Source organism: Dipteris shenzhenensis, chromosome 30 (assembly GCF_047967505.1).
Source record: "Dipteris shenzhenensis isolate YYH24624 ecotype China chromosome 30, Dip_SZ_1.0, whole genome shotgun sequence".
In the NCBI taxonomy this organism is placed as follows: domain Eukaryota; kingdom Viridiplantae; phylum Streptophyta; class Polypodiopsida; order Gleicheniales; family Dipteridaceae; genus Dipteris; species Dipteris shenzhenensis.
Genome location: NC_141625.1, coordinates 10,875,071 through 11,019,249, shown reverse-complemented (window position 1 = coordinate 11,019,249; position 144,179 = coordinate 10,875,071). Strand labels below are relative to the sequence as shown.

Sequence of the window (144,179 nt, the reverse complement as noted above, 5' to 3'; positions counted from 1 at the left end):
ATAGATTAAAGGCTAAGGTATGGTATAGGAAAGAATTAAAGTAGCCATCCTAGGATGTGGACTACATGATGTGGAGATATGGATTGATGACATCCACAAGGAGAGATGTGGACAAGAGGATCCCACAGATGTTGACTATTCAAAGGGCACTCGTGAGGAGGTGAAGCATCGGTGATATGAGGTGGGATCTTCAGAAGGGACCGTTACGAATGCATGGAGTGATGGTGATAGTAGCCCTCCACCATTACCTCATGAAGCCGTGGAGGAGGAGGTGTTTGATGATATGGTGCAGGATTTATATGTCCATCAAGGGAGGGATGATAGCATGGAGCAGGATGATCTTTTTACCGCAACATCGACTCCACTATTTGAGGGGGGCACATTCTCTATTCTATGTGCCTCCCTTGAGTTACTAAACTTGCAAACCATCTATGGATGGAGCAATGCAAGTTTGAATGCATTACTCAAGTAAGCTTTAAAGTCTATTTTACAAACATGGTGAATTATGCTAGTGGGTCAATTACTCGAATGCTTTTCCTCATTTATGGTCTTCACGTGCAGGCTATTGTGTAAAATTCTTCCAAGGGAGAATAAATTACTGACCTCAAGAGATATGGCAAGGCAACATGTGACCTCTCTTGGAGGATTAGATTACAAGCGCATCCATGCATGTGTCAACGATTGCGTTTTGTTTCGTGGACTACATAAGGATGCAAGAGAGTGCCCTACTTGTGGAGAGGCAAGATATAGAGTAGATCTCAAAACTTTGGACGTGCCTCATAAAGTTCTGTGACATTTTTCCATAATTCCTCACATCCAACATATGTTTAAGTGCATTGCAGAGCTCATGTCATGGTATTCCTCCCATCGATCAACCGATGGCAAGTGGAGAACTCCCACAGACTCTCCTGCGTGGAAGCATATTGAAGACACATGGCCAAGCTTCAAGGAAGAACCTAGGAGCTTGAGACTTGGATTGGGTATGACAATGTGAACCCATTTTGTGTCAAAAGCACCTCTTACAGTCTATGGCAAGTGATATTGGTGAATTATAATCTTCCACCCTCTTTGGCTATTAAGAAAGGACATGTTATGCCGTCCCTTCTAATTCCAGGGAAACATAAAGTCAAAAATCCTGATGTTTATTTGGAGCCTTTGATTGATGAGCTAGAGATACTTTGGAGAGGTATCAAGGTGCATGATGTGAGTAGGCCTTCCTCGTCATGAGACTTCAACTACAAAGCAGTCTTGATGTGGACGATGCATGACTTCCCAGGCTATGGCGAGTGTTCAGGTAAGCATTGCACTTCTAATTATGAATAGGCAAAGGATGTGGCACCCTAAACCCACCTTCAACTCTTAATTACGTCTATTGTTCAGGTCTCACTACATTGGGTTACCATGCATGTCCTATTTGTCATCCTTCGCTAGTTGCCTCAGGGGCAGACGCATTGAATAAGATCATCTATGAGAATCACCATCGATTTCTCCTACTTGATCATTCTAGATATGTTGCCCCTTGGAATGAAGTCCTCCCACAATCACTCATCGCGGGAGATTAGATGAGAATTTGGGACGGTTCCACGACTCCTCCACCACTTGGCATGAGCCGGTAAGGGTTTGTAACTATTGTCTGCTATATTGGCTGGAAATAAAGATTGCGCGCTAACACTTTATTTTGTTTAGATACTCCATCTTTTATCATTTATCATATTGGTCCCACCTCAAGATCAATCACCTGCTTGATCCCATGCATATCTTCAAGAATGTGGCATCTGCCATTTGGTAGCATTTGAATGGGGCACGAGATTTTATAGGCATAAGGGAGGATCTACGTACCATAGGGAGGATGCGTGAAGCTTGGCCACAAGAGAGACCAAATGGGCATGTTTTTTTACCTCGTGCACCATGGAGGCTATCAAAGCCAGAGATGATGGCGGTGAAGCACGCTATTACTACAATTCGTACTCCCACTGGATGCATGAGGTGTTTGAAGGGAGCCTTTACAAAGAGCAAGAAAAGAGGTGTTGAGCAATTATATGGCTTGAAATCTCATGATTGGCACAAGATGCTCCAAGTAAGTATTTTATGTGCATAGTATCTTTTTCCTTTCAAATTTGTGAGGGAACAATTATAAGCAACTAATCAACCACATCCTCGTGGGTTCAGTTCATACTACCTACTAGCATTTCATGTAGTGCATCGAAGGACGTGAAAGATTGTATTTACAAGATGGGCGAGCTTGTGAGGTACTTTACATGATACAAAATATGATGCGTATCAACGCTCCATGCAAGGTGTTCATATTGCTAATATGGTGTACTTTTTCATTTCTAGGTATGTGAGCTCAAAGGAAATAGATCCCACCACACTTAAGAATGCTCGAGTTATGTCAGTGGAGGTGGTTTGTTTAGCGGAAGAGACATTTCCATGTTCTATTCTCATAAGCCAACTACATCTTATAGTGCATTTGGTGGATGAGATTGCTATATGTGGTACTATACATGCACGATGGTTGTTCTTTCTCAAGCGCTTCATGAAAACCTTGATGGGCTTCGTGAGACAAAATGCAAGACCCGAAGGTAGCATGGCCGAGGGTTGGTTGGCACAAAAGTCACTTGTATATGTTTCTGAGTTTCTTGTTGATGTGGATAGCTCTCTCCCATGACTATGGAGAGATGATGAATACCTAAGGATGACCTCTATTGTGCCTCAAGGGAAAGGACACAACAAAGTAATAGACACGGAGTTGCATAATAGTATCAACCTCTATTGCGTGCTTAATAGTGATGTGATGAAAAGATGGGTGACAAGATACGAGGATGCAAAAGCAAGAAGACAAGAAGAAAGGGCCCTCTTTTGTACACACCACGGATCTCGTGTGCCATACCCTCAATATCTAAGAGCACTTCCAAAGGATATTCATGTGGATTGGCTACTTGATGAAATGGAGAAAGCAGAGAAAGACGAGGGGATGCATATCACAATGGAAGAATGGGAGTATGCTAGGGGATGCATGAGCAAGGTCGGTATATAGAATGTTATGCATAAGTTAGGAGCTTTCAATAATTTAGATTGCTTATTTAATTGATTTTTTCTTGGTGTAGTACACTATGTTCAATGCTATATGGTGTGAGGGCAAGCATTTTCGAACACAACGGATTGATGATAAGAGAAACACACAAGATTGCAGCGTCATTGCTAGCTTTGAGGGAGCCAATGGAGCCATGGATGATTATTGTGGCATAATCCAAGATATTATTAAGCTTGACTTTCAATGCTTCTTTGTGTATGTTTTGGATGTAAAGTGGTTTAAGGATGTGGTGGAAAGAGGCCCTAATGCAACAATCAAACACCGCAAGTGGCTTTGTAACTATTGACTCCATAAAGTTTTGGCAAAGTAGGAAGGACACACTAGTACTACCGCAACAATGTGAACAGGTACTGTGCACACATATAAAAATACTCGTTTTTAAATATTTAATGCAAGGAAAATAACATGATTGTATTTGTGTTTGAATTAGGTTGTCTATCAACCAATGGTGGATAATAATAGATGGTGGAATGTCATACCTATTATGCCACGTTCCAAAGTAATGTATAGTACATTTACTAATATGGAGCATATGGAGGATGATCATAGCCATGGACGTGATGATGACCGTGATACGAGAGAGGAGGATGATCATGAGATAGGAGATACAGATATTGAGGCCATTACCTGTGAGGACGAGCCTACCATTGGTGATGCTGATTTCGATGAGCACATGAGTAGCACAAGTAGTAGTGGGTTGAATGTATTTGTAGATCTAAACACTTGTTTGGATTTTGAAGTAGATAGTTTGGCAAGGGTTGATCTCATTGAGGATGAGATTGAACCGTAGCCCATCATTGATATTGGCAAAACTATTTTACATATTGTCTCATTCTTCTCACCTCACTTAATTCTTGTATATGTGGGCTTGCAAGAAAGCATTGATATTTTTGTTAAAATTATGTGCTTTGGTAATCATGGGCAAGGTTTGGAAAGCAATGATGCACACCAAAATCTCACTTTCTGTATTCTCTGTTTTGCGTCTAAATACGCGTCTAATTCCCAATGTAAACACACTAATAGACGCGCTAATACACGCGCAAATAGATGCACTGCTAAATGCAATGTTAGACGGGCCCGTATTTTCTTAGTGTGGACTTGCAAATAGATGTGTTAATACACACGCAAATAGACAAGCTATTAGAGGCGCTATTAGACACGCTTGTAATTTCTCTATTTAAGCAATGCCTATAGATGCGCCCGCTATTTTGCACGTCTATAGTTGCTTTGTGTTGTTGTGAACAAGCAGATAACAATTCTTGTGCATATCACGTACAATCATTTGCTTGATTCTTCTACGACTGATGCCAATCTGCTTGTTGACTCATAGGAATCTAGGTCAATGCAACGCATATACCATTTCTACATTTCAGATGATAGAAAACTTGAGACCTATTTGTGCAACATGCTTTTCTACTGCATTGGGATTTGGTGAAAAAAGAAAATCCCTATGCAGAAAATATAAAACAGCATTGGGTGTGGTCAGATGGTACCGCCTCTCAATTTAAATTAGCCCAGGGATTCTGCTTTGTCTTAAGGTTTAAATCCCTGATCGATCTAGACATATTCTTTGGGTCTAGCCATGACAAGGGTGAACATGATGGATGTGGTGCTATTATTAAGCAAGCTCTATTTAAACACCAATTAACATGCCTCAAGAAAATCTCAATGATGCCCATGATGCTGTAACATGGCTTACAACCAACCTCTCCACAGGTCCGCATTCAACATACATTAAACAAAGCCTTAAGAATAGTGTAGTACGCAGAGTGTTCCATGAAGTGAAAGTGGATGAATTGCAAAGGAGAAGCCGATTGTGAAAAAATTAAAGGAGTTCGTGGTTTGCACAACATATGAGGCTTTTCAAACAACCACCTCATCAAATATCTTGTTTCTGCACTGTGAGCATCATAGGGGATCATGACAATTGTGTGAACATTGCAATTATGAAGACATGGGAGTGAATTCAAGTTTCCCTCTATGCTCAGATGGAGTGACAAACAATGGAGAGACAATCACAATTTAAGGAGAGTTTCGATGACCTCACTAACTGTTTGGAAGAGGGGGATAACTTTGTAGTTGTCGCTACCTTTGGGAGAACGAGGAAGATGACGCAAACTTTGTGTTGCAGAGCACAAAACCTAAGCACAAGGTTGAGGAAGCATTTAAGGATGATTGGGAAACAACCCATGAGAAGTGGGATGTAGTCTGCATTGGAGCTTTTTGGTACCAAAAAACATCCAAGAGAGGCCACAATTATGAATTGTTACATAAGAGTCCTCAAACTTTTGTGTACTTTCATCTACTAAGAACTATTAAGTTTTAGATGCAACCTGTGCCACAATGAAAGAAGGGCAAGAGTGTCTTCAAATTGGATTTAGACATGCATGAGCAGATCTTGGGTGTCTTGGAGTAGTGGATGAGGACGACCAAGATAGTACTAAGAAAATGTAGACTTATTGCAAGGAAACAATATTCCACTTATTTTGAAAATAGAAAATACAATTGCGACTATTCTTCTTTTAGTGAATCCCAAACTAACCACTGCGCTTGTTTTTGTAAATCCCAAATAATAAATCCCACACATGCTTTATAAAGTATATCCCAAATTATAACCATCGTGCTTGCTTTATTAAATCCCATAACTAATTCACAAATCCCAAACAACCACTCATGCACTTGTTTTAGCCCCTGGCCCTTGAGGGGCCCCCTCTAGGGGCAACAATGGCCATATCGACACGCATTATATAATATCCAAGATGCCACTGGATAGATATGGCATGTCGATATGGCCTGTCAATTGCATTTTCCTTGGTTGCACAAGGAAATACTTTTTTCTTGGTGCACTAATATATAACTCCAAGAACCAGCGCAATGGTTGTCATAGATCTCATTCTGTTTGCCAGCATGGTGGATCTTGGAAAGTTGAAAGAGGTGTGAGTGAGATGGTTTTATAAAGTAACCATGTCAAGTATAAATTCTCTAAAGGAATGTTGTGTGCCAGGGATTGTGAATTAGGTGATTGTATGTGTCAAACATAATAACACAACACCCTTGTGAAGAGTGGCATTTGTTGCAAGCCTTGCCCACATGAGAGTTTGGCCACCAATTAGGCCTCCTTTGTGTCATGAAAGGGATTGTGAATTAGGTGATTGTATGTGTCAAACATAATAACACAACACCCTTGTGAAGAGTGGCATTTGTTGCAAGCCTTGCCCACATGAGAGTTTGGCCACCAATTAGGCCTCCTTTGTGTCATCAAACGGCAGCAGACACATAACTATGTGTGAATGGTGGTAGAAGAGGGGCAACACAACTAGCTTGTGGCATATCAAAGTTATCCCTCTAGTGCCATGATATTATGAGTGGGACTACAAGGATACAAATTTTTATGGTAGCCCCATTTGAACCAAAGCAAGTTTTCTTTGCATAAGCCCTCTTTTTTTTTCCATTTGCAATGACATATAAGAGGCGAGGATGGGGGGGGGAAAGTGATGAGCTTAAAAGTGAGTGGAGATTCCTTAGCGATGAAACCATTGGCCGGTGTGCTTAGGATAAGGAAGGGGCAATCCTATAAGGAAGGAGGAAAGGAGGCCAAGACAAAAAGAGAGGAGAGGAAGGAGTAACCCTAATTCTTGTGCGCAGTAAGGTTACGTGAAAAAACGCAGCCCTAATTTGTGTGTAAAGCTGATCAGTGATCAGCTACACTACGCCTTTCTTTATTTGTTATTAGCTGACAACACCACCTTCTTTCCTGAGACCTCGTCTTCTCTTCCACTCGCACTCTGGAAGACTACAATCCTCCTTCTATATACATACGCTCAATGCAACACTCTCACCATAGGATTCTTCTTCCCTTGCATCCTCCTGCCCTCAATCTCTCTCTCAGCGATTCTCTCTGCCCACAGCCTGCACCTGCTTCACAGCTTTTCTCTCTTTCTCCATTAGCTTATCTCTTGCTCCTCCCTTCCTTGCCCTCCAATCACCCTTACACTACGTACTTTACTTCCTCAGTTCTATGCCTTTCCTACTCCCTCATTCCTGTTTTGCATGCTCCTCAGTAGATTTTGTCTACCTGCCTTGGCAGCCCTCATTCCTGCCTTCCACTATTCATCTCACCCTCGCCTTGCAGCCGTCCACCCCTCCAGCTTGAAAAGGCCACCCGCCTGCATTGCTTCCTCTATCTCCCGCATTCCTTAGCCTTCCTCTGATCTAGTCCTCCCGCCTTGCCTTTCCCATAATCATGGCTCTCCACGACATGTTCAGACGCTCTGTCAGCCCTCCTAAACAAACTTGGAGCTTTGACGATCTTCCCTTGCTACAAATTCCGAGCAAGTCCGCTAAAGCAGCTCAGGATGATCATAGTAATTGGTCGTCCTGCCTCTCCGGATCCTCGCACGCCCTCCATTCTCTAGGTAACCTTTGCAAAGGCAGTTTGTGCGGGATCGTTAGCCCATCTCGTGTCTTATCGTCCCTCTACGACGACGCCTCTTGCCTACACGATTTCGGTGATGGCACCGACTACACTGGCTGGTGGTGCACGGACGACGCGTTGGACTCCTACATTGATCAAGGGAATCTCAATGAGCAAGTGGAAGTTGATCCTAGCTGCATTTCCTTCGAGTGCAGCAACGGTTTTTTGAAAGGTAACTGCGATTCTGATCAGTGTACTTTAGACGGATCGGCAGCTATCGTCGGCCAACGTGTGCTATTCGGGTGTCCGGAAGTTGGCAGCTCCGCACCCTGCTCGACCGTCATTAATTCCAAGGGAATCGATGTGCAAGATGTACTCTCGGCTTTTACGCAGACTCAGGCACAGTTTCTGCCGCTTAATACTCTACCGCGGTCGATGGAGACACTGCAAGACACCAATTCCCTAGTGTCGAAAACAGCTTCTTCTTGTTCTAGTTCTAGCGATGCACCGTTACAGCCGAGGTTACTGTTCAATAAGCTAGTCTCCGGCGATGCCACACCATTGGACAGGATAAGCTCCTCCGAGGGTGTCGCAAGCACTAGCAACAGAGTTAATTTCAGAGGGGTAAGGAAGAGGCCATGGGGCAGATGGTCGGCCGAAATCAGGGACCGTATCGGCAGATGCAGGCACTGGCTAGGAACATTTGACACAGCAGAGGATGCTGCCAAAGCATACGACGCGGCTGCGAGAAAATTGAGGGGTGCAAAAGCACGCACAAACTTTTCTCTACCTTCATCTGGACCTCCAACGTCAATGAATCCTCCCTCACAACGGGACGCAGGCAAACCCACGCAGCGCAACAGGGCCGCTAAATCTTCAAATAAACGAGGCTCGACGCGAAAGGTACTTGCCCAGCAAAGCAGAGTTCCAATCTTCGTTCGCTCCCTTCCACCCACGTCTGCTCACTCTCAGAATTCTTGGCCGGCGAGTGACGAATTCCTTAGCAACTTAGACTACAAGCTGTTTGCACTCAAACCGCCGTCAGACTCCCGGAAGATCCATGGTACTCCTCAATCTACAAATATACAAAGAGCCCAACACAAAACAGACCCGGACTTGAACCCGTGCAACCTCGCTCAGCTTATCGCTTCTCTACGTCCGGCCGGAAAAGCGTTCCAAGATACGTCTTTGACGTCTTGGTCTGCTACATTCGGAGCTCCTAGCGGAGTACATCCGTGGACGCTGTTTAATGGTGCATGAAGCAGCTTCTGTAGTACGTGGGCTAGCGAGAATCTCCTCCGGGTCTTGTCCTGGGAGTCACGAATGGAGACATTCACCGTGGTTCTTGTGGACCTGTAATCGAATTCTTCAGCACGCTGCGTCAATGCAACCAACCAGTCTGCTCCTTGTTGGTTCACCTTCTTGCTTTGATTCTAAGTAGCTAGAAAGCACGGAGGGAACTAACGTGCATGCGTAGCCTGTTACATGGCATGACAATTGCTGGTGACCATCTTCGCGCTTAGAATTCGTACATGTGTATTATTGTGGATCTCTTGAGTCAGCATTCAGCTGTCTATTATTGTGGATCTCGAGTCAGCACTCAGCTGGCTTCCCTTGCACTTCAAGATAGCTGTTAAGGTTATCATGATGCTTAAAGACTCATGGGCATTTCCTCCTCTATATTTCATGGAGGGATGAAGAAGACAATTCTTAAACCTGTTTTTTGTCTTAAAGAAAAAAGAAGAAGATGGCATCCAAGTCTCCCTCATAGCACTCCTCTATGCAACGAGTACAAACAAAATCTGAAGCGTTGCCATCCAAGTCTCCCTCATAGCACTCCTCTATGGAACGAGTACAAACAAAACCTCAAGTGTAACTTGCATTTAGAAAAGTGCCAATTGTCTGTAATTTGTTAATGTGGTTATTGTCTGTAATTTGTTAATGTGGTTATTGGCATTGCACAAAGGAACAAAGGTCGAGTTATCTTCATCTTCCAGGTAGCTTTAATGTTATATTTTTGTTGAGGAGCTCATTTCATGGCTTAATCATCTTCTATATGTGGATGAAGATTTACCTTCTTAAGAGAATTGCTTTATTGTAAATTTTCACTAGGAGTTTCCACATTTTTTACTCATAGAATTAATTTTGGCTCCTTACCTTATTTCAGAGTTCCTTTTCGCTAAACTAGGTATGCAATCAGGACAGCATGTGATTGAATTATGAAAAAAGGGGACAATTTTACAAAAAAAGAGTGGTTATGCTTTGATTAATTCACTTATCTTGTGGTGTATACCCTATTCCGTAATCCTTTTTCTTCGATGCTAGTTGTGTATTGCTTTTGTGATGGAGTTGTTCTTTGAGTGTCCATTACAAACTCCTCGATCTCCATCTCCACCCCAAGCTATGGTGTTCATGTTTTGGCGCTTGCTAGCTTGTCCAGGATTAGCTTTATCTAGGTTAGCTTGGTTCTATTTTTTGCTTCTTGAGTCCAAAATTTTCTGTAGCATTTAATATATAATTCATTCATGGATCTTTGTGTGTTCATTGTTTATTGTTTATCAATTGGTGTTCTAATTAATTTGGGCTTGTTGAGGTGATTTAGGTTGACTTTGGTGTAGATTAGTTCTTGAATGCTTATGGTCTTAATTTGTTTGGTTTGGATGTTTAATCATCTCTCTTCTTCTCTCATGGCATCTCTTCCTTTGTCTGTACATGTATTTCAAATAGACTTTGCATATGTGCTAGGTGGTGATGGTATGTTGGGTTGGTTGCCCAATATTTTGATGTCTTGGGATTGCCTTTATTTGGCTTGCTTGCCTAATTTGTCACTTTTTGGTCTTGCTAGTTGTGCATTGGGTTTTGCTATCCCTAGTTGCCATTTTTTGCTCTTATTATTTATGCCTTGGCTAGGTAGGAAAGAGCGTGCCCAAGTTAACTCTTTTCATAAGGCTTGCCCAACTTATCCCTGGTTGCCATTTTTTCCTATTTCTTAGTTATGTCTTGGCTAGGTCTGAAAGAGCTTGCCCAACTTAGCTCTTTTCATAAGGCATCCAGTTGTGTTTTTTCCATTGCTCTCGATAGTTGGTTGTGTGTTTTTCCTTCTACCAAATTAGTGTTAAAGAGAAGCTCTCATGAAGACCCGAACCTAGATTCACCCAGTGGTATGAAAGCATAGGGATATGGAAGATTGTGACATGCACTTTAAAAAAGAGATTACATTAGAATTTAGAATGCAAAGATTATTTTTTTTCTTGTCATAAACACTTATAAGAATTTAAAAAATGGGCCATAAACACTCATATTTTTTTCTTAACTTTGCAGATTACATTTAGAAATTAGAATGCAATACATTCCTTTTATTTTAACAAGGAAAATCTCATTTTATTTAGACACTTATGAAGAAAGGGAAAGGGAAAGCGGAAGGGGAAAGGGGAAGGGGAAGGGGAAGGGGAAGAGACACTTATGAATGGAAAAGGAAAGGGAAAGCAGAAGGGGAAAGGGGAAGGGGAAGAGACAAGGGAAGGAAAAGGGAAAGGGAAATTTTCATTCTATTTAAATAAGAAAATATACATTCTATTAAACACTTTGAAGGGAAAGGGAAAGGGGAAATGGAAAGGGGACAAGAAATGGGAACAGGAAGGGGAAAATGGAAAGGAGAGGCAAAAGGGAGATATTCATTCTACTTAAACAAGGAAATTTTCATTCTATACAAATACTTAGGAAGGAAAAGCGGAAAATGGAAATGGAAATACTTAGGAAGGAAAAGGGAAATGGGAAAATGGAAAGAAGAAGGAAAAAGAAAAAGAGAAAGGGGAAGCAGAAGGGTAAGGGGAAGCAAAAGGGAAAGGGGAAGGAGAAGGGGAAGAGGAAGGGAAAGAGAAAGGGAAAGGGGAAGAGAAACAGAAAGGTTAAGGGACAGGGAAAGAGAAAGGGAAAAGAGAAAGGGAAAGGGGAAGGGAAGAGAAAGGGGAAGGAAAAGGGGAAGCAGAAGGGGAAGGGGAAGGGAAGGGAAAGGGGAAGGAAAAGGGAAAGCAGAAGGGGAAGGGGAAGCAGAAGAGAAAGGGGAAGCAGAAGGGAAAGGGGAAGGAAAAGGGGAAGGAGAAGGGGAAGAGAAAGGGAAAGGGGAAGAGACAGGGGAAGAGAGAAAGGTTAAGGAAAAGGGAAAGAGAAAGGGAAAAGAGAAAGGGGAAGGGGAAGGGAAAGACGAAGAGAAAGGGAAGGAGAAGGGAAAGGGGAAGAGAAAGGGGAAAGAAAAGTGAAAGGAAAAGAGAAACTTGACATAATAACTAGAAAGGAGAAAGCAAAGTCAACATACCTAGAAAACTGATTTCTTCTTTGGCTTGTTGTGCCTCCTCACTCCAATGGATGTCTATCTACCCTAGGAAATGTGGAAGAGCTAGTTGCAAGGTTTGCAGGGTTGAGAGTTTGTAGGCAGCTAACAGAAATCTTGAGAGATAGGAATGATGGCGAGATGGCTTGGATATAAAGTTTTGTACTACACAACATTGATATTACTGTCGCTATTTGCATCAATATTAGTGTTGAAAATTTGTACAAACATAATTTCCTCAATGTTTAACTTCGTAAAAATTTAAATGTTTCAAGATGATAACATGTAGTGGATTGTGAATTTTTGAATCCTAAGAGCCTTGCTTTAGGGTTCGTAAGGGGTACTTCCGTATCCCTTTTTTCCCACACCGTGCATCATTGAATTTTTTATAGGGTAAGGCTAAATCCATGGCTCTGTAACCTATAATGGGATAGGCTTGGTATGAAACTAGGTCACTATGGGCCCAAGCTTTGTACCAAATCTTGTCCACAAAATAGTTCTACAGGTTTACATTTTAAAGAAAAACTCTATATGGCATGCATTGGGACTCTCTAGGTCTACGACATTTGTTTTCCATGGGCATGTTGGACATCCATCAAAATCAGTCCAAATTGATAGGCCTCTAAACATAATGGTACAAGGATTCATGCTAGGTGTAATTGCACTTGGAGTAGCATGAAGCCTTGTAGGTCGGTATCCCCTTTTTTACCACACCTTGCATCATTAAATTTCTAATTGGGCAAGGCTAAATACATGACTACTCCCCATGACCCATAATGGGACAAGACTTAGTATGACTCTAGATCATTGAAGTCCCAAGCTTTCCACAAAATAGTTCTGCACATCTGCATTTTTAAAGGAAACATTTTGACCATGGATGCCTAACACGCCCCATGGAAAAATGACATCGTGTACCCACAATGTCCCAGTGCATTCCACATTAAAAAAGTGGATGTGAAAAAGTGTTTTGTGAACAAGATTTGGTACAAATATTGGGACCTTAGTGACCTAGATTCATACCAAGTCTTGTCCCATTACGATCATGGAGACATGATTTATGTTAGCCTATCAAAAACTTACTGATGAAAGGTGCGATAAGAAAAGGGGCACAGACCCAAGGAAGCATTTTGATGATGGATGCCTAACACACCCCATGGAAAATTGACATCGTGGACCCACAATGTCCCAGTGCATTCCACATAGGGTTTTTGTAAAAAAAGTGGACGTGCAAAAGTGTTTTGTGAATAAGATTTGGTACATATCTTGGGGCCTTAGTGACATAGATTCATACCAAGTCTTGTCCTATTACAATCATGGAGCCATGATCTAGCATTAGCCTATCAAAAACTTATTGATGTAAGGTGCAAAAAGAAAAGGGAACGGGCCCTAAAACAAGGCGTCATGCTACTCCAAATGCAATAAAACCTAGCATAAATCTTTATACCATTTGACAAAACATGCGTGCCTCAGGATCTATGGAGCGCTCTAAGGTGGATGGAACCTATGTGTAAACATGATGAAGAGAATGCTCATGACATGTACCTCGAGTCAATTAGGTTCCAAGATAGATTAGCTTGGACTCATAAATAGAATCTTGAGTGAATGTGCTTTTCTTGTGCTCAATAATACATGATAGGCCTCTTATATAGAGAGTGCCCTTTGAATAGTCAACATCTGTGGGATCCTCTGGTCTACATCTCTCCTTGTGGATATCATCAATCCACATCTCCACATCATGTAGTCCACATCCTAGGATGGCTACTTTAATTCTTTCCTATACTATACCTTAGCCTTTAATCTATTTGCTCATGGCACCATATCTTAACACCTCCCCTTGGTGCCATGATCCTTTGGCTACTACAAGGTGGTCAGATGTGAGTTACATTCCATCACCTCCCCTTAGTGCATGCATTGCTACTTAAGGTGGTCAAGTGTGGTTTTTACATGTCAATACCTCCCTTGGGTGCTTTCATAGCTACTCTCATGTGGTCAGGTTTGATTTACAAAACATATGGGCTGAAGGTGGCAAGGTTGTTGCTTCTCAATGCTTGATGTCGATGGCGTTCGCATCTTTACTCGATGTAGCTTGATGCATGATGCTTTGTTCTTGCATGTGCCTTGATGCTCTATATGTGGATGCCATGTTATGTGCTATGGTCATCTCATGCACTTGTGCTTCTCGCTTGCTTGTGACAGCGATGTGTACATTCATGCTTCATTTTTCCATTCGTTGCAAAGGTCTTACCATGAGTGTTTTTTGCTTCAATGGCAGTGTCTAATTGCTAAAAATGGTCCTATTCTAACAGGCGCATAAAGCTCAAAAAGATGATCACTTTTCCTTTTTGGAGCATGTCCAAATTCTTCATGGATTGCAAGTTACGCCTTGTCGAAGTTTTTGTGAAGAAGAGGGGCCTTTGATGGTGTGGCTTGGTTGTTCACATGCTGCACTCACAATGTGCTTAGCAAGAGGTTACTGTACTTGGGTGGCATTGCTGATTGTGCATGTTTATGTGGTACTCTGCCATGTGTCAGTCTTTTGAGCCAAATGACTTAACCCAAGGTTATCAAACTTCACTATGGTTCAAGTATCTGAACCTAGCCCCAAGTACCCTTAACCATGGTTAAGTTTTATCTTTTGCCACATGTCTAATTGTGGAAAATTTTGTGAAAGATAAGGCGAGTTGGCTTTGTTGAGGATGCACATCACTTCTGGAGAAGGTTTCTGCCACCATAGTGACCGCTGGTAGTGGATCAGCCGTGCTGGAGAGAAGACGGGCTATGCTTCAATCTACTGGTGTAGTCAATGAGACAAAGCTGGATGTCATTGTGGCCAGTCACGTTTGCTAGGTGGAGAGCTACTGGAAGACCCGATGGGTTCGTTGCCATAGGAAGGCTAGCCCGTAGAAGCTTGTTGGAGGAGTCGCTGGCAATTTGTGTGTCGATGGAGCTTTAGAAGGTTTTGAAGGCACCCGTGTTATTGACGGTGATGGGCAATGAGCACGATCTCCATGATTACGAATTCCACAATTCAGCCTTTGAATACTTTTTTCAAGAACTCTCTGGTCCCATTTGGCTTCTATTGAAGTGCTTAGTTTTTGCCACTTGATGTTGTGCCAGGCTTCGTGGCTCACTCACTCTATATGAAGATTGTCGATTGAATGGATTGATTGAGGTGCTTGAGCAGCAGCACAAGCCACACTGAATATTGTTAGTCTTGACTGAGGCTCAATCTGTTGTAGACTATGTTTGGGTCGCCGATGGAGGCGTGGAGGCCATTTCGCATAAAAGTCATAGGAGCCATGTTTTGGCCGAGGTGCTTACTGTTGGAGTCTATCTAGCGTAGGTAGCCCGTGAGAATTTTTGGGAGACAATGGACTAGCCGCTCGGGTTGATGAAGGCGAGGGGTTGCCAGCCATGAAGACCTCTTGCTTGTATGGTGGCTTGTGTAGAGTTGTGGTGTTGATCGCTCATATGGGATGGCACTGGCTATGGCAGCTTGAGGTCAGCTGCTATAGGCTTGTTACAGGAGCTTTGGAGACTGGAGGCTAAGTGTGGAGAGCTACGAGTGCTAGAGCATGGAACTTAAGGGCCAGGAGATCCATGTATCGTGGCGGCTTTGGTTGAGCACTGTGTGAGAAGCCACCTTAGAGAGCTCGTGGAGGCTTTCGGTTGTCTGAGAAGCTGGTCATCAGAAGCTCTTGATCATGAGACAAGCTTTGGAGTAGAGCCTTAGGGGCTTAGCACATGGGAAGAAATAGGATGGGAATGGGAAAAGGTGGTTCCAAGTGGTCCCATGCATATTTCTATCCTATTCCCATCCCACCATGTGCTAACAAAAAAAGAACTAGGTATGGGTTTAGGAGGAAGAGGACACACGACATCATTTCATGTGTTTAAGAGGTGGGGACCTTGTGGGGACAAGGACACATGCCATCCTTCCATGTTTTGGAATCCCTAAAAAAGGGGAACCCATTTTGGCTGCCAGGGTCTAGAGGCCATGGTCCAGGATGGGAGAAAAAGTGGCTACTCCCATTCTAAATCCATCCTAGACCACTTGGTGTAGGATGGGAGTAATGATGACAAAAATATATCCATCCTAAACCCATGCTAGCCCCATCCATGTGCTAAGGCCCTTAGTCACAGAAGGGCATAGAAGATGGCTGCCCTGTAATCTGGCTAAGCTCTAGATAGAGCAACACCACAAAATCCAAGCTCACACACAGATAATCTTTCTTGCTTTCAATCAAGGACCTCTCTCTCACATAGAGATGAACGGAATGGATGAAAATTCTTCCAAGTGGAAATCTCTTACATCAACGAAATGAAAGGATGCTTACTCAATCAGCCTCAATCTATGGATCTCTCTCGCACTCTCAAGGATTGCAATGCCTCAGTGGAAGGCAAGGGAGCTCTTATACCATGACAAAACATGCGTGCCTCAGGATCTATGGAGCGCTCTAAGGTGGATGGAACCTATGTGTAAACATGATGAAGAGAATGCTCATGACATGTACCTCAAGTCAATTAGGTTCCAAGATATATTAGCTTGGACTCATAAATAGAATCTTGAGTGAATGTGCTTTTCTTGTGCTCAACAATACATGATAGGCCTCTTAGGGCAACATATGCGGGTGTGGCACTGCATCCTGTATCAAATTAAAACAGGATCATAACTCAAACATATGAACACCCATAGGTATCTCAATCAACCTTAACTCTTAAACACTTACCATGTTTACGGTCGCATCCCATTCTCCATACTTTGAGATGTGATTGAGTGTAATCCTGCATGCACGATACATGTTTCCTTGACATCGATCACACATACATTTGATTTTTTGCTCCAACCACATTTCGCGATGGTGGATACGGAGGGATTCATCCTCACTAGAGCTACTTGTTGAAGATCAAGACATCCTACAAACAAACAACCCAAAAAATTTACTTTTCTTCAAATATTTAATTTTAAACTTTGTGGCCCATCTAAAACTGCGTCTATCTGTTCTGTGGTGCATGTCTACAAGTGCGTCTAAAACCGCATTTGCTCTGTGTATCTAGACACGCAATTACATGCGTATTTAGATGCACTATTAAACGTGCTTATAGATGTGGTTTTAGAATCTGCTTTTAGCGTGCTCGCTTTGCTTTTCTTCACATTACTTATACTTCGCTTGCTTTGCTATTAGTAGATCCACAGTTTCGACGCTTAAGAGAAAGGAACCCACACTTACTTCCAAGCTTATACTTAAGAGGAAGGCACCCACACTTACTTCCAAGCTTAAAGGAGAAGAGGGTGAACAAGGAAGAGAAGCAACTTTGAAAAAGGAGAAGAAGCTTCCATACCTCTATCCAAGGTAAGTCTTTTTACAGTTGATCTTTTTTGGAAGTTGCTTTCTTTGGATTTGTCCTTTGTCATATCCAAGAAACGCATGATTTTGGTATTAGTGTTACGTTTTTGTGTCGCACGCATGTCCTTTTCTACTCATTTGTCGGAGCGCATCTATAGGCGCGTCTAAAATCGCGTCTATAGGCATGTCTAGACGCGCGTCTAGCCTGTTTGCAGACATAGACAGTCGTGTTTATAGACACATTGTTATACGAAAAAATAGATGCGCTTCTTAGACGCGTCTATAGATGCGCTCCGATAGTAATCTTTTCTTCCCTTCCCCTTTCTTCTCAGCTCATCAGTAATCGTCTTTTTTTTTTTTTCCAGTTCATCATGTGGTCAAGAAGCTCTTTGGGCTCACCTGATCTTCGAGAGTCTATTTTTAGGGACTTATATAACCTTTTAGGGCACCCTCTTGGTCCTGCGGAGTTATACGGGTATATGACGGGTACTCTAAACACCCCCCAAGAGTCGGCACTATAGACTCCAAACCACCTCACACCATCTGAGATTACCCCAGCGGAGTCAGCACAGCCCAGCCAGCTACACAGTCGAGGCCCTTCTCCCATGCCATCTTATGCCCCTTCTCCCATGCCGTCTTATGCCCCTTTCGCCATGCCATCTTATGCCCCTTCCCTCATGCCATTAGGAGGTCCTTCTATCTTACAGAGCCATCGGCTTACTCCTGTGCAATCGAGACTCGATTCTCCAACTACGAGTGGTCCACGTAGTCCCGTGCAGTCTCTATCTACGAGTGGCCAACGTACTAGCTCGACACGACACGGTAGCAGGCGTAGTAGCAGGGAGAGCGGTGGGGGATGCATGGCATAGTGCTTTGGGAGGGGTGGTGTGGGGACGATGATGATTCAGATGATTTAGATGTGCCTCCGGGTGATGGTACGATCTTCTATGACATCACTCAGACAGGAGGCATCTTGATGGATGCACAGGGGAAGGACATCATGGCCTTCATGCGCTCTGTAATTGCTAACAATTATAGAGATTGCTTTATCCACTACAAAGACCAGCCAAAGAGGTTGGCTGTGAGACCCTCACTGCTGTTCGCTCTAGGTATCCTAACCCCCCCAATCATCAATTCACAGATAAATGAGCCAAGTCAAAGATTTTTACGATACTTGGCAATAAAAGATCTTTGCTTAAGAGGCAGGCACTAGCGAAGCTTGCCAGGCTCGAGGGAGGTCAACCATCAAGGGGCCCGCCCCACACCGCTCACAAGCGTGAGTGGAAGAAAGCAGTGAAGTCAACGAGGGAGGACCCCAGTCTGCAGCACGTGGAGGCATGAAGGATCCAGATGGAGCAATATGGATGCGTGCATTTTGGAGCAGGGGGTGTTGAATCACGGGAGGCCCAATTTGTAAGTATCAATCTCAAATTATATTGCTTATGTAGTTTATTAGGAGGTTGTTTCTTTGTACTAACCCCTCCGCAAATTGTGTCGTCTTGTAACTTGATATCGTGGGCAAATACCCTACTCCTGTTGAGAAGCCTACCACTGCCACCATCGCAGAGGAGATACATGGAAGCACTTCTATCATGACAGGTTGATTATTAAGGAGCAGTATATCCGGGCTATTGGAGCGGCCCCCGAGATATTTGAAAGTAATTAAATAATGTCAATATTATAAGTAAAGATTTGATTTTTCATACATTGATATATGTTGTCCCTTGTTTATAGGTCCCTGCACAAGAAGACGAGGAAGGAGGCAGAGAAGGGAGCGCAGAAGGGAGCGTGGAAGGGAGCGAGGACGTGGAGAACATATATTAGTCATAGAAGTAGTGCTAGCTACTCTTTTTTGTACTTAAAGCCACTGGCTTGGCTTCGTGCCTCTTGTATATACACTCCTCTTATTTTTTGTACTTGAAGCCACATGACGTGGCTTAGCTTCGTGCTATATGTACATACAAGCACTTTTTGAGCTTTCAATTTTATTGCATTTCGGAGTTGTAATGTTTTATTTGGAATTGTAATTAAAATGCAGTTGGCTATAAGAATTGAATTACACAATGTGGAAATGGGATTCTTATAACTATATAGCATACACAACATACACAACATTCTGTAAATTAAAAAAAAAATATTATGTAGCGTGTCTATTAGTGCATCTATAAACGCGTCTATATACATGTATGTCTGTTCGAGAAGCATCTATTTGTGCATCTATATACGCATCTATAAGACCATTTATAAATGCGTCCATACACGCATTTAACGGTGCATCTGTCTGTCTTTTAAATTTTTAGCAGAGCATCTATTCATGTTAGAATCCAAGAGCATGTGCCTAGCGTGCCCCCCGCCAAGACCGCTAGCACCTCACGGAAGTGCACAACCTTCATGGCCACTACGGAGGCTCTGGCATGTGTGTATGGCAGGTCCCCACCCCTGCCATAAGGCACCCTTGCCTAGCCAGCCCTCCAACCTCCACAAAAGGCAAGCTTGGGGGAATTGAAGATAGGAGGGGCAACTTGGACTATTTATGTCCCTTCATCTTCCACACACCTTTGTATGTGGGATAATTCAACCCTTTCTCCTTCTTCTTATCCCCTTTGTCCATGAGAGATTTGCACCTCCAACACCCCCCTCCAATCGATCATGGAGAGAGGTGGCCGGGGATCAGACCCGGGCTCTGATACCATGTTAGAATCCAAGAGCATGTGCCTAGCGTGCCCCCCGCCAAGACCGCTAGCACCTCACGGAAGTGCACAACCTTCATGGCCACTACGGAGGCTCTGGCATGTGTGTATGGCAGGTCCCCACCCCTGCCATAAGGCACCCTTGCCTAGCCAGCCCTCCAACCTCCACAAAAGGCAAGCTTGGGGGAATTGAAGATAGGAGGGGCAACTTGGACTATTTATGTCCCTTCATCTTCCACACACCTTTGTATGTGGGATAATTCAACCCTTTCTCCTTCTTCTTATCCCCTTTGTCCATGAGAGATTTGCACCTCCAACAATTCATGTGTCTAGATGCGCATCTATACGCATGTCTGTCTGCTATATAGATGCACTGTTAGCCACGGGTCTCTAGACGTAGAAATAAGCGCGCAAATAGACATGTACGTAAGTTTTTTTTTAGTTCAGTAAATGTGTTTGTGTGTGCATCTATAAGTGCTTTGTCTTGTTGTGGTTGTACCAGTGAGCACTTTGTATCTCATCTTGTTTTTGAAATGAATAATTTTCAACAGAAGCTATGACAGAGACAATAGCATCATGGGAGAAATTGGCAAGGCACATTCTAAACTAATCCTACTAGCTGGCCGTGAAATTATGAAATACATCTTTTGGGATGGATTGAACCATGTGACCTATAAGCTCCCTCGGCTAAGTGCTCTTATATGATAGTAGCCATCTCTTTTTATCTGATCCTTCAACATTGACATTTTCAAATCTCCTCCATTTTAGAGCAACGTGGTTATCTTTCCTTATTTCATTTGGACAAGTATGAAATGTCTTCTTAGCTTTAGACTGTAATGCTTGCATGTGCCACGAATGCATTCAATGCGGTGCCACTCACGGTCTCCCTTTGGATAAGCCACTCGCTCCCACAGAGACCTTAGGCTACAAAACTTGGTCTCCCTTGCAACACATGATGGGGATACATGTGGCCTACAGATTGCACATTCATCGGGGAGACATGGGCATCGATCCCCATGGAGCAATGCTCCAATATGACCAGATCTCAAGTCATTCATAGCTTGCTAGGCAAGATCAAAGTCTATGTGTGTTTTGCAACAATAAGCATTCCTGTCTTTGAGTTTCCTAACGTACCAGGGCTTACAATGCTCAAAACTCCTCTGCCCAATTAAAATGTCAAGATTCTGATCAATAAACTTGAGATACATCTTCGTCTGCTGACCCAACATGTGGGAACAATAGTACAATGAGCCCCCTTTTAAATGGAATAACAGTACAGTGAGCTCCCTTTTTACACTACTATGAGGTCCAAAAGGAAAACAATACAAAACACAATATGTGCAAAAATGCAGTCTAATTAGACTAATCAACCTAGGAGAAAACAAAACAATTTCAACCCTCACGCTAGTTTAATCCAGTCACATATAATGAATCTAATAGTTGAAGTAATCAAGGTACTAGCAAAATAAAACAATTTCAACTACCATGCTAAATTAGGATAGTCAAAATTTCAATTACCAGACTCATTTAGGACAATCACAATTTCAATCACCGGGCTGGTTTAGGATACAATCACAATTTCAACCACCGGGCTGGTTTAGGGCACATTTAGGACAGTCACAATTTCAACTACTGATGGGCTAGTTTAGGACAGTCACAATTTCAACCACCAGGCTAGTTTAGGACATGGTCACAATTTCAACCACCAGGTTGGTTTAGCCTAACGGTCTCAACTTCACATATTAGGCAATAACAAGTATATTGCTTTTCATTTCTGAATTTCATAATTAGAAATAACAATATATTGCTTTTCATTTCTGAATTTCACAATTTCATTTAGTAAATATTGTTTACATCTTGAACTAGCACCGAGTTGGTTTAGGATAATCACATTAATTCTAAGCCATCCCAGTCTAGAAATTAAGTGGTATATGACCTGAATAGTAGGAAATTAAATTTAATTAATTTAAGTACTAAGAAACACAGTAATTTCAACCATCAGGCTGGTCAACAACTAATGTTTGTTTAACCACGTTGGTTCAAGACAATCACATAACTGGTGATTGAGCTGAAATAGCCATGATTGCATAATGTTCCAACCACCAAGCTAGTCTAGTAAATTAACAATATATTGATGTTAATTTTTGCTCAACCACGCTAGTTCAGAACAATCACATAATTGGTGTTTGAGCTGAACTAACCACGGTTGCATGATGTCCCAACCAACGGGCTGGTTTAGGACAATAACAATATATTACCGTTCTGTTGTGAAATATAGAAAAAATATATTGTTGTTAATTTTTGTTCAACCACACTGGTTCTGGACAATCACATAACTGGTGTTTGAGCTGAACCAACCACGGTTGCATGATGTTCCAACCAATGGGCTATTTTAGGACAATCACATTAAGTCCAAGCCTGGTCATTTAGATCAATTGGATCCGCCATTGGTAGTGGCATCTCCATATCCACATCTCTATCCTTAAAAATTTACTTACTTTGTGGTGCAACTTGTGTTAGAGTTAGCTCAAATGTCCACCTCTCATGTAACCCACCAATATTCTGTGTACCCAATGTTGTAAGGCCCCCATATGAGGAGAAGCCATGATGGGTATCAGATATTGGGAGGGATCCCCAGTTTAGACACTGGAAGGGGTCTTAGAGTAGACCAGATGGTTATGAGACGGCTTAGGAGCCAAGAGTAGATACCCGTCTGCACAAAGGGGGGGTTCGGGGGGGCGATAGCCCCCCCGATAGCAGGGGGTCCGGGGGGCGCAGGCCCCCGGTGGGGGTCTGGGGGCAAAGCCCCCAGCGGCAGGGTCCGGGGGCTGCCGGTAGCCCCAGGCCCGACGGTATGACCTATGCGCGATCCTTCATCTGCCCGACGGCATGTTTTCTGAAGGGTCGGTTGGTCTTCCAGGCCGACTGTCTATTAGGCCGACTGCCTATTACAGGGCCGACCGTCAACCACTTACACTATATAAGTGGCCACCCCCTATCATCAGATCACCAGTTCTTCACGCTCATAGTCCTCCGTCCAGCATCTGTCTAGATCACCATCGAAGCTCTGTCTGTAGAGCGCACGGGTGGACAGCCAACCATCAGTTGTATCAGCAGTTTGGTATATCAGAATTTTTGTATTCTCTCTAGCTTTCCATCGTGTACTTGCGTTTTGTTGTTATCTTCCGCTGCGTACTATTTTCTTACATGGTATCAGAGCTCAGGCTATCTGAGTAACGACTTTATTGCAAGTTCAACGAGCTTTGTTAGCAAAGGCTACTAGGAGTGATGGCTGCACCAACCCCGTTGCGAATTCGTCCACCTGCCTTCAATGAAGGCAAGCTCGATGGGACGAATTATACTTTGTGGAAATTCAAGATCAGCGCGATCTTGGATTCATATGAGCTTCTGGATACTGTTCTGGGATTGGATCCAGAACCGGTTGGATCACCGAATCCAAACAACCCCAACGTCATAACGCCACCGAATGCAGATCTTCTTCGGGCATGGAAACGAAGGAACGCAGATGCACTCTGCGCTCTTGTTACCAGTTCAAGTGATTCTGTTTTGACTCTGATTCAGCACACAGACAAGGCAAGTGAGGCTTGGAACATACTGAAAGGTCAGTATGAAACGCGGAATCAGACCAGAATTCAAAATCTGGAGAATATGCTTGCTGCAGAGAGGTGCTCTGATGGAGAATCAGCTGAGACATTCATCACACGGATCAAGAATCTACGTGATCAGATGGCGGCGGTTGGGATTACAAAGACCAGCGAAGAGTTGGCCAGAAGGTGCATTCGGATCCTTCCACAAAAGTACGATGCGTTGGTCACGACACTCAACACGCAGGTAAGAAATCCACCCCTCACTTTTGAAGAGTTCAGCGCGATGCTTCTAGAGGAGGAGATGCGAATGAAGACCCGCGATGGCGGAAGTGATGCAGCATTCTCAACCACATCCAAAGGGAAGGGTGGAGAGAAGAAGAATGGTAAGAAGAAGAAGTTTTCAGGTAAGTGCCACTACTGCAACAAAAGCGGTCACATGATCAAGGATTGCAGAAAGAAGCAGCAGGACGAAAAGAATGGCACTACACAGTCTTCTTCGAAAGGCAAGGAATCTGCCAACACAGTTGAAACTGAGTTGGAGCTATGGGTTGCAATTGAAGAAATATGCTCCTCAACAGAAGTTTCAACAACGAATGATTCGTGGCTCCTTGATAGTGGAGCGTCCCGTCACATGACCAGAAAGAAGGACTGGTATAGCTCTTTCAAGCCTCTACAAGAGCCCATGAACGTGACGGTTGGTAATAATGCAAAATGCCCTGTGGAAGGTACAGGTACTATCTCTCTTTCCATTCAAGAGGGTGAAACTAAAGAGCTTTCTGATGTATTACTAGTTCCTCAGCTAAAGAAGAACTTGCTTTCGGTCGCTGCGATAACTGATCGCAACTTGGAGGTGCGTTTCAAGAGGACCGGAGCAGAAATCCTTAATGCAGCGGGCAAGGTGGTCGGCAAGGCAGTAAGGAAGAACAATCTCTACAAAGCCATCCATCATGGTGGATACATCGGAATCCTGAAAAAGGATGTATATGACAACTTTATTTCTATTTACAGAAGGATATATTATATAAAATCAGTCTTGAACAATGAGGTTGGCACATTGCTAGCCCGGCATCTGTTGCAGCCCAACATGGCATTGAGGTGGATTGGGTGGTTGAAAGTAATCTGAGGAGTGGCAGCCGAGATAGCACTTGCATGAAGCAAGAACATGCACTGCCAGAAATGCCATTGGAAAATATGAAAAAGAAACCTCCTCTCAAAGCAAAGTTGGGTGGTTTATTCTGTAAAACATTAAGTTTGGAGAAAAAAAATGTAATTTCTATTTGGAACACGAAGGTGCTTGAATAGAGGAATGTCTTACTTTCAGCATTAGAGGAGGCTACTACGTCAAAAAACAAAGCTTCAAAACATTGTGACTCTATTAAACATACCATCTCTTGGGTTTGTGGGACATTCACTAAGGTATTGGTCAATTTTCGACACTAATATAGACGTTTAATACACACAAAAAGTTGAAATAGGGAAAATCATCGAAAAAAGCATCAAAAAAGATGAGTGGGTATACTGATGCTAGTAAACATCGGTAAATATCGACACTGCTATACAGTAAATGTCGGTATATACTGATGTTTTATAGAAGATTAAATTTTTTTTAATGGGGTAGAACAAGGCTTGTTTCAGACCCATTCAGCCCCACTATTGCTTGTAGTTTACAATAGGGGAATGCTTTTGAAACTCAAAAATCAAGTTTTTAAACATAAAATCCCTTTCGAAAAGGGTGGTACAAAATGAGATATACAAAATTGCATACAGAGGTATGCCATGCGATGTAAACTCCTATCACATATCCACTACTACTCTACTCCTTTGGCTTCATCGAGCTACATGACACGTGCATGTCCTCATCCTTGGCCTAGTGGATCTTTGCTTTGCCTCCTCTGCCCGATCCCTAGCCCTCGCCAATGTCCTCATCGCCGTCGTTGTCGATGTCAGCACTCGCTCCTCCGTAGGGAGATTGCCACCCTAAGAATGAAACCATTTAAAAAAATAAGATTCTTACTTTAAGAATAAAATGATTTTAAAGGTAAGATTACATATTCGAGTGCACTTACCAAACGAGTAGCCACCGCAACCCAATCGACGTTGTGCCCTGCATGCTTTATCTCTCTGAACCACGGCTTCGCTGTTATTTGGAAGGCGCATTTTTACTCTGCGTTTGTAGGAGGCCGACCAAGCACTTCAATATGTGGATCCAAAATGCAAGCACCTCAACAATTGCATTTTAAAGAAGGTACATAGAATCTTGATAAAGAGTTCATAGCATTCTTCTGTGCACAAAATGTAAGCAAGAATAAAATCCTGTCATTCTTCCTCTTATATTCGCCTATCCAAAGGAGGTGACACAAGAAGAGTCCAACATAACATCTGGAAGAAACAGAAGCAAAAAATCTACTAGAAGAAAGAGAAACCACACATTTTAAAAAACTACTCTTGTTGATGAGTTAGGAACGCAAAAATAAGTAGGCATTGCGACGCACAGAGCTCGCCCAAGCAGAGAGGCAACAAAAGCTAGACCGAGAGGCGATGCTTCTCCAACACAAATGGATGTTAGCTACTATGCATGCAAGTTTGAGCGTAGCAAGTGTCACCGCCTCAGCAACTTCGTCACATCGACAAAGGTAACACCACTCACTCGGTCCACTCCCAATTTTGTTAAGTATGATGCTAAGTGTGACCATTCAGCAATTTTGCAATTTATTCATCAGTTTGTAGCTCATTTTCCATTAGCGCGGATTCAAGATGGAGCAAGATAAAGTCCACCTTGCAACCCCTCATCTTATGGGTGAGGCGGTGACCTAGTGTGGCAACATTAGGCTAGTAAGCATTCTGACCCAACAATGTTTAAGACGAATTATGTTTAGGCAACATTTGTGGCCAACCTCAAAGCCCGTTTTCTCCCACCCCAATATATGCTTAACCTGGAGGATGAATTCTCTCGCCTCTCCCAGAATGCTTTTCCTGTGTTGACATATAATAACAAGGTCATCACGCAGGTGTAGCAGTTGGGTGTGATGGAGAGTGCCAAGATGAAGTAATTCATTTGAGGATTGGACATGAACATACGTTATACCATTTGGAGGTCCCAAAAGAAAGAAGGCCAGGCTTCTAGTCGAAGGAGTCTAAGCCCAAGATGACTCCGGATGACAAGGCTAAAGTGAGCACTATGGCAAGCTATCTACAGCCCAACAAGCAGAAGCGGTACCACCAAGAACATCATTGCTTTCATTGCCACCACATCGGCATGGCAATAAGGATTGTCTAAAATGGCTTGTCGAGAAGGCTGTGAAAGCGCCTACTTCATCCATCGCCAATGTCTTGGCACTTCCAGCCCTGCCTCCATCCTTAGCTATATGAATGCCGTCTTCCTTGCTTTGAACGTTTATCCCACGATAGTCTTTCAAGATAAGAAGGAGGGCGATTTCTCGGATCAAAAGAAGGCGCTCATTCGGGCATACGGCACAGCTAACAGGCATCAATTAATTGTCTTGTTTGATATGGGGAGTTCATAAGATGCCATCTCCCCTGAGCTTGCCAAGACAGTGGGGTGCACCTTGGTGCCTCATGAGCTTGCAATGGACGGGTTCACGCCTAGCTTGCACACACACATCATGCATAAGGTGATCCATTTTACCTTTTCAAGGCAAGACACCTTCACTATTGAGGAAGGTTTACCTGAGACCATCATGATACGTGATAATTGGAGCATCCTAGGGATTCCATTAATCTCACATATTCAAGCAGGCCGTGCCGCCTGCAAGGGTGTCATGTGTGCACGTCTAGGTCTAGTGCCAAATCATTGCAGTACAAGCCGCTCCTTTGATGGGGCAAGCAATGGTGGATCTACTCCAAGAGTTCCAAGACATCATGCTCCGAGATGATCTGCCACCCTATCTTTCTTCCAACTGACCGGAAGACCATCACATTGATCTACTTCCAAACTCTCGACACCTCCAAGTAAGTTCCCATATCGACTTTCCAAGTCTATGGAGGGGGAGTTAGAGTAACAATTGTTTCAATTACTACGCGTAGGGTTTATTAGACCACCTTCTTCACCTTTTGCTACACCCATTTTATTTGTGGCAAAGAAGGATAAGTCCATACGACTATGTGTTGACTACAGAGCACTCAACAAGCTTACAGTAAGCAACAAGTTTCCTATGTCCCGCACCGAGTACATCTTGGAATGACTCAATGGTGCAAATTTTTTCTCAAAGTTTGATGTCAAGAGTGGCTACCATCAAGTCCAAATTTTTGAAGCTAAAATCCCAAAGATAGCTTTCTGAATAGAGCGAGCTCATTACGAGTTTGTCGTCATGCCCTTTGGTCTGAAGAATGCACCACCAACGTTCAACAAGATGATGTCACGGTATTTGCAGAGTATATTGGGCAGTGCCTATTCATCTTTCTTGATGATATCCTTATCTTTTCCACTACAGCCGAGCAACATATAAAGGATGTGCGATGTGCCCTATGGTTATTACGTGATAACCAGCTATACCCAACGCAAAGAAAAGTGAATTCGGCTTGCTAGAAATTCAATATTTGAGCTACATCATTAGTGCTCAAGGGATTTGAATGGACCTAGAGAAGATTCAAGCTATCACAAGTTGAGCTGTCCCCATGACGGCTCAAGAGATCCGATCCTTTGTGGGTTTGTGTCAAGCATACAACTCACACATGGATGGTTTCTTGACACACGCAGCCACTCTTATAGATTTACTCAAGGGGGTAAAGACACGCAGACAAAAAGTTCAAGTCATAAGCAAAGCTTTGCAATCCTTCCATGACTTGCAACGGCTAGCCACGATAGCACCAGTTATGAAGATCGCCTCTTGGGAGGATCCATTTCTGGTAATCATAGACGCTAACAATGTCACCATCAGGGCAGTTTTACAGCAAGAAGATAGGCCCATGGCATATTACAGCAGAAAGCTTAACGATGCCAAAAAGAACTATTCAGTTTATGATAGAGAGCTCCTCGGTGTCATCCAGGAATTAAAACATTAGAAGCCTTTCCTATATGGATAGACTTTCACGTTAAGACAGATCACCAAGCCCTTAAGTGGCTTCAGACAATGCCTAGTGCGCAATGGAGCGATCGGCAATAACAGTGGAGCCAGATATTCCAGTAGTTTAGGGGAATGATCAAGTATATTCCCGGCAAAAACAACCCCATTGCCAATGCTCTCAGTCGAAAAGGTTCCATCCAGACCATTGAGCAGGGCATTGTGCTCGAAATCAAAGGAAAGGATCTTGATAGCATGAAGGCATAGTACGCAAAGTCAGCAGAGTTTGGCACATAGTTCCAGTTAGCCACGACGCTTGCTCCAAGCCATTACCCATTAGAGGATGCTTGGATTTTCTATAAGAAAAGATTATGTGTACTCGAAGACAAATGGCAGTTGCTTCTTCATGATGCCCATGATGCCCTTACCAGTGGTCACAAGGGTATCAAGGGACTTTGGAGAAGTTAGAGTGCTATTTCTATTGGCCAAAGATGTGGAAGGATGTATATGGCTATGTTTAAAATTGTCGGATATGCCAAAAGGTCAAGTATGCACTTGCAAATCCCCAACGGTCCTTTTCAGAACATAGGAATGGATTTTGTGGGGCTACTTCCAACATCCACAGGGACGCGTAATACTCACTATCTTACAATTGTTTGTTGCTTTAGTAAATATTGTATGCTTATTCCTTACAAACAAATGGCCAGTGCTAAAGATGTAGCTCGTTTGTTTATCAAGTATTGGTATCCCATTGGAGGGTTGCCAAAGACCATCACATCCAATAGGGACTCCAAGTTTACATCTAACTTTTAGCGAGCCTTGTTTGTGATAATTTCGGTACTAAGCTACTGCAGATGTCCAGTGCTTTCCATCCACAATCAAATGGTGAGACAGAAAAGTATAATGGTATGGCATTTGATATTTTGAAATCATATTGTTATGATGCTTAGGGAAAGTGGGAGCATTTTCTTCCACTTGTGCAGGCCATTCTAAAATATACATTTACCTCATTCCTCACGTGGATGGCGTCTCCATCTCTTGAAGCACCCTTGGTCAGAGTGTTGGACCAATGCCCCCCCCCTTCCCCCTCTTCCCCCCTCAACACCTTGCGTGCATGCCCCCTTCCTTCGGCATGCATAGCCCCCCCCCCCCCCAGTGTGACTGTTTAGAGCAATTCGTGAGATGAATGGAGCTACCACCTTGCCTGGCTGCCAGCAACTACTTTATGGGGAGTGGTTCTCATGCTTGTGGGAAAAGGCCGACCGTTGAGCGAGGGCATGGTGAGGTGAGGTGTTTGGTTCCCAACCCCTCTTGTGACTACCGAAGTCTCCATGGGTGGGTGAACCCTTCTCATCGCCGAATGTTTTGATAGTTTTTTGTGCATGCTCGTCTTGCGAGATGAGGTGCGGTCATTGATCTAGTAGGCGATGAGGGATTGAGAGTAGCATCTTGGATGGGCATGCCGCTAGTAGAATGCCACCGTTTGGGTCCTGCATGATCAAGGATTTCGTCGGTTCTTCCCGTCGCGAAAGGAACGTTGTGGCTTGTATACCTACAGAGGGTGGTGAACCTTGTGTGATAGACCTTCAAACGGTCTCAAAATAAAAACAAATCCTAGCAACCTCAACCATCACTTGATGTTCACAATCACATTTATTTTCTTGTAGGTCTATTAAACCCTTACCCTAATATGCAAGAATTTGAGTGTTAACACTGAAGTGGACACGTTGTGTGCTATTATTTGGTACTTCATCCTATGGCCACTTGTCATTTGGGTGGCAAGGCAATTATTATTTCTAGGTAGTTGGGCAAGTGACGCTACATTAGAGATCATGAAATCAGTGCAAGCATGCAAAGTGAAAAGTACTAGAAAGATCATGTGTACATACAAAAGCAAAAGCAAAGTGGAATGAATAAGAAGATTGCTTTGAGAAAGAATTCTATTATGTAAAGCCAAATTGTCTAGATACAACAACAACCCTGGTTCCACTTGACACATGCACACTAAAATCTTGATGGACCTTAACTATAAGACTCTAGAGTCCTATGTATACATACTATTGTGAGACAAGCACAGGTGGTGAGTACTACCCACCACCTTTACAACCATAAAAGAGCTCTAACATCTACTATCACACCTCTTCAATTCATTCAGACAGTCTCCTACCCTTGGCTTTTGTTCTTCCTAAAATCTTGCACCTTTACTTCCCTAAAAAAAGATCCAAAAGGTGGTGTTGCTGTCTAGGTTTGCAGTAGAATTAATGCATCTACTAGGTCCTTTGACCACTATGTCCAGGAAGTCATTTGGGGGGAGTGGTGCATGGTTGCTTTGTCCTTTTCCTCTACCCCTTCATCCTTCATTTTTCATCCCTTATTTCACTTTTGGTTGTTTAATGAAGGGTTGAAACATTCTCCCCAACTTGTTGCAAGCCACGCCCTTGCATTACTGACTACGAGGGTTTGTTCATGGAAACAATATTACTATTAAACAACAAATGGTATGGGTGTTTGAGAAGCTATATAAGAAATTGGATTACTGGGAATTATCTACATGGCCTCTACATGTTCGCCTCAGAATTGTACAATCCATTGTTATGGCTCATGTTCAATTTTATCTGCCGCTTTTACATTAGAATTCCAAAGATATTAATGCTTTCATGTCGCATGCGATGGAGCTTTTTTGGAAGACAAAATCTTGCAGGAAGGGTTTGAGGCTGTTGAGTTTACCGTATCCAAAATGTTTCAGCCCACATGCAGTTAAAAAGGGTAATGCACCCTAAAACAAATCGATATGCCACTCCAAATGCAATAACATCTAGCCAAAATATTTATGTCATCATGTATTAAAGTCCTACCAAGTTTCTTCTTGTTTTAACCATGGATACCCAACATGTATTAAAGTCCTACCAAGTTTCGTCTTGTTTCAACATGGATACCAACATCCTCCTATCACATGTGCATTTCTCCTATGGGTACGAAATTTTGCAAAAATTATGTACTTCAACATTCGTGAAAAGTAGCAAGCTCCTCGGACACCGTTTGCATGATTGGACATACACATTTTCTCATTTTTTCCCCACATATCATACATTAGTATCGAAATAAATATGCGTTGACGTACTACTATGACGTGCGCATTTGTCCAATAGCTATGATACTTTGTACACGTCCTATAGTTATTGTATTTAAGGCCCATGTGAGGTATCACACTCATTAGACACTGTTTGCATGCTTGGACATGCATATTTTTTCATTTTTACATCATGTGATGTAGATGAGTATCAAAAAATACGCATTGACATGCTCCTATGGCATGTACATTTCTCCAATAGGTATGATACTTTGCACATGCCTTATGATTATTTAGTTTAAGGCCCTTGAAAACCATCACACTCATTAGACATCATTTGCATGGCTGGACATGCTTGTTTCTTCCATGTTACATGAGTAGTGTAAAAAACTACGCATAGCATGCTCCTACCACATGTGCATTTGTCCGATGGGAATAATATTCCAAACACAACTTAAAATTATTTAATTTAAGTTTCATGCAAAGTATCATGCTCATCAGACACTGTTTGCATGGTTCGATATCCACATTTCTCCTTTTTACACCATGTGCCATACATGAGTATATTAAAAAATATGTATCTACTCAATCTTGTGGCATGTCCTTTTGTCTAATAGGTACGATACTTTGCACATGCCTTGAATTTATTTAATATGACTGTGCAAAGTATCACAGGCATCAAACGCTGTTTGCATGGATGGACATGCATATTTTTACCTTTTTACACTTGTCATAGGTGAGGATCAAAACATACGCATCAGCAAGCTCCTAGCATATGTGCATTTGTCAGATGGGTATGCTACTTTGTGCACATCCCTACATTATCTACTTTAAGGTCCATGCAAAGTATCATGCTCATTAGGCATCATTTGCATGGTTGGACATGCGTATTTTCCCATTTCTCACCACGAGTCATACATGAGTATTAAAAGGAATAAGCGCCGATGTGCTCCTATGGCATGGGCATTTGTCTGATAGCTACAAAACTTTGCACACTCTTAATATTTTTTAATCTAAGGTCCATGTAAAGTATGACTCTTATCAAACTCTGCTGGCATGGTTGGACATGCATATGCCTGCCTTTTCACATCACGTGACAGAGATGCGTATCAAAAAATAACCACTGATGTGCTCCTATGGCATGTGCATTCGTTCAATGGATATGATACTTTGCACACGCCTTATAATTATTTAGTTTAAGGGTCGTAGAAAATATCACAGTTATCAGAAATCGTTTGCATGGTTGGACATGCATATTCCCCCCTTTTTTTACCATGTGTCATAGATGAGAACCAAAAAATACGCACCAGCGTGCTCCTATCACATGTGCATTTCTCCTATGGGTACAAAATATTGCACGTAGTTAAAAATCCTATACTTCAACATCCGTGCAAAGTATCGAGTTCATCAAACACCATTTGCATGATTGGACATACATATTTTTTCATTTTTTTGCTACGTATCATACATTAGTATCAAAATAAATATGCGTCGACGTACTACTATAGCATGTATATTTGTCTGATAGCTATGATACTTTGTACATGTCCTATAGTTATTGTATTTAAGGCCCGTGTGAGGTATCACACTCATTAGACACCGTTTGCATGCTTGGACATTCATATTTTTCAATTTTTAGACCACGTGACGTAGATGAGTATCAAAAAATACACACGAACATGCTCCTATTGCATGTACATTTCTGCACTAGGTATGATACTTTGCACACATCTTATGATTATTTAGTTTAAGGCCCTTGCAAATCATCACACTCATTAGACACCATTTGCATGGCTAGATACGCTTGTTTCTTCATGTTGCATTAGTGTCAAAAAATACGCATCAGCATGCTCCTACCACATGTGCATTTGTCCGAAGGGCATGATATTCTACACACAAATTAAAATTATTCACTTTAAGTTCTGTGCAAAGTATCATGCTTATCAAACACCATTTGCATGGTTCGACATCCACATTTCTCCTTTTTACACCACGTGCCATACATGAGTATCTAAAAAAATACATATCTAAGCAATCTTATGGCATGTCCTTTTGTCCGATAGGTACAATACTTTACACATGCCTTGCAATTATTTAATATGAGGACCACACAAAGTATCACAGGCATCAGACAACATTTGCATGGATGGACATGCATGTTTTCGTCTTTTTACAGTTATCATATGAGGATAAAAAAATACGCATCAGCGTGCTCCTATCATATGTGCATTTGTCCAATGGGTATGATACTTTGTGCACATCTGGAAATTATATACTTTAAGGTCCATGCATAGTATCATGCTCATCAGACATTGTTTGCATGGGTGGACATGTGTATTTTCCCATTTCTCACCACGTGTCATATACATGATACGCACCGACGTGCTCCTATGACATGGGCATTTGTCTAATAGGTAAAAAACTTTGCATACATCTTAAGATTATTCAATCTAATGCCCATGTAAAGTATGACTCTCATCAAACACCGTTTGCATGGTTGGACATGCATATGCTTGCCTTTTCACAGCACGTGACACAAAGATGCATATAAAATAACCACCGATGTGCTCTTATGGCATGTCCATTGGTCCGATGCGTACGATACTTTGCACACGTCTTATAATTATTTAATTTAAGGGCTGTAGAAAGTATCACACTCATCAAACACAGTTTGCATGGCTGGACATGCATATTTCCCACCTTTTACATTATCCATCTTCCATGATCGAAGTGGTTGGCCGGCCTCCTACAGACACAGAGTACAAATGCGCCTTCCAAATAGGAGTGAAGCCGTGGTTCAAAGAGATGGAGGATGCAGGGAACGAATTCATCTTCCCTCCATGTCTTGCTACAGCTATGTTGTTACGTCTTTTGCTTCTGGCTCATAGGGGGGGCTCTCATTATTTTCTTTTTCCTTTCTCCTACTAGCTCTAGCGGGACATTCCTTGATGAAATGTCCTCCCAAATGGAATAAGAAGCAAGAGTTGGAATCATTCATCTCACGTTTTTCATCTTTAGGATCTCTCTAGTCTCATGAACAATTATGACATCATTCACGATTGTGGATCCAAATCCAAGCAACAGCATTCCCAAGAACAGCTATTCTAGATACATCTCCCAATTTTTACTCTTTTGAGAACGCAAGCTAAAAGTTGAAAGGGTGTATGTCTAATGCACATATCTTATGTTCTATATGCGCCTCCCAATTTTTATTCTTTTGAGAACACAAGCCGAAAATTGAGCGTATCTATGTGCAGTGCAGCCTACCTGTTTATACATACAAGGAAAGCGTTATGGCACAACTGGTAAGATTTGTGCTCATTAGAGAAAAAAGCGGCGCTATAGAAACTCTAAACTGTATCTACGTGCCATCTTTCTCTCCCCCATTTCTTAATGTTGTAATTTGAGCATAAACTTTCGTTGTGTTCAATGTACCTATGGGTCAAATCAAAACAAGAAGCATAGCGTCTTCATTGTTACCTTTATATCAGAGCAAAGGTGGAACAAATCTCATTTTCTACATCAAGACCTACAAACGCCTGCAAATCTGGAAGCTCCCCATCAACAGCCCCATGATGTGCTCTCCACCTTTTCATTCATGAGCTATCCTCTTCCTCTCTTCCTCGTAAAAATCATGAGCAGAAGATTCCTATTCCTATCAGGCTTTTTTGACTACTACTTTAAGAACCTATTATCCACCATAAAGCCTAGCGGGAGCAAGACTACTCTAGAGCTTGGAAAGCGAGGGTAGAGATTGAGGACGAGGGGGGAAGATGACCTTGAGGAAGACGAGCTCAAGGACAAAGGTGCAAGATGACAAGCTTGAGGACGAACGTGCAAGACAAGCTTGAAGACGATGTTGAAACTCGAGGGTGTTAAATAAAGTCTTTGAATGGCATGCATTGTACATACTTAAGTACACTAGGCTTGTTGACCACGGGCTTGTGCATTAGCTTTTGAACTACCGAGCTTTTGCATTAGGAGCACTTTCTTGGGGATGCTTGCTTAGGGGCCAGTCATATAAATCAGTAGTCTGCATTATAACAAGCGTGTAATTTGGAATAGCCTAGTCATATCCTTCAATTTAATTTCCACAGTACCTAATCACATTTATGCCTACAATGGCCCAAGTGTGCTCACCTTACCATCTCTTTCCTATGGTATCCTAGTTTCCCCACCCACCGACCTAATATTGTAGGAATCATATCTCTCCCCTCCCCATCCCTCTATCATTGTACTTGCTACCACATAGGTCTCGCTCCATACCCACTGTTGTATGGACATTTTGCTTGGTCGCACACTTGCCACCTTGATGAAGCAAGGCAACCTAGCTACTGCACACGCGTCCCGCCAATCAAAGGTATACCAAGGTCCAGGACCTTGAGAAGGCCTATGCCTAGTCTGGCCTAACAATAGGGTTGCTAGACTCCCATGGTATGAGACTGGCCATGGATGTGACGTGGTGCTTGGTTGACCTCAAGCTCAAAGGGTGATCCTTTATATTAGATCTACAGCTAGGTGATTAGCTAGCCATCTCCCCCAGTCTGCTCTTTCTAATCTATGGTTTTTTTGTAGGACTTGGCATCAAAGTAGAACTTGTATTACATCCTGTGGCTTGGGCCTAGCTAATGCTCGCCCAAGATTTGCCCATTTCAATTGGTATCAGAGCCACTCTGTCACTGGAAATTGGGGGCTTATCCTCATATCCTCATCCACATGAGGATCTGTCTTATGTGTTTTGGTGCCCCTAGAAGCAAAATCTTGAGGCGTGGTGGAGGAGGTGAATTTGGTGGATTTGATTTGCCTCTACGTCTGGAGAGAGAATCGGGGTTTGGCTTCTTGCAAAAGCATGTTAGGGTGAAGCAATTCATGAATGAGTTCATGCATAGTAAAATGGACATGATCAGGATGGCTACACCGCTGTCTGAGGACGGTCAAGTGTGTGTGAAAGGCAGGCTGAACTGAGTTTTTGTCAGTTTGTGTGCATAGGTGGATGTTGATGATTCATCAGCCTGAGCAGGCCATCGTTTGCACAAGATGGCTGTCTAGGCTAAATCAGGCCAGTCCGTATGGGTGAGTTTGGCTGATTTGTCAGCCTGAATAGATCACTCTGGTGCTGTTTTGGCTGATTCATCAGCATGAACTGGCTGTAGCAGATGGCGATTCAGCAGGTTGCTGCTTTGTGCTTGTCCCTCCAGCTTTGGAGTGCGAAATGGGTATGCATGGGACTACGGCAATCTTGGAAGCGCCGAGACCTGATTTTGACACTCAAGGCTGCAGCAGATTGACGAATATGCGGACACCCTAATTTTTGGGCTCGTACGTGCTTTGCACACCTTTGCATGCAGCTGCATGGCAGCAGCTCGTGGCATATGGAGTTCATGCATGAGTGCTTTTGGGTCGCGTGCATGTGTTACTTTAGTAACATGCACAAGTGTTCTGAGTTTGAATGCTCATGCATGGACTAGAATGCCAGGCATATAAAAAGGTGTGTGTGCATGTACTTATTTAGTCCATATACCACACTTTCTTAAAGTGTGCATTAGTACATTTCTAACCCACATGTTGACTTTCACTTTGGTCTTTAATGGAAAAGCAAAGCAGGCAAATGCATGAGCAGATCCATTACTTGCATGTGGCATTTTAGTGCATGCAAAGGATGCTACGAATCCCAGGGAAGTTTCATACGTAAACTGAGTTCATGGGCGACTCTATAAGCTGCTCTCTTTGGTTGATTTAGGCAGAAATTTGGCCATTTCCGGCAGTGGCTGGTCAGGTCCTTGTTATCTCTTGTGCACTCTTGTGATTAGCTCCGTTGGGTCCTCTACTGCTCCCTCATTTGACTCCACTTTACCTATCTCTACCCCAGCGTATCTTTGCCATCATCCTAGCTTACCTTGTTGTGAGCTTTGGAAGCCTTGGTACTTTAACTTTCTCCTAAACCCTGCAAGAAATCGTCTCTCCTTTGTCTCTTTTCTGTTTCTTGTGTCAGCCTTGTCCTAGCCTTTCGTTCTTATTGCTATGCCGTCATCTTCTGATCCTCTGCAAGTGCCTATGGAGGGTGCATAACAAATCACCCCCTCCTCAGCCACCTTTGCATAATCCATCCATGTCTCAAATGATGGCGTAGATACCCTATATGAATTAGATGGTTATGTATCATCAGCAGAAACTGCCAACAGCAAACAGCATTGCCAGAAACTTGTGATGCCCGTTGTGCAGCCAAAGGTATCCAATGTTTTCTTCTGATCCTTTTATTGGGGAGAAGGTGTGGTCCTGCCTTAATCGTGGGGGACATATTTTGGTTTGGTGAACTTTCCGAAAGCTCACCGGTTTCAAGAGCTGAAGCAGACATCAGAAAACCTCTTCTTAGGCTCCCTTCACAACAATCGGAAGTAGCAATATGATCACCAATAGTCCCCACAAACACACTTTCCATCTTCAAAAATGTGAAAACAGTTTGTATCTCTGACCACTATTTTACGCTTCTCTATTTTTGATAGAAATGAAGTAGCAGTATGGCAGTCACCACAGATCCGCATGTTCTTCACAACACGTATAGTTGTCCCTTGAGGTGTATTGAGGAGGGCACACGCAATGGCCAGCTTCTCACTATGTCTACAAAGTACATCTTTTTTTACATCATCAGAAGTATTTTGTGACACCCAGTGCAAACTTGGCAATAAAGCTTCTTGTGACATTTTATGAGCAATCTCTTGTATCTTTGCACGGATTTCTTTGCTTTGTACATGCTTTGTATCCCCAACAATAAATGAATGCACATGTCCACTCGCATCAATCCACCAACTACGTCCTGGCTTCTTCCATGCTTCACTTTTCACTCGCATATCTTCAATCTTGTCTGCATCCTCTTGCATGCCAGCAGCTGCATAAATATTGTGCATTAAGATATAAGCTGCACCATCATTTTTATCTATGTGAACTACATTGTCGAAGGCCATTCTCCCAAGCATCACATTTCCCCCTTTGCGACAGGCACCTAATAGAGCACGCCAGACTGGAAGGTAATCAGAACATGGCATCTCCTTGATCATTGCTAAAGCCTTTTCAAAGTCCCCTGCGCGGCCAAAAAGATCAACCATGCAAGTGTAGAGCTCTATATCTGCTGTAATGCCATATTTTGTGCCCATACTTGCAAAATACATTTGGCCCTCATCTACTAGGCCTGAGTGACTACATGCATTAAGCACGGAAGCTAAAGTGAATGCATTGGGGGGGGGGCCCTCACGTTGCATCCGTTCAAAACACTCCAATGCTTCCCGACTCTGCCCTTGTTGGGCATATCCTGATATTAGTGCACTCCAAGAGACCACATTTCGAACAGGAAGCTCATCAAACACGCATTTTGCTTTTGCAAGTGCACCGCATTTGGCATACATGTCCACTAAAGCATTCCCAAGCACAATATTTCTTTCCAACAACCCCTGTTTGACAATCTCCTCATGAATCTGTTTGCCCTTGTCAACTGCTCCTATGATGCCACATGCTTTTAAGATGCAATTGAAAGCAACCTCATCTGGAGAGAAGCCCTCCTGTTGCATCCTTTCATAGCAGTTCAGGGCCTCCTCACCCAGTCCTTGCTGGGCATATCCTGCGATTAGTACACCCCAAGTGGATACGTTCCGAATAGGAAGCTCGTCAAACACTTGTGCTGCTTTTGCAAGTGCACCACATTTGGCATACATATCCACCAAAGCATTCCCAAGGACAACATCTTTCTCCAACAATCCCTTTCTGACAATTTCATCATGGATTTGTTTTCCCTTGTCAGTTGCTCCTACACTGCCACAGGCTTTTAAGGCGCAGGTGAAGGTAACTCCATTCGGACAGAGGCCCTCTTGTCGCATCCGTTGGAAACAATTCAGTGCTTTTTCACCCTGCCCACGTTGGGCATATCCTGCAATTAGTGCAGTCCAAGAAACTACATTCCTCACAGGAAGCTCATCCAGCACCTGTTGTGCTTTCACAAGTTCACCACATTTAGCATACATATCCACCAAAGCAGTCCCAAGCACAGCATTTCCTCCCAGTAAACCCTGTCCAACAATCTCTTCGTGAATTTTTTCACCCTTGCCGGTTGCTCCTACGCTACCACAGGCTTTCAAGACGCAGCTAAAGGTGACAGCATTAGGGGAGATGTCCTCCTGTTGCATCCGTTCGTAACAATTGAGTGCTTCCTCACCCTGCCCCAGTTGGGCATATCCTGCAATTAAAGCAGTCCAAGAGACTACATCCCGAGCAGGAAGCTGTTCAAGCAGTTGACGTGCTTTATCAACGACACCACATTTTGCATACATACTGACCAAAGTGTTGGCTATGTAGCAGCTTTTTCCAAGCAACCCATTTTTTAGAAGATCGGCGTGTATTCTGGCGCCTTTCTGTACATCCTTTTCCTTGGCACAAGCCTTGAGTAATTCCACAATAGTTCTCTCTTCACGAGAAATTTCATCATTCGTTTCTGTCGATATCATTGGTCCTCTTCTTCTAAGCTCTTGATGAATCCAAGGTGGATTGTACCGATTATCAATCCACAAGGATTCTTTAGTGGCTTTGTGCTTAAAATCTGGAGATCCTGGGCCGTTCTGTGATGCAAAACAACCAATGGGAAACAGTCTTCCGGTGGCACAAATAAGTGAGGATGTCGTAAACAAATTTAGCAGACAAGCTAATAGAACTCTCTCGCAACGCTTACCTTGTTGTTCCGATTGTCCCACCACTGCAACGGGTCTCTAAAATACTCTTTCCATAAGAATTCCAAGCCCCTTTTTTCTGTTGAGACAGCCCGGACACCTCTTCCGTATGCACTCCGGAGTTTCCTCTGTACGGCCATGGGCGGGAAGTAAGATCCAGGTTCTCCTATTAGTAAATTGGTGCGGCCATTGAGGTTCTCCTATTAGTAAATTGGTGCGGCCATTGAGGCTATGGAGGGTGTACATTAACAACAAGTTCTCCTACATGGGTGTGTTGATCACTCAGAGTTCTTTGATCACATGGGTGTATTGTGACCACTATGTGTTCTCTGTGTTACACTTCTTTTTGTCCAGAGTCATCAACAATGTGCACGCACTTTCACAACATCAACTGCATTATCATAAAGGCTTTGAAGCCAAATCTTCCATTACTCTAGCTGAAGCTCATCGTTGGAGCTTTGGAGAATTTAGTTGTCTCTAAAGGCGTGGGAGTCGGGAATCTCCTTGAAGTGTAAAAGGTCCCCCGGGTTTCACAACCATTTACCCCCCGTGCACAAGGAAATGATCTCGCGGCGGGTGTGTCATGTCGGGAGAGGCCATAGTTGGGTTTGGGGGGCATAGTCAAAGTGAAACATTTGGGCGCGTGTCCCCTCTACGTGGGGGCCTGGTGTAGTGGGTTGATTAGATGTCCAAGTGACGTGCGTTTGTTGTGTGGAGTTTGTGGGTGTGTGTGTTGTGTGTGTATTGTTTGTGGTGTGCATGTGCACGTTTGTTTTGGTGTGTGTATGGCTTGTGGACAGAGACCTCTCTCTCTCTCTCTCTCTCTCTCTCTCTCTCTCTCTCTCTCGTGATGTGCCATGCCCTAGCCATGAACCCTTTCTTTTCTCTCGCTCGTGCCCCCTTGACCCTTGACCTCTTGTACCTTGACCCCTTGACCCTCAACCTCTTGTGCCTTGACCCCTTAACCCTCAACTTCTTATGCCTTCAACCCCTAACCCTAGACCTCTTATGCCTCACCTTGCCGTAACACACCCCATCGTGTGCTGACTTTTAGCATTTCCCCTCTACCCCTTCGCCCAACTATCACGATGCCACTGCCCCCTCCATCTCACCCCCATTGTGAGATCTTGTGATGCCCTTTTCCCTTACCTTCACCTCCCATTCCACCCTGTGTGGCACAACCCCTAACCCTCACATCTTGATCTGACCATGACCTCCTATGCCACCTGTTGACCTCGACCTTGACCCTAACCTCATGTGCCATTGCTATCGACCCCTCGCATCTTGGATCTGACCATGACCTCCTGTAGCACCTATCTCTCATCCTGTCCCTCAACCTCGACCTGACCTTGACTTGGAAAAGCTATTTGATCGACCATTGCATCCTGCCCTCAACCTTGAAATTGGCCTTGTTGACCTTGACCCTTCCCTTGAGCTCGTGTGCCACCCCTAAACCTAGACCTAAGCCAATTTTCCATGCTATTATTGCCACCCCTTGTATCATGTCCTCCCCATTCCAACCCCCCACATCTGGTCTTTGATCCTAAACTCCCATGTTGCCCTTGACCTTAGCCTTGACCCCACCTTCCATGATGCCCCTTGACCTTAGCCTCGACCCCACTCCCCGTGGCACCTACTATCCATGACCCCCTGCATCGCTTCCTTGATCCCACCTATAGTGTAGTAGTGCCATCAATCCCTTATATCAATTCCCTGACCCCAACCTATCATGCTATTGCTATTGACCCCCACATTTAATCTCGGACCCTAACTCTCGTACCATCGCCACGTGACCCCTCGCATATTATCCCTAACCCTTACCTTCCGTTCTCCTACCTGCTTCATGTGATGCTTCTACTTGCCTCACATGCCCCTACCTAATTTTGACCTCCTCTACCACTTCTTGCCTCTTGTGCTAATATGCCTTGATCTCCTATGCCTCCCCTCAAACCCCTCAACCCACCTCTAACTCTCTTTGCCACCATCTCCTAATGCTTCAATGTGTTGATACATTATATCTTTTATTGCAACCGTGACCTCATGTGCCACCCTCGCAGGCCCTCGGCCCCTCAGCCCTCTTACACCTTGTCTTGGCTCAGAGGCCTTGCCCCCCCTTGTTGTGCCGAGCTCAATTGCTGAGCCCTTGACCTCCCCCCTACCCTCGCACCACCCCTGGCCTCGGTTCCTCGCACTCCCATGCCTTTCTGTTGCCCCAATGTCACACACCTACCCCCGATCCCTTTCCCTATCATGCCTTGCCTCATCGACCCTGATGCCCCATTTGCACATCTAGGCCCTCACCCTTCCACACCTTGCCTCGACTTTGATGCCTCGCCCTAGCCCCTTCCATCTTGACTCCACCCCAACCTCCCTTGTCTCCCCTGCCCCTAGCCCCTTTCCCTCTTTGCCTCTCCTCTAGCCCAATACCCCACCCCAAACTACCTCCGACCACCTGTGCTACCCTTGCTTGTCCTGCGCCTACCCAAACTTCTCGTGTTACTGTTGACTCCACATGTCCTAAATGCCATCTGCTTTCCCTTGATCTCAATCTCTCATGTCTCCCTCGCCCCACCTTCTTGTCCCACACATTGCCTTAATTCCGTGCCTTGCCTAGCTAGCCTGCTCATGCTGCCCCTTGCCCCCCTCTGCCATGCTTGCCTCCTTTGTTGTCCCATGCTTACTACGAAGAGCACAAAAACTGGCCTTCACCTCGTCCATCTCTGACTGTGTGTCTGGCCACCGTAAATGATTAGCTGCGAACTCTCAAGGCTTTTATGAATTTCCACACAAATCGGGAAGCTGTAGACCTTCCACAACCAAACTGCTCAGATATGTATTTGAACTTGTGGCCAGAAGACAAACGGAGCAAGAAAATGGCAACTTTTCTCTCCATAGAAAATAGTCAACGAGTTACATCACGAGAGTTAAGGAATGTTGATAAATCCTAAATGAGCCATATGATTTAGTTTGCAAAAGCAATTATAACTGCAACAACAAACACTATGAAACACTAAAAGATTTCAAAATTATCAAATACTAATAAAAAACTACAAAATATATAGGACAACAAGTAAATATATGCCAGAACTTGTGCAACAAGGAAGAATGATAGAGACATGAATCCATTGATGACACAATGCTGCCATAGCTCAAAAAGGAGGCAGACTAGGAGAAAGAGACAATGTATGGCACAAGGTCAAATGCACATATGGCATGAAGGACAAATACATCAAACAATCATAATTCATCAATCTAATTACTACTCCTTTTGGCAAACTTCTCCATAGTTGTTGCAAGCCTGTCCATTGCTCCTATAAACATTGTGCCAATGCACATATTTACATTGATACTCTCCTTGTTTACTTCTATTGCCTCCTTATGTATTTTATTGCATCCATTCTCCATTTCTTTGAAAGATTGTTCTAGGTTCACATTTCCCTCTTGAATTCTTTGCTTGATTGTGCATCGCTTCAATAAAATTCTCATTCCAGTAGATGAGGATTTTGCTTCGCTAACCCTAAACCATTTTGTATCATCGCCTTCATCGCCAATCTCAGAGGTGGGCACATCAGGAGGAGTCCTTGGTGGTGTTTGCTCCTCAAGGCCTACATGCAAATAGGGAGGAATTTGTATTAAGGTCTATGAAGTTTATGCCAAAGTATTATAAATAAACTAACAATCATGTACCAGGCATGGAAGAGTTGAAGACATCAGCCGTTGGATCCACACAACGTTCCCTTTGAAATATGGGATGCATGATATCCCATAGCTCCCCTGTGAACTGTGACACCTTCATACCCTCCGCAACTCACTGCGTTGGTGACAATGACCAATACGATGACTTTCCAAAAGGGATTTTAGCCTCATAGTCACGCACCCACAAATATTGAGGCCAAATTTTTGAGTGCTTGTCAAGAGCTTGCTCCCATGAGACTTGCAAGCCAGCCTCTATGCAATCTCAAGCAATCCTATGCCATTGCTCCTTGGTTGTCTTTAGCTTCTGCATGAGTCCTCCTTCTCTTCGATGCTTGTTGAATAAAAACTTGCATTTACATAAGATACCCACGGCTAACATGGACCATGTCATTTTCCCATCCCTGATATCATCCTTTGAGGCGTTCGTGGGCCTCACTACACAGCCTCTACCTTAGCTGGGTTGTGGTATTTGAGATGATATTGCAGGAGCAAGTTTGGGGATACGACTTCCCACATTGTGAGCTGGCAATAGAGATTACAGTTGGCTTTCACAAGGGGTTGTTGGAATGGAGGGTAGTTACTCTGATTCTATGTATTGAGATGAAGGAAAAACATCAATATCATGAAAGAAAGAGTCCTAAGAATCAAGGTTGAGATCCATGATAGGCATCCACAGTAGAATGCCTACAAACTGTGGAGGCAATGCCGCAGATGGGATGCCATGGTGTTGTATGGTAGCGGGTGTGTCGAATGCATTAGACGTTTCTGAACTTCGCTAGGTGCGAGCAGGAGCATTGGGTTGGAATCCATAGAAAGAGAAGGGAAAGGAGTATGCCATAGTTGGTTCCCTACAATATATAACAAATACTATTTGAGCTTCCATTTGAATTTTAATTGCTTCACAAAATGCCACGAATTTGTTTATTTGAAGCTTCAATTTACTCTAAGATTTGCATTCCTTGCTTTTGTTTTCAAAACACATGTATATAATGTATTCACTCTAAGCCGACAATCGGAATAGGCACTTCCAATCTAGATGCATATATATTGAATTGAGTATATATCTTAGGTTGTCTCCCATTCTTCTTTTTCCCTTACCTACATACTAGTCAATAAGAATTATTTTGTACATAGGTCCCATTTTTTCTGTACTATTGAATACATTATTTTGATAAACATTATTTTTATAATATAGAATAGATTCTTTTGATAAAGAGGTTTATGAGATCATTCATATGAACTTACTCTTACTTTATAGGATCAAAGTAAGGGATTGTAGATCGAAGAAATTACTCTATTAGCACATCTATCTATTAGCATATGTGGAACCAAATTGCTATTAGCACAACTTATGTTAGCACATATGTATGTTAGCATACATGGAACCATATCCATTAGCACATCTGTTAGCACGTATATTATTGACAGGTTTTTTTTTAGCACTTATAGCATATCTATTATTAGCATATGTGCTAATTATCATCTATTATTAACATATCTATCATTAGCATGTATGTTATTAGTATTTGTGCTATTATCTTATTGTTAATAGCACATCTATTATTGGCATATGTAGTAGCTAGCATATTAGCTATTCAGTTAGCATATATATGTTATCAACATATGCACTAATTAGCATATCAATTACTAGGATATTCGTTATTACCATATGTGCTAATTATCATATATGTTATCAGCATATATGCTAATTAGAATATCATTGAGCACATGTGTTATTAGCACATGTAAAATTGGCACATTTGTTGTTAGCATATATGCTAATTACCCTTGGACTCTAGAACCCTGGACCCGAAATCCTAAACCCTATATCCGATCTAAAACCATAAACTTTATACACTAAACCCTAGATCTTGAATCCCAAACCCTAGACGCTAAACTCTAAACCCTATACCTTATATCTTAAACCCTAATCCTCAAACCCTACTTCCTAAACCCTAAACTTGATATCCTAGACACTAAATCCTAAATTCTAGATCCTAAGCCCTAAATCCTAAACCCTCGAACCTAAACCCTAAACCATAGAACCTAAACCTTAAACCCTCGGCCTTAGACCCTAAATCTTGAATCTTAAACCCTGGATTCTAAGCTCTTAATTGTTGTAAACCGATATGCAAGGAAAAAAGTTTGCAATATGCTTTCATGTAATTTCAAAGATTGTGGAATTTGAGCAAGACATTAGGTTGCACCCTACTTGTTGCTTTAGCAACACATTGGATCCTTTTACTAGGTTTATTGCTTGGGCAATAAGTTGGGGTGTACCACAATCTCAAGTAAGAAGGAGCCCATGCAAATACTTGCGTGGTGCATTGGACTATTGAATACGAGGCTCTTACGGAGCAGTATGAGAGCCTGAATCGAGTTAAAGAAGGCGTCATTAGAACTTTAAAGGCCGTCGAGGCTTACTTGCTAAAACACAATGACTACAATGCATGAACTTTGACGCTCCAGGATGAACTGGCATAAATAAGATGATATAGAGCTTGAAGCTCCTGGCAGTATACATCTTCTAGATGTTACATGGCACACAGTTTAACCTTAACCTGTATCTTTAAGTCTTTATAAATTATCTTGCTTTTGGGCTTTGAATTTTTTGGAGGATTAAATCACCATAGCTAGTCTTGAGTTTTTGAAAAAATTTGAACAACTTCACGTATCAAAATGAAGGCGTTTGAGTCCCTTGCGATTTTTGCAAATGACAGCAGGTATTCTGTTTTTTGTAGCAGCGGATCGAATACCGAATTAATGAGGGATGAAAAAGCTCTAAATTAAAAGATGGATCGAAAGATGCATCTTGTATAGGTAGGCAATGATCACCATCTGTTTTAGGTGAAGTAACAACAGTGGACTCAATTATAATTTGAACATCCGATTCAACCATGGTCCCTACATCCAAATAGGTAGAGTATCATCAGTTGACGCACATCTGATACCACGATCTTGCATTGGAGTCTCCATAAATCCATCTAAGGAGATAAAAGATGGGCTCCAATTTAACAGAAGGAGGCTTTGTTTTAGATACTTTATCATCTTTAAAATTCAAAGATACCTTTGCATCACTTTTAGATAAATCTTGAAATGAATTTTCAATCACCATTGATGGAGAAATCATAATCGACTCGACACCATGTTTCTTAAGGAGGATTAGAAGGACAAGCAAGCATGGATGGGGAATATTTATTCGACGAGGGGGGTACTATAGTCGTTTGCAAAATGCCCAATTTGCTTACATTTGTAATAACAAGCATTCGAAAAAGAGGCAAATTGAAGCGTAATGCGAAGAGGGGAATCAAGTCCTAATCCAATATCCAAAAAGGCAGCGCCTCTCCAACAGAATAGCACCAACGAACTCTCTAGCACGGCACCTTCCATCGAACTACGTCTCTAAGCTCTACAAGGGCCAAGGCTCACGTGGCCTCTCCAACAACGCGCAAGCAACACCTAATCAAACGGCACCCACAAAGCATGCTCCGACGGCTCTACAACTCGCCTTCGAGCTTCTCCCTCTAAGCTAGCGACGGCCTACTACAGCTTGCCTACGGGCTTCTGCTAAAAAGCTCACAACTACACCTACGACTACAATGCCTACTGCAAAAGACTCAAAACAACTCTTTAGCAGCACTGCCAACACGCCCAGCGCTGCCGCCATCCACAAGCACAGCGCCATCACCGATCTCTATGGCTGCTCCAACGCAAACGACGGCCAACCATCCGCCAGCTTCAAAGTGCCTGACTACTCCATCCCCGATCGGCTATCGAGACCTCTAGGCCAAGCAAAGCTCCATAGTCGACCAGTCGCTCTCCAATGCAGCCCATGTGCTACAGACTCCTCAAGCGGCAGAAATCCACAAACATAAGGAATCTAAAAAGATTTTGTCAGAATCACAAAAGATTACGATGGCCAGTTCTCCAACACGTGGCAAGATAAGGCTCAACCTATCCCAAGTTAACCGTGGTTGCACTAATGCGGGTTTATTAAACCCTGGGTCAGCCTTATGGTGGATAAGGTGGGTGAGGGCAACTAGGGTTGGTCAAGCAGATAAACACGTGGTACCCCTATCTACACTGCCATGTCAGCAACCCCATGAGGCGACCACATCATCACCTCATCCACCTTGCCACGTCACTTAGACACGTCAACAAGGTCCACATCATCACCAACTAACACGTGGCATTGATTGGCACATATCATCGATTGCCACATCACCTCATCTGCCAAGTCAACATTCAAAGTCAAAGAGCCACATCATCACTTTGACCAATCAACAGTCAACTGCCATATCATCACTGCCATGTGGCACACAGCCTCCTGCCAGGCACTGTTACCTCCTTCCAAGCACACATAGCCTTTGCATGTGCACCCAGCTACCACATCATCAGTGCTCCACTGGCACACCTCTTGCTAGGCACAATGCCACATCATCATTGCATGTGACCCACAGTGACATCATCATTGAGCACCATTGCACTCCTTTTGCCCCTCCACCTAGATCAAGGTGTATCTCTTGATCCACGAAGAATTTGAGGGCGCTCCAAAAAGAAAAGTCGCTCGATTTTTTATGCTCTACGCACTCGTCACATCATGCGCACATTTTGGCACAAGTATCACTCACTTTTGAGCTTCATCGGACAAAATCCACTTCCTACATGCACATCCGCCTCTACATCCATGCATCTGACCCAACACTTAAAAAGAACAAAAGAAAATGAATTATTTGATGTTATTTCATCGCTCAATGGTTGGTATAGATCTAGATCAGAGTAGACTAGATCACCATAGAGGGGACGCTTTGAATCTCCCCAAGTTGCCAATCTAAGCCATGCTCGAAATTCCCGACTAGTACCTCGGACAGTCCATACACTCACATATGGTTTCACATCATCACATTACCTGAAACCTAATGTTCATCAGTTCAATGAGCAAACTTCAGAGTGTTTAGAGGCATTGCCGATTTTTCAGTGGTGGGCAAATAGCATATGATTTGATTTCACACACACATGCCACCATTGTAAAGCCTATTCGGCTATTTCACAGCATTGTGCACATCATTTCAGCCTTGTAAAGCCTCTTGGCTATTCTCGGCATCATTTGCCACAAGCCTTATAACACAAATCGGAATTTATATATTGCAGTTCTATCTTCACCGCCGACAGTTCAAAGTTTGCAGTTGATTCATATAGTGATTTTCACGACACTTTGAGTACATTTCTTGCACCATGTGTACGACTAGCAACCTCAATTTGGAGGCATCTGCTAAGCTAGACAACTCCAATTACGGTACATGGAAATATCGAATGGAGACCATTCTTGTACTTCAAGACAAATGGGAGTATGTCGATGGGTCTACACCTAGACCATTGGACGATCCAGCCACCAGTAGCTCTACTCCACCTATTGTTACAGCACCAGCAGTGGGATCTACAATGGGATCTACAGCTACACAAACAATTTTCGAACCTATAGCAGATCTTGCCATTGCCCAAGCTTAGGCAGAATGGGATAAAAAAGACAAGTATGCATATCATCTAATCAAGCAGAATGTGCAAGATTTCATGCTAGGACAGCTCAGCATAGTAAAGACATCGAAAGAAGTATGGGATATGTTCGCAGCTCTATCCAAGAACACATCCAGGATTCTCACACTGAGAAACCAAATCAATTAGAGTATTCGCAACAGTAGCGAAACTGGTCATGCTTATGTACTCTGGATAAAAGACTACAACAATCAACTCACAGCAGTAGGAGAGACTATGAATCTCGCAGAAATGGTTTAAGTAATCCTAAATGGACTATGAGAGGGATACGAGAATCTAGTTGAGAGTATTGCCATCCAATGGCAAATTCTAACACTGGAAGAGTCCATTCGGTCCTACTTGGTGAAGAACTCAGAACTCAGGTAATTCTAATGATCAGGCATTCAAAGCTTCAGACAGAAGTAGAGGCAGAGGTAGATCATACCAGAGAAGTGGTCATCATTAGCAATAGAGTCATCAGCAAAGTCAGCATTAGCATCAGCATCAATTGTCCTCAGCAAAGAGGAAATCATTCCAATCTAGGAAGATTCTAAGGACAAGGGAATGCATCCACCAACTTGTCAAACATCCAGTGCAACTACTGTCACAAGTTTGGACACTATGAAAGAGATTGCCAAGAAGCAGTACGACCAAGGCGGTCAGTCTAGAAGCAATCGAGGCAATTTTCGCGGCAGAGAAAATCATCGTGGTGGACATTCTAGTTCACAGTCATTTTGCAAATGAACATGGGAATATGTTTCTTGCAAGCGAGGAAATGCATCAAATTGATACAGTGTACCTAGAAAACTGATTTCAATCCAAAAGAGAATTTCAGCCTATCATGCCATATGGCCTTTCTAATGCCTCGGCCACATTCCAACGAGTCATGTTCACAACTTTTAAGTCATTTTTGAATAAGTTTTACAGGTGTTCTTGGATGATTTGTGCATCCATTCAAACAAATGGGACCACTTTAAATGTCTTGAAGAAGTACTAATCAAATGCAAGGAGTATGGCATCTCCCTAAATCCAACAAAATGCCAGTTCATGGTCACCCATGGAGTTGTTTTGGGACACATCATCTCTCAACATGGGATTGCAACTGACATGGACAAAATCAAAATCATAATAGAATTGCCTCCTCCTATAAATTCCAAAGGTGTACAGGTCTTTATGGGACATGCCGGCTATTATAGAAGATTTATATTGCGGTATGCCATGATAGCTAGACCACTTTACGAATTATTAGTGGAGTTCTTATGGACCGAAGAGTGCAACCAAGCCTTTGAGCTTTTAAAGTGGCGCCTAATCACAGCACCCATCCTTATATCTCCCAATTGGGATATTGATTTTCATGTACATACTGATGGATCCAAGTATGCAATTGGGAGTGTGCTTTGTCAACCTGGTGAACATAAGAAAGACTACCCCTTCTACTTTGCCAGTCGACAACTCAATGATGCAGAGATCAACTATACAACCATAGAAAGAGAAACCCTAGCAATGGTGTATAGTGTAAAGAAATTTCGGTACTATCTACTGGCAAATGATTTTGTCTTCTATACCTATCTGCAAAATGGCACAAGAGATATGGTCATGTCAATTTCAAGTACTTATTAGATCTCAAGAATCAGAATATGGCAATTGGGATTTCAAAGCTACAGTTTCTTGGAAAGGTTTGTGAAGCATGCTGTTTCGGCAAACAAAAGCAAACCAACTTTGGTAGAAGTACCTCTCGTGCATGAGGTATTCTTGATTTGATACATACAGATGTATGGGGTTATGCCTAGACCCGCAGCATCAATGGTTCACTTTACTACTTGACTTTCATCCACGACTACATCAGATATTGTTGGGTCTACTTTTTGAAAGAGAAATCTAAAGTGTTTTCCAAATTTCAAGAATTCAAAGCCATGGTAGAAAACCAGACAGGCAGAAAGATCAAAGTCATGAGATCAGACAGAGGAGGTGAATACATGTCTTCAACATTCATGGACTTTTGCAGAAGTCATGGCATTTGAAGACAATTCACTTGTGCAAATACGCCTCAGCAGAATGCAATAACTGAAAGGAAGAATGGAACTTTAGCAGACAATGTTAGAGCAATGCTTAGTGAGAAGCATCTTCTGAATTAGTATTGGGCAAAAGCAATAGCCACTACGAACTACTTGCTTAATTGGCTTCCTACCGAACCAATATAAAGCATTCAATAGACACAAGCCACACATTGGGCATCTCCGCACATTTGGTTGCATAGCATATGCCCACATACATGATGATCATCTCGTAGAGAATTGGATTCGAAGTCACATAAATGCATCATGGTTGGCTATAGTGAAGAAAGCAAAGCATACAAGCTGTATGATCCCATCAACCGCAAGGTCATTATCTCTAGAGATGTAATCTTTGATGAGGAATCATAATGGAAAACCTCAAATATACAGGAAATGGAAGCATCGACTTCAAAGTCATCTACAGAAAAGGTTGATGATGAAAAAGAGCAAGAATTGCCAGAAACACCTCAAGCAGAGCCACAACAGCTCAGACGGTCTATTAGGGAAAGTAGGCCACCAACCAGATTGACATATGCTCTGAGAGCCAAAGCAATTCAGGTGGAAACCACCACCTATGCTCTTATGACTACCATCATGACTATAGAAGAGCCAGTGTACTTCGAAGACACAGTAGATAAGTGAGAATGGCAAACTGCTATGAATGAAGAAATGGATGCTTTGTACAATAATAATACTTGGGGATTATGCGACCTTCAACCAGGAAAGAAGGCACATCAATATGGTTAGGATTATGATGAGACTTATGCTCCAGTAGCAAAGATGGATTCCATACGGTTCTTGATATCACTAGCGACACTTAGCAGATGGAATGTCTATTAGCTCGATGTTAAGGATGCATTTCTCAATGGTTATCTAGACGAGGAAGTCTACATGCAACAACCTGCAGGTTATGTTGAACCAGGAAAAGAGAATAAGGTTTGCCATCTCAAACGATGGCTATTTTCCCTTATAAGAGCCTAGTTTGGATGTTTTTCCCTTATGCATGACAGGATCCAGGGTTATAAGGAAATGTCATATCAGGGGAAAAGAGGTCTAGAGCATAGGGTGCAATTTCCTCTTGTCCCACTCTATTTCCCCTCCATTTTCCCACGTGCATTTGCAAGGCATAACAATTTCCCCCTCTTTTTTCCCTCCCATGACATAAGGCCATGGTCATCTAGTATGGGGGAGCTCTTGGCACTTTGCTAAGAGTTAGAGGTGCAACAAAAGAATTAAAAATATTGGCCGTAGTGGTTTCTTTAACTAGAACTGGGCAGGTAGCAGTGAACGGTGTTAGGCTAGATGAGCAGAATCTCATTCCAAGCCACTGTGCTGCGTGCCTAACAAGAAAGGAGGGAGAGAAACTAGACTAGGGGAGGTAGGACCTGGCTCATGTGGGTGTGGGGTTGCTTTTTAGAGTGTGTCATGTGGCTCAACGAGAGGGGGCAAAATGGGGGGTTGGCTCCACTATGCTGCCGGGGTAACTAAAGATATTGGTGGGTTTGACACTTTATTTGAAATGCTAATCATCCCTCGGCAAATCCTTCTTGGCAGAATTTGGGTTTTGCCAAGAGTTTGAGACGCAACAAAAGAACTAAAAATATTGGCCGTTAAAGATATATTGGTGGGTTTGAAACTTAATCATCCGTGGCAATCCTTAGGTAAGCTCCTCTAATTGTCTGGCAGAATTTGGGTTTTGTCTATGAGTCTGCAGTGAATCATACACTGTTCTCTCCCTTTGCTCCCCCTTCCTCTATCCTCAGGCATTATCCTTATCAAGGGGCTAGTTTTCATCCCTTTCTATGCTCCTCGTTGGGCTCGAGAATAGCAGGCTTGATCACCTTTGAATCGAGATCCTGCACAGCCCATCAGCCACGATTCGCACACTCTACCTGCCTCCTTTGCCCTCTTTTCACTTGGGTTTTTCCTGAGAGTTGGAAGACAGGTATTTAATCGAGCTGCTTTATTTGCTGCGCATCATTTGGTGAGCATTTTTGCCTTGCTTGTTGGTGGGGGGTTTGCTCTCTATCACTATGCTCCACCTTCTGTAAAATCTGTCCTCTGTTTCATTCCTGCATCACGAGCATTCGTTGCGTATCAGTTGTAGACTCATTCCACCTCTCAGCAGCAAGCATTTGCCGCTACATGTCTTCATCCGCATTTACTTTGGTTTGAAGGTAACATTTTTTATCTGCATCTTGGTTTCTATCCCCTCCAGCCCTACGTCATCTTAATGCCTGTCCGCTTCTATGAACTGGGTTCGCAGCTTCGTTTGGAGAGGGGGAGAGAAAGAAAGCAAGAAAGAACGAAAGATTATACCAACGTCTGGCCTATGAGACAAAAACGCGTGTTTTGTTGCATTTGAAGCAAAGCCCCTTCGCCTCGTGCTAGAGAATCTGTACGAGCTTGGTTTGCTGAAAAGTCTTTTGAGGCTTGTTGTCGCTCGCTCATGGTTGTTCTTTTTCTTAGGCTTTTCACCGTGACCGGCTATAGGAGGTCCTGTTTTCTTGTACGTCAAAGAACGTTTGCAAAGTGAATCGCCTGATCAAGGGTCTTAAAGTTATTTCTCTTAATCTCGTTTTGATCATCTTTTGAAAGATTACTAGTGCGTTCGACGCCTTCTCAAAGTTGATACTTTTGTACTGAAGTCTGATCCCACAGAAGTTATCTAGTATTTAATACTAAATACCATGGTTGTAAGACACGTTAAGACACAACACGTCAGACACGAGTGTCTAAAGTGTCTTAAAGATAAGACACGTAAGACACGTTATTGTGGTTATAATAATAAATATTTAACTAATATATGTATACAAGTGTGTACAACCTGCTAGTTGCTAGATTCTAGAAGTACAAATAAGCTACTCTTGAACAAGGCAAGAAGTAACAATGCACTCGTACAATGTAGTTAAGAGTCAAGACTTGTCACTCTAGACTTGAAAGTTAAGACTCACGACTCAAGAGCTTGCAAGTTAAGAGTCATGACTTAAGAGCTTGCAAGTCACGACTCACAATTGTAAAGGTTTAAACTGACAATTGAATCTTGATATTGAAAATCCAGATAAACAACTTAACAAGAGCCTAGAAGGCTACATATATTATAAGCCAATCATCATATATCAATAAACATAAATATCATGGCAATAGTCAGTCAGTCACATGTGACATGAATGAAATCTGCATCTCAATACATATAATTAAAAGGAAACTTTCGACTCTCAAGAGTCAAAGCTCTCAAGATTCATCCTAATGAGGTCACTCCCATTGCTGGATCCGAAGTCACCATCAATGATGGCATGGTTAAGTCAAACTCAATGTTTGTTGTTACACCCTACCCACCACAAAAAAGAAAAGAAAAAACAAGAGCGTCTAAAGGTGTCTTAAGGTAAGACACGTGTCTCAAGTGTCTTAACAACCATGCAATGAATATCTTTGGCATATTACATGTACAATCTGACCACATTGTCACCCATTTTGAGCATATTATCTCCTGGTCCATCTTTGTTCTGTCATAACGATTCTGGTTTGGTGTTGGCAAAAGGATGTGGTCAAATGTCTTGTTGATTGTCTTCAGGTTTTACTTTTAAAGGCATGTTTCATAATAGCTTTGTTTATTTCACGTTTTGACACTGATTATCTTTTATAGAAAATTTCAGGTGTATGATTTGGTGACCTTGAATCATCTTAATGCCTGTAATTTATCTGTTACTTGTTCAGGGAGGAGCAACTCAAAGTACTTGCATCACTTCTGTCAGTGAAAGGTGAGAGTTTTGCTACACGGAAGCCAAACCACATACTTGGAGACTTTGTGTTCAGCACCATGGCCTTGGAAGTCATTTCTGCCTCCAGCTGCACTCACTACAACAATTACCAGATGGCTCCTACGTCTTCCTCTTCTGGGGTGTTTTTTGTACGCAGTACAAGATTACACACAAGGTGACCATCCTTTTCTTTTATTATGGTTGCATCATCGTTTGTTGTTGTTACTAAACAGCTTTTGCAATACAAGAAACATGCTGCTGCTCGTCTAGCCAAGAGAGATGGTAAGGTTTTGAAAAATAACTTGTGTGTGCTCGAGCCTCGAGGAACATATTTTGTGTGTAGTTTGTGGAGGTTATCTTATCCTAAAGGTAGAAGATTTGATTTCCAAGCTTGCACTGTATGAAAAATATTATTGGCATAGATATTCTTGAGTTTTAGGGTTTTGAGATAAGCAATTAAGTGCTTGCAAAGCTAATTTTTGGAAATGCCTGTTTTGGAGAGACTAAGATGAGATACTCTTGTCTTCACATGCGATTTATTGGTTGGATGAAGAGAATGTGGGCAACTTTTCATTAGCCTTCTCCTTTATTGCTAGCCTTTATCATTGCCGAGTTTGCTCTTCGCCTTTGGATTACATTAAGGTCTTAAAGCCACAATTTTCAACCTTGTGGCTGAATTGTACTGTTTGGTTTGATTTTAGAAGATGAGATTTGCTGTGTACACAACCCGCATGCAAGCGCACACGCACATGCAAAGACAAGCTTATGCTGAACGATAGCGAATTCAGACTTGATCTGCTAAGAAACAATGTTCTACCAGTGTATCTAGGGTCCTTAATCTTAAAAGCAGTGGTCTGAAGTGCTACACTAATTATTTGGAACGTTTTTAAACATTTGGGTTTATTAAACAAGCTCGTTTGCTTGCATATAGTTTGAACTTCGAGCAAACAGGCCTGTTGCTTTCCTGTTTAATTATGCAAAGTTCAATGCTGTAATTTATTAAGTTATAAACATGAATGCTTATTGGAATTGGGACGTGGACCTTGGGCTCACCCTTGAGGCCATTATAAATTGAATTGTTTTCGCCCATGTTCCTGAGTGTTTCTTGGTGCAATTAGTGCATGGAACCATGCATTTTAGAACCCAGGCATGTGTATATTTATACCAGGCATGTAAATTTTTATGACACGTCTTGAAAATTTTTTCAGTCAAAACACATTTGGAAAATTTTCCAAACGCGTTTTGAAACACCATGTTGGAAAATGTCTGGCTGTTAGAAATCAACCAACAGAGGGTACGCACAGTGGAAGCCTTATAGAATAGCCCAGGAGCTTACACAGTGTGTTGTGTGGGTGGAATCCTCTGTCACCAGAAAACGCATTTCGGGCAGTAGAAATGTGAAGGAACGTTTCTGCCCGAAACGTTTCTAAGAAACGTGCAAAACGTGGAAGTTTTTTTGAAAATTTTTAAATAAAAAATACACTATTTTTATTATTTATATAAAATAATTTATATAAAATACACTAATTTTACACGTTTCTAGACGAGAAGTCTGTCAAAATCTCGACGTTTTTGGAAACGCATTTCTAGAAACGTTTCTTGTGACACTGGTGGAATCACAAACTTCTTTACTTATGTGCTTCACATAGATGTGCAGAACAGCAAGTAGACAATGCTCAAAAGAGATATAGGACCAACAAAATATTTTCGTCCAATAAACACAATACAACAAAGGGCCAAAGTTCCACCAAACTGTGGTCCTTTGTCCTCACCAAAAGATGCTGTCCTACTACATCCGAGACACTCCTAGATCCTTAAGTCTGCGTGCCCCCTGATGAGCATATGTAGACCTTAGTCTCCATGTCTAATCCTCTACACCTTGCTGCCCTGAGTGTCAGCCTAAGTGTGCAGCCCTTCTTCAAGCTTTGTCTGCAGTGGACAGTTTGCCTTGGTCCACCTGGATGTAGGCCCCAAGTGTGCTGCTACTTTGCTCCAGGTTGGCTCCTTGAAGGCTGCCCTGGTGGAGAGGCCCCAAGGGGGCTCTTTTGAAGAAGCGCCCACATTTCCCCTTCTTCCTTCTAGGAAGGCACATTCCTTGCAATCTTGCATTTCCTGAGACACATAAGAGCAGATTGTCTCCACAGCATGCTATAAAGCCTCAAATTAATGACATCAAATGCATACCAGAATGTCATCCTGCGTGTGTGCTTGCTCTGAAAGCAAACCATTTTCCTCATGGAGGCACATACCTATGACTTGTGTAGTTGTGTAATGCCCTCTTCTGAATTAGAGCATCCAAATGAACTTGAAACCCTAGGGCACTCCATGGGATCCACCCTCATGTTAGGATCAATAGCCAAGCACGTGGAAGAGTCCAAGCACTCCTTGCTGTCCTTCACTTTCACAAAGGTCTCTGACTCCCCATCTGCCTGCATCTCAATATCAGACATCTTCACAGTGACTTCTAGGTCGGCATATTTGACCTCAGTAACACACGGAGATGTCACTGAGAACAATTCTCCGACTACCACATTAGCCAAAGCTTTTGTCTCACCATCTGAATTTGAGTTGGAATCCTCCTTGTTCTTTTGATCCGCCTTCTTCTTTCTGCAGTCCTTCGCAAACGGCCTGGCCCATCACAATACAAGCACTTCTTCTACTTTCTCTTCTTATTGGAAGTGTCCTCTTCATCTCTAGAATCATCCTTCTTGGGCTTGCAACTGCTAGGCTTGCCTTGTCCTTTGCCGGTTTTGTCCTTTGCCAGCAACGCCTTGTCGTTGTCGTCTTTGTTATAGAGCTTTTGCCGAGCCTCTCCTGTAGCAGTAAAGGACCCAACTCCTCAAAGGTCAAAGATTTGGTCCTCTATCCTGCTGTCACATTTGTAATGAAGCTCTTGAAACTCCCTAGTAGCATCCCAAATACCATCAAGGCCAACTAGCTTGAGTCTATTGACCAATCGATGCTAGTTGATCTCTCACTACCTTGACTTTCGTCAAGTGGTCATGAATTGAATCCTTATCCATGTTGTAGAGTTGATGCTGCAGAGCCAAGATCTGGGATGCATTATCTGTCTCATATAGATCCTTCAGAATGGCCTATGCCTCTACTGACGTGTCAGTCATGTGGATATGAGGAATTATAGAGTCCACTGTAGTCCCTATGATCAAGGCAAGAGCTTGGGCATATCTATCTTCCCACTTTTTGATTTCTTCTCCATCTACTGGTACAAGTATCCTCCCTTGTTTGTCTAGCACATCCTCTAGCTTCGCCTCTGTTTCAGTTGTCAGCTTCCATAGTTTCCGAGCCACTAAATGATTGCGGATCTTCACCTTCCAGATAGGATAGTTGGTCCCATCTAGTTTCCTAGACTCTCCAAAGTTAGGGATAGTGAAAGAAGGACCTCGATTGGAGGAGGAGGAAGGAAGAGTAGTTGGCTGAAGAGGCTTTTGCTTCTGAAATCGACATCTCTGTAGCAATATCACACAGCAAAATCGAAAAGCTAACGCTACCGTCTGTAGACAAGAACTCTTTACACACCTGACTGAACTTGAGTCGCTCTTCTTCTCTCAAGAGCACAATCCTCCTGTCGTGGAAGTCGATTCCCTAGAGCGTTGAATCAAGGTTGTCCTTTAGCAAGGTCCTTGGCTTCAAGCTCCCACACTTGTGAGCCTCCTATCTGGGCTCTGATACCATGTTAGAAATCAACCAATAGAGGGTACGCATAGTGGAAGACTAATAGAATAGCGCAGGAGCTCACATAGCGTGTGGTGTGGGTGGAAGAATCCAAACTTCTTTGCTTAATGTACTTCACATAGATGTGCAGAACAGCAAATAGACATGGTCAGAAGAGATATAGGACCAACAAAATATTTCCGTCCAATGGACACAATACAACAGAGGGCCAAAGTTCCACCAAACCATGGTCCTTTGTCCTCACCTAAAGATGCTGTCCTACTACCTCCGAGACACTCCTAGATCCCTGAGTCCGTGTGCTCCCTGATGAGTGCATGTAGACCTTAGTCTCTGTGTTTGATCCTCCGCACCTTGCTGCCGAGTGTCAGCCTTGGAGTGCAGCCCTTCTTCAAGCTTTGTCTGCAGTGGACAGCCTGCCTTTGTCCACCTGGATGTAGGCCCCAAGTGTGCTGCTCCTCTGCTCCAAGTCTGCTTCTTGAAGGCTGCCTTGGTGGATGTCATGTGAGGCCCCAAGGGGGCCCTTTTATAGGGGCTGGTAGCCCCCTATTTGCACCGACCGGGCAGGCCCTTTCTGGTTGACTTGCAGCCTCAAATAACCGACCCATGGGGGTCTACTGGCCGACCCAACAGCCCGCCCCATGGGCTCTCTATTCCAGGTGCCTTTGGGCCCTGTAGCCGACCTGCTTGGCCGACTTATCCTCTGCCTCCCCATTGACCTGAGGGGCTCTATAAAGCCGGGCCTTGGCCCTTCACTTCATGCAGGTGCCCAGCCCCTTGGTCTGCTGCTCTATCCTGGGCCTGGTTGGCTGGCTCCAACCAGCCCAACCAGCCCTCCTCCTGGCCACCTTGCTATCCCCGCCTTGTTCCTGAGACTGTTGCAGGCCATAAGCCTGCCCACAATCCTTGCCACAAGTGTGCCTTTGCCCTAGGACAATCCTGCTTTTGTTTGCTGTGAGGTGCTGCCCATGTGGCAGCCCCCTCTCTTTCTTTTCTCTAGGCAGATCTTGCCCTAGGTCTTCCTCCCCCATGCTCTACTCATTTGGGGGCTTATAGATGGGGAGGTGACCTTTCCAACACTGGCAACTATGACAAGATGCCCAATGTTGAATCAAGAGGATTTGGCCAATGCAAAATCTTACTTTTTAAGAAAGAGGACATCAATACTATTTGTAAGCTTTAGAACTTTTTTAAGAAAGAGGACATCAATACTATCTATAAGCTTCATAAGTAACATGCTAGGTCGATGCATCCCTCATGGATGGGGCTTTCATGGTATGGGATACAGAGGTCTACTAACCTAGGATCTAACTGTGTGTCTTCCTTGAAAGCTACTTTTCTAGAATCGTGGAGCTTTTTCCAACCCAAAAAAACAGCAACACGCCTCCCTCGATGGCCCTGCTTTTGTCAAACAACAATCCTGTTGTTTTCTTCACTCCACCCCTCTCCTAGAGTGTGCAATCACCCAACCAACCCATGATTGATGTGATCCTTTTCACCTTGTAAGACCCAACAGTCATATGGACGGCCTATCTTCATGGAGAGGAGGCCGCTATTGCTTCATCATTAGTTACAATCTGTCAAGAAAGGTCGATGCTGCCTTTCACACGACTAAGCAGAAGCCCAACAAGTGAACAATTCACAACTGTCTATACTCAGGCCTGCCTACAAAAATACTCCCTACAGTTGTGCAATCAATTTTGAATAGACACACCGACCTGTGGAGTTCTTTCCCTCACCACCGATCCTTTTGCATGATTCAATCCCTGTCAAGGTACGAGCCTCTTTCAAAAGAGAGAAGCTATCAAGGTCCATGCTCTGCAAATAGGTACAGAACAAAAATCAAGGTCTATGCTGCGCAAATAGGTACATAACAAAAAGATTGTGCTATGCAATACAGCCTGGAACATGTGGGTGACATGGTGTAGTCTTGTCATGGGAGGCATAAGATCCGACTTGCTGCGACTCTTTTCGACATCGAGTTGGACATCATTTACAACTTGCGTTCAATCGAAGAGGAAGGAGTAGAGGGCTCCACGAAGATTGGTGTAGTCTTGCCATGGGGAACATTTCGACTTGCTGTCGGTGAAGGGCAGACTCACCCGTGACAAAGGCTCTCACCAAAGGAGAAGCGTATAAATGATGATTTCAAAATCTCTGTTATAATGGGATCAACCCAAAAACCTACAAATTTCTCTCAAGCCTGTTACAGAGTTTGGTAACTCCTACTTTGAAGCATGGTGACATGACACCTACATCCCAAGCATGGCACCTATAGGCTACATCCTAGGTTATTGTCTAGATCGCTCCAGAAACATCATTAACAAAGTCGTGAACATGCAAGCTCATGTGTTCATGCACTGTGCTTTGCAACCAACATCTAGACCTTCAATCCTTGGGCCAGCATAAGGACTTCAACATTAAAAACAGTCTCTTTGTAGCAGCAGCAGCAAGTGCATGTCCCCATAGTGACCCGAGGAAATATTAGGACTTCCAATATTTGCAATCCAAAATCTTCAAAAACTAAGTCATTGTTGGGTGCTTATGATGCCAATGGGGATGTAATAGTATCTAGTCCTTGCTATGCGTGATGGAGTTTATGGTTTCAACCTTAGGAGTGACTATCATGAGATTGAAACTGCACTACGTGTTGTGTTTTTACAGGATGAGTTTGAGCATGTTCTTGGATTCATATACATATACACATGTATGTGTATGTGTGTGTGTGTGTAAAGAGAGGTGCGATGGAGACCTCCTCCCTGCCAGCATCGTTTTCCTTCCCGTTTCCGTCCGTACAGCCACCCTCGACGTCCCTGCTACCTACCTCCCCTTTAGTACAGCTGCCGTCAGCTGTACGGCCTTCCGTACAACTTCCGTGCAGCCTGCTGCCCCCCGTACACCCCCTCGTACAGCTCATGTGTTCCTTGCTCCTCCCCGTATGGCCTTTCGTGCCTGCTGTACGGCCATCCGTACAGGCTGTACGGTCGACCGTACAGGCTGTACGGTCGACCGTACAGCTTGTACGGTCGACCGTACAATCTGTACGGTCAACTGCTCAGCATCCTTCCTCCTCTTTTGTTTTTCCTTCTGCCTCCGCTCCTCCTGGTGTTTTTCTTCGGCGGAAGCATGGTGGTTTGTCTGCCTCACCTTTGATCAAATCGGCAAAGCTGGATGTTTCCGATGGCCCTTCTTCTTCCCTCCAGCTGGATCTTCTTCGCCAATTGTGCTCTGCCTCTGTCACAGAAGTTCCTTCGTTGAGTTTCCCGCTTGTTTGTTCCTTGGATTCTGCCCTTTTGGTCTCTGGTCTTTGACAGGCTCAGCAATTTGGAATCTGCCTCTATTTCATGGGCAGGGTTTTATCTTCAGCTCAACTTCGTCATTGGGTTGATGTTGCAGTGGGTCTGGATTGTATTTCTTCCTTGTCTTTTTGGGCAAAGGATTTTACTATGCCCACTGCTCTTCGACTGAGGTGGTAGAGCGCCCTGTCAATCATGCTGGTGTTCCTGGGGCTGGTTTCTTCGCTTATGTCATGCCTTGGGATCCACTTTTCGATCCTGCTGCGACCCTTCTGACTCACTGTCCGGTTTGGATTACTCTCAAAGCGCTGCCTGTGCCTCTTCTTCAGCATCTTTCAACTCTTGCAGCTTTTTTGGGAAGACCTCTTCATGTTCCGAGACAGGAGTTCTTGCAAGCCTCCCGTGATGTTCGTCTTTGCATTTTGTGGGATATGACGCAGCCCGTGCCATCTACTCTGGATATTGATTTGGGATTTGCCCATCCGATGCGCATCAGGCTCCATTTTGCATCTTTTCCCATTGCATGTTATCAGTGCCGACAGGTTGGTCATTTTGCACGTGCTTGCCCTTCTACATCCAGGCCCATTCCTCCTGCTCCTTCTTCAGCTGTCAAGGTTACTCTTCCTTCTCCTCCGGTTTCTCCTATGGCTTCTTTGGCGAAGCCCTCTACTGCTCCGAAGCACTACTGGAGGAAGGTTGATAAATCACAGGCAAATCTTCCTCTTGCTGAAGAAGCTCAGGATTGCACCCTTGTTGAGCACCATCAGTTTCCTTCTACTCAGGATATGGATGTACCCCTTGCAGAGGGCATTTTACAGGATGATATGCATGCTCTCTCTCAAGCTGCTGCCTCTGCTCTTACTCAGATTGATCCTCAGGATGAAGCTCAAATGATAAACCCTCCTTTATTAGATGCAGCTTTTTCATCAGAAGATACGGATGTTGATTTAGCTTCTTTGCCTTTGATGCCTGTGCTAGAGTTTTCTTCTGTTCGGGATGGAGAAGTACTTTTTTTACTGGAATCTTTTCATCCCATGTTACAACAGGTTTTTGACTCTTTGATTCAAAAATTTCGGGTACCAGCCTATATCAAGAAGAATCACAAGGGCAAAAAACAGCTTGTTTTTATTGATTGTGTGGTTTCATCACTGCATCCGTTTTTACAGAGCAACAATTTGAAGCTGGAGGATGTCGTGTTTGATCCTCCTCCAGCTTGATATGTCACTTTTTACTTGGCTACCTCATGACTTTTGCTCTGAGGTTTTACTTGTAAAAACTTTTTCATATGCACACACACACACACACACACACACATACACATACATACATATGTATACATATACATACATGTACACACACGCGCACACACACACACACACATACACATACACATACATACATACACACTTTTTGGTGAAAGCAGATGACTATATTAACATAAAATCAATGTACATGACATTAGACTCCAAAGGAGAGCCCAATGAAAGAACTCAAAAATAGTGAGAGAACACTTCAAGGCTAGTAGCATCCAAGTCCCTCGCAGCAAAACTATCATATAAGGATTGCTTGAGAGACATTCTGAAGAAAATATAGGTCTGAGGAAACGGTTGACCCATCCTGGAATGCAGTCTCTGTGTCCAAATGGTCCATAGTACCCAAAAGCGAGTCCAACATACATACATACACACACACACACACACATACATATGTATACATATACATACATGTACACACACACACACATACACATACACATACACATACATACATATGTATACATATACATACATGTACACACACACACACTTTTTTGTGGGAAGAAATCTTTTATTGCTGTAAAATAATTACATTCATAGTTACTTCAAAAACGAAGTAGCTACTACTCAACTAAAGATCTCAGTATAAGCTGTATACACATCCTGATCAATCAAACGAGTCTGAAACAATTGTAGAATGATTGTTGCAGAGAGCGTTTGAAAAAAAGAAAGGATGAAAATAGTGGATCACCAAAGACTCTATGATTTCTGTCCATCCATAAAGTCCATAGGGTCCAATAGCGCACCCATACAAAAAATAAATCAAAATCCTGTCTCTGTGGATGAAAACCAAACAACCAGAAAAATCTGCCAAAAGTAACAGTAGGAAATCGCGCTCGAAGCCTCTGTCGGATGAGAGCAATGAGATCAGAAGTATGTGGACAGAACCAAAAAATGTGAAGCACTGATTCAGTAGAGTGCTGGCATCTGTGACAAACAGCTGAAGCAATATGTCTGTGTGCGAGTAACTGTCCGGATGGAAAAATGCCAAGGAGAACTCGCCATAGGAAAAGCTGTTGTCGAAGAGAGACTTTGTAATGCCAAAGGAGACGCAGCCTTTTTCTCCACCACTTCATTGAACGATCCATATGCCAAACAGTATTTGCTCTGTGAGAAATCCAAGGTGGAGGTAATAACACTTTATACAGAGATGACACTGTGATATGTGAGAGCTTCAAAGGACGGGCGTATAAGGAAGGAGAGCGTAAAATCCAATCCTCAAGCCGATTCTGAAGTTCCAAATGAGGTACCGGCAAGTACGGTTGGAGCATTGCTGAAATTCTATGCCATAAAGGACGATAATGAGCTCCCAAGCCATATTTGCGAGCAGCCATAGAAAAAGATAAAATTGTGCCATCTTCCTGAAGTACATCCGCCATGGATTGTGTAATTCGCAAACGAACATGTAATGGCCAAGTTGCAAGCTTCCAATATTCAAGTTTTGCCCTTAACTTTACTAGCACCCAATCAGTTTGTTGTGAACGGGTGAGTCCCCAGCCTAGAGGATAACCAAGATGTCGAATGAATTGAGAAGCGGGGACAATTTCCCCAGGCCACAGAAGGTTGTGCCATTCCTGTGCATGTAAGGGCAGCATTTTTGATTTCTGAAAATTTACGCGAAGGCCAGCAGCCAATCCATATGTAGAAAGAGCGTGCATAATCATGGACAGATCAGCCTGAGTATTTTTTGGAGTAAAGAATGAATCATCAGCATATGCTTGAGCAATCATGCTATGACTGCCAAGAATCTCCAAACCGTGCAACTGGTCAGTGTCCAAGAGGTGATCCAGATATTGAAGCAGTGGATGAGTGGCTATGGCAAAAAGTAAAGCACTCAGGGGACATCCTTGCCTGACAGAACAACCAAGAGTCCAGGATGGAGAAATATCCCCTGAAAGTATGCAGGCAGCTTTACTATCTTGATATAGCCAAGTGATGAGTTGCTGCATTTTTGTGCCAAAACCCAATGCCTGCATAGTCGATGAAATAAAATCCCACTGAACAGTATCAAAGGCTTTGGCAATATCAACTTGCAATAACAAAACATCCTGCTGTGTGTATTTGGCATATTCAATTCCAATGTAGGCATTAGCAATGTTATCTGTGATATGCCTACGCGGGACAGAGCCATATTGAGCAGGATGCAACCCATCATGTAAAAACCCTTTAGCCGATCAACAATCATTTTGGTAGTGACTTTGTAAATTACGGGCATAAGAGTGATAGGTCTCCAGTCTGCCAAAGACTCACAAATTTGTTTTTTGGGAAGGAGTTTAACAAGACCTCTCTTCCATGTGTCCGGCATTTTCTGATTTTACCACGCAGCATTCACCATATATAGCAATGTATGCTTCAAAATAGGCCAATATTCTAGAAAAAACTCGACTGTTAAACCATGCCATCTTGGGGATTTCCATCTGCCACATGATTTGATCGCATCTGATAGTTCTCTCTCGGTAAAGGGTTCCTCCAATTCCAAAGCTTGAGTAGGGGAAATGATAGGAGAAACATGTTGCAACAGTAAATTTCGTGCAAGCAAAATCTGTTGCGAGGGAGGAGCTGCAGAGCCAAATTGTTGAGAGAAATGATGCACACAAACAGAAGCAAGCTGTGACCGTGAAGTAGTCCATGATCCATCAGGCATAAGCACTCTGCAAATTTCTGTTTTGATTCTCCTCTGATGTAAACTTTTGAAAAATTCTTTGGAAGAGCAACCTTTATCTGTAAAGGCTCTTTGTCTTGCTCTAGTTTCCCATTTGGCCAGTTTCCTGTGATCATTTAGTTTAAGACAATGTCTCGCCTGGCATAGTGTTGTTTGCTCATGCATGGTCAATGAACGATGATGGCTGAGTTCAGTGAGGTCTTGACAAGTGGATTTGGCCTGAGCAATGGTTTCTCTCAGAGTCTTCATGTAAGACTTGCCATAAGCTCTAATCACAACTTGCATTTTGGAAATAAAAGAATCCCAGGCACCATCAACATGAATATGGCTGCTAGAGGATAGACAATGAGATGCTTCAGTAACCATTGCCTTGAAATCAGCATGTTGCAAATAGCTATTGTTTATGATTAGATGTCTCCTTTGTGGCAATCTATCATCTGGCATATTATGAAAAGATAACCGCAACCATAGAGGTGCTTGGTCTGAATGCACAAAGGCATAGTCAATCCACATTTTGCATGTAAAATCCCCATTTTGTTGGGGAGCTACACTATACCATCGATCCAGACGTGCCTAATAAGCGGAAAAAGCATTATGTTGAAAAGTGTGGCCCGGTGACAAAGGCTGCAATTCCTTCCAAAGGTCAACCAAATCCAGATGCAATAGCAGTTGAGACCATGCATGCCTTTCAGGAGATAACATATGGTCATGTCTGGAGGTGTTGTCTCCCTGTTGTGGAGCATTATTGAAATCCCCACATATGTAGGCATGATATCTCCACGGATTTTGTTGCATGGCATCCCAAATTTCTTTCTCTAGAGGACTGAGGTGCATAAACAGAAGCAAATTCAAACACCTCTCCTCTAATAATGCATTGGAGAACAAGCCATCTGCCTTTGTTGTCATTTAAAGCAATGACTGGTTGAAGCTCATGTTTGATCAGAAGGACAACCCCTGAGAAAGAGTGCTCCCCAGCATAGAAAATATCATATTTACAGTAGTGTCCTGTCTTGCCTGCATAGATATGTTGGTTGTGTTCTTGTAATGCCACTATGTCAGGCTGAAATCTGTTAATGTACAGCCACATAGATTTCCATTTCCTATTGTCACACATGCCTTGGACATTGAGTGTAAAACATTTGATGTGAGCAGTCATATGTACAGGTATTTATAGTAATATAACAACTATGTACAGCAGCAAAATTTATGAGGTCAGCCTTGCATTTCTATCTCAGGGTCAAGGCCTCGCCCCTGAGAAGAAGTAGCCACCTGAGAAGTAGACAGCAAAGCAGCAACCTCTTCTTCAGGGAAGAGTGTTCTGCTGGCTGTTACTGCAGCCCATGTAATCCCAATTCCTGTATTTATCTCTGGGGTATTTCCGCTAGAAGATGTACCATTCCAAGTACGGGGGGGTGGAATTCTTCGAGCAGAAATAACTTTTCTTGGACTTTGCCAGCCATCAGTTGGAGGTTGCTGTCCTTTGGTCAAGGATTGAATAGCAGGAGGTGAATGTGAAGTGAGATTCCCATTGGGAGCCACTGAAGCTTTGCCTTTATCCTGACTCCCAGAAGGCTGTCTACTGCTTTTATTTTTATTGGCAACTGGAGTAGGAGCATCCTTGGTAGGCATTTGAACCGGCAAAGTGGTACGAGGCATTTTATGCTGATTCATTGGACACTGTGAAGCCATGTGTCCAAACTTTTTGCACTCAAAACAAGCCCCTGCAAATAAACCCCATTTGAGTTCATAAAAAGCACTTCCCATGTTCACATTATTCACCGTGACTGAATAAGAGTCCGGTGTGGGATTATCAGTATCCCAGAGAATGCAAAATCTGTTTGAGTTGCCATTTGGCCGTGGTGGGCACACCACTTTACCTAAAGATGCTGCAATTTTAGGCAAAAGTGAGGCCATACATTGTGGGAAATTGACAACTTCAACCCAAACCGGGCATTTGTGTCGGATTAAAGCCTGAAAGTCCCTTGTGGGAGACCATGGCAATACATGCACCATTTGCTGCCCAAAAAAGAGAGGTGAATGTTCCAAAAGCATTTGTCTGTGTATCTCATCCACCATGATAACCTTAAAAAAGCCCCTGGCTGCATAGTGTACTTTACGAACAAACGAGCCAGCCAATGTGCGTGTCAACTAGTTGCCTATCTCTACAGTAGGTGGCATCCGGCCTAGAAAAAATAATATGACTGCATTCTTAGCATATTCTTTGACTGGATCCACAATTTCATCGACCTCAACCATGAGGCTAACTGAAGGAACCGAGTCTGTCCACTCTTTCCTCGTATCTGCAAATCCTTCATGCATGACATCATATACCAATTGAGCCTCAAGAGTATCATGCATCGGGTCATGCTGACCCTCAACCTGCTTTTGCTTCTTGCAGGGAACCGAGCGCTCCTTTTGAAACGTTTTTTCATATGAATATTCTGCCATGACTTTGTAAGAAAGGGAGCTCAGGAATGAAGTACCTGTAAAAGGGTAGTGGAAGCCAAAAAAACCAATCCCAAAGAAATATCCACAGGAAGCCCACAAGAGAGGAGAAGAAGAGTATAGGTGGTAAGGAGATAGCAGAGGGAAAGGTAAGATTTTGGCGGAAACACAGGACTGTTAGGGAAGACACCGGAGCAAAAAACCCAAGACTTGTACGGCAAGAAGTACGAGACTGTACGGACGACGCTGAGCTGTCTGAGGTATATACGGGCTGCACGGAGAGAAGTCTGACTGTACGGAAATACGGCCTTGGTACGGGAAGACTGGCTTGTACGGAACGACGGAGAAGTGTACGGAAAGACGGAATCGTACGGACGTACGGACGTCGTACGGCGATCGTACAGATGTATGGACGGGGCTGCGCAGGGTTCCTGGCGAGGACGAAACACAGAGCGGCGTACACCTCATTGAGATCACACAAACACACCGCGAGCAGTGCACACACACCTAGGAGACTGTACAATAGGTACGGAAGAGCAGCAGCAGATGCGGGCTTGTATGGAACAGCTGAGGCAGGCTGGAACTTGTACGGAACAGCCGTACAACCTGTACGGGTAGCCGTACAGGTGGTATGAGAGGCTGCAAAGGTCACGACGATGGCTGGAAGGCACCGGACTCTGACAAGCTCGCGGGGATGGCACGATCGTGCTCCTCAGCTCCTCTCTCTCTTCTCACACACACACACACACACACACACAAACACATACCCCCCCCCCTGCACACACACACACACACACACAAGCGCGCACACACAAACACTACACACACACACACTTTTTTTTTTTTTTTCTACACACACACACACACACACACACACACACACACACACACATACACATACATACATATGTATGCATATACATATGTGTGTGTGTGTATGTGTGTGTGTGTGTGTACATATACATACATGTATGTATATGTATACATATGTATGTGTGTGTGTGTGTACATGTATGTATATGTATACATACGTATGTATGTATGTATATGTATATATATGTATGTGTATGTGTATGTATATATGAATACATGTGTGTATGTGTATGTGTGTGTGTGTGTGTACATGTATGTATATGTATACATATGTATGTATGTATGTGTGTGTACATACATATGTATACATATACATACATGTACACACACTTTTTTTTTTGGGGGTAAAATCGAGTGTATTTATATTCTCATAGATTTACAAGATGGGAAGTCTCCCACACACTAACATTAGACTCCAAAAGAGAGCCCAATGGAAAAACTCAAAAATAGATAGAGAACACTTCAAGGCTAGTAGCATCCAAGTCCCTTGCAGCAAAACTGTCATATAAGGATTGCTTGAGGGACATTTTGAAGAAAATATATGCTTGAGGAAACTGTTGACCCATCCTAGAATGCAGTCTCTGTGTCCAAATGGTCCATAGTACCCAAAAGCGAGTCCAGTGAAAGAAGAGGAGGAATGGAGACATTTGAGATGAGAGGCATCCAAACATCCAAAAAAGTTTCCCAAATCTGATAGAGGGAAACCGAAGCCGCAGCAAATGAGAAATATGAGTGATCAATATGCGAGATTGTGGGCAAGACCATAATAGGTGAGGAATTGTTTCACAGTGATGAGAGCAACGGGGGCAGGAGGGGGAAGCAATGCGGCGTGCTACCAATTTCGCCCCAATGGAAAAAGCTCCCACTATACATCTCCAAAAGAAAAGCCTCTGTTTCAATGGCAATTTGGCTTTCCAGATTTTCATGAGTCGTGATTGCCACCAACATAGAGGCCTATCCAAATTCCAAAGAGTGTTGGCATGCTTGTCAATCCATGGCGGTGGAAGAAGAAATCTATAGACCTTCGAGGACGTCAGATTGTGCATTGAGAGCGTAGGGGTAGCAGGAGGTAAGGAAGTCAAATTCCAGTCCAGTAATCTGTCCTGTACAAACAGTGGAGGGACCGGAACAAATGGCTGCAACATAGTTGAAAGAATTTTCCAAATGGACCTATGATATAGACCCAAGGAGAATGTCCTGCAAGCTTGTGGAAATGAAAGCATACAACCTTGTTGATCCACAACATCGCCAACAAATCTTATGCCCAATTTCATGAGATTGTATGCTTTAATAGTGTTGGGGTAAAGGCTCTATGGCCACCCAAGTACAGTTAAGTACACTTAATACTTTATTTGTTAAGTACACTAAGTACACCGTACTTAGTGTTGTAACCTTATCCTTTCATATAAAAGCTTCATTGTGTGCTAGGGGAGGTACACACATACCTTTTATCCCCACACTTCTTGTTGCTTGTTCTGCTTGTGTGTGTGTGTGTGCTCTCTCACACTCTCCCTTCCACAACTGGTATCAGAGCCCAAACGTGGGTGTGCCCAAAAGTGGGACTTACCAACAGCCAAGGGGCACCGCCAGCCATCGCTAGGCATTATCGACATCCTGCAAAACTTGCCTCCTTTCAGCCTTGTCGATCAGCCATCGTCAGGCCCAGCCAACGCTAGGCTCAGTTCCGACGCCGTCAGCCACCAGCCAACGGCATCTCAGCTGCTAGCGCTGCGCTAGCAGCCCTTTCATATCGCAACGCTAGCCAGGGCCAGCAGGCCACCGACGCCAGCGATCACCGACGCCAGCGACCAGCAGGCCACTAACGCCAGCGATCAGCGGCGCCAGCCAGGGCCAGCAGGCCACCGACGCCAGCGGCCAGCAGGCCATCGACGCCAGCAGCTACCGGTGCTAGCCAGGGCCAGCAGGCCACCGACGCTAGCGGCCAGCAGGCCACCGACGCCAGAGGCCAGCAAGCCACCAGCAATCAACGGCGCCAGACAGTGACGCCATCGACTCACCAGCAACCACCGACGCTAGCCCGGGCCAAGGCCACCATCAAATCCGACGTTAGCGCCATACGTGGCCACAGGTTCACGTTATGGCTGGAGAGCTCGGGGACAGGTTGTCCTTTTCTGGTTCCTTGTGTTGTCAGTGAGGTAGATCTGCAGATCTACCCCTGGAAGCTTGAAATTGACTTTTTTGAACAGTCAAATAGTCAAATACTGACTCTGTACTTTCTGGTACAGTCGGGGACTGTCCTGTGTCAACAGCTTTGAATGAATTCAGTCACGGTACAGAGGTACAGAGTACAAAGTACACTGCTGTTTTTCACTGTGTATGCAGGGCAGATGCTTCTGTAAATTCAGAATCTTGCTGTTTGTACAATGGTGCATTAAATGATGCAAACAGAGTTGCTGTTCAGAAACTGCAGCCAGCAGTAAACAGTGATAAATCTCTGTTTAAGTGGGAGATACAGTGCAAGCGCAGTTCCTGTTTGTTCCGCTGCAGGAATTGGATCTTTGAGCACAGTTCAAGTGCAAGTGTGTACTTGGTTTGCAGGAAGTCAGGCACCTAAGTGTGGGTTATATTTCTTGCTGATTATAATGGCTTCATCCTCGGAATCTTCTCTTCTCAATATTAAAAAGTTACAGGGTGCTGCTAACTACCCAATGTGGAAAAAGATGGTCCTGAATGTTCTAATTCTCAGGCAGTTTCATGCTCCTATTATACACAAAGGTGTGAAGCCCACTGGCACATCTGATGATGCTTGGGCACTAGCTGATCTGTCAGCAAAGTCCATAATTGAATTGTCACTCCATGAGAGTGTTGTTTGGAATGTGGATGGTGAGAAAACAGCCTGGGGTGTGTGGAAAAAGCTACAGGACACATATGAGCAGCAGAGTGTAGCTACAAAGATATATTGGCTGCGCAAGTTCTTCAATCTGAAGATGAAAGAAGGGACCTCCATGGATGCACATCTCAATGAGTTTAATTCAATTGTCACTCAACTTGCAAATCAAAAATATGTGGTGGATGAGAAAACCAAGGGTATGGCACTCTTGATTTCTCTTCCTGAAAGTTGGGATACATTCACCACAGCTGTAACAAATGCAAACACTTTCATAAGTTTTTCAGATATCACAGGGCTGATTTTGCAAGAAGAGCAGAAGCTGAAAGCTCAAGATGCAGTAAAGCCTAACAATGCCTTAAATGCAAGGGGGAGAAGTCAGCAAAGAGGCAAATCTCAGGAAAGGGGAAAAGGGAGGAGCAAGTCCCGCTCCAACAAAGATGTTGAGTGCTACTACTGTGGTAAAAAGGGACATACTAAAAAGCAGTGCTTTAAACTGAAAAATGATAAGAGAGACAAAGCCAAAAATACTGATGCGTCAGATGCAAAAGCAATTGTACCAATAAGCAATGGTAAGAGCAGTGTGAAGATTGAAGAGCTTCATTCTACACACGGTTATGACAGTGAGGGAGAGGTTCTATTTCTCTCTACTTTGGATGCTCATTCTCTCCATGCAGGAAATCTTGCAGACATGCACTCTTGGATCATTGACTCAGGTGCCTCATTCCATGTTACACCTTACAAAGAATTGTTTGTAAGATATGCGGCAGGCAGTAATGGAGTCGTTTTTCTAGGGGATAATCATGCATGCAGTATTGTTGGTATTGGAGATGTCAGGCTTGTATTTGCTGATGGTACTCAGCTTATGCTTCAAAATGTTAGGCATGTACCCGAAGTCAAGAAAAATCTGATTTCTACTGGCATGTTGGATGATGAAGGTTTCGTGACCAGCTTTGGTCATGGTTTCTGGAAGGTTACCAAAGGTGCCCTGGTTGTTGCCAGAGGCTCTAAGGTTGACACAATGTATACTCTTCATGCTAAAGTATGTAATCATGCTGATATTCATGCCACCGAGCTGCCGAATATTTCTATGTGGCATAGCCGGATGGGACATATGAGCATAAGTGGAATGGAGCAATTGGCTCGCCTTGGCTACTTACCGTCTCTTAAATTTTCTGATTTAAAGTTTTGTGAGCACTGCATATATGGTAGACAGTTACAGTGTCCTCATAAAAGGAGATTAGGACATAAAGATGCTCAACTTGAGCTTGTGCATACAGATGTGTGTGAGATGCCTAGTCTTTCACTTGGAGGTGCACGGTACTTTGTCACATTTATAGATGATTCCACAAGGAAGGTGTGGTTGTATCCTCTTCGATTGAAGAGCGATGTCTTTCCAGTGTTTCAGAAATGGCTTGCTATGGTTGAGAACCAAACAGGCAGAAAACTAAAGGCTTTGCGGTCAGATAATGGTGGGGAGTATATGTCTAATGCATTCAATGCATTTTGTGATGCTAGAGGTATTAAAAGAGAACTCACTGCCCCCTACAATCCAGCGCAAAATGGCACTGCAGAGCGTATGAATAGAACCATACAGGAAAAGTCTCGCTCTATGATGTCACATGCTGCTTTACCTCATGGATTTTGGGCTGAAGCTGTAAAAACAGCAGTACACCTCATCAATAGGTCACCAAATAAAAGACTAGATGGCAGAGTGCCAGAGGAGCTTTGGACAGGAAAACCTCCTTCCTACAAGCACTTGAGGGTCTTTGGCTGCACTGCGTACGTGCACATACGCAGAGAAAATCGCAGCAAGCTTGATCCTAAGTCTCTTAAATGCATTTTTCTTGGATATGGTGACAGTGGTGAGATGGGTTACCGCCTATGGGATCCTGTGAATAAGAAGCTAATACGCAGTAATGATGTCTTATTTGATGAGTCATGTATGTTTAAGGCAGCAGATAAGCCTTCTGATGCTTCAGAGGTTGACACTTATGACTCGGGACATCCTGTACAGTTCAGGCAGGCTGCAAATCAGCCACAACATGATGCTGCAGCAGGTCCAAATGGACAGCCCGCAGTGGCGGAAGATGTACTACGGGACATGCCACCTTTGGAAGACCTTCCACGCCTAATTCTGCAGCCTGATCTCCTAGAACAGCAACCTGTTCTAGATGAGCAGCAAGTTGGACAGCAAGACCAATGGGTCAGAAGGTCCACTAGACAAATGAAACCGCCAGACAGATTTGTACCAGGAGCAGATTTTATTATGCTTACAGATTGTGGAGAACCCTCCTGTTACAAGGAAGCAGTGCAAATGCATGATAAAAGGCTATGGGAACTAGCCATGAAGTCTGAAATGGACAGTCTCCATAAAAATGGTACTTGGGAATTGGTGCAGTTGCCTAAAGGCATGAAGGTACTGCCATGCAAGTGGGTGTATAGATTGAAAGTCACACTTGGAGCTAAGCCAAGGTATAAAGCCAGGTTGGTTGCCAAGGGCTTTAAGCAGGAGTATGGTGTTGATTTTGATGAGATCTTTTCTCCAGTGGTTAAGATGACCACACTCAGGATTGTACTTGCTTTGGTTGCATGTGAGAATTTGGAATTATGCCAAATGGATGTGAAGACAGCCTTTCTTCACGGTGATCTTCATGAGGAGATCTACATGCAACAGCCAGAAGGATTTGCAGTCAAGGGCAAGGAGTCACTTGTATGCAAGCTTAAAAAGAGCCTTTACGGGCTGAAACAGGCACCAAGGGAATGGTATAAGAAATTTGATACTTTCATGAAGTCCCAAGGTTTCAGGAGAAGTGATGACGATCACTGCTTATATATCAAAAGGGCTGCAAATGGCAGCTTAATCATTCTCATTTTATATGTGGATGACATGCTTATTGCTGGTAAAGCTCGTAAGGAGCTTGATGACCTTAAAAAAGGATTGCATGAGGCCTTTGATATGAAGGACCTTGGTGATGCAAATCACATACTGGGAATGCGGATACGGAGAGACAGGGGACAGCGTTTGTTGTATTTGTCTCAGACCGAATATATTGGCAAAGTATTGCACAGGTTTCATATGGAGGGGGGGAAGACCCTTAGTTCTCCATTGCCTCCGTATGTGAAACTCAGTGCAATGGACAGCCCACACTCAGATGCTGATAAAGCTGAAATGGCCAAGATTCCGTATGCTTCAGCTTGTGGCAGTCTCATGTATGCCATGGTTGCTACCAGACCTGATATTGCGTTTGCAGTGGGAGTGGTTAGCAGATATATGGCAAATCCAGGCAAGAAGCATTGGAATGCAGTGAAAGGTATCATGAGATACCTGAAGGGCACACAGGAGTTGTGCATATGCTTTGGTAAGAGAGATGCAAAGGTCCATGGTTATGTGGATTCAGATTTTGCTGGTCATCCCGATAACCGGAAATCTACTACCGGTTATGTTTATACATTCACTGGAGGTGCAGTGTCATGGATGTCAAGGATGCAACAGTGCATAGCCTTGTCTACTACAGAAGCTGAATATATTGCAGCCACAGAGGCATGCAAAGAGGCCTTATGGTTATCTCGGCTAGTGGGAGATTTGGGCATTACAGGTGATATTCCATTGTTGCATTGTGACATTCAGAGTGCTATTCAGTTGGCACACAATCCTGTCTTTCATGCAAAGACAAAGCACATTGATGTGAAGTATCACTTCATCAGGGAAGTGATAGATGATAAGCTGATTCAGCTTGTCAAGATTCACACAGATGATAATCTAGCAGATCTGTTGACAAAAGGCTTGCCTGCAGAGCGGTTTGCACATTGCCGACAGTTGATGGGTATAGGTTGAGCCTCATTTATTTTTACTTGAGGGCATATTGCCTTTAAGTGGGAGGTTGTTGGGGTAAAGGCTCTATGGCCACCCAAGTACAGTTAAGTACACTTAATACTTCATTTGTTAAGTACACTAAGTACACCGTACTTAGTGTTGTAACCTTATCCTTTCATATAAAAGCTTCATTGTGTGCTAGGGGAGGTACACACATACCTTTTATCCCCACACTTCTTGTTGCTTGTTCTGCTTGTGTGTGTGTGTGTGCTCTCTCACACTCTCCCTTCCACAAATAGGTGCCTGTAAAGCGAGAGGCAATTCAAACACCTTGCTCCAATGGATGCTTTCCAAGCGAAGAGAATTACCATGATGAGAAGAAGCACCTGTCCATTTTGCATATGAGAGAATTCTCTTCCAATCATGAATAAAAGCATTAGAAACAGGGCAACCAGGAATTTTCCCCTGAAATGTGGTCATGACTGCTTTCCAGTGATCTGTAATCCAATGCCCATATGCATGAGACGCCATGTTTCCACACATTGCTGCTAACATAATAGCCCATGGCTGTTTTTGCTGAAAAAAATCAGCAATCATAGTACTCTTTCTTGCCAACATATGAACCTGGAGATTGAGAATATTCAGCCCCCCATGAGTCTTGGGTGAACAAATAGACTGCATAGGTAGTAGTCGCAAAGCCTTTTTATGAGATTTGCTTTTCCAAAATATCTCCATAGCCTGAGACATATAGGAAGCCAAATGCTTGAAAGACTAGGGAAGAAGAGGCAAATAAAATTGCACATATGCCATAATGATGGACTGTACTATCCGAAGTCGAACATGTAAAGGCCAAGTGGACAAATGCCAGTATTCCAGCTTCTTGTTGATCTTTTGAAGCACCCATTTGAGCTGTTGTTGCGGGGTAATATTCCACCCAATGGGGTAGCCTAGATGCCTCACAATAGTGTGGGAAGAAATAATGTGACTTGGCCAGAGAAGTGCATGCCAATCAGCTTCTTTCAAAGCTAGATGTTTTGATTTGTGAAAATTGATTTGCAGTCCAGCAGCTATGCCAAAGTCATTCAGTGTATGCATCAAGTGAGAAAGGTCACTTTGAGAATTCCTGGGCATAAAGTATGAATCATCAGCATATGCCTGTGCCAGAAATGACTGTGCCCCTGGAATTCGCAAGCCATGAAGCTGTCCTGTATCTGCAAGATAGTCCATATGCAACAGTAACGGATGGGTAGCAATGGCATACAGTAAAGAACTAAGGGGGCAACCGTGTCTCACTGAGCCGGTCATAGTCCAGGTTCTTGACAACCCACCACCAAGCAAGCACTGCGCTGTGGCCTGAGAATAGAGCCAGTAGATGATATGGACGAGCCGAGGGCCAAATCATAATTTATGCATGGTCTGAGAGATAAAATCCCAGTGGACAGTATCAAATGCTTTCGCAATGTCTACTTGCAGAATGAGAACGTCTTGTGGCATACTCAATCGCAAGCAAAGCATTGGAGATATTGTCAGTGATCTGCCTTCTGGGGACAAACCCATACTGTCTAGGATGAAGTCCTGCTTGCAGAAAGAATCGAACTCTGAGGACAATCATTTTAGCAATGAGTTTGTAAATAACAGGCATGAGAGATATAGGCCTCCAATCAGCCATCGTCTCACACAAGCTTTTTTTGGGAATCAATTTGACTAGGCCATGTTTCCAGGATGGGGGAAGAGATTGTTCTGCCCAAGCATGATTGATCATTAGAAGAAGAGTGTTTTTGAGATCACCCCAAAATGCGCGGAAAAATTCAACAGTCAATCCATCCCAACCAGGAGAGCTGCTTTTGCGTAGATGACTCAAAGCATCATCAAGTTCACTAAACATAAAAGGCTGCTCCAATGCATGAGCCTGTTCCCGAGACAAAATGGGCTGGACATGCATAAGAAATTGAGACCTAGCTGTATCCACTTGCATCACATGATCAGGTTGAAGAGAAAGGAGATGCTGGAAATGACTAGAACATTGCGATTCCAATTCTGATTTGGAAGTGGTCCAAGTGCCATCATCTTTCTTGATCCTGCAAATATCCTCCTTTCGCCTATCCGCATGAAGACTTTTAAAAAAGGCTTTGGAGGAACAGCCCTTATCCAAAAGGGGTTTCATGCGAGCTCGGATTTGCCATTTCTTTAATTTGCAAAGATCATTTTGGTGGATGATATGAACCGCATAAGCATAAGAATCCTGCTCAGAAGAGGTAAGCTGCCTATGAGAACTGATTGCATCCATTTGCTGCTTGTGAGACTGAGCCCATTTCAGCTTGAGCCTGAGGTTTCCCATGTAACTCCGTCCATAATCTTGAATAACAGCCTGTAAGCGATGAGCAAGACTGATCCAAGCAAAATCCATACCCTCCTGAGCATGTAAGAGGAGGGGACGGACAGCCACTCTCACCATGTTTTGAAATTGTTGATGAAGCAAATAAGCACTATTAACATGGAGGAGGCGACGACCAAAGAAAGGCATATCATCTATTAAACGTGCTATTGATAATGTCAAGCATACTGGAAAATGATTAGAGAGCAAGAGGGAATGATCAACCCAAAGTGTACATGTAAAATCAGCATACTGCTGAGCATGCAGCAAATACCATCTGTCAAGTCGAGCCAGTAATGAGTAAAGGCATTGTGATGATATGTATAACCCATATCTCTGTCCCTTGTTGAGAGCCATAAATCTTCTGCATGCAGGGATGAGAGCATATCTTCCCAATGTCGGAGCTCAGTGGGGATCATGTGAGAACGGTGAGTTGTATTATCTTGAGTGGCAGGCGAGTTGTTGAAGTCTCCACACAAAAAAGCATTGGACAGCCATGGATATTGTTTAAGGGAGTCCCACATTTGAGCTCTAGTCACAAAGGTTTGTGAAGCATAAACAGATGCTATTTCATAGAGATCAGCCTGCCAGATGCACCTGATCGCCATCCATCGATTCTGAGGGTCATTGTAAGCAACCGTGGGCTGCATATCATGTTTGACCAGCATGCAGACCCCGAAAAGTGCATTGTACCAGCATAAAAAATATCATAACCAGCATAGTGGCCTTGCTGGCCAGCCAAGAAGTGTTGATTGTGTTCCTGTAAAGAGATCACATCGGGATGCATTCTATGTACATAATGCCAGAAAAGTCTCCACTTATTGACATTACAAAGACCCTGAACATTGTATGTAATGCAAGTAATTGAAGTAGACATAGAAGATATGTACAGTCAAACCAAAAAGCAGAGTAAAGTATAAGCTGTCAGGCCTCAGCCATGACATCAACATCCACCTGGCCTCCTGGATCATTAGCTCTATGATCCTCATCATTGTCACATACTGGGATGCCCCTTTTTAACACCTCAACCCACAGTTGAGAAGCAAGGCTGTCAGCAGGGGTAGAGGTCTGACCAGGGGTAGAAGTTGAAGCATCCCAATGGCGAGATTGTAACGGACGTGGTTTGAGAGCGAATGCCTTTTTGGGTTGCTGCCAGGCACCCTGGGTAGAGGCATGAGATTCTGAAATTTTGCCCTTCCCCTTATCCTTTTGCTTAGCTGAAACCTGAACCACATTTTCTTTGGAAGGGATAGATTTGGATGCAACATCACCCAGTTTGGTAGGCATAGCCTTAGACGCCGGAGCATAAGTAGGGGAAGGAGTATTTTCTGGAGCAATAGCTGTAGGTGGGAGCTGATGCAGAACTGCAGGACACTGTGAGGCTAGGTGGCCAAACTTATGGCATGTGAAACAAGCACCTGCAAAAACTCCCCATTTCAAATCAAAGTATTTTTCACCGAGGGGAACATCCTCCACTTCTACCGCAATGGAAGGAGGGGTTGGGTGATCTGTATCCCAAAGAATACAAAAGCGATTGCGATTACCCGAAGGGCGGGGTGGGCATACAACTTGCCCCAAAGTGGCTGCCAAACTTGGTAACTCAGCCCTCATATAGTCCGGGAAATCCACTATCTCAACCCATACAATGCAGTGATGTCGAATGAGGCTGTGGTAATCCTTATTTGGCGACCATGGCATGACATGCAACATTTGTCTGCCATAGAATAAGGGCGACATCTCCAATATCTGCTGACGATATGAGGCATCCGAAAAATGCACTTCATAAAAACCCCTGGAAGCAAAATATACTCCTTCAACAAAGCAGTTGAGCCAATTTCACCCCATTGGGTGGAATATTACCCCGCAACAACAGCTCAAATGGGTGCTTCAAAAGATCAACAAGAAGCTGGAATACCGGCATTTGTCCACTTTGCCTTCACATGTTCGACTTCGGATAGTACAGTCCATCATTATGGCATATGTGCAATTTTATTTGCCTCTTCTTCCCTGGTCTTTCAAGCATTTGGCTTCCTATATGTCTCAGGCTATGGAGATATTTTGGAAAAGCAAATCTCATAAAAAGGCTTTGCGACTACTACCTATGCAGTCTATTTGTTCACCCAAGACTCATGGGGGGCTGAATATTCTCAATCTCCAGGTTCATATGTTGGCAAGAAAGAGTACGATGATTGCTGATTTTTTTCAGCAAAAACAGCCATGGGCTATTATGTTAGCAGCAATGTGTGGAAACATGGCATCTCATGCATATGGGCATTGGATTACAGATCACTGGGAAGCAGTCATGACCACATTTCAGGGGAAAATTCCTGGTTTCCCTGTTTCTAATGCTTTTATTCATGATTGGAAGAGAATTCTCTCATATGCAAAATGGACAGGTGCTTCTTCTCATCATGGTAATTCTCTTCGCTTGGAAAGCATTCATTGGAGCAAGGTGTTTGAATTGCCTCTCGCTTTACAGGCACCTATTAAAGCATACAATCTCATGAAATTGGGCATAAGATTTGTTGGCGATGTTGTGGATCAACAAGGTTGTATGCTTTCATTTCCACAAGGTTGCAGGACATTCTCCTTGGGTCTACATCATAGGTCCATTTGGAGAATTCTTTCAACTATGTTGCAGCCATTTGTTTCGGTCCCTCCACTGTTTGTACAGGACAGATTACTGGACTGGAATTTGACTTCCTTACCTCCTGCTACCCATACGCTCTCAATGCACAATCTGACCTCCTCGAAGGTCTACAGATTTCTTCTTCCACCGCCATGGATTGACAAGCATGCCAACACTCTTTGGAATTTGGATAGGCCTCTATCTTGGTGGCAATCACGACTCATGAAAATCTGGAAAGCGAAATTGCCATTGAAACAGAGGCTTTTCTTTTGGAGATGTGTAGTGGGAGCTTTTTCCATTGGGGCGAAATTGGCAGCACGCTGCATTGCTTCCCTCTCCTGCTCCCGTTGCTCTCATCACTGTGAAACAGTTCCTCGCCTATTATGGTCTTGCCCACACTCTTGCATATTGATTACTCATATTTCTCATTCGGTGCGTCTTTGGTTTTCCTCTATCAGATTTGGGAAACTTTTCTGGGTGTTTGGATGCCTCTCATCTCAGATGTCTCCATTCCTTCTCTTCTTTCACTGGACTCGCTTTTGGGTACTATGGACCATTTGGACACAGAGACTGCATTCTAGGATGGGTCAACAGTTTCCTCAAGCATATATTTTCTTCAAAATGTCCCTCAAGCAATCCTTATATGACAGTTTTGCTGCAAGGGACTTGGATGCTACTAGCCTTGAAGTGTTCTCTATCTGTTTTTGAGTTTTTCCATTGGGCTCTCTTTTGGAGTCTAATGTTAGTGTGTGGGAGACTTCCCATCTTGTAAATTTATGAGAATATAAATAGACTGGATTTTACCAAAAAAAGTGTGTGTGTGTCATAGTAGCTAGTCCCTGCTATGCGTGATGGAGTTTATGGTTTTCAATCTTATGAGTGACTATCGTGAGATTGAAACTGCACTAAGTTGTGTTTTTAGAGAATGAGTTTGGGAATGTTTTTGGATTCATCTAGGTATATGCTTCTGCCGTATTAGCGGACATGCAAATTTCACCTTGTGAAGTTTTCGTCCAAGTTGCGGCCTATTGGTATTGCAATAATTCTTTCTATCTTAAATGGTGCATTGCCCTATCAACTAGATTTAGATGCTCGTTCGGGAGAGACTAAAATGAAATCGTTTAGACTTCACAAGCAGCTGTAGCTTGAATGAAGAGATTTTGGACTACTTTTTGATTAGCCTTCTCCTTTAGTGCTAGCCTTCGTCATGGCTGAGTTTGCCCTACACCTCCGGAGTGCCGACAGAAACGCAGTACAAAGACTTTGTATAAATGGATGCTCAAGTATGTGTGGGTGTGTGGATTTGTATGTGTGAGAGCATATTTTTATACTATGGTCTACACCCACTGTTGGGCGTTGATGACGTTAGTGGGGATGTCATAGTAGCTAGTCCCTGCTATGCATGATGGAGTTTATGGTTTTCAATCTTATGAGTGACTATTGTGAGATTGAAACTGCACGATGTTGTGTTTTTAGAGGATGAGTTTGGGAATGTTTCTGGATTCATCTAGGCACACACACACACACACACACACACACACACACACACACACACACACACACACACACATGCATATAATATATAAATATATGAATATATAAAAATAAATAAATAAATAAATAAATAAATAAATAAATAAATATGTATGTATGTATGTATGTATTGTTGGAAACTGAGTATGGGAGGAGCAAAAAGTGTGAGTGGAAATCTTGTTGTTAGGAACTTCACTGTAATTATTAGTTAATTTTAGCATTTTGGGAATCTCCTTAACATTGCTTTTTTTTACTTGAGCATCTACTTGCAGGTTTAAGCACAAAAAGGCAATGCACTTTTTCAACAAGTTGATGTTTACACTGTTGTCAAGTAATAGTGGGATTGCCCCAAGGCTACATTGAAGGATTTCATGTTAATGTTGTACTTTTGTAATGAAGGCCGAAAGTTGGCCATTTAGTGAGGGTTAGGATTATTAGTACTCATGGATGTTTGCAAGCTAGAGAGGTGAAAAGGGTATAAGGAGGTACTACATAAGTACCCTCCCCTCATGTGCAATGTATCTTTTAATGTGACTCCTACCTAATCTATATGCAGCTCCGTTGTTTCCTTCACGTGCAACTGACTCTCTCTCTCTCTCTCTCTCTCTCTCTCTCTCCCCCCCCACTTCTCTTCCTCTCTCTTTCTCTTTCTCCCACTTCTCTTCCTCTCTCTTCTCAAGATTGAGAGTGGGTGGGCTGAGGGCACATCTAGAGAGGGACACATCTCACTCTGTGATTTGTAGTAGATTGAGTCGAAAAAGCACTTTCCTTTCCTGTGCCCCGTGTACTACAAGATCTAAGGTCGTTACCACTATCTTCTCAGGTATGGATTCTAGACCCCTCTTCAGCCTCTTGTCTTTCACGAATTAGACATGTCGTATTCCTCTCCAGCCTCCTATCTTACCCGAATTAGAGATGTTTGGCGAGACACAAAGACCACTTGCTTAGGGGACGTAGATGAGATCAGGTGCTCAGCTAGATCCTACTCAAAGTGTGATCACCGAGTTGTCCAGCTAGATAGAATGGATCAATAGGCCTCAAGGGAGATGGCATAGTGGAGGCCCAGAGCGAGATACATGACAGACCCGTTAGTGGGTCGATGCAGGCCCACAACTAGGAGACCATAGCGGAGGACACACATTGATTGGCATCAATGCCCTATCACGGGTTTTATGCCACCGTAGCCTCACACATCGTTGGGATCTCTTGTGGGCTTGACTCAATTGCTAGCATCCAAACGACCACCGCAGTGATCCCACACCATAGCTTCTATTCTCTCCATGAGCTCAGACTTTTCTTGCACTAGTGTTTCTATGGTTATGTTGTACTCGTCTTGGGTGTAGCTTTGACAAGGCAATATCAATATTCCACTTGCCTTGCAAACCATGTGCTTACCTTGCAAACCAAATACAATGAGCTAAATGGGTAGATGAAGTTTTTGAAAGCTGCCCACGTTTACGGCTTCTAGGATGAATCTTCAACAAGTATGGGCATGGCTCATCATCCATTGGAGGCTGTCATGGTTAGAGGAAAATTACAGCAGTACAGCCCAGGGTTGAAGGCCTTACAGGTGAGGACTGAAGATCCCTGGAATGTTGAGGAAGCACAAGAACTTCTGGTTACGTGTAAGCCTGAATATAGCAGCTATAATGAAGACGATTTCAGCTTATTGCATTCGGGTAGGACAACATAGCCATAGATGCAGTGAATATATAGAAAGGCAATTAATGCTCCTAATGTCGGCAAAAGTGGACAGCAAGGCACGAAGAGGTGTGCAAGGGTAGACTCCAAGTAGACAGCCAATGGCTATGTGTTTTGTGGATCTTGATGATGAGCATGGTTGGGGGCATCAACACTTACATGATCCAAGAGGCGCCACAACATCTGGGGCAAAGAACTACTTTTGACCTAGGTGGCATGCATGTTGGAGAATGTTTTTTTTAACAGCAGGGAGTTTTCGAGTTTAACTCTCAAGTTTAACTCTCACTTGCAATTTTGAGGACAGAATTGTATTGAGCGGGGATGGTTGTAATGAAGCCAAAGTTGGCCAAGTCAGTGGGGGTTAGGATTATTAGTACTTGGGGGTGTTTGCAAAAAAAGAGGTCAAAAGGGGATAAGGAGGTACCCTTCCCTCTTATAATGTATCTTTTTATGCAACTCCCCTTCCAGTCTCCCCCTTCTGCTGAATCTGATCTGTACCCTTTCTTACAACTTCTGTGCAGATCTTGTTTTTTGTGTCCTGTTTGTCTCTTTCCCTTAAGGACATCAATGTTTAGATGTTCTCAGCACCAGGGTTATGAAGCTTTGCCATACAGTGAATATGAAGTTTTTATTTCCTTTTCACATGCAATTTGTGCCATCACTAGGTAGTTTTGGGAAGTTCTGCAGCTCGTAAGGGCCATGACAGTAATTACAAGGCTTCTCTTCTGTGAATACAACCACTTCAGGAATGCATGATATCGAGAATCTTTCACTGTATTTATGATGCAGGATACTTATTTGATTGTCGAAACTTGAGGTTAATATTTTATACAAGTTTTCTTTCCTGCAAGTTTTCTTGTTATTTTGAAACACCAGTGTTGCTGTGTGAGTGCAGCTTTTCTAGAGATGGAGCGCCTCGCTGCAGGACCTTTGTTGTAAAGTGTGTGGCAGAGCCTATGGAGCAAACAGGTTCTTTTGAGTTCCTTTCCTTGGTTGCATAAGCTCGGCCATGCAATAAGCTCATACCCAAGACAAGATCAATGGTGTTTTTTCACATTTAAAAAACGTAGTATCTTGGTGCATCCCGCTTGAAAAGTTAAGTCGGCAGAGATAGGCAACAGACTGGAAGGGGGAAGAGGGGGGAAAAGGGTGGAGTGAGGAATCTCTTTGTAGGAAGGATTTGATTTATTTGATGATGGGGACTGGAGCATTTGTTTAAAGTATTATCTTGTAAGTCTGATAACACTTTATATCATTGTATGGAATTGTACATGAAACCAACTTGGAGTGTGATTTTCACGATAAGGTGAATGAATCTGTGGGTAAGTTTGGAGGGAATACATTCTGTGCTTTAGATATTATTTGTCTCTTTACAAATCAAGGTTCAGGAATAATACACACATCTTATCTTCTTTCCCTGTTGGGAATCTTTACATACAAGCTACTTTGTACAGGCTTAATGTAGCTGAAAATCATTTTGAAATAGAAAATCTCTATGTCTTCTTGTAGAAGCACCTGATCTGCTTCGGTATCCATTTACTCTGTGATCTGCTCCTAAACAGAGCTGCTTTCTCTGTGGAACTAACAGCTACTACCGGTCTAAAACATTAATGCTTTTTTGTACTTAGAAAAGGAAGTAAGACATGGACTGGTTCTGTGCAGCTGTAACTACGAAGGTGCAACGCAATGCCAACATGGCAAAGTTACAAGCTGGATATCTTTTTCCAGAGGTAAGCGCTGAGTGCATGCTTTTGTGCCTTGACAAATATGCTATTTTTGTCCAGTAAGTGTTTCTTTTACCGAGATTCGGGTCAGCTTTACTTCATGGTTGCATATACTAGCTGGACGGCTAATTTACTAAAGCAACTGCTCCAAACTGCTCCTTGAAGGCTGCTGCAATGGATGGATTATGAGCTCGCAATGGGCTCGATATGGACCGACCCAGGCAGCCCCAAACCAGCCGACTTTACTGGTCTGTGGGGCTAACCTGGTTGGCTCCAGCCAATTCAAGGTTGGCTGGCTTTGACCAGCCCAACTAGGCCTGCCTGGCCACATGGCAGGCAGCCATTGGCCCAGGCTTGAAAATTGTGTTGCGTGCACAAGTTGATCGAAAAGGTCATTAGTGCGAGGCAATAGATACTTGTTTTTGATAGTGAGCTTGTTGAGGGCTTGGTAGTCGATGTAGAGGCGCATTGACTTATTCTTTTTTTCCACAAGTAGTATAGGAGATCCGAAAGGGCTGCGACTAGGCCGAATGTAACCTTTGTAGAGTAGTTCGGTCACCTGTCTTTGGATTTCTTCATTTTGAGTGTAAGAAACCCGATAAGGAGGTTTAGATGGTGGATTGCTGCTTGGAAATAAGTTTGATTCAATGATCCACTGGTCGTCGAGGTGGTAACTGCTTTGGCAATTCCTGTGGGAAAATATCAAGGTAAGGCTAGAAAAAGGGTTGGTTGAGGTACTCAGGAGGATCCTTTGTCGGTGTCTCCTCAATTGTCGTAACCAACAGAAGTGCAGTCTTTACTTGACGTTTATGAACCACTTCTTTACTTGCAAGGCGGAGGTAATTGGAGTTGAAGGAGCGTGATGTGTCCCTTGAACCAATTAGCTCGATAAGTTTTTCGTGGTGGACAAACTGGATAGTATGGTTGCTAAAATTGATTGATGGATCATAATCGTAGAGCCACTGTTGTTCGAGGATGGCATCGTATCGAGAAAGAGGCATGATGCTAAAATTCAACTTGTACGTATAATGTTGGATGCGAAAGGACATGTTTTTAACCCTGGTGCTACATAAGAAGGTAGTTCTATAGCGAGTTTGATCAGATAGTCCATGGGACTAGGACTAGTGGTCAACCGAAGTCTTTCGACCATAGAACTAGCTAGGAAATTATCAGAGTAGACACTATCGATGAGGATAGTGACCGTTGTTGCACGAATCGATCCTTGGACGCAAAGTACTTGAGTGGCTAGGGAAGGTTCGGGGTTGCTGGCAAGGCTCATGTGGATGGTATTTGCCATTCGAATAGCTTTGCCTTTCTTGTCTTGTGCATGCATAGCATCTTCTGCCTGGGAAATGCTAGGTTCCATATTGGAATTTTGCTTGGGTCGCTTTGGACAATCGAACCATCTATGGTCACCAGTGTAGATGGTACAAAGTCTTTTTTGTGCTGGAGCTATTCTTCTTGTCAGAGGCCGCACCTTTGTGTTGGTGATGACAGTCATGACTTTGTGAAGAGGAAGAGGCACGATCCTTAGACGAGTGCTTCTGTTGGGATCTAGCATACCATTTTTGAGACTTGTTGGGATCTTGAGACTGTCGATGACCTTGATTACTCGAGTTTTTTCTGAACTTTGAGTTATCTTGAGGGCGAGCATCCTTGGCCAAAGTAGAGTTCCGTGATTTGTTAGAACTCTGCTTCCCTGTGTTCTGGAAATCTGTAATGTGTTCTGCGTAAGCAATAGCCCCAGCAGTGGTGGTGATGTTTGCTTCGAGGACATCAATGCATAATGAGGCATTTAGGCGTGAGATGAAAGCATGGAGGCAATCATCATCAGTCAAGCCATCGATCTCTAGCACCAATGTGGTGAACAAGGAGATGTAGGAAAACATGGAGCTTGTTTGCTCCAACTGTTGAAGTTTTGAGTGTGCTTGGAAGTCCGCATTGGTAGGTATGAACTGCTTACGGAGCATGTGCTGAAAACGTTGCCCTCAGTGAGCTTGTCAGTGTCAAAGTACATGTGCATTTTAGGGAGCCATTGGTCAACTGTTCGGCGATTTCGTTGACCAGTACAGACTTCGGTAGTTTTATGTCAAGTCTTTTAGTTTTGGAAGCTTGAAATAAACGGTAGAGGGCACGAAGTTCAACGTTTTCTATCTCTGGTGGAACTGGGTCCACATAGTCGTCGGGTGGCGTTACGTCATCCTCTGTATGTGTGGTACTGCGAGAATCTTGGAGGAGTTGGACTTTTTGGACCAAATCGGAAATGCTATCCTGAAGTTGAGAAATTTGAAGTTGAAGTAATGCTTCGCCATGCATATTTACTTCAAGGGTCTTTTTTGGATTAGAGTCTCTTATCTCTGGAGAGGTTGGGCGCGTGTGGCTCGACATATCTGAGGTCCATGTGAGAAGAGCACGAGAGATGTGTTGAGAGAACGTCTTCACAGAAGAAAGGAAAGAAGCCATCTGGCACCAAAAATTGACTGTCAGACTGGTGCTGTAGCAAGAAACAGACAGCCACCTTCAGCAGCGTTTTGGCATGACTTGAGTGTCCAATCAAGGCAAAAATTCAGCAGATGGTAAGGGCGATTGAAAGCAAGGAGTTATCGGCTGATTTCAAGGTCTAATTGGCGCAGGCAGGAGCATATCACAAGCAGGAGAGGCTCAGAAGAATTTCGCTGGCAGAGGCTGAGGAAAATCGTTGCATCTGGCGGTGCTTGAGGGCTGTGCTTTGCTTGCTTCCTGGGCTGATTTGAGGGTAGCAGAGGCTGATGATCTGGGCCAGGAAAGACTGGCTGGAAGCCAGGGCAGCAAATCGGTTGATGGAGAGCGGCATATGGCGTGGAAAGAAAGGCGAACAGGCGTGACGGATTTCCGTATTGATTGCGTCAAGAAGAGATCGTCATTTGTTTTTGGCTGCCTAGGTTGGCTGGTTGCCAAAAATTAAAGCGTGGGTTCTATGAACCCTTGGGTAGTCTAGGGTTAGGCCTTGGGTGTAGGGCTGGTTGATCTTTTTAGGCCCTCTAGGTACCTTTTTGTAGGTTGGTGCTTGGTGCCAAAGGGTGTGCCTATTCTAAGGGGTATGACCCTTGGAATAGGTGTACCTTTTCATGAAGGGGTGTATCCCTGTTTTAAAGAGGGGTGTCCCCATAGGAAAAGGTGTGTCTTTTTCACGATGGGATGTGCCCCGAGTCAAAAACTCTTTATTAAAAGGTGCGTCCCTTGGTTTTGGGACAGCCCAAGCACGTCAAAAGACACGATTTTTGTCGTGTCCATTCACATCAATTAGTGATATGAGGAAGATGGAGAGGCCACTGATGACTTAGGTGGGGTTGGTGCTAAAATTTTTTACGCTCATTCTCTCTCTCTCTTCCATGCACAACGTGCGTGGATCTCCTTCTAGCGGAAGTAGAGGTATTAGATAGGCACTAGAAGGTGGGCGCATTTCCTACAGGCAGGAGCAAAATTTGCTCTGATACCACTGTAAGAAATCCTAGATTTACTATATTTAGAAATGTGCTAAGGAACAGGAAAGAGACTGAAATAGCAGAGAACAAGGAAAAAATGTATTGCTTGAGTGTCTGTAGTGTGTCATCCATACACTTGGGCCTCTCTTATATAGAGAGTGAAGAGTCACACATGAAAAGGTGTGTACTCCAAAGTGTATGTGCATGAAGAGGTGTGTATCCCTTGTGAAGGGTGTGACCTTTGATGAGAGAGTATATAGGATGTGTCTCTTGTGAAGGGTTGTGGCTCATACGAAGTGTCCCGTCGAAAGGGCATACGCTTCCACAAGTGTCCATTCATCAAACCATCCATAAGTCCAAGGTATAGAGAAAGGAATACGTCACAGATCGTGACACAAACAAGAACTTTCCGTAGCAACCAAACGGCTTTGTACACACCTGTATGGACCCTGTCTGGACCCGAGTCGTCCTCCTCACAAGGGTACAATCCTCCAGACGTCGAAGATGATCCCTTAGAGCCTTGAATCAAGGTCGTCCTTTAGAAGGTACTTGCCTTCAAGCTCCACCACGTGTGAACGTCCTTCCGGGCCCTGATACCATGTTACAAATAACCACAACAGAGGGTATATGCAGCGGAAGATAGAGTAGCGTAGGAACTCACACAAAGGTGCTATAGGTGGAATCCCAAACTTCTTTACTTAGTGTTGAGCACATACATGTGCAAGCCAATAGATCAACAGTGCTGATAGGAGAGATATAGTACCAACAGTAAATATATTTCTGTCCAATGGACACAATACAAAACAAGTCTAGAGTCCCACTAGAGCAGGGCCCTCTGTCCTTACCAAAATATACTGTCCTCGTACCTCTGTGGCACTTCTAGATCCGTAAGCATGCGTGCTCCCATAGAGCTTGAGTTGACTTTTCACCATGCCTGCAAACACACCTCCAAGCTATCCATGTGGGACAGCCACGCGTGAGGCAGTGAATGCTTCCTTGATCCTTGTACCTTGCTGCCCTAGAAGACAGCCAAGGGTGAAAGCTATGTCTGCAGCACTTAACTCTCATGGTCTCTCTGGATGATGGCCTAGATCCCTGCTGGTCTGCTGTCTGCTGCTCCAAACTGCTTCCTGAAGGCTGCTGGAGTGGATTTATATTGGATAGATTTATAGGATGCATGCATCGTATTTTAAAATGTGCAGGCCTTTGAAAGTCATTCAGATCTGAATTGAAAATGACAGAATGGAAAGCCCAGCTATATAATTTTTCTGTGAATGCTGCAGGCCAGAGATTACGGTAGTCCTATATTAATGGTTGCTGCTTTCCCTTTTGTTTGATAGATTGGACGAAGACGCAATCTTCACTTGCAGAAGTACCCTGATGCAAAAATAATCAGCTTGGGTATAGGAGATACTACAGAACCTATCCCCGAAGTTATTACAACAGCAATGGGGCAGGTACTTTTTAAAGCATTTCAGTCCTAAACAGGTTTTCCTGTGACATAGAAGAAGAATTCATAGGTTAAATAACTGCATAAGATGCACAGTCCACCTCTGCCATGAGCATTTTTGAACTTTCAAGTGATTGTCTCTTATGTACCAGTACAAGTGGAATTTCTTGTGATTGACATATGCAACTTTTTTTTTTTTCGGGTTTACTTGCTTATGTACCTCCTGGTTTGATGAGTGGACAAAGGCTGTATTGAATCAAGTTGGGATTAACAATCAAGTTAGCTAAAACTTATCCGCCATGTTTGGGTTTCAGAGAGCAAAGGCTTTGTCAACCATTGAAGGCTACAGTGGTTATGGTGCAGAACAAGGTGAAAAGGTGAGTAAAAGTATTTTGCTTGAATATAATCTGAATTGCATTCTGCTTTGAGGCGAGATAAAGCTGGAGGTGATCACCACAGCAGCACACTGGCCAGCCACTTTTGACCAACTAGAGGAAGAGAATTGTGAAGGACTAGTCTTCTTGATAATGCGAATGTGAGCAATGCACGCAGAATTTGAATGCCAATTGGCCCTCCAATGGGGAAAGAGCGCCCTCGTGAGAGTATATGTTTCTCTTTTTGACCTACATGCAAGGTGTGAGAGAGATGGTGGATGAATGCAAGGTGAATAGAGAGAATGCTACGTGAGATTCACAATGAAGGGTGATACCCTTTCATTAATGTCCCTTGAGATCACTCAGGTTCCATCTTCCCATTTACACCTACCCTTAACCTATGACCCATGCATCTACCATTCAATACACCTTAATGCACCCTTCCCTTCCTATTGCCCCTAGGACCTAGACACATGTGTGCACATCTTTATTAATAAAATAAGTGTCACATGTCCCAATTTGATGCCGTCTGAAGTAGTGGTTCCAACTCGATTAGTTCTATCTACTGAGATGATCCACCGCCATGACCAATTTAGTGGTTCCAACTCGATTAGTTCTATCTAATCCACCACCATAACAAACTGGTTGGTGTCCATTATAAATAAAATACATGTTACACCATTTGTGCATTATATATAATAATGCTTTAATGTCTACTAATCACAAATTAGTGATTTCTCTTGTCATGACAAGCATGAGACACTCCATTGTAGGATTTGAAAGCCAATGAAAATGAACAAAATTTACTGGCCATGTGAGCAACTGCAATGTGCAAAAAAATGACACAGCGTGCATTTTTTATTGGGTGGGATTTGGGAAGTCTTTTTAAGTTGTCACAACTTTTGAAAGTGTACTTGCAAATAGGTTTTACGTTGCTAGAAGAACCAGGTGGTGATCCTATTGAAGCCTATCAAGTGGAGGCTTGGGATCCATGATCATGCTCATGGAAGACCGGGAAAATATTATTCCAAAGACAATTGAAGGGATTCCTTCTAGTGGGGATTTATATGGAGCAGCCACAAGGATCTCACTAAAGGTTTCATGGACTTGGATACGGATGGTGCCAGCTTGAAGATAGATCCTTGAGGCAAGGTGCTCTGCAAGATACAAACTGTCCTAAGTTTATGAGGGGATTGTTGGATGGTCATTGTCAGACGAATGATGGCCTCAACGAGTCGCTAAGATGACGACTTTGTGGTTGAATTTGTTGATGGTACTTAGAATGCACGAAGACATTGTCATGTTTGTGGTTGGGAATTGTTGTATCAAGCTTATCCTCAACCATATAGGTCTTCTCGTCGGCGTCATTCTTGTTATACAGCTTCATTTGTTCCTTGAATGTAATGGGCTTTGACCGTTCTCCAGTGCGGTGAGCGTCGTCACCAACCTGTGGAATATTATTGACCATCAACATTGCCAACTGGTGGCTGTCCATCTTGTGACCAATTGCCAACGTGTTGAACTTTTAAGAATCTTCACCTAACTCTGCCTCTCGCATCAGCGATTTTGGAGCATGATGATTCCCCCTATGTTCTTTGTTTCATAGAGATCTTCGAGATCTCCTATGGCATCTGCCACTTGTCTTCTGTAGGCTTCAGTAGCTACAGGTAATGAGTTTGCTGCTCACCCTCCTTGCACGAGAGTGGACTATTTTAACTATGTGTGGATTTCTCCCTCCATTGTGCTCCTGGAAGGCTCCACAAATTGCTGTAGAATGAGCTATTGAATGCGCCCCCACTGGGGCTTTTATATAGGCCATGATGCGCCTTGACTTGGCCAACCCAGTCCTATAGGCCAGCCAACAATTAGGGTCTATCACATGCACCCTTGCACTTGGGTGCAATGTGACACACTGGCTACATCGACAATTGCATTATAGTTCCCTAATAGGATATTTTGTCGTATGTTGTGACCCTTTTGTGAGCCCTTGTCCAGGGACAGTCAGTCATCACAAGCTACGTAAGTCAGTCTCTTAGCCTTTGGTCAAGTCAGACAAATTAGTCCTTGTTCACTAGTACCCATTGGAGAACAGTAGGGTAGTGTTTCCATCTTAGGATTAGAGATAGGTCTAGGTCCACAGCCTAGGATGGGAGCCCATCTGGGCCCCCTCAGGGTTGGAACAAGTGAAGGAAACGAGCTGGGGAAGGGCTGCCTTTATAGGCTGCCCTGCGCCCCACTCTTTGGCTATGATATCTCCAACAGGTGTCTACGCAGCACATCAGTCTGGGATTCAGACCAGCAAATGGAGTAAGGTTTGCTTATTGTTTCAGCAAAGGTATATATATATAGCTCTTTATAGCTCTCTTTTACAGTTTTGCACAGTCCACTTCTCAGCTCTATATCTCTGTCATATCTCAGCTCTCTTTTAGAATCTATTACTCCTAGCTTTCACTCGCACTCATGTAGTAACCCTGCATCCCAGTGGACAGCACAAGCCTCTTCCTTGCCTTGTAGAAGTGCCCTACATCGTCATCAAGGTATCGGTATCGGTTGGCGTTCCCTCTCAGGTCTTTGGGTTTGCAATACGTGTGCATAATGTACTCTTCAAAAGCGCGTTTCCATGCTCTCTCGAAGAGTGTTATTTGTATCTTTTAGTTCTCCAAGTATAAAGCAAATCCTCCCCTGATTGGGAGAGGGGGCCCTTAGTGGGTATAAGGACCTTATCGGTTGTCGACACTATTTTCTCTTGCTACAGACGTGAGAGAGACCCCGACCCGACGATCGCAGCACGACACACGAGATATCGAGGGGACACACAGATCACTCTGGGGGACCTCCCGTCATTGTTTAGACCCGAGATATGTCCCACGGGAGTCACGGTGGCTCTGGTCTTGTGTTGAGCCTCTTCCAGGATACCAAGACGCACGGGATCCCTTGACGGATGCCAGTGTCCCATCACCGGCTATGCACCAGCCAAGGCGACATGACATACGGAGGATTACGTTCCGCTCCAGTCTTTTTTCTTTTCACTGTCATACCTAGATGTATTTGATTATGTATGATCAGACTTAGGACTCAACACGGGTGATGATGCTCGTTTTAGTAGCTCCACCTTACTAGGATTTGTATCAGGTTTTCTTTCAGTCTCATAGACCCATCAGTCTTCCTAAGAGTAATAAAATTTCTCTCTCTTTCTTTCTCTACCGTAGTCTCCTTTCTGCGCATAACGCTAATTCCTTGCTAAAGGTTTAAAGAAGGTCTTGCTATGATTACACGATCGGATTACCGTTGCATGTTATAGGGTTGCCCCATAGATTGGTGACTAGTCAGTGAGCCTGTCAATCTGCCATGTGGCAAGCAAACAAGCCTGTGGTCTTTTTCCTGCCCTTGCTCCAACTTGCAGCTTCAGACCAATGGCTTACCAGTGGTAATCAGCCTGCCGATCTACCATGTGGCAGGCGGACAGGCCTGTGGTCTTTTTCTTGCCTTGGCCTGTTGCTTTAGACCACCGTGGCTGCTACTGCCGACTTGTCAAGTAACCTTCCAATCTGCCATGTGGCAGGCGGATAGGCCAGTGGTCTTTTTCATGCCCTGACCTACCTCTGTTGACCAGCCGCTGTTGCTCTTGACCAGTGGCTGGGTAAATGACCCCAGTGTTGGCTTCACAAGTGGTATTGGCCCCTTCCATGGGCACATGGCTGAGCTGTATCCAGCCCTGGTTTCAGCCCTAAAACAGGGGAGTGTCAGCATTAAATGCTGACCAGGACAGCCCATTGAGGTGCATTAAAACTAAACTAACAAGGAAAACTATGTGCTGCCCATGTGGCATCTAGATTTCTTCCCTCGTGGCAGCCATAATCCATGGCCCTTCATCCCAACTTATGCTGTACGTCATTTCCCTCATATCTTGCTGATATAGAAGCTCACAGGTGGGGAGGTGACCACTCTATTCCAAGAGAGAGAAGTGGGAGATGCCACTCTGGTTGTTGAAATGACGAGATGCAATTCAGATTGTTGAAATGAATGAAATTAGACAGAGCTTCAATGTCGAAAGGCAATCTCAACATCATGTGAGTATGTTTTTAACATCATGTGAGTATGTCACTCTATTGGACAAAAAAGGTTTCCATTAGTTGAAGGGGGAGAGGGAGAGAGTGAAAAGAAGAGACGGGACAATTGACTCAAGGGGGGGAATGGGGGAGGTGGATTTATGAGGGTGGGATCCCTAATGCAAGACATTATGAAAGGTGGGATCCCTAATGAGGGTGGGATCCCTAATGCAAGACATTATGAAAGGTGAGGCGAAAGAGAAAAGGGGGTGGGGGGGATAATGAAATGGGGCAGGAGGGGAAATGTTATGCGTGAGGTGCCAATGGAGGGAGCCCCTCCAATAGTGCCTTTCTTTTTAATATAGTTTGCCTTTATATATACCTAGATGAATCAAGGAGCATTTCCAAACTCATCCTCTAAAAACACAACATAGTGCAGTTTCAATCTCACGATAGTCACTCATAAGATTGAAAACCATGAACTCCATCACGCATAGCAGGGACTAGCTACTATGACATCCCCACTGACGTCATCAGCACCCAACAGTGGGTGTAGACCATAGTATGAAAGTATGTTCTCACACATACAAATCCACACACCCACACATGCTTGAGCATCCATTTATACAAAGTCTTCGTACTGAGTTTCTGTTGGCACTTCGGAGGTGAAGGGCAAACTCAGCCATGACGAAGGATAGCACTAAAGGAGAAGGCTAATCAAAAAGTAGTCCAAATCTCTTCATTCAAGCTACAACAGCTTGTAAACTCTAAACGATTTCATTTTAGTATCTTCCAAACGAGCATCTAAATCTAAATTTGCCTTGCTCCTAATAGACTCCACATAGTGCTCTATAGCTAAGTGATAGGTTTACGTGTGTGGGAGGGGAGGTTGTAAATTTAGTCTCCAATGCAATGCATACATCCCCTCGTCTCACATGAGAGCAAATGGTTCAACAAAAAATAAATGGCCCTTAGCCATAAGTTAAAAAGATTGAGAGTAACAGATACAAAAGCATAGGTTAATCTTTCTGGCACCCCTTAGGCCCCTAGCAATCCAATCCGGAAAGGCGATTTGCATCTGGTAGCAGTCTGGCACTCTGAAAGCCTGCAACAAAGATTTCGTCCAATTTTGATAGGCGCCTTGCTTGGAAGGCTCTTGGAAGAAGTGCGAATCAAATTTGGGGCTCTGGGAAGGCGTGAATAGCAGGCATGCAAGAAAAACGAACTGCTATTGGAGGCTTTGGGCACGAAAACAAATTCATTTTTGAGCTTCTGGCAGCCTACCAACAGTCCATAGATTGGCTTGGTACTTGAAAATTAGGAAGGCGATGTGAAAGAATAGGTATGGTTGTTAAGTACACACATGTTATGAAGCTTGATTCCATAGTCAAACACTTCTGCGTGTAATTTTTGGGCCCATCTATCAGTCTTCCGTTGTGGGATACCCTCTGTAGAGATTTCATTTTCTAACATCCGATCGCTACAAACATACAAAGCAACACCCTCTTGCGAAAGCGTATGGTACAAGGCCTCATTTCAGAATGAAGCGTGGAATCTTCTCTTGCAGTATGTGTAGGCCATTTTATGGGCTATCCATAGGTGCCACTCATTCCTTCGTATGTGCCTTGTAGGCCTAGTTACAGTCTGTTAGGTCAGTCGGTACAGTTAGTACATGTACCACTTAGGACAAATTAGGATAGTTAGTCCAGTTAGGGCACTTTGCCCCAGGGTTTTGTTATATTGGCTCTCTCTCGAGCCTCCACTGAGTTTTTGCAGCAATTCATTACAGCAGCTCGTTTTTTGTCCTCTCTCCTTCATTTTTGAGCTTTTATTGCTTGCCCTAGCCTATAGTGGAATTAGAGCAGGTTGGAGATCCATTCCCTTAGACATTGATTGGTTGTTCAAGCTGTTTGGCAGCCCTTGGACCTCTCATTCTTGCTGGTTTGCTGATTTTCTACACTTGTTGCCTCTCCAAGCACTTCCGTTGTGGGAAGTTTGTCTTTTGCGTGAAAAGATGGCATTTTGGAGTGCCTGCGGCGAAGGAGGCGCATTTTCGAAGCATTTCAGTTTATTTTTCGCTGCACCATAGATTTTTGCTGCTGTATGGATGTCGTACAACTGTACGGAGCTGTACGGATATCTGTGCCTACATTTATTGCACCGTACGGACGAGAATCGTCAGCATTTATTGCAGCTCAGACATTGCGCGGACTGTAAGGAGGCTGGTACGTTGCATTTAATGCCTGGTTGAAGCTATACGGACCTGCTGTGCTACATTTCGACCTGTACAAATTTTCGTAGCATCTGTACGGACACTTTCCAAGCAATTTCGGTGCAATTGTTACCTTCCAGACTTGCCTCAAAGCTCATACCAATGTTTCGAAGGTGTTTTCGTGCTGTCTCGTGCTGCGTGCCGGTATTTGGAGACATTTGGAGCTTGCTGGAGTGATCTAGACTCCGGAGGTCTCCTTGAGCCCATTTCTTCTCATTTGGTCTTCCCTTGCCGAGGCTCGGGCTGCGAGTTTCCCTCCATTGGATCACCCTCCTCTTGTTCTCCTCCTCGTGGGAGCACGTTCTACTGCTGTAACTCTCTTTTCCAGCCCTCTCTTGGCATGTCTCATTGCCATTTGCTGTCATTTTCACTTTTCCTTCAAGCGTGAATCCCTTTGCTGACCTTTGGAGCCTTTTCACCGCTGTATTTTCAGGCTACATCATTGGGTAAGCCTCGTTTGCATTGGTTATGCCCAATTTATGCATAACAGTCCTTTCTTTGCTTCATTTGCATTTTGGAAAGGCCTCATGTTGCCTTTGGGGAATTTTTGCAGCAGGTACACCTTGAGACAGTAGAGTCTTTTGCAGTGAGAAGATTTGAAGCTTGAGCAGAATTTTGCCACTTGATTTTGAGAGGTTTCCCTCCTCTCATTTTTTTTCCCGAAAAAACAGTGCTAATTATATTACTTCGAGAACAAGATACAAAAAGTCAGCTTGTAGCTGACGGGCTGCGTTCACAAATCGGACACAGCCCTAAAAGGTAACACAATAAGTCACTCTCTCACGTCGGGATGAGGCGAGTGTGAATGAACAGCCATCGGGGTGGTGAATAGCACCACCGAAGGCCCTGCGAGGTCTGCTCGAAGAAGAGGCCCTGAGTGTTCCAAGCCCGAAGGAAGCGTCTCCGCTTCTCTTGACCGGACCGGGAATCTCCCTGAATCTGGTCCCACTGGCCTCTGAGGGTATGAATAATCTCGCACCAAATATCAGTCATGACCTGGGCAATCGATAAGGAGGTGCCACCGAGGATCTGCGCGCAACGCCAGGTCCAAATGTGCCACCCTGCTATGCTGTTGATAATCTCCCAGACTGGCTGCCTCTCCTGAACTCTTGTATCCGCCTCTGTTAGGTGCTGCGGGATACCCTTGAGCAGCCCCCATGTACCCTGCGTGATAAGGAAAGTGGGGTCCTGCTGGCATGCCTCGAATAAGTGATGTAGACCAGGTGTGGTGCTGCACCAACAGAACGCGCCCCACGTGATCAAGCCTAGCTCTGGTGCTGCGCGAGTGAGAATCCCGAAAGTCCACCTCCACACTTCCTGGGCGCGAGTGCAGCTCCACAGGCAGTGCTTTGGTGACTCCTCAGCCACATGGCAGATCTGACAGCGTCCGTCCTGGCCTATCTGTCTCAACCAGCTCCCCACCGGAAGACCTTTGTGGGCGAGAAGCCACAGGAAGTAGGAGATCTTCCGCGGCCGCCAGCTCTCCCACAAGGCCTTCCAGAAGGCCTGCAAAAAGAATCTGGAAATACCCTGTGCATACCAGCTGGGCCGCTGGGTGGGGGGGCGACTCTGCATCCTCCCAAGAACTCGCCTGCCCAAAGTCGTGCTGTAGGCGAAGAAGGTCGGCCCCTGTCCTGTCACAACCTCTGGCCAGCTCCACTCTCCTGGGTCCCACTCAAGCTCTGACAAGGCCCGCCCCTCCCAGAGCCAGAGTCGCCAAAGCTACAGTTGATCTTGCTCGATGCTAGGGTCGGTACGCCAGACCTTCCCCAAAAGGCCTACGATCCGAACCCTCTGCCATGGGAGTAGGGGGTCGATGAGTGCATCCTCTCTCCTGAGTCGTCCATCCCCCATAACCGCGAAGAAAGAAATAGAGGAGTCGACCATACGTCCTGCGACCACCAGTGGGATGCCACGGGGGGTGAACTGTCCCAGCCAACGGTCGTCACCAGGCATGAGGATCTGAGGCTCCGGTGGAACTAACCAGTCAGCTGGGATCGCGCCGTCGATCTCCGTGCGTCTCGCCTGGGCTCCACGAACACCTCCAGCGGCGTCTGCGAGATCAGCCGTCTCCAAATATCTGTACGTGTCCCTCCAAACTCGAAGGGACCGGGTTGGCCCCCTCATCCAACCATCCCACCTGATGTGTGATCTCTCTCCCAACTGAAGGCCCTCGGCATCTCTGACCTGATCGTTCCAGATAAGCGGCTGGCGATCAATCTCCTCCTGACAGCGGGGAGGGGGCTGAATGAGACTGAGGCGGAGCCGCCTCCAAACCATGAGGAGGCTACGAACGAGTGGGGAACGGGGCTGAGTAAGTGGGGCGGAAGTGAAGATCCACCTGAGGGACGGGAGCCACTCTCCATCTCGTCGCGGGACACAAGAACCGACCCCCTGCTGAAGTAGCATCTTCCACGTCTGCCCCCCCGGGGTCAAACCGCGGATGACTAACTTGCCTAGCAAGGCCTGACTCTGCAGCTCTGGATCGATGACTCCAAGGCCACCCTCAGCCTGCGGAAGAATAACTGTCTGCCAAGCAACCCTGGCTCTGGTATCTCTGAGGCCATCCTCCCCGGACCAAAGGAAGTTCCGAACCAGCCTCCTAAGCTGTGCCACACTGGATCTCGAGAAACACCAACAGGAAGCCACATACCAAGCCGTGGCAAGGAGGACTTGGTTGACTACCAAGGCACGACCTGCAAGGGAGAGCTTAGCAGTGCTCCAATAAGCCAGCTTCCGTCGGATGGAATCTAGCACCGGGAGAAACTGCTGAGCTGGCGTGATGTCCAGGCCGACCTGAAAACCCAAGTATCTAGCTGTCTGTCCCCGCGGGATCCACCTGAAACCCAAAAACCTCCCCCACTGAGAACGCGCCCCGGGGTCTGTGAGGAAACCAACTGATTTGTTCCAGTTGATTTTCGCACCAGCAGCCGAACAGAAGACCTCCAGGGCCAACCTCACCCTCTCCAGCATCAACTCATCGTCCTGGACATACAGGGCTGTGTCATCCGCGTACTCCGAGTCCAAGAGCTCCGTGTCCTAGCCTCGGCGAAGAAGAGAAACAAGTAAGGGGCAAGGGGGCAGCCCTGACGCATTGATCTCTCCAAGCTAAAACGCTCTCCCATCTTGCCTCCAATGATGACTCTGCTAGAGGCTGTCCTGTACAAAGCTGAAATACCCTGAATCCAACCTGCTGGGAAACCTAGCCGCTCCAGAGTCCCCTCCAGAAAGGACCAGTTTCCCTCCTCTCATTTGCCTGGCTAGTTGGTGCATTTGCCTTGAATTTCAGCACCATGACTAGCAATAAGGATGATTTGTTTGGGATGCTTGGGGCTGAGGACAATTTTGATGGCACAAATTACCCCATGTGGGCATACATGATGGGGCATGTTTTGGTTGCCAAGTATTTGTGGAACATTGTTTGAGGTGCTGAGATCAGGCCTACTCGTAATGTTACTTCTGGTGCTACAGCCAGTGCCTCTGGTACTACAGGTAGGTGCTGCTTTAGGCTCATATGATGATGGATCTAATGCAACTTCTGCAATAGCTGTATCTTCTGCTACAGGTACTCATAGTGGCAACTGCTTCATGCTTGGTACTTTATGCATCTCTTGATTCAGCAAGAAGCAGGACTACAGTTGCTATTTCCAGATGTGAGGCTGAGTAGAGAGCAGCTTTTATAGGTACAATGGAGTGTGTTTGGCTCCAGAAGTTACTTGCAGATCTTCATGCATGTCAGACTGCTCCTATCGTCATCTTCAGTGATCGTCAGAGTACTTTGGCTGTTGCATGGCATATTGAGGTTCACTATGTTAGAGAGAGATATCAACATGTGATATTCAGTTGTCTTATGTTTCCATTGAAAACAACTTGGCTGATGTTTTTACGAAGGCTCGTCCTCGACCTCGACCTAAGTTTGAAGCTTTCCGGAAAGCTTTAAACCTAGTACTTGATTTGTTGTACTTTGTACAGTCATAGGTTGCTATATTTCTACAGGATGAACATGTGCAACCATGACACTAGGTATTCTGAGACGTGTCCATGATACTTCATCCCATACCATGGAGGGGGGTTTGTAGGCCATTCTATGGGCTATCCATAGATGCCACTCATTCCTTGGTATGTGCCTTGTAGGCCTAGTTATAGTGAGTTAGGTCAGTTGGTACATTTCGTACATGTACCACTTAGGATAGTTAGGACATTTAGTCCAGTTACGGTACTTTCACTAACCCTTTCAACCAACCTAGTTGCTACCTTCTAGAGCGATCTCGATAATAGAAGGTAGAAGGTGCTAGAACTTCTTATATTATTCCACGTCTCTCCAAAAGGTATTTTAAAATGTTGATGACAATGAACAAACCTATCTCCATTTTCATTTCTTTTTTCTCTTTGCTCCTTGTTCTTAGTCATGGGGCTTTTCATCCGCACCTTCTTTCTTCTCTTGTTCATGATCACTCTACATTGTTTTTTCAATCCAATCGCCATCTTCTCCATCTCATTGCCATCATTATACGTGTGTTCTTCTTCATCAATCTACTTTTACACATGGCTTTAGTAATTATGTACTTCCTTGTTTGATGGTTGATGTCCTTTTATAATGTCATTAAAACTGTGGGTTCTCTAATATGTACTTCTTTCCTTCAATGATAAATAGTAGAAGGAATGGCATTATCCAAATTTGTATTCCGTTATTTCAGAGAGGTTTTGCAATGAGAAGAAGAAAAACATGACAAATCTGGTTGAAGAGAGAACTCCATCAACAAATGAAGAATCTTATTGAATAATAAGTATTATACTTTGCATGAATATGCAAATGAATAATTTTAATTTGTAGTGTATTTGGATTATGGAGCTTGGTCCTTTAAGTATTGCATGTCTGGTATAAATTTGAATCATAGGTGATTGAATATTATATAAAAATGCAATACAATTTATATTGAAATATTTCAAATTATTAAATAGAAATAAATCATTGAAGAAGGAGAAAACTTTTTCCTTTGCAAAAGAAGGATGGCCTTAAACTTAACTTGTTAGGAGCAACGCGATAATGGAGCAACAATGTGAGAAGCGGAATGCATAACCCCAAGGTTTTGTTATATTGGCTCTCTCTTGAGCCTTCACTGCAGTTGTTGCAGCAATTCATAATAGCAGCTCGTTTTTTGTCTTCTCTCCTTCATTTTTGAGCTTCCATTGCTTGCCCTAGCCTATAGTATGAACTCCCTGAACACACGAGGCATGGGGGAACCTAGCAGCCCTCTCACATATGGTTCTTCTTTGCCTCCCTCCCCCCTACGAGAAAAGGTACATCAATGATTAGGAGTTCGATGGAATGAAGACACCCTTCTAACAATCGAGTCCATAGTGCAGCTCTTGGAACATAGTTACACAATTGCTAGTAGAGGAGTGACTCTATAGTCTATGACACCAAAGGGGCATGGCAATTGATAGTTGTGATGACAGAGTCATCTATGAGGCTTTGCAAAGTTGATGCTACACACTTGGTAGCACGACTCCCCCTTGTTCTTCTGGATAGCAACTAGAGTGGTGCTTTAGCTGGAGTCTCCTATCCAGTAGCAAGACATTACAAATAATTACTCTCTTGATACAAAGGCAGAGGCTTAGAGGGATTCGGCCGTGAGGTAAGCAATGGGCTATTGACCTACTCCCAATTAGCCTCAATTACCAACCATTTCTGGTGGAAGTGGATGCAATTGACGTTACTGCAAGGGCAATTTTGATTCAAGAAGGATAGCATAAAGCTTTTGAAAGTACATCAAAGATATTCAACATATGAAAAGGACCTCTTGCTATTATCCATGCTCTAAAGACATTGAGGCACTACTCATATGCTGCTAAGTTTGAGATCCTTATGGATTAGAAAAGTATTAAATGCTGTGTCGGAAGCAGGCTGGAAGGCCAGTTGGGCTGAGTTACTGTAAGAGTTTGATTTTAACGTATCAGAAGGGTAAGTGTAGCATGAGCATTGACGCGAATAGTAGTTTACCGGTTTTACTCAATTTCTAGAATCTGGAAGGAAGTTAGTAAAAGGGGTCTCATGATTGAAACACCTATAGTAGGTGTGGAGTCCATATAGCTGAGACAACAGATGTCGGTGTTTGTGGTACAGCATCAAACGTTGCTAACTAGAGTATAGAGAAATCTTCCAAGGAGTTTCTTAAAGAGTTGGTGAAGCACCAAAACTTGGGACCATTGCAGAACTCAAGTGCAAAAAGTACAGCATTAAAGATGGTTATGTACTCTACAAGAGTAGAGTAAGTTTTCCTAATGATAAAGAATTAAGGCACCAATTACTTTTTGATTTGCGATGATAGTCCAAGTGCAATCCATCTAGGGATGTAGAAGACTTATACACATTTGGAGATGCAATCTTTTGGCCAAGTATGATTTAAGACACACAAGATTATGTTATAAATTGTTAGAAATTTCAACTATCCCTTCATAATCTAGGACAGAAGATTCACTTGGAGTGGAGGATGGTGAGAATGTTGTTAGTCGTGACCCCAAGCAAGTTGCATTATATGACTTTAAGAAAGAATGACCAAGGCAGAGTAACAAAGAGGTTTCTCTTGGAGTTCAAATTACAATAAGAACAACAAATGCTAGATGATGGGTTACATCATAGTCATATCATTGGAGATGTTTTGGTGAAGGGCAGGAATCCTATGAGAGATGCAAGAAATCATACCAGTTTTAGGGCTGGTGGACTTTCTGCCTAGTAGATTTTAAATAGCTAGAGTAGCAGCCTTTCTCAGAGTTTGGGAATGTGGCAATTTCCCTGCACTTTCGAGAGTCTAGTATCAGGTGGCATTATACCTCAGGTCATTGGGGTCTTTGCTTTCCTCCTCCTACCTGATTTTTCCTTGTTTGGTGTTCTCATGAATGGGTAAAGCACTGTTTTCATATGAGGTCCGTTATATGTGTGGGGGCTTGTTTATTAGCACTCACTTCATTTCTGTAGAGTAATCTAGGCATTTTTGGTTAAGTATAGCTGTACAGAGGCTACAAAGTCAGAGGCTGTAAGATCTTCTGCAGCTAGTTGCTAAAACAATGTACTGAAATGTGGGATTTGCATGTTTCACAGTGATTGGTGATGTTGAGAAACAAAGAAAGGGCATATTTAAGTGCATTTTGGAAGTATTGAAAATTTCTTGAAGTGATGTATGATCATGTTGTCCTAAGCATGACTTGCTCACCAAGAAAGGAACATAACTGTGGATAGTCTCCCATGCCAGGACTCTTATAAGGGTGTACCAATGGAATCTGTGCACCCTGTTTTCTAGCCATCAAAGTTATCCTTATGCTGGCGTGGCTTGTGTGGGAAAGAAAGGCTTTTGTGGGGAACGTGGATTTCCTGGTACAATGCAGGGGTCTTGTCCTAATGTTATAATTCCAGGGATCGTTTAGACATGGATGTAATCAAGCTCAATTAAGTTGTCATTGATAAGAGGTGCTTGCATATTTGTGTATGTACTGATTTATTGGCATTTGTTTTTCTGGTTTTGCCTCACCACATCTAACCCTAAGCGCTTTTCAGGCTCTTCGTGCTGCTATCGCTGAAAAGATTTATGGAGACTTGAAAGTTAAACAAAATGAGATTTTTGTGTCGGATGGAGCAAAGTGCGACATTGCTCGGCTGCAGGTACCCATGTTCGACCATTGATAGCATATCCTGGCTGTTATTCAAGCATTAATTCTGTTGCTTCAAACCCCCCTCCCTCAGCCCCTCAACACACAAAAGGTGAGGAAAAAGGAAGGAACGATATATTGTGTAAGAAAGAAAATGATGCTCTTTTGGTTTGTAATTCCCATTTGATGCTGCTTGGACATTTGGCCTGTCACGGTAATGCATGTCTTTATGTTTCTTTTATCTTTTGCAGCTACTTTTTGGTCCCGATGTCTCAATGGCAGTACAAGACCCATCATATCCGGTTAGTTCTTCTCCTGCTGTTCTTTGCAGGCAAGCTTTCTCTTGATTGTTTCTGTATAACTATGCTTCCCTCTGTTTTGCAACTAAGAGGAATTTGTTCACACATGCCTTCTTTATATTGCAAAGTACTTTCTATGTTGCTCAAATTTTCTTTGACTAGTTCTCACTGTGACTGCTAGTTGTGGAAGGTTTATGTATGTGATGCTCTGTAGTGCAGTTTCATAGAGTTCCTGTTATATGCAGGAGACTTCCTACAAAATTCATAATACTGGGTTCAGTACTTCCACCTCACGTACCCATTAGACAGCAAATAATCACCACAGAAGATTTAAATAGGCTTTAAAAAGAAATCGCCTTTGACTACAAGGTGGAGCACAAGAACACATTCAATTAGACATGTCCTGAATGATTGTTATCTATAAACTGTTTCAGATTCTCTAAGGACTTTAATACCGGATCTGCCCTAATGCGCATGCTGCTCAAACACTTGTTGCATCTGCACCTAATAACTGTGGCTGCAATGATGCAAATGCCTTGCTTGTTTGAGACTGGCACAAATTACAATGAATGTTCAATGTACGTGGGTGGAAGTTGATAATATCATGCCCCTGCAATCTGACCAGCCAGCTGTAAGGCTGGTGACCTACACTCTAAATTTGTTCAGCCATTTAGTTTTGGCTGGCTAAACATATAATGTCTCTAACCAAATGCAGCTGCCATTAGTTCTTGCCCAGATCAGTCCCAAAGTGTGCTCCTAAATGAATGTGTTTATCTCATCATTCCACATTCAGACTCTCATGTACATACCTATCAATCTTTGATTGTGTTTCTCAAAATTTTTAATACACACCTGTCTGGCGAACACTCCATTGAATTGCATCAATATGGTAAGCTCTTTGGATCCTACTGCAGCTCTCGCAAGGAGTGGCCGTCGCAAAGCCAAGGTCTCCACTGTGTATATCCTCCCTGTTCGGCCTGGGGTCAATAGCCCAACTCTTGTCCAGGCACCCACCATTCTAATCCTTTGCGACACAAAGTAGTACAAGCTCCACTTCTGGGTCCCTCTTTACAACTGCTGACTTGATTCGGTTCAGCCATTGTGCCATCTCTCTATGTCCTGCTCATGGGAGACTTCAATGCCTGGACTATGGATGCACAGGCAGAGATATTGGATTTCCAGAGGGATACTGTAGCAATACCTGACCTTCAAATTGGGGAGTTTTGTTTTAGATCAGAGGACACACATGCTGGATCTCCCATCTCGCAGCACGGGAGATATTTGCTAGACATGTGCACCAGTCATGAGCTGCTCATGTGTAATGACTATAGAGATGGCCAGATGTAAAGAGAGATACCTGCTGCCCACATAGAGGAGCTCACATTGTAGTAGAGTACCTCATGGGATAACCCTGTACCTCATGGTGCTGCTGGGAGCAAACCACTCACATACATCCTCTGATTTGGCCCTTTCCCAACCTGTAAATTGTCACGAGTGTGCCTCCTCCATACTACCACTATCAATTTGATGGTTCATTAGACCACATCTCTGGTAGTTATCTTGCCAATTTCTTAAATCACATAGATGAACAACAAGATATAGAGGCCAAAGCTCTTCCTCTCACTAACACAATAGATATCACAGCACAAGACTCCTTTCCAGACACAAATAAAGACACAAGAAAGTCCCTTGAAGGGTCCGTACCCCTCATAATAGTTGGTATCATGATGACAAGTGCCTAAAGTGCTTAGGCAACGCCTTTGAGACCAATACAGGACACTTACTCAGAATTAGACTGGGAAAGAGTATTGATGTTTAGTGCTATAGAAGAAATGATAGTTTCTTGCCCTCCATGAATAATAGTTCTTACATGTGCTTCAAAGCAATAATTCCAAAGCGTTTTGGATGAAGCTATTGGAGAAGGAATCACCATGTCCTATCAAGGATACCAGCCTCTGGAAAGGTTACATGGATACTCTCTATGATGTTCCTAACCATGCCATGCCTACCGTAGAGAACATCTCTTGTGGCATCACATCCATGCTCTTCACCACATCCCATCTAAAAGAAAGCTATTAGAGGCTCCAGAATGCCAAAGCCAAGGATTAGGAGGGCTCCAAGGGGAAGGTGGGAGGTATTTGCTCCAATTTTGACCGAGTTGTTCAATGAAGCTTTTTGCACAAACCTTCGGACCTCTTGGACCACAGACACCATCATATTCATTCACAAGATAGGGGATTCCATGGATTCAAGTAACTATCTGACTATCATGGTTGGCCAAGGTATATGGATTGGCTCTCAAGCTCACATATGATAGCATGCCGAGAGCATGGGATTGCGCATTACGAAACTCACCTTGAGAGTGATCATAGAGGAGGCCATATTTTGAAAACAGAGAGTATATTGCTGCTTTTTAGACTTCCAAAGGCATTTGACTCTGTACTGACTTTGAGCTTTGGATTATCGGGGCAGAGGGTTACAGGCAGAGTACACACCACAGAAGGGATGTCTGAGGAGGTCAGTAGCACCATTGGGGTGAAGTCCTCTCCCCCACCCTCTTTGGACTGTACATAGATGAGATGACATCCTTTGTAACATGCAATGGTAATGTGATCGTGTAATTCATAGCAAGACCTTCTTTAAACCTTTAGCAAGGAATTAGCGTTGTACACCATTGAGAGAGAAGGGAGATGAGGGTAGAGAGAGAGTAGAGTCGACAACCGATTGGGTCCCTGTACCCACTGTGGGCCCCCTCCCCCAATCAGGGGAGAATTTTCTTTATACTTGGAGAACTGAGAAATATAAAGAACACTCTTCGAGAGAGCACGGAAAACGCGCTTCTGAAGAGCTCACTGTGCACACATATAGCAAATCCAAAGACCTGAGAGGCAACGCCGACCAATACCGAGACCTTGATGCTGTCCACACTGATGATGTAGGACGCTTCTGCAAGGCAAGGGAGAGGCATGTGCTGTTCATCGGAATGCAGTTCAGAGGGGTCTGAGGAGGAGCTGTAGGAGGCTGAAGTGCTGGGAGAATTGAAAGCTAGGAGTGACAGATCCTATAAGAGAGCTGAGAGATGACTGAAATAAAGAGCTAAGAATGAGCTGTGTAAAACTGTAAAAGATAACTGAAAAGAGCTGCTGAAACAGACCGGAAACCTTACTCCGTTCGCTGTCCCAACTCCCCATCTGATGCGCTGTGTGAACACCTTCCCAGAGGGCTGAACTGATGTCAAAGGCTGAGGCTGGTCAAAGGGCCACTGGGGGTGAGTGTCAAATGGCAGCCCTAAGCCCCATAAATGGCAGCTGTAGGCCCCATAAATGGCAGCCTAGGGAGGGGTGCAGGGTAGCCTATAAAATCAGCCCTTCCCCTGCCATTCTCTTTACTTGTTCCAGCCTTGAGGGGGCCCAGAAGGGCTCCTATCCTAGGCTAGACCTAAACCTATCCCCAAACCTAAGACGGAAACACTACCCTACGGTTCTCCAGTGGGTACTAGTGAACAAGGATTGATCTTCCAACTTGACCTAAGGTTGAGAGACTGACTTACGTAGCTTGTGTCTAACTGCTGTCCCTAGACAAGTACTCATGAAGGGGTCACAGCATACGGCAAAATCTCCTATTAGGGAACTATTACACACTTGTTGATGTAGCCAGTGTGTCACTTTGCACCCAAGTGTAGGGGTGCATGTGACATTCTTTTTGCACATACATGGAGGTCAAGAATCAATTCTAGCACAATTAGTTATACCCATCTTGTTGTATGGAGATGATGTGGTTTTGATATCAGATACAACACATGGGTTACAGATGCATCTCACAGCTTGCAGGCTTTTTGTGAGGGTTGCAACATGAAAGTCAAACCTTGCTAAGACCAAGGTTATGATCTTTAATACTAAAAGGTTCAGTTCCATTGGGAGACTTTCACACTTGTGGAGGGGCTGGTTGAGATATTAGATCTGACTTATACTTCGGGTGCATTTTCACAAGCCCAGAGTTTACCATGAAGCTAGCGGCACAGGCATGACTAACTAGAGGGCATGCCTCTTTGTGGAGACTAGAGAGAGAATGTTTCCAAGCATACCTCCTGCATGTGAACACGAAGCCATTCTTTGTGGGGACTCTCTGGTGACCAGTGGCTTTATATGCGGGTGCTTTCTGGGTAGTAGATATTTGGGAGGATGAGTGGACTGGGCTACATGTCATGATGCTATCCCCACATGATTCAGGGGAAGCAATGTATCCCACATGACATCATCCTAGCAGTACTCTCTAGATGGAGGTATCCTTGATCTTTGGTTCTAGATGGTTTTGATTGTAGAGTCTTCCTCTTGGTCTAGCTTTGCAAGCATCCATGGCACCACACCTCTTGATCACAAACACGCGAGTTCAGCAATCTTGGTACCTCTATCAGGTTCGTCCAATTGTACCCCCAATAAGCGAAGGATAGCTTGGATCTTGCCAAGCACTTGTAGGCCATCTTCTCCCGGTCGTATTGATGCCCTCTGGCCCTTGGTATGTGCCATGTAGCTTTAGTTAGTGGCACTTAGGTCACCCAGTACTTTTAGTGTCTTATGACACCTAGTACTAGTGGTACCACTAGGACACTAGGTCCTAGGGTTCTCTTTTATAGTACTTTGTACTTTCATTTTCATTACACTAGTTGATGTGACGGCTTCCACTTCTTGCTCCACTCTTGTGCACCCTTTTGCTTCTGTGAGCCTACAGTGGTATCAGAGCACTTCCTTTCCGGACCTGCTTCCTACTTCTAGCTTCCTGCTTTCAGCTCCAGCTCCTGCACAGCTCCAACGCGACCCTCCGACCTGCTGTCTGTACGATTTCGTACGGCGCGTCAATCGGCAAATTTTCTCTCTCTGTCCGTATAGTTTCGTACGGCTGTCCGTACCCCGTCCACACAATTGTACGGATTCTCGTACTGTCCAAACATTTGTACATATTCATACTTCGGCGTGCGTACAGTCCTGTACCGGTCGTACTATTCCGTATCGTCTGGAGCAGACATTGCAGCAGATCTGTAATTTTTTTGCTGACAATTGGGGCTTTTCATTTGGGCTTCGATTTTGCAGTTTTGGGGCTTTTGCAAGACATTGGCAAATTTGGAGTTTTTCAGTTCATTTCCCTTCTTTTGGTTGCAATTTCTTGCAAGACATTGGAGCTTTGGGATTTGGATTGCAATTTCTTCTTCAAATTGCAGGACATTGGGTCACATTTGCAGGACATTGGGTCAGATTGCAAGACATTGGGTCACATTTGCAAAATCTCAGCAAAATTTGGGGCTTTTCTGTATTTTCCCTCTTTTTGGCTTTTTTGCCCTCATTACATTTGGGGCTTTTGCCAGATTTGCTGAATGCGAGGGAGAGGGGCGGCGCACGGGACTCTACACACTATCATATGGCATCAAGTACAACTGATCAAATTATAAATGCAATACCTTGAAAAAAAATTATTTTGCATCCCTTCCAACCACATATGCAATGCTTTGAAAGTTTTTTAAAACCATTGGTTTGCATGAATGCGATATTGCTCAATTCATTCTTGTAGGGCTATTGGCAAAAGAGGCTAGAGAAGATTCATATGGAGCATTGTCATATAAAGTGACTCAATGAATTTTTAGAATTGAGGAAATCATAATTTCTTTGCCTTCCTTGTCAATGGGTTGATGTGTACATCATTCTCTATGTATGGAAATGCAAAGACTATGAGTCTTTTAATGGGTTTGTCTCGCCCATGAAGGAAAGCAAGCATCATACACATCGTGTCAAATTAAAAAACAAGGGCAGACATGCACGGCCCACACAATTGGGACATAGAGCATCACTAGTCTTGCTTTGAGGTTCTACCATGATGTAATCAATGATGCAATCCTTTTGCATGATTTGCTATTGCATTTGCCCTTTGATTTGGGCTGGAAATTTGCAAAACATTTACTCGCAGACATTTGCTTATTTTTTGGACAGCTAACGCTTTGCAGTGAAGGCTTTTGTGTTTTCAGGTCTTTTCTTTTCACCCATTTGCAATGGCTGGCAACAATCATGCAACAATCATGATCTATTTGACATTCTCCGTGAAGATGATAAGTTGGATGGCACCAACTATCCGATGTGGTCTTATCTCATGAAACATATTCTTGTTGCAAGGCATTTTTGGAATATTGTTTCTGGGGTTGATCTGAGGCCAGCCAATGCTAGAGTGGCTGCTCCTACTGCAGAGGGTACTCCTGCTGATGCTTTATCCTCTAGCACCCCTGTTGCTGCCCTTCCAACTCGAGATGCAAGAGATGCAAATGCACATTCCTGTATTGCTTTATCATGCAAGAGAATCATTATTCCACACATCCGGTCATGCAGGACAGCAAAGGATGCTTGGGACAAATTGGCTTCTTTTTATCAAATTCGCAATGAGGCACGTGTTGCATATTTAAGAAGGCAATTGCAGGAAGTCAGCATGAATGAAGGTGACTCTATGGATGCATACTTGACAAAGGTCAAGGACCTCATGTAACAACTCTACAACCCTTCGACTAGTGGCCATGGGTAATTTAGACCACTACTCCTTTGATCAGTTAGTCACTTTGCTTTTGCAGGAAGAGCAAAGTCGTGCTAATAGGCAAGCTACTATTCTTGATCATGCATTTGCTTCACAGCAAACAGGAAAAGGGAAGGCTTCCAATCCTATGGGAAAGCCTAAATATGCGCCTAATAGTGGCAATTTCTCCAGTGCATCTCAAAATGCAGCAGATAAGTCAAAGAAGAAAAGATGCAACTATTGTCGCAAGCCAGGGCATGAAATTTCATAATGCAGGAAGTGCATTGCTTCGGAGAAAAAGAAAGTAGGATTGACAGTCAATGCCTCACATGCAATTGAATCCCACGAGCCAGCAGATGCTTCACATGCACATGCTCTCTAGGATGATTGGGCATTGGCTGTCCATTGCTCCTTTGATCCCTCCAAAGTTGATGCATTCTTTACTCCTAATGATGCTCAGTGTTGGTATTTTGATAGTGGTGCTTCCAAGCACGTCACATCTTGCAGACAATTGTTTCATTCCTTAGCTAATGCACCTCGAGGGGGGACTGTCACATGTGCTAATAATGCTTCCTATGCTGTAAAAGGAATTGGAGATGTGCAGCTCACATCCATTTCTAGCCATCTTGTAACTTTGACAAATGTTATTTTTGTGCGTGGAATTGAAGTCAACTTGATTTCAATTTCAGCAATTGCCACTTCAGGTTTCAGAGTGATTTTTGATGGGTACAGATGCCTAGTATATGATCTTTGTGATGACAATGCCATAGTTCTCACTGGCACTTTGCAAAAGGGGCTTTATCACCTTGATCATCACTCAGCTGCACTTTCTATTGAAGCATTTGCAATTTCAGATTCACAGCTTGTTGAAACTCATCGTTGGCATGAGAGAATGGGTAATCTCAATTATAGAGCTTTTGCCAAGTTACATTCACAGGGCATGGCAAATGATGTACCTCAAACTCACACAGTTTCCTAACATGTGTGTGAGGGTTGTCTTTTGGGTAAGATGCATCGGTTTCCTTTTGAAAAGAATCGTCCAAAATTCTCACAAAGGAAATTGCAGCTAGTGCACAGTGATGTCTGTGGCCCAATGAGGACAAATGCCATTGGGGGGTACAAATATTTAATGACTCTAATTGATGACTTCACAAGATATTGTTGGGTATATGCTTTAAATGTCTACTTCCAGCATCCTGCAACTGGGCCATGAGAAAGCCTCCAGAACACTTGTCCATGTTAACAGATCAAGCTATTTTAAGCCGTCAATACTAACGTGGGTAGAAGTCTTGCAGTAGGAACTGATGGCCTCCGCAATAAGACTTCCTCCTTGTCTACCAGGAAGGTTTCCACCCTCCATTCCACGTGAGAAACATGGCAAACACTCTGCCCAAAGCAAGCAGCGAAAGGCTTAATGCACAAAAAGAGTACATATCATTGGATTCTGGACATCATGTTGCTTGCCGTGAAAGAAAGCGAGATATCTCCATAATATCGATTACATTCCATCCCTTAGTATTGTTCTGACTTGGAGCCTGAAGTTACTTCCTAGATGCACATATGTAGTCCCAACCTCATTCAGCACACAATTTAGAGCAACCAATAATGCCCTTCACCTTCACAAAGGCCACCTGGAGACTGGAGTTATTACCAAGAAATTTTCTTATGCTACCACATTTGCAGTTGCCTTTGACTCATCTAACTCTGGCTTGGACGACTTCTTTTGAACGACCTTGTTCTTTTGATCATCCTCCTTTTTGATCCAATCTCTTGCATAGTGCCTAGTTGCGTCATAATTCATTTTCTCTTTCTTGCCTCTACCACTGGAAGAGTCCTCATCCTCGTGAGACTTGTTGTCATCCTTATTTTGGTTGGACTTACTTTTGCCACGCTTGCCCTTTCTTGTGTTTTTGTCCTTTGTATGAGCAATAAAGGCTTTGTTCTTGCTGTCCTCTCCGTCATAGATCTTTGCCCTGGCCTCCTGCTGCACCAACATAGCCCTCAGCTCTTCAAAAGTGAGCAGCTTTGACCTTTCCGGAGTTGTAATGCTGGTCACAAAGGTTCTGAAGCTCCTTGGCAGCACGTTCAATAGGAGCATTAGTTGTGACCAGCTGCTGCCAGCTGACCACCTTCACTCCTGTGAGGTAGTCATGCACGGTATCTCCCTCCCCCATCCTCATGGTTTGGAGGTTGAGGATCCTCGTATAGTTGTTTGTCTCATACAGAACCTTCAAGATGTCCCATACTTCCTTAACAATATTCGCCAACTGAATGTGTGGAATCACTGTGCCATTGACAGTGCCTCAGCATCCTTGTCCTTCAATCTTAACCGGATCAGTAGGTGTTACTACCTTTCTAGTTGCATACACTGTGGCCTGCTCCATAATGGTTGAATCCTGTTATAAGCATAAGCTCAGTGTGCCACCATCTGGCAGGCTAAATGCTGCCTAGATGTGAACCCCTAGCCTTGTCAGCCTACATGCTGTAAATTCTAACTGAGTTTCAGTGGATTGCCTATATGCTGCTTCAAGGGCAGGGAAGCCCAAACAGACTGGTTGACCAGATGTATGGCCGACCCCTGACACCCCCTGCTGACCTGGCGGACCTGCACATGTAGTACCCAACTGTCGCTCGTGGATCTGACCTGCTGCTATAACCAGCGGATCAGCATGGAGCTGTCCAACCTACTCCAGAGCCTATAAATGCTCTGCAGACTGGCCCAACTTGTACCTGAAGCTATAAATGGCCCAGAACAGGCTTCTCTTTGCCGTGTGTTAGTTGTGCTCCAGCAGGCCCCTCTGTTTCGCTCTGCCGAACCTGCTCAACCAGGCCTTGGGTGCTGTGCAGACTGTCGCATCAGGTAGCAGACCTTGCAGGTCCAAACCGAGAGCTTTATTTAGAGGGCTGGAGCCCTGGAAAACCAACCGACCAGCGTGCAGCCTGGCCCACCTTATACCTGCAGCTATAAATGGCCAAGAACAGGCGCCTCTTTGCCGCATGTTAGTCGTGGTCCAGGTGCATCTGTTCTGCGTTGCTCCACCCTGGTTATCTGCTACTGCAAGTCTCAGCTCAACTCAGTGAAACTTGACCTGCTTCTAGGATTGCGGTGGTCAACGAGGTCTTGCTGGCCATCAGCATGGTTTGTTTGCTCTTGTTGGTGCCATTCTAGGGATTGTATCACTCAAATAAAAAGGGCTACAAGAAATTTTCTTTGGAGTGGACTAGATGGTTTGGCAGAAGTGTGGCATTTAACAAAGGTACCAAGAGACTATTCTCAGGGAGCAAACATGAATTGTGCTCAGGAGAAAGAGAACTTAAACTGGCCTGCACTCGATGAGAAGCGCCATTGAACATGTGAGAGGAATTTGAACTCCACCTGGTTTTGATACCTTTGCAAGGCAAGAGGATTTGAGTTGAAACACGAACCAAGGAACTAGGAAATGTTAAACCCCTTCCTAAATGAGGTGATGGGAGTGGCAATATACCCTCCATTGTCTGCATCATAAGGCTAGTTAGAGAGGGTAGGAGAGGCCGGGGAGAGAGAGGCAGCAATGGCCAAGCATTTGAAGCCCCATTTGTGGGTCTTACTGCCCACGGTCTAGGGTCAGGTGTAGTCCGTGTGTCTTTTATTCTCTCTCACAGTGCAGCCCTCGTTACGCTCAAGTTGAGGCAACATGACCTCGGAAGGGTCAGTCGACATTTTCCTTTAAAGGATCAATGTTTGTATTATATTTGTTTGGGCTTCACGTAAATGATAAAAAAGGAATTAAGGTCAAGGTCCTTGGTGAGGGTGACATGGCACAAGACTAGGTGGATCTAAGGCTAAGGGGTCTAAATGCATTAAATGTGCCAAGGGGCAAATGATTTCAATGTTATCCCAAGAGAGGGGTAAATGATGCATTGAGGAGATGCCCTCAAATGTAGACATGTGGCATACTAGATCCATCTAGGGAATTGGGGCTTGGTGGAATCTACAAGTTGGAGCCTTCACGTATGTGGCCTATTCTAGAGTTTTGCTACCACCGAGGTTTGCTGGGAGGAAATTGAGTGTGCCTGCCTCGTGATTGAGCGTTGAACCGATGATTTGAAGCGAGTTAAAGTATAGTGATCGTAATATTTTGGTATCAGAGTGGGTGATTGAAAAAGAGGGACGAAGGTGTGGATGAACGATGCATGGAACATCAAGCTGTGCTGAATTTTGGTTGGCGAGACTGTCGCTCGGCTTCTTCGTTTAGCCTTAGCAAGCTACAGCCGTGAGGCCATTAGAGGAGCAAGTCAAGGCTTACTACAAGCCTTTCAACTACGAGGACTACATCAACTTCAGAGTTACGAGCCGTGCAGGCCTCGACGCCCTCAGCCTCTATATAAGGATCTTGGTGGTCTGCAACTACTACGGAGCAAGGACGACGAGTATAGAGTAGTTAAGCCCAAGACTGATGCCTTCGTCTTGAACGTGGGCGATGTAATGAAGAGGATTTGTTCTTGATCGCGCACGGACTGGGAGAAGCTTGTGCGGAAGAACTGCATGTATACAAGGAACTTGAATCATGATTCTTGGGGCTGATTCCTCTGGCGTCGTTGTAAGGCCATATAGGATTTACGGTGGCTTACGGAGTCTCGAACAGGGTCAACGCAATTGATTTCTTGTTGTTTGGATTGAGTGGCACACGTGAAGGGTCATGGATTGCTGCCTTTAGGGCTCCTAGGCATGGCAAGAGCTGGGTGTGATAAAAAGCGATCCTTCAGCTATTGCATGGGAGGTGCACTCCTCGAAATGAATTAAGCAGTATTTTGGTTAACGACAAAAGTTGGAGCCACAACGTCGTATGATGTGAGAGGGTGTTGGAGGATGCCTTGCAAGAGATTTTAGCATAACGGTTACAAGCAAATGTAGGGCAATCCGAGCTTAGAAAAATGGTTCATAGTATGTCTGCTAGACCATCTCGTAAATCTAGCCATAGATTGGAAAAAGCACATTTATCAACTCAAGATGAATGATGTGTTGTATGTCTTACGAGGTGAAAAAGATATACCTTAAGGACCATTGGTTTTCGTAATGGAAGTTCGAAAAGCTCAAGAAGAGTTTTTATTTCTTTGTACAGCATTGGTAGAGCTGATTGATGGTCCTTCAACTAACACTGATGTTGCCCAAAATGGAGAGATGGTCAAGTTGGCTGATCAAATAGTAGAGGAGTTCTTTGCTTGTTTTAGGATGAGTACCTTATGGTTTACCTCCAGAGTGGAATGTTCAACATAAGATTGAACTAATCTCGGGGCAGAACCTATAATTAGATCTCCCTATAGGTTAAGTTTTACCGAAGAAGCAGAGGTACGAAGACAACTGGAAGTATATCTCAAGCTGGGGCAGATCCAATCTAGTTTCTCACCTTTTGCTTCGCCAACGATATTAAAAAAAAAGAAAGATGATTCTTTTCACCTCTGTATAGATTATAGAGCATTGAATAATATCACTATTAAGCACAGGTGTCGGATGGCTTAGATAAGTGATTTGTTAGATGCGTTACATGGGGCCGTAATTTTCAGTAAGATAGATCTTAAATGTGGCTATCATCAGATCCGTATTAGAGCCGAGGATGTGCATAAAACCGCTTTTAGAAGCAGGCTTGGACATTATGAGTTTTTGGTAATGCCGTTTGGACTTACCAATGCTCCAGCTACATTCGTCATGCTTATGAACGATTTACTACGTTCGTATATTGGGAAGTTTGTAGTACATTTTATTGACGATATTCTTGTGTTCAGCAAAAGTATTGCTGAGCATCACGAATACTTAAGAATAGTGTTCAATACTTTGAGGAAAGCCAGTCTTTATGTAAATAAAAAGAAAACTGTACTGTGTATGATAAGACTTGAATATTGAGGATTCATTATTACTCCCGAGGGGGTAGAAATAGATCCAAAGAAAGTGACTGCGATACTGACTTGGCCTATCTCTCAGAGTTTGATCGCTTTGCGATCATTCTTGGGAATTGTCCAATTTTATTGAAGGCATATCAAAGGATATTTCGAAATAGTATCGCCATTGACTGATCTGACCTCAGATAAAGTATATTTTATATGGGGACAGAATTAACAGGAGCAGGAGTTTAACTTGACGATTCGGTACCGAAGGAGGAAGAATAATAAAGTTGCTGATGCTTTGTCACGCATTATGCATAATATGAGTTTCATGGAATTAGAAAGTGCTCTAATGATCGAGATAAGAGAAACTCAAAAGGTGGACGAGTTCATCCAAAGCCTTTGGCCTAAGGCTCATGTATTCAAACCCCGGGAAAAGGGTGATCTGGCATCCAGAAAAGGCCAAACTTATGCAAGATATACCATAAGAGATGGTATGCTGAAAAGAAATGGCAAGGTAGTAGTACCTAACCAGAATAATCTCAGGCAGAGTCATGCAACAATGCCATGATAGCCCATGTGCGGGACAACTAGAAGTCCAGAAAATGTATGATCTCGTGAAGCGAGATTTCTTGTGGCCGAAAATAAAAAAACATATTCATGAATATGTAACACGTTGTTTTTCGTGTCAGGTAAGTAAGACAGAGCGGGTGAAGTCACCCGGACTTTTATAACCTTTGTTCAAACCTGGGGAAAAGGGTGACCTGGCATCCAGAAAAGGCCAAACTTATGCAAGATATACCACAAGAGATGGTATGCTGAAAAGAAATGACAAGGTAGTAGTATCTAACCAGAATGATCTCAGGCAGAGAGTCATGCAACAATGCCATGATAGCCCATGTGCAGGACATCCAGGAGTCCAGAAAACGTATGATCTCGTGAAGCGAGATTTCTTGTGGCCGAAAATAAAAAAACATATTCATGAATATGTGACACGTTTTTCGTGTCAGGTAAGTAAGACAGAGCGGGTGAAGTCACCCGGACTTTAATAACCTTTGGAAATACCACTAGGTAGGTGGGAGAGAATTTCCATGGACTTTATTGTAGGTCTGCCTACGATACAAGGGGGATATGATTCTATCCTTATGATAGTTGATCGTCTTGTCAAGATGGCTCACTTCATTCTAACTAGGGAGTCTGTTAGTGCCCTGCAAGTGGCGGATTTGTTTATTAAACATATACTTCGTTTGCATGGATTACCCAAATCCATAGTGTCATACAGGGATGTCAAATTTACTAGTCATTTTTGGACTACAGTGTTCGAGACACTAAGGACTGAGTTGGGAATGAATAGTGGGGATCATCCAAAAACGGATGGTCAGACGGAAATAATCAACTAAATTTTAGAGGATATGCTTAGAGCATATGTGTCATTGAGGCAACATATGCCTTTGGCCTAAGGCTCATGTATTCAAACCCGGGAAAAAGGGTGACTTGGCATCCAGAAAAGGCCAAACTTATGCAAGATATACCACAAGAGATGGTATGCTGAAAAGAAATGGCAAGGTAGTAGTACCTAACCAGAATGATCTCAGGCAGAGAGTCATTCAACAATGCCATGATAGCCCATGTGCGGGACATCGAGGAGTTGAGAAAACGTATGATCTCGTGAAGCAAGATTTCTTTTGGCCGAAAATGAAAAAACATATTCATGAATATGTGACATGTTGTTTTTCGTGTCAGGTAAGTAAGACAGAGTGGGTGAAGTCACTTGGACTTTTATAACCTTTGGAAATACCACTAGATAGGTGGGAGAGCATTTCCATGGACTTTATTGTAGGTCTGCCTACGATACAAGGGGGATATGATTCTATCCTTGTGATAGTTGATCGTCTTACCAAGATGGCTCACTTCACTCTAACAAGGGAGTCTGTTAGTGCCCTGTAAGTGGCAGATTTGTTTATTAAACATATACTTCGTTTGCATGGATTACCCAAATCCATAGTGTCAGACAGGGATGTTAAATTTACTAGTCATTTTTGGATTGCAGTGTTCAAGACACTAAGGACTGAGTTGGGAATGAGTAGTGGGGATCATCCAAAAACAGATGGTCAAACGGAAAGAATCAACCAAATTTTAGAGGATATGCTTAGAGCATATGTGTCATTGAGGCAACATATGCCACTGTTAGAATTTGCCTACAATGATAGAAAACATTCCTTTACAGGGTTTAGTCTGTTTGAGCTGAACTATGGTTATAGACCAACGAATCCAACTACAATTGGAGTACCTCAGAAAGTGCCTAGTGCCGCGAACTTTGTGGTTCAGATGCGGGAGATGCTAGCACTTGCGAGAGCTAACATTCGCGAAGCTATGGATAGAGGTAAGGCATATGCGGATGAAAACAGATCTGTTAGAGAATTTAAGGAAGGAGAAAAATTTTTTCGCAGAGTTCCTTCGCACTCTAAGCCTTTGATTGTAGGACAGCGTGCTAAGTTATCACCCTGATATTGTGGGCCGTGGTTAATTCTAAATAGAATAGGCAAGATAGCCTATAAATTAGAATTACCACAGGGTTGTAAGGTGCACCCAGTGTTTCATGTTTCTCGTTTAAAGAAATTTTTGCATATAGGTGACTCACTAATCGAGGGTGTTGTTTTGTTTCAGGAGATAGAGGATAATGCAGGACGCAAACCAACAAGAATCCTGGACCGAGGAACAATGCAAGTACGCAATCAGAAGATACCCACGGTATTGGTTGCATGGCATGGCTTACCTCTATCAGAAGCTACCTGGGAATCCGTATACCAGTTACGGAGAGTGTTCCCAGCTTTTATCATTGAGGACGCTGATGCCTGAAGAGGGAAGGAATGCTATGCCCAAGTTGAGGCAACATGACCTCGGAAGGGTCAGTTGATATTTTCCTTTAAAGGATCAATGTTTGTATTATATTTGTTTGGGCTTCACGTAAATGATCAAAAAGGAATTAAGGTCAAGGTCCTTGGTGAGGGTGACATGGCACAAGACTAGGTGGATCTAAGGCTAAGGAATCTAAATGCATTAAATGTGCCAAGGGGCAAATGATTTCAATGTTATCCCAAGAGAGGGGTAAATGATGCATTGAGGAGATGCCCTCAAATGTAGACATGTGGCATACTAGATCCATCTAGGGAATTGGGGCTTGGTGGAATCTGCAAGTTGGAGCCTTCACGTATGTGGACTATTCTAGAGTTTTGCTACCACCGAGGTTGGCTGGGAGGAAACTGAGTGTGCTTGCCCCGTGATTGAGCATTGAACCAATGATTTGAAGCGAGATAAAGTATTGTGATCGTAATAGCCCCCATGGCATCTCTCACATGCCCACTTGGCTCCTCTCTGAGCCCAACTCTGAGGGTGGTTCTTTAAACTACAATTATTGAATGTATGATTTGATAAAGTCCTTTCTAATGCTAACTGGAATTAAAATGAAGAGATAAAGTCCTTTCTGATGCTAACTGGAATTAAAATGTTTTTTACAGGCCTATGTAGACACAAGTGTAATGATGGGTCAGACAGGATCATTTCTCAAAGGTAGTCAGCAGTATGACAAAATAGAGTATATGAAATGCACTCCTGAGAATGACTTTTTCCCTGACTTGTCGTCTGTATCACGGAAGGACATTATATATTTTTGTTCTCCCAATAATCCAACTGGTGTAGCAGCTACAAGAGAGAAGCTTGAACAACTTGTCACCTTTGCGAAGAAGCACGGTTCTATCATTGTATATGACTCTGCATATGCTATTTACATGTCGGATGACAACCCCAAGTCTATCTATGAGATCCCTGGAGCAAGAGAAGTAAGTGTTTGACTAAGCAGTTCCAAATACCTTGTTTGTCTCTTTAAACACGTGGTGCTTCATGGTTTCCATGCTGACGCCATTGAAGAATTGTCTTACCAAAAACAGTGAACTGACAATGTTTGATGTATTCAGGTTGCCATTGAGACAGGATCTTTTTCCAAGTATGCTGGCTTCACAGGTGTCCGTCTTGGATGGACAGTAGTGCCAGATGAATTACTATTTTCAGATGGGTTTCCAGTAATCAATGACTTCAATAGGCTCATGTGTACGTGCTTTAATGGGGCATCAAACATTGCACAAGCAGGGGGGCTAGCTTGTCTATCTGCTGAGGGCTGGAAGGTGTGGTTTGCTTCAAGTAAATCTGTATCTTTTCATGATCTAGATGAGTAACCACCAGTAGGCAAATCGTGGCGAATTTATCTATACACTGGACAAAACTCTTTTCTTTTAGCTAGTAGTGGTGGGAGATTCTTGTATAAGCCTACGGCACAATTGCTGACAAACTTCGTTGCTCTGTGCAGGCCATGAATGAAGTAGTAGCATTCTATAAAGAGAATACTCAAATTTTGTTGGATACCTTTAAATCCCTTGGCTTCAAGACATTTGGAGGCAGAAATGCACCATATGTATGGGTTCAATATCCTGGTCGTAAGTCTTGGGACGTGTTTGCAGAGATTCTTGAAAGAACCCACATTGTAACCACTCCAGGAAGTGGGTTTGGGCCTGCAGGCGAAGGCTTCATCAGGGCAAGTGCCTTTGGCCACAGAGAGAACATTTTAGAAGCTGCCAGACGCTTGAAGTCTTTGTATAAGCAATGACATGAAGTGATGAACAGATGTAATTACCAGTCAAGCTCTATCAACTGCTTGGTAATAGTTGCAGCAGGTGCATAATATGGTTCAACTTGATTTTCAGGCCCAGGGTTGTTGCCATGGAGTACTTAAATGTTGTGCAATGCTACAGGCCCTATTTGGGAAGTTTGCAATATTGATTATCTTATTTTTGTTCCATCTCTTGGATCCATAACCTGCGGAAATTTTGAATGGACATTCAATTAGACAACATTTTAAGCACTCCATGGAATGTGCACTCAATTCAATTGTAGGCTTGAGCATTCGTAATTTATATATGAACATGGTAAGTAGAGCTGTCATATTTATATTTCTGATATATCTTGCTTTGGACATTATTATTTTAGTCAAGTGTGACTATGGCAAAGTACTCCATAGGAGCGCTTTGGATGTGTGGTTAGTTAGGGACGCTTGACTAGCTTGTGTTTTGTCATGCTAGATGGTCGATATTGTGGGTGATTCCATGTTAATATTGATGTCGCTAGTGTTATTGGTGTTGTGATTGATTATTGTGCTTTGAGCGCGGTTATGTTGGAATCGGTTAATTCAGTGATTCGTTTAATCGATTGTTAATAACTAATGTAATTGGTGGCTTGAGTACAGGTGATGGAACTCATAGCGAGGATTGGAGTTAGTGCGAGGGTATGGATCGAGGTGTCGCACAACGCATTATATATGGCCATGGGTCAATTTTGTATTTGTTTTATTATTGCAAGTTTGAGCAATATATTTTGTAGTGGACATAATTCATTTTTGGGTCTTAAGATGGCTTTGTAAAGCAAATCCCTCATTTTTAGAAGAGGGATAATTTTGGCTCCTTGGTGCGATTATGAAATATCATAAATACTCTAGATGAGGAAGCGTGAGTTACTCATCTAGAGGGGGGAGATTGTATCCAGTCGGCTGTCGTTTTCGTGGGCAAGCCTCGCATTTGCCTTGAATACATTTTGCTCGATTGTCCACCAAGCCATGTAGTTATTGCTCGTACTTGACTCTTTCACATAAAGGTTGTGGATAGCAAACCAAATGTGTCACTGCATGTATTATTTTCTTCTAGAAGCTAACATTGTTACAAAGAGCCTTTAGTTTAATGAATTCTGCTCGTGCTGTAGTCTAGTGTGGCTTACTTATCCACTTCATTGCCTCTACATTATAGAGTTTTGGTGGAATTGTAGATTGAGCAGATGCTCTAACGTTACGTGATTCGTCCCAAATCATATTTCTCCATGCTTATGGAACTTGAATGGGTTTATTGCAGGTTGATGATTTTTGAAAAGGCCCAACAATCTTTCGTGGTTAAGTTCAAAGTATAGCACCACTTTTTGATCCTCATCCACAGCTATTTTGAATTGGTTACACTCCAGTTTTGACATTGCCGCTTGTGTCTATAGACTAATAGAAGGCCTAACCCTTAAACATTACGACCATAATATCAATCAAGGGCCTCTTGGAAATGTTTTTCCATCCATCCCTGACAATAGTTATGAATCTTTCCATCCATCCTTGACAACTTGTTGCATTTCTTCTTTCATCTTATTGTAGTACACATCCAACATGTTGTTACAGGTGGCATTGTAACATGACCTTCCAAGACCAGCCTTTGCTACAAAGGCCATAGCCTTTTCCCAATGTGAGATATGCACCATACTAACCGGTGTCACAAATTCCCTCGAAAGCATCAATCTGCGCATTTTTTATGTGTTGTCCTCTACAAGATGCTTCTAGTGGGCTGTTGCTGATCTTGTGCATGTAGAAGAGGATAAGATGCATTATGTTGTTGAAAAATGTATCACAATCCTTGATCTTGGCTATGTACATATTAAATATCATTTGGCTAGACAACACACTATTTTTCCAATACCCACCTTTTATCTTCCATAAGAGAAGCCCAAGGGCCTTTGATGGCCTATTCCTTTATTAAGGCTTGTATGCAATAGTCCTTGAAGTCTATCCTTAACATGTAACAATAGACCTTCTTTGCCTAGGGGTGTAAGTGCTTGCATAGCACATGTAGGATTCTACAAAATATTCACAATCTTTGACTTTTGGACTAAATGCTAAAGCCCAAAGAGCATTCTTGATTTCCACCACAAGCTATACGTGGCAACTTTAGATATGGCCTTGGTCTTTAAAGGCATATGCTCCATGAGCTTCAAGATCTTTGGCATACATTTCTAGCTCTTTGATACGTAACCTAAGCCCTAGAGATCTGTGTGTAGTTTCTTAATTCCCAATGTCAAATTAGGGCTATCGATACCATTTTTTTCACTCTACCCACCATGATTGTTTCCATTACCAACCTACCCAATTCTACAAACGATTGTAGCATTGACAAATAGAGTTAGGGAGCTATTGCATCTACACAACAAGCCATAACCTACTACGTGGTCTCACCTACACTATCTAAGCTTTGCCTATGACTTTCTTGTCCTATGTACAATTCTAATGCCTACCAATTTTGGCACACTTTTCAAGAACATGTATAGGTTGAAGGTTCCAGTGCCCTGCTCTTGATTCCTTTATGGATCTTTATTGAGTCTTTCATGAACCTCTATTACAAACTATGTAGCTTCTCTACCATTTGAGCTTGAATTCGACATTATTTTAAAGGCTTGAGTTTATGTTGGTTCTAGCACCAATGACTATATTGCTTCAAGTGGCCGGTACCTGATGCCTATGCCACACATGGGTTCTAGAAATCAAGTTTGTGGGGTTATGTAGTCATTTTGTTTCGTTGTCTACATCTACGCATGGATTGCATACAGTCCACAAAAAGGCCTTTGCCTATGAAAATAGCCATAATTTATGGCATGCTAACTTGTGCCACCTAGTATTCAAATATCAAAATATTTATACCAACTTTTAATTGCCATTGGGTACAAATGCAATAACAAAATCTAATTCCTCTAAATGAGATTCCGAAAGCATAAGATAACAAATTGTATGCCTTGTTCCAAACAGATGGTGTATCTTATGTGGCAACCATGTAGGACACATGTGCATTCACAATATAATATTTAATCAAATGGTGTATCTATACGCTGCCTATATGTTCAATTCAACAAACTCTCTCCATATGTTGTCATAGTGTCACTATCAAATATTGAAGGAGGTAGAGATGGTCTGTACAAAGTTACGATTGAACTAAATTTAGGACATTACTACAAGATTACTACATCATTTTTTAGTACAGGTACTATTTCATAACTGTGTGCAAGTTATTATTGGTTAGCATAAGTGAATCCCCAATTGACACAGGCACTAATTTATACATTTTATGCGTGTGCGAGTTGTTACTAGTCGGCATTAAGCAAATCCCCAACACACACACACACACACACACACACACAATCCCTTCCTCTATTGGTTTGGTCACTTGCTCATTAAATCTCCCCCCCCCACCCCAAACCCCTCTTTTAATTTCTCTCCCTAGTATTTCCCTCTTTTCACCCACTCTCCATTCATGTCCCTTATTTTCCCTTTATTTTCTTACTCTATTTATTTTTTCTTAACTAAATTTATTTTATTTTTTATTATTTTCCTTAATTTTTTATTTCTATGTTTTCTTACTCTCTTAATTTTCTCCTTACCCCTCCTTTTTTATTTCCTTATCCCTCATTAAACTCTCTCCCCCTAGTTCGCCCTCCTTCAACCTAATTTTTCAATTTATTCACAATTTTTTTTTGCCCTAATTGTTTCCCTCTTAATCAAAATTTTCCTTTTTTACCCCTAACCTAACCTCTCACAACTACACTAGCTTCCCCAAACTCCTCCTAAACCAACCCCTCCCCCCCCCCGGGCTAATTTACCTCGATCTTCTGTGATTTTTTTGGTTTAAATCCTTTACTTTTTTAACTATTTAATCCTTTTAACTATCTACACTAACTTTCCTTTAATCCCCCCCCCCCTTGTTTTTAGTTCCACTTTATTTCTTTGAAAATGACCTTCACTATTAAACAAACCCCCCCAACCCCCACGTGTCCAGTTGCATTCTGTGCCTCGATGAGCGCTCTGCACATCCTTGTGCATAATCCACTGCCTCTAGCTCCTCGAGCTCCCAACCTCTCTAAAAATCGTCATCACCCCGACTCTCCCATCCTCGATTGTACCTCGCCTGCCTATAAAAGAAGCCTCTCTCATGAGTACTTCTCCTACCCATAGCTAAGTACACCTACGGATCTTCCTTCCCCCCTTTTAGTCGCACTTACTGCTGTCCTGCAGTTACTTCCACTACTACACTGTCCGTGCCTTACCGTGCCTACACGACCCCTGATACAGCTAATTGCATGCCTCCTTGCTCGTACACTGTTTAACTTCTGCTATTCCGGTGACGCGTTCCCTTCACAACTCCCCTTCTATGTCAACACTTATAGCATGGACTCACAGGTAACCTAAACCTTTGTCCTTTTATTTTCTTTTATTAATTAAACCCCCCCCTTCTTTCCCTTTTTAATTAATCAATCCCCTAACCCGTTTTTCCTATTAAAGGCCCCCTTCTCTCAAAGATCTCCCTCTCCCTCCCCCCCCCCTCCCTCCCTCCCTCCCCCCCCCCTCTCTCTCTCTCTCTCTCTCTCTCTCTCTCTCTCCCTTCTCCCCCTCCCCTTCACTCTCTCTCTTTCCAAAAAAATATGTTTCTCTACTACACCCTCTCTCTCTCTCTCTCTCTCTCTCTCTCTCTGTCTCTCTCTCTCTCTCTCTCTCTCTCTCTCTCTCCTCCCCTTTTTTCCTCTATTCTATCATTCTTTCCCTTGTCCATATTTCTTTTAAAAAAATTACTCTCACTCTTCCTTTACCCCTTCACTTCTCCCTCTTTTCATCATCTCACACAAGAAAATCCCCCTTGCTTACTTTGTCTTTATTCTTATTACCTTCCCCTCCCCTATTAAAATATATCACCCTCCCCTAGTTTGTTTCTTTAATGATTAGTTCCCAAAATATTGTTTAAAACTTCTCCTATACATTTCTCCCACCTACCCTTCTATTTATTACCTTATTTTTCCCTCCACCCAAGACCCTTTCTTTCTTCTTAAATTTTTTATTCCCTTTTTCCCCACTTGTCTATAAATCCCTTCTCAAATCCCTTACAATAGATTACCCAACTAAATTAGCTTTTCTTTCACACTATAAATTTTACATCAAGCATGTTAAATGCATGGCAAAGCTTCTATTTTATTGTGACCTTGATAACAAGGGAGGGGTGTCTATGACACGTGTCTTCCCAAAGTTAAGCTGGTTCTTATCATGTTTGGTTGTTGGATGGTGACAGGTAGGCAGACTCCCCTCTTCGATGAGAGTGATGCTTGCCAAGACTTATCCAAGCTCAACTTCTATACAGTCTCCACAAAGTTATTTCTACAAAAGGGCCCACTGCTAGTCTCCTTTATAAACACGGATTCACCGAGTTGTACAAACTTTTCCGTTAATGTAATTAGTCCTATTTCATTGTCTAGCTTCACTCTTTTGTCTTTTCACTATGCAAAGGGGTGTTGTAAAATCTTCCACACACACACACACAGAAATATAAATTCTATGTGTGAGTTGTTACAGGTTAGCATAAGCAAACTTCCAACTAGCACACAAATTTTTCCCTTGACCAAACTACTAAATGTTTAATAATTTCTATAAAATCAATAAATTAATACTATTAAAGATATACCACGAGTACTACTTTTGACACAAGGGCTTCAAATCTAAACATATACCAAAAGACATGCTACTATGTCTTCTTGTGATAAACTATACAAATTGGATTAAAAACAAGAATATTATGTTCAACTTGAATCTTAGTGTGGGTAGATAATGGCCAACAAAAGTGAGCCCACCACTCATACCAGATTATTTAAAAAAGGATTAAAAACTTAAAATTTTATTTGGAAGCTTTATTTATCCTCTTTTTTATTCTCAAGACTCTAATGAGGACAATAACCTCAAGGATGTGAATAGTATGATGGTGAGGGCTATTTTTTTATAGTTAAAATACATCGTGTGGTAGACAATACCACATGGTATAATGTTACACCACAAGGTAATGCTAGAAATTGCTTGGTGTATTTACACAATACCATGCGATAAAGTTAAAAACCATGCTATGTATTTATACAATATCACACGGTGTTCTCGGTTACTGCATGGGGACTGCTTGTCTTGGGAAAAAAAAGATTATGTAACTCTCTTCACAACTCGAAGTATTCGCAACACATAAAATGAACTTTCTACAATTCATAGTTTGGAAGAGAAAGGCCAAATAGAATCATACATGAAATATAAAGAATATGAGATAGTATATGATACAAAAATGACTCTATATCACGTAAATCATTTAAATTGCTCCAAGATCACTTTAAAAATGTTTTAAATATGTCAAAATGCCATTTAAAAAAGCCCATTTCAAAACTCCTGCAAATCCTTGGTGGTAGGAAATTGAGGTATGAATAACAAAGGGATGATCTAATCATTACTCATATCACATTGTTTCAAATGAGGTGTCATTGATGATGGTTGGAGTGATGATAGTAGTAGATCGACTATTCTAGAGGTAAGTATTTCTTTTGAAGTCCATTGACGATTCAGATAGTGACAAGGTAGTAGATCAACTATTCTAGAGGTAAGTATTGCTTTTGAAGTCCATTGGTGATTCAGATAGTGACAAGGAAGTACTTAATAGAGTGGCTTGCCAACATATGGACAGAGGCTATAGATGAGGTTGGAGCAAAAAATGTGGTGTGATTTATTGTTGATTGCAAAAATGCAAATGGAGAAAAAAGTTGCACCATTGACACAAAATATTATCACATTTGGTTTACCCCTTGCATCCTGCATTATATCAATAGCCTCCTTAAGGGCATGGATTAAACACAACTTTGACGCAGTGCAATCAAATTATACAATTCATCACCATCCATCAATATATTTTGGCACTTTAAAGCGGTAATTGCACGCAAGAGAGGGATGATAGATACAATGACCTAGGATAGAATGAAAGAGATGAACTTAGGAATTGGCTGTGCTAAGAGTGAGGGCTCTAAATCAACCCTTAGAGAAGAGTTATGACTTTAGCTAGGTCTAGGGATCAAAAGAACCTACAACTAGAGATGTGGGTTAGCAAGGGTGAGATTTGGATGGCCAAGAAATGGGTCATAGTAGTCAAAGTGAGTTACAACAAAAAGCACAAGCCACAAGGATATTTTAAGGTAGAAAGCTAAAGGTAAGGGCTAAAATCTTAGAAGAGAAGTGGTTGGTCTATAAAAGAGCTCAAAGGGCTTGGTAGTTGAGGGAGATCACTCTAGCTAGACAAGCAATCGACACCTCAAGCTCAAAGAGTGGTTTGAGTACTAAATGTATGGCTAGGTGGTGAGTGGTTAGCCTCACCTTCCATGTTTTTTGTGTGTGCATTTCTCCAAACAACATACTTCTATACACAAGAAGTTACCTAGGGATGTGGATCATATAGTGGTATGATGGCCTGTCTCCTTGTAGAAGGTAGAGAGGTTGCTTTTTGTTTGTTTCTCCAACGCATTCTAGACCAAGAGGTGTATTTGACTTCTAGGGATTGCATGACTTGTTTAGAATAGCATGTTAGGATGTGAGATCGTCTGGCATCAGCCCATGGCCAAGGGGAATATGCCATTGGGTAGAGAAAATATCTGTAATAGGTTGATAGAACATAAGTGTCCTAGCCATGGATTTGGTGGGCAGAGCTTGTGTTGATTTGTGATAAGTTGTGAAAGGTCATAGACTAACCAAGCCTGCAATTGGATAGAGAAAAGATCTCTAAACCGGTTGAGAGAAAATAATTGTCCTAGCGAAGGATTTGGTGGACTAACCAAGCCAATTGGGTAGAGACTAACCAAGCCTGCAATTGGGTAGAGGCTAACCAAGCCTGCAATTGGGTAGAGAAAAGATCTCTAAACCGGTTGAGAGAACATAATTATACTAGCCAAGGATTTGGTGGACAGAGCTTGTGTTGATTCGTGAAAAACTATGAAAGGTCATTGATTTGACTATGACTGTAGCCTATCGTCATGGCCTTATTGTGGGGGTTAAAGGTCACTGTGCCTTTATCCCGGTTATGTACAATACTCAAACACATATATAAATGAATGAAAAAGAAGATTAGGGTGGTTCAGCACCCACCAAAACTTGTGTGGCTCTCTCTCTCTCTTTCTCTCCCTCTTCCGTTCTTGCTTCTGTTGAGAGCACTCTCAACTGGTATCAGAGCCCGGGTGATCTAGCTGAGCGTGCCTGAATGCTCGAAGCTCAGCAGCTCTGTGGGAGGAAGGAGAAGCTCTGTGGGAAGCTTTGTGGGTGACTTTACTTGCATCTGAGTGTGGAGAGACCTTGGAGGAACCTTTGGAAAAGTCACTTTGGCTTTGCGAAGTGGTTTTGAGAGCCTGTTAAGTGGTTTCAAAGAAAAAGTCGTTTTTTGAGCTTTTTCCTGTTCTGTTCGATGACAGAGACTCTATATTGACTTGTAGAGGCAACTATTGCTTGCTTTTGGTGTCCACTTCACTTCAAGAGCTTGGAAACACCTTCATTCTTGAATCTAGGATCATTTCATTGGAATTCTGACTCACTGTGTCAGTTTCTGCGTTTTTTGCCCGGGTGTTGGAACTCAAGTTTGGAGCAACCATTTGCAGATCTGTCAGTTCCAGTGGACTCAGGAGTCCTAAAACTTCTATGTTGCTCATCATTTGCACTCCGGTGGAGTTTACAAACAGCTCTGTTTCCAAAAACGTTTTTCAGTCCGTGTGTTGGACCCAGTGATTGAGACCACGGTTTCCAAAACCGTCTGTCCCATTGCATTCCGGACGCCCAAAAACCCCTACCTGTCAGTTCTTGCGTGATTGGGTGGAGGATTTTCAGAGTTATAGATCTCAGTGTATTCGATTTCTTCTCTCTGTTATGCATTTTTCATTCTAAGGTTTTGAAACCTTAAATTTATGCCACATGGCAGTGGATAAGTGTTGACTCCCATTTCTCACTCATCGGTTGGGATTTTGGAGTTCCGGTAGAAGAGAAATATTTGCAGATTTTCTTGTTGAGTCCGATTATGCAATGGCACACATGTTTTGAGGCATCTCAGGTTCTATTTTCAGTAGCGGTCATTACCGTGGGACCATGATTTCTTGAGCATACCTTATGCAGATCACTCTGGTTATAGTTTGAGCAGTGTGCGCTCATTCGTGGTGTGCATTTGGTTGCAGTGGATGATTTATAGGCCATTTGGATGCATTACAGTCCTTATTGGATGCGCTAATAGGCCCAAACCTCATGAAGAGGTTGTTTGAGCTGCAGATGAAGGAAGGGGCCTCCATTGCTTCTCACTTGAATGAATTCAATATTATTTTCAGCCAGAGAGTACTGAAATTTGATGATGTTGTGGGTAGCTTGTTGGCCGAGGAGATTAGACGGAAGTCTATGGACGGCAACAAGCAGGATGCAGCCTTAAACGTGCAAAGGGGCAGATCACAGTTTAGGGGGAAGTCCCAAGAAAGAGGGAAGTCTCGTAGCAAATCCAAGGCACGGAACATTGAGTGTTACCACTGTGGCAAGAAGGGCCATATGAAAAAGGATTGCTACAAGCTAAAAAGAGAGCAAAAGGATAAGAAAAAGAATGCAAATTGGGGTGCAAATCAAAAGGAAGAGAGTCCAAGGGAGGACAAAGGAAAAGTGAAGATCGAGGAGATCAATGCAGTCACACATGATAGTGACAATGACGTTCTCTTCATGTCTAGTTTATCTGCAGAGTTGCTTACCACTTCGGATGATGCATATTCCCAGGATTGGATTTTGGATTTTGGTGCTTCATTCCATGTTACTCCCCATAGGGAATGGTTCTCCACTTATGACAGTGGAAAGATAGGTTGTGTGCATCTTGGAAATGACTATGCATGTGACATAATGGGAGCAGGTGACATAAAGTTTTCTTTTGCAAATGGGCCTGCATTTGTTTTGAAACATGTGAGACATGTGCCTAAGCTGACCAAGAGTCTTATTTCAGTAGGTCAGCTAGATGATGCTGGTTTTCACACCACTTTTGACTTTCAGAGTTGGAAAATTCAGAAGGGCTCTATGCTTTTGGCCAGGGGTGCCAAGTGTGGGACTTTGTATCGCTTACATGTATTAGGGGTATTTGATCATGTTGTTGCAATAACCGAGCAGCCAAGCACTTCTTTGTGGCATTGCAGGTTGGGGCACATGAGCCAGAATGGAATGAAACTCTTATGCCGTTTGGGTTATGTACCGCATTTGAGTTTCTCTGATTTTGAATTTTGTGAGCATTGTCTCTATGGGAAGCAGACTAAATCAGCCCATAAAAGAAGGGGAAAGAAAGAGTTTGAAATGCTTGATTTGGTTCATTCAGACGTATGTGGTCCCATGCCTACACGGTCATTAGGCGGGGCTGAATACTATGTGACATTCATTGATGATGCAACTAGGAAAGTGTGGGCTTATGCTATAGCTCGGAAGAGTGATGTGTTCCAGGTATTTTAGAAATGGCTGGCCTCGGTTGAGAATCAGTCAGGTAGAACACTTAAATGCCTTTGCCAAATTTTCCCTTTCAAATTTTGGGGATTTTGCCAAATTTGCTGATATTTCCAATGTTTTTTGCTTGACACATCCAAATTTGGGATTTATTTGCATTTGCTCTTTCTTTTGGGCTGGTCACTTTTGTAAGACAACCTTTTTAGGGCCATTGTTTTCTTGGATATAATCTTGCAACCAATTTTTAGGATAGCTTGTGCATTTTGCCTCAGTGTTTGAGTAGCCACTTTTGGCATTCACATTTGCAAAGATTGTTGTCACTTTTTACCTGACATTTGTAGCTAGCAATTAGATACTTTTAGCAGCTAGATTTTTGGAGTGGTAGCCTTGAGGCTTTTACATTTGCAGGGTACTCTTTTTCTTTTGGGGATTTTCTTTTGCAATCACACACATCAGTCTCTTGGAATGCTTGCCCATGAAGACAAGCTTGATGGTATCAGCTATCCCATATGGTTATACTTGGTGCACCCCCTATTGGTATCCCAAAATTTTTGAGGTGTTCTTAATGGATTAGAGACTAGACCTATCTATCCACCACATGCATTTGTTGCCACTATGCTACTTTTGTCACTTCTGGTTCATCTACCACTACTCCCACAGTTCTTGTCAATGGATCATAGACTAGACCTATCTCTCCACTACAGGTACCTACTACCACCGCCACTTCTTCCACTTTTGTTTCATTTACCACCACTACTCACACACTGTCTATCATAGATCCTCCAACACCCAAACAGATTTGTTGGGATCATAGAGATGCCTAGGCACATGCAATAATTCCTATGTATAGTAAGAGAGTAGTTATACCTCACATTTCATCTTGCAAGACTGCCAAGGATGCATGGGATACTTTGGCCAATCTCTATTAGATTCGCAATGAGGCCCAGGTTGCCTATTTATGCAGATAGCTAGATAATGTTAAGATGAATAAAGGGAACAACATGGATGCCTATCTCACCAAGATTAAGGACTTTAGAGAGCAGCTCATCAATGTTGATGAGATTTTCCCAGATTCATAGGGAGTGTCCACTACACTTGAAGGGCTCCCTAACTCATACTAGGAATTTGCTACGATGTTGAGGCTAGTGGACATGGGTAGCCCCAATCACTATAGCTTCAAACAACTTGTTTCCCTACTATTGTAGGAGGAGCAAAGTCATCCAAATCGGGCTGCTTCTATTCATGCAGATCAAGCCTTTGCCATCGATCATTGGGGCACAGCCAAAGGGGGAAAGAATTATGCCAAGCTGAAACCTTCATCATGTTGCAAGCACATTACTTTGGAAAACGAAAAATAGTAGCAAGGTCTTGTAGTTGCAAATGCTCCTAATGCCCATGATCATCCTCAAGAGGTAGCAAAATTGGCTCAGGATGAGTGGGCATTTGTTGTGACCTACCACTATAATCCAAAGATGCATGCTTCAGCTTTATCTATTTCAGATTTGAAGTTAGCCCGGTATTTTGATAGGGGCATTTCTAAGCACATTAACTCTTGCAAACCTCTATTTCAGTCCTTGAATGATGCTCCACACGGTAACATTATCAGTTTTGCAAATAATGCAACTTATCCTATGAAAGGGACAATACTCCACACGACAACATTATCACTTCTACAAACAATGCAGCTTATCCTATGAAAGGGATTGATAAGGTAATGGCCACATTAATGTCAAGTGATACAGTGACACTAGTGGAAGTTTTGTATGTTCAAGGTATCAAGAAGATTTCTATTTCATCCATCTCCACAAATGGCTCTAGAGTTATTTTTGATGGTCATCATTGTACCATCTATGATAACCCGTACAATAATTATATTGTACTCATTGGGGAAATTGACAATGGAATATATAAGCTTGATACCTTTGAAAAATAGGCTACTATAGATGCTAGTTCCATTGCTAAATCTGTGATTTTTGATACTCAATTATGGCATGTGAGATCGGGGCATCTAAACTTTAATAATGTGTGGTGAAGATGCATTCAAAGGACATGGTGGTAGATCTCACACCCATGCATGAAATTAGAAAACATGTCTGTGAGGGAATCTTGTTAGGAAAAATTCATTAGTTCCCATCTCTAAAAGATGAGACCCTTGGTACATCCAGGAAGATGCATAGTGATGTATGTGGGCTGATGCGGATAGCATCACTTGGAGTATACTACTATGATAGATTTTGTGGATGACTTCACCTAGTTCTCTTGGATTTATTCCATGAAATTGAAGCTAGATGTCTTCTCTAGCTTTAAGAATTTTCTTGCCTTAACAGCGAATGAGAGTGGGGAAATACTATTCACCCTCTGCACTGACAGGGGGATGAGTAATTATCCCAATAATTTTTTTGATTTTTTAGTAGACTGCAGTATCATACATCAGTCCACAGTGCCATACACTCTTCAACAAAGTGGATTTACAAAGTGGAAAATAACAACAAAAATGGAAATTTCTAGGTGCATGCTTAAGGGCAAGTATTTGATGCCATTATGTGTGCCAAATATGTGCTCAAACCAAGCAACCACTTGAGCATTGAAGACTATGACCCCTTATAGGCATGGACAAGCCACAAGCTTGAATTTCTCACATCTGAGTGTTTGGATCTCTTGTGTATGCACATGTAACCTCTCAGCTATGACATAATCTTGATGTGATAAGGCCATCAAATGCATTTTCATTAGCTATAGCTCATAGAGCAAAGGATAAAGTTGTTTCAGCCTAGCTCCATTAAGGTGATTGTTAGTAGAGACATGGTTTTGTTGAGCATGCCCCTTTACCTGGGTTGGATTATAAAAACCAACCATAAGTAGAATCCTTTTATCTGTTTGATGCCATGATTCCCTTCATAGATTTAGATGACACTTTGCAGAGTTTAGCTCCAAATTCTTCTAGCAACTCATGGCCTCTGCTTGTTGCCCATGTTCACCCTAATTTGCAGCCACATGATGATCATACTATCGAACAGGTAGTTATAAAAGAATGGGTTATCATTACATAAGAAAAACGAGTTCCATGGTGGCTCTTGGATACTCTATGGGATAGCAAGCAAGTTGATCCCTTGGAAGCCTACACCAGACATGGGCAAAACCAAATGAATGCCAATTTGCTTCATGTTGCTTTGATTGCTACTACCTGCAATGAGGAACTTCACTGTCATAGGGATGCATTTGATAGCAAAGAATGGATGGATGCCATGAAAGATGGACATGATACAAAGTGAGGTGTATATGTACACCACTTACACATAAAAGGATTTATCTACACTATCTTTCTAAGGGGTTTATGTACACCACCTTTGGCACATGAGTGTTGTGTGACTTGCCAGCAGGCAAGCATGATGTAGACACTAAGTAGGTCTACAAATTGAGCTAAAAAGTTGATGGCAATTTTGATTGCTTTGTAAGCCCACCTTGTTGCAAAAGGCTATGCCCAACAACATGGCAGTGACTTTGAGAAGACATTTTCTCCCACGATGTGCATCACAAACATTTGGTGCATCACCCTCAATGGCTTCCTAAGTCCTTACTACAATCACAAGGGTACTATGAAGGCAACAATCAAATTTGGGTCACCAAGCTTCACCAATGCAACACCCAACCTTTCCATGCCTGTCTAATGGACAATTCACATCTCTACAACCATGATGACAAGAGTGGAGACCCAAAGCATTGAGTCTACAACAATGACAATAATGAACACCTCTATAGTAGTTACACAAGAGCCTACTCTAGGGCTTGTCGATGGTGAGGCTACATAGGTTCAAGGATCTTCAACCCAATTAATTCCTCAATGGGATTGCTACACAAGAACTCACATAATTGTTGCTTTAATGTGACATTCTATCTACTTCCACTAGCATAGAACCATAAAAAATTGAGTAGAGCCACAAAAACCTACTAAATTAGAAGAACCCAAAGATCTTAACTTGGAAATGTTGCTTCCATTAGAACTTGGTCTTCATCAATAACTCACACTTCTTCCTAGCATATGATGAAGATCTAAATCATGAGGAATTTGGTCCATATCCTCATGGCTATCAAAAAGATATGAAACCTCACTAAAATGTTGACTTTGCTAGGTCTAGGACAACCAGACTTTGTACCTTCCAATGTTTCTTCCAATGTTGCTTCCATTGGAACTTGGTCTTCATCAGTAACTTAGTGACACTTCTTCCTAGCATATGATGAAAACCCAAATCGCAAGGCATTCGGTTTATATTCCTCATGGATGTCAATAAGATATGCAACCTCACTACAATGATGACCTTGCCCCTGTGTCCCATGTCCCTCACTCACTAAAATCACCTCACATGCACTAAGTCATCCTAGTATCTTGTCCTTATGAAACTCATGTTAGCCTACTAGGTCTTCGAGTGTGTATATCTTGAGTCTAAGGAGCCTAAGAGTCACATGTGCAAGTCATTTATTTCAGCTTCCCCTTGATCAGTCCACTCATCTAACTCTTTCATTGGCTACCAACATCCACAATGTACATTCTTGCCCATGTGACAATGACTCAACCCTTAGTCTACCAGGATTAGTGCACCAATGTCCCATGCATAGCATCATTTTGAGATAAGCCCTAGGATAAAAATCTAGAAGGTATGGTCATAGGGTAGCAATGGTCAATCTACACATTGAGATAAGCCTATCTTAATGACCTAGGGTAAAACTCGAGAAGGACTAGTCATAGGGTATCAACTATCAACAATCAACAAACTCTTTGTACATACTAAAATATACCATTGGCACTTCACATCATTCACTCGTGTCACATAGGCTCCTCCATACAACAACATGCTGAGATTTAGCTAACTCACCTTGGCTTAGGTGAACACCACTTGCATTAGCCCAATCAATACCTATTCAAATATGCAACCTAGCCTTGGCATTAGGAGTAAATACATAACTCCATGTCACCATTTGATCAAGAAAAGGCTGAAAGGGATCTCAAGATGTTGGGGCATTGAGATAGCTAAGTCATCTGATTTGGACACCTCATGATGCAAATGATATGTATATAGTGCTTGGAGGGCACAAATATGTTTGAAAAGAGGGCCACAAACATAAATTAACAATGGAACCTAACAAAATATCTAGACCAGAGCAGACACTGGAATAGCCTAGCAGGGTGCTAAGATAGCTATCTCAAAGTGACTTGTGGTGCCCATATGCTAACTTATTAATTGCACTATTATGCTAACAAATTTATCATGATTAATAGACAACCTCCCAATCATCCTTCCAACCCCCAACACAATCCTAAAATACCCCCTTTACCTAACCAAAAACACTTGAATGTCATCAAAATCATCCAATTCCATTGAAAAGATCCTAAAGAATCCTTTTCCATGGAGTGAGAAATTATCTTGGACTTTAAATAGGAGATGTATAGCATCCATCATGCACATCTAGAGTCCAACAATCTTGATCCCACCACTTCTACCACTAATTCACCCTCTTCACGTACCCCCACAGTGTCATTTCTTGGTTGAATGGATGAGGAAGAGCTCCAACAAGAGCAAGGGCCTAAGCCACAATGCCTTTTCCACAACAATCCCAATCCCATCATTTTTGCCAATAATCCATCCTTTCTTGTACCTTTTCAGTGTCATTTCCTGGCCAAATGGATGAGGAAGAGATACAACAATGGTAAGGGGCCAAGCCTCAACACCTTCTACACACCATCCTGAACCCACCACTTCTACCACTAATCCATCCTATTCATGCACCCCTTCAATGTCATTTCTTGGTCAAGTGGGTGAGAAAGAACTCTAATAATAGCAAGGGCCCAAGCCTCAATGCCTTTTTCATAACATTCTACATCTCAACCACTCAAGGTAAAGTGCATCAAGACACCACCCTCTCTTTTAGTATATATGGAACATACATTGCAAAATTCCTCTCACTCACCCTTAGGACAACAATGGATGGAGTCATTGGCCGAAATCATTGTCCACGCAATATATAGGTACAACCAAGTGTGAATCCAAAGTGATGTACTACAGTGCCAATTGCTACAAGGCCTCAACAAACCTAGAGGTACAACAGTGCCATGCCTACAAGCCTTGGGCTTGAGTATATTCACCATGAAACTTCCTTGCTGATTGGACATGAAGATAGTGTCACAATTCATTGAAAATTATGATGACAACTTGAATGACACCTTCATCAAAAATTTGTGGGGAAGGAAGTCTACTTCAATTCTGAATAGTGATGTGGTCCACAATGCTTCAATCTTAGAGTCGTTGGGGAGCCTTTTCACAACTTTTGACACCTAGATAAAAAACTCAAGGGTCTTGTCAACTCTGAACGTTGTAAGTACAATGGAGGATTACCCTTTGAGGATATTTGGGGCTCAAGATTTGTCAAGCCAGCCAAAGTCTTGCACTTCTTGATGGTGGATCTTTCTAATCATCACAATGTCATCACCACCATATGTTTGGCTCGTCATCAATACAAGCCCCAATAGGACCCAACAAGCTAAGCCAATTATTCTTCCAAGGTCTATGGACTACATGTATAAATCACAACCAAAAAATTGGTAACCCAATGCTTTTTATGCCACTTATTTACCATCTAGCCACATGGTGGTTACCAAAGGAAGATTTCAAGCTAGCAGCAAAGGCAAACAATTATTGTAGTAGCCAACCCCAACCAAGCACTTATAGTCCTTCTGAATGATTAGGACACATAGTCATGTCCACCAGAAAGCTAAGGCAGGCTAGTTAGGTGACATGGCAAATGACCTCAATGGAGAAAGAAGATGAGGAAGCTAAGGCTAAATGAGATGCCATAGATGAGGCAAAGAGAAAAGAGCAAGAAGCCATGGGCAATGGCTCATAAACATAAGGAAGTGACAAATACAACTCAAGAACGAGTACAACAAAGCTACCGACCCCCACACATTTGCCGATGCCTTAAAAAAAACAAGAAAAGGGATAGTCAAAAGATGATTAGGGTCAAGAAACTTTGGTCGGGATGCATGTAGAAGGCGTGACTATTAAGGATGAGTAGTTGGCAGTTGCTCTATTGTGGGTAAGAACATTCCTCCACTCCAAGGCACACCATTGGGCTCAAATTCTTTTGAGCACATGGACATAATTACCATTGCTCCACCAGCCATTATGCTAGCCAAACTCAATACCATTAGCTATGCATGGAGGATCCAACAAAGATAGATAATATAAAATATAACTACATGCTAGCCATTGGTGCAATTGCAAAAGATAGCATCGGACATTTTCAAATGTTGCAAGGAGGCTTTTTACAATGCAATAAATTGATAATGACACAAGTGAAAAAAGGAAAAAATCCAAAGGAGCTGAAAGAAAAATAAGACAGGTGAAAGGAATGCAAAATGGTTGTCAAAGGGCTCCTTTAGAGGTAGCCAACACACACCACTTAGCCAAAGAAGCAATGTGCAAGAGGCTAGAAAAGGTTCAAGCTGAGATAGCTACGGATTGAGATAGGATACCACAGATCTCGAAAAGCAATGTGCGGAAGCCCAAGCACAATTGGACCAAGAAATTGAGTCCTACAAAGACACAGTAGAAGAACATTACATGGCTCATCGGCATAGTAGAGTAGGAGTAGAAGACCAATATAAAATAGATTAAACATTTGCACACTATGGAGCACTAGTACCAAAAGAAAATGAAGGATTTGCAAGAATTACTGTAGCATAAAAATAAGCACCAAAATTAGAGCCAAAACTATCCATCTCAAGAAGTTTGTTTACCCATGCCCTCTACTCTTGCACTATTGAGACACACTTTAGTATCACTCTAACAAAGTGCTTATTGCCACTTCTATTTAGGATCGCATAGACCTCACACACCCATTACACCCACAAACACTGTTAACACTCCTTAACAGACATTCTAGCTATGCACACCCAATCATAGCCATGACCTTTAGTGAAGACCTACTTTTTAAAAATGATATTGATATTTCCCTCCTCCTACATCCTATTGTTTTCAACTTTTGGGGTTGGTGCTAATAATAAAACAATCATCCTTATTCCCAACATATGAACCAATTTTGGAATTGACCAAGCTGGAATACTTTGAGGCTATCGTCGCAATCTAGATTCCTTAGGCGAACGTCTTCGTTGGTTGCAAGTCAAGGGGATCAAGAAGCCATCCTCACTTACAATTACTTACCACTCAATATTATCCCTATGGAATAATTGCGCTATCTAATAGAGTATTTAAAGCTATGACCAACATGATCCTAGTGCTTTTGAAACCCTCCATGTAGGATACAGTGAATCACTTTCAAAAAAGGAAGTGACACTACAACTCACCATTTTTTGAATCTAATAGGCCCCAATAGCCTGATCCCACTAAAGACCCCACTAGGCATGGTCATAACCCAAACCCCTTACACTTACACACTTAGCTAGGCACCACCACAAAATTAGTACATGCACAACATAGCATTGCTAACCCACCCTCTTACACCACATCATAATTGACCACCACCACATGCTACTTATGCCCACCACAACACAAAAGACTAGATAGCCAAAACCATTAGTAGAGCCATTGAATTCAAACACTCCATCTCTAGAAATCAATGATAAATTCATGCACCAACTCCTTTTCCCTACCTTATTCTCTGATAAACTCATTGAGACACTACCCTTCAATCCATGCTGTCTTGATGAAGATGCCATTTTCCAATTAATGAGGATGATCAAGATTATGGAGAAGACTTGCCCATTGATTTTGTGACTCACATCAAATCATGACCTCCTTCCATGTGTTTGGTGACATAACGAATCTTAGTCACACTGGAAGGGAAAATTGTTAAGCTTCAATTGTTGCATGGATAAGCTCATGGAAGTGTCAGCCTCAAAGAGCTCATTCATCAAAGTTATTGGCCATGGCAAGAAGCTCAAAACTCACACTCTCAGGATGCGAGGGGGTTATGAACAAAGTTGCCTATACATTAGTGGGGCTAAACATGGCCACAACAAGCCCTCTTTTGCCCCACTAATGTTTTTTTAAAAGATAATAACAAAAGAATGTTTACAAGCACACAAGTGAGATAGAATTCTCAAACCTTGTTTGTTACAAAAATTTCCTTATGAAAGGGGTGATACAAAATCGCTCAAACGAGTTGAGAGATAGAAGCATATACATGCCAAAGATATACAACCTTATTTGTTACAAAATTTCCCTTTCGAAGAGGGTGATACAAAATCGCTTAAACGAGCCGACATACAAAAGCATATACATGCTGAAGTATGTACAAACTACTACTAATACTACTACTATTGCTCATTTGAATCGTCATCATCATCGTCATGGTCGCGCTGGCCTGATCCTTGGCCCTCATGAGCTATGCTTGATCCCTAGCCCTCATCGAAGTCGCGTAAGCCAAATCCCTTGAGATCTGCCTTCTCATTATCACTGCTCACCTCCACTGATGGGACGTTCGAGCTTGCACCCTAAGAGTGAAATCATATTAATTGGAAATTAGATTAGAACTTAAAGAATATAACAATTTAAAAATTGTGATTACAAGTAGGAGTAGACTTATACCATGCGAGTAGCCATCTCAATAAACCACGGCTTCACTCCTATGCGAAATGCGCATCTTGCCTCTTTGTATGTGGGAAGGCGACCCATCGCAGCTTGTTGCGGGCCCAATTTATGAGAGTTATAAAGTGCATGCTTGATATGTAATAAAACAAATAGAACAATAAATTAAATGAGAAGAAGTAGACTTACCACCCATGCCTCGAACACCAACCGTCTGCCTGCACCAAAGTGCGCAGTTCCTATGGAGTCCAGTCGTCTTCTCGCAGCCCTCCTCTAACTGTTGAACTTTTTGGGATGGTCCCTATACTCCTTTAAAAACTTCTAGTCAGCTTTGTTTGCCCAGCTAGGTTTAGCCTTCCCCTTTGTGATGGAAGTTTGCAAGGTTGACCTACAATGCTTCAAGATTGAACACATGCGCTCTTGCATGAAAGTGTCATTGAACTCCCAATTTGGGAGGTTAGGATATTGTCTTTTCAATTCATCAATTGAATTCTTCTTTTTTCCATCCTGGTACCTCGAATCAGTAGCTATGCCACTCTTGAAGTGGTGGCTCATCAACTGCCTCATGGTGGCTAGCACTTTTGAGCCCTTTTTATTTTTTATTATCTCTCCACCCCTAGTGATTTGATAGTACAGGTCCTTGGGCAAGAAAGGAGGAGGCATGGGAGTAGTGGAGCTAGAGCGAGGAGTGTTATTGCGAGCACTTACAGAGCGAGGAGTAGCAGAGGGAGTGGGAGAGGGCAAGCGACATGACTGGTACTGGGTCTCATGACCAAGTGGAGACCTATAGAGATGTAAGTGTGTTGACTTGTCTACATCTCTTGAGTCAAAATAGCAGCCTCGACCCTTCCTACTCTTCCTTACCTTACTTTGGGTATGCCCAAGTGATGACCCCTCAGTCAAAGGGGCTAGAGGGGATGGCTGTTGAGTAGCTCTAGCCATAAGTATAGGAGAGGGAAGAGCTAAGGTCCTCTAGGATAGCAAAGAGAAGAATCTTGCTGCCTCCACATCGCTCATCTGTGCAACAAACTCGTCAGGACTCCCAAACGAAGCCATGGGCTACTAGCAAAAAAGTTTCCCGAGGGATAGTCGCAGTGCTAGGATCGAGAGGAGTCGGGCTAGGGGTAGTCATAGGGGTAGGCCCTTGAGGAGTCACCTAAGTGGAATCAAAGTCCTCTGGAGAGTAGAGATCATGATGTCTC

General features: G+C 43.1%; 2 protein-coding genes across 3 annotated transcripts; one reads left to right on the top strand and one right to left on the bottom strand.

Moving 5' to 3' along the window:
- Positions 1 to 37,854: 37,854 nt before the first annotated feature.
- LOC147881711 (pentatricopeptide repeat-containing protein At2g03880, mitochondrial-like) lies at positions 37,855 to 40,475 on the bottom strand. The gene is made up of 2 exons (XM_087401904.1): positions 40,289 to 40,475; positions 37,855 to 40,178 (listed from the first exon to the last, which is right to left on the bottom strand). The coding sequence occupies exons 1-2, from the start codon at positions 40,424 to 40,426 to the stop codon at positions 37,983 to 37,985; spliced, it is 2,334 nt and encodes a 777-aa protein (XP_087258030.1). The 5' UTR covers positions 40,427 to 40,475; the 3' UTR covers positions 37,855 to 37,982.
- Positions 40,476 to 53,216: 12,741 nt separating this feature from the next.
- AGD2 (Pyridoxal phosphate (PLP)-dependent transferases superfamily protein) lies at positions 53,217 to 123,181 on the top strand. 2 transcript variants are annotated; one of them, XM_087401782.1, is made up of 11 exons: positions 53,217 to 53,513; positions 55,286 to 55,504; positions 85,409 to 85,482; positions 86,176 to 86,243; positions 91,042 to 91,158; positions 91,466 to 91,528; positions 105,402 to 105,506; positions 105,745 to 105,795; positions 121,716 to 122,036; positions 122,172 to 122,378; positions 122,561 to 123,181. In XM_087401782.1, exons 2-11 carry the CDS (start codon positions 55,389 to 55,391, stop codon positions 122,855 to 122,857), a joined length of 1,419 nt encoding a protein of 472 aa, XP_087257908.1. In that variant the 5' UTR covers positions 53,217 to 53,513; positions 55,286 to 55,388; the 3' UTR covers positions 122,858 to 123,181. The 2 variants fall into 2 exon arrangements, with proteins under 2 accessions (XP_087257908.1, XP_087257909.1); XM_087401783.1 differs by lacking the exon at positions 53,217 to 53,513 and adding an exon at positions 53,569 to 53,745.
- The last annotated feature ends 20,998 nt before the right edge of the window (positions 123,182 to 144,179 follow it).

Excerpts from the sequence above, each read along its gene's own strand:
- LOC147881711 (XM_087401904.1), bottom strand. The coding sequence starts at position 40,426 with ATGGCCGTACAGAGGAAACTCCGGAGTGCATACGGAAGAGGTGTCCGG. Across the intron at positions 40,179-40,288 it reads GGGACAATCGGAACAACAAG|AACGGCCCAGGATCTCCAGA; the intron begins GTAAGCGTTGCG and ends TTTGCATCACAG.
- AGD2 (XM_087401782.1), top strand. The coding sequence starts at position 55,389 with ATGGCCTTGGAAGTCATTTCTGCCTCCAGCTGCACTCACTACAACAAT. Across the intron at positions 86,244-91,041 it reads CTGGATATCTTTTTCCAGAG|ATTGGACGAAGACGCAATCT; the intron begins GTAAGCGCTGAG and ends TTTGTTTGATAG. Across the intron at positions 91,529-105,401 it reads GTGCAGAACAAGGTGAAAAG|GCTCTTCGTGCTGCTATCGC; the intron begins GTGAGTAAAAGT and ends AGCGCTTTTCAG.